Source organism: Pseudopipra pipra, chromosome 1 (genome assembly GCF_036250125.1).
Source record: "Pseudopipra pipra isolate bDixPip1 chromosome 1, bDixPip1.hap1, whole genome shotgun sequence".
Taxonomy (NCBI): domain Eukaryota; kingdom Metazoa; phylum Chordata; class Aves; order Passeriformes; family Pipridae; genus Pseudopipra; species Pseudopipra pipra.
Window position 1 is genome coordinate 151,644,814 of NC_087549.1, and position 139,946 is coordinate 151,784,759.

General features: G+C 47.3%; 3 protein-coding genes and 1 long non-coding RNA gene across 6 annotated transcripts; 2 read left to right on the plus strand and 2 right to left on the minus strand.

The window, feature by feature from the left end:
* Nucleotides 1-30,383: 30,383 nt before the first annotated feature.
* Nucleotides 30,384-51,290, minus strand: LOC135409599 (uncharacterized). Its single transcript, XM_064645414.1, has 5 exons — nucleotides 51,276-51,290; nucleotides 50,280-50,933; nucleotides 44,849-44,980; nucleotides 37,372-37,441; nucleotides 30,384-33,299 (listed from the first exon to the last, which is right to left on the minus strand). The coding sequence occupies exons 1-5, from the start codon at nucleotides 51,288-51,290 to the stop codon at nucleotides 33,211-33,213; spliced, it is 960 nt and encodes a 319-aa protein (XP_064501484.1). The 3' UTR covers nucleotides 30,384-33,210.
* A 2,706-nt stretch (nucleotides 51,291-53,996) lies between these two features.
* On the plus strand, nucleotides 53,997-59,338 carry LOC135404491 (uncharacterized). Its single transcript, XR_010425684.1, has 3 exons — nucleotides 53,997-55,659; nucleotides 55,728-55,820; nucleotides 56,314-59,338. It is a non-coding gene; the product is annotated as an uncharacterized LOC135404491 (long non-coding RNA).
* A 7,334-nt stretch (nucleotides 59,339-66,672) lies between these two features.
* On the plus strand, nucleotides 66,673-93,583 carry GARS1 (glycyl-tRNA synthetase 1). Its single transcript, XM_064639263.1, has 17 exons — nucleotides 66,673-66,849; nucleotides 70,203-70,304; nucleotides 73,164-73,266; nucleotides 74,445-74,586; nucleotides 75,563-75,651; nucleotides 77,025-77,101; nucleotides 78,781-78,926; nucleotides 79,942-80,091; nucleotides 81,585-81,747; nucleotides 82,600-82,764; nucleotides 85,026-85,138; nucleotides 85,457-85,597; nucleotides 86,866-86,951; nucleotides 89,415-89,524; nucleotides 90,840-90,933; nucleotides 91,762-91,952; nucleotides 93,235-93,583. The coding sequence occupies exons 1-17, from the start codon at nucleotides 66,715-66,717 to the stop codon at nucleotides 93,358-93,360; spliced, it is 2,133 nt and encodes a 710-aa protein (XP_064495333.1). The 5' UTR covers nucleotides 66,673-66,714; the 3' UTR covers nucleotides 93,361-93,583.
* Nucleotides 93,584-104,680: 11,097 nt separating this feature from the next.
* Nucleotides 104,681-111,720, minus strand: LOC135404516 (zinc finger protein 260-like). 3 transcript variants are annotated; one of them, XM_064639269.1, is made up of 3 exons: nucleotides 110,229-111,114; nucleotides 108,694-108,762; nucleotides 104,681-108,274 (listed from the first exon to the last, which is right to left on the minus strand). In XM_064639269.1, exon 3 carries the CDS (start codon nucleotides 107,940-107,942, stop codon nucleotides 106,080-106,082), a length of 1,863 nt encoding a protein of 620 aa, XP_064495339.1. In that variant the 5' UTR covers nucleotides 107,943-108,274; nucleotides 108,694-108,762; nucleotides 110,229-111,114; the 3' UTR covers nucleotides 104,681-106,079. The 3 variants fall into 3 exon arrangements, 2 of the variants coding, with proteins under 2 accessions (XP_064495339.1, XP_064495334.1); XR_010425717.1 differs by lacking the exon at nucleotides 104,681-108,274 and adding an exon at nucleotides 109,336-110,010 and having other exon boundaries at nucleotides 108,752-108,839; nucleotides 110,229-111,720; XM_064639264.1 differs by lacking the exon at nucleotides 108,694-108,762 and having other exon boundaries at nucleotides 110,229-111,109.
* Between the last annotated feature and the right edge of the window lie 28,226 nt (nucleotides 111,721-139,946).

Below are 139,946 nucleotides of genomic sequence, written 5' to 3' on the forward strand. Positions count from 1 at the left end.
GCAGTGCTTGTGGGCTGAGACAAGAGGTTCAGAGGAGAGGACAGGCTTCTGCTTGTTGTCAGATGGCTCCAGAGTCACAGAAGTGGGTTCCTGGGAACTGCAAATTTAAGGGCTTTATATTTCAGCACATCCAGGTAGTGCTAAATTTGTGCTAGAAGCCAACTGGAGAAAGCAGGGTCTCCAAAGACGCTTTTAAAGGTTGTGGAAATGGAGACACAACCTGAAAACATGGCTGAGAAGACTTTTGTAGGATCATTTGGTGTCCTTCTCCCAGGATTAGACTGGGATTCAGTCAGCTGCATGCTGTGATCTCCATCTAGATTAGTCAACAGAGTTCCCAAAGTGAGTTCATCACTACTACAACCTGGTGTCACATCATTTCAGTCCCAAACCAATCAGGAGACATGATGACATACAAGAAACACCTAATTACCTGGTCTGAACCAAATCAAGAAGAAAGGGATGCTTGGACACACACCCTTCAAGCTGTTAATGCAGAGTTTGGCTGGGCCTTGATATCTATAAAAAAATTGCCCATCACCTTCCCAGGGTGTCTCAACATCACAAAACCTAAGCTTTTCTTGACTATATTAAGGAAAACAACTCTATTGTCTTCCCACCTGACTTATCACCTGGACTAGGATATTTTCTGCTCAGAAAGGATACAGAATGAAAGTCACAAATTAGGTAGGAGTTTTCTCTAGAAAATCCAGTCTCATCATGTCAAACTTCTGGGCTAGGAGACAACTGTAGTGTTGAAAGGAACCTCAGTGAAATACAGGGAAGGGAAAAGCCTTGTTCATGTTTCAGTAGGTCACAAGGTGCAATAAACGACCATATTATTGAATGCAAATATGTGCTCTGGATCAGTTGACTGGCTCTTTGAGTTTGGTCATTCAATTACAGAGCAATATTACTTGCTGTTGCCTTTTCAATAGACTTCAGAAAGAAGATCTTGACTTTTAATTTAGACTGTATTTGTCTCTTTTTTAGGAAAAAAAGGCCCATAGTATCTATGGTATATGGCATTGCCAAACCTATTTTGTATGAATTCTCTCCTTCATCGAGGAGAGGGGACCAGAGTCTGGCAGGACAGAGGATTGATGAGGTATCTCACAAGATTTCTGATCCAAAGGTCAAAACTCTGCAGCCCACTGTCTTTTTTCAACTCCAGAACTCAGCTACCACCTAGATACAGCAGATTATATCACAGAACCACAGAATCATAGAAAAAACTTGGTTGGAAGGGACCTCTGGACATAATCCAACCCATCCCCCTGCTCGAAGCAGGGCCAACTTCAACAGTTGCTCATATCTTTACACTTCTTCAGCCTGTGTTCTGAAATAAGGTCTGTGAGTGAGTCTGCTCTCCTTTAGCAGGAACTGTGCAAAAATTCTGCTTTCCAAGACCTTTTCTAGGGAGATCTTGGCAGTACAGCAGACTGGGTGACTTTTCCTATATATTTCCTTACTAGTACTCTAAGCATCATCTGAATTCCAGCCCCACAACTCTGGCTTCAGTGGTAGCTATTTCCTTTATATCGGTGTTAAAATAGCTGATTCCCCTCCAAAACCAGCCCAAAGCTCTCAGTATTCACCTCAACTTGCTCAAAGTTAATGCACTTTCTGACACTTTGTGACATGTTCAGACCTGTGTTCATTCCCCATTTCCAGACAAAGCTGGTGCATGCTGTGGCAAGAATTACATAAATAGTGATGGGTCGATATTCTCAGCACCTGATTTTTGATCAGAAAGAGGAAAAAACAACCTTAGAAATTGGAAACATTGGTTTACACTCTGGGGGACAGAAGCGTCCATCCAATAGACTTGGTTTCTCTTGCTGTCCTACTGGAAGTAACAGCCCCTGTTGTCCAGAGGAGTTACACATCCTACAGGGACCTCTGTCCTTCTGGGTGGCTACTGATGTGGTGGGTGAGAATACTTGACTTGCTTTGAGAAAGCAAAGCTGGAGAGGTTCATGGTGTTAATGACATGTTTTTCTGGTGCAGCTGGAAGGGAAAGCCTGAAAAGTTTGAGTTAATTCCTGAAGCTTTGCTGACTTGGTCCTTTGGGTCCCATCACCAAAGCTGGTCATAGAGACAAGCAGTCGCAGGATCAGAGAATCTCCTGAGTTGGAAGGGACCCACAAGGATCATCAAGCCCAACTTCTTGCCCTGCACAGAACAGCCCAAGAGTCACACCATGTGCCTGAAAGCATTGTCCAAACACTCCTTGAGCTCTGGCAGGTTTGGTGCCATGACCACTGCCCTGGGGAACCTGTTCAGTGCCCAACCACCCTCTGGGTGAGGAACCCTTTCCTAATGTCCAACCTAAATCTCCCCTGACTCAGCTTCATGCCATGGCCTCAGGACCTGTCACTGGTCACCATAGTGAAGAGATCAGTGCCTGCCCCTCATGAAGGTGTTGATGACCACAATGAGGTCTGATCTCAGTCTCCTCTTCTCCAGGGTGAACAAACCAAGTAACCTCAGCTGCTCCTCATCTGCCTTCCCCTCTAGGCCTTTCACCATCTTTGAAGCCCTTAAGCCCTTAATGATGTCTCAGACCACGACTTGACCCACGCTCGGCATCATCTGTTCAAGGTCCTGCTGGAGCCACCTCAAAGAAATTGCACTGCTTGATCCCCTCTGCTCTAATTTATCAACATAACAACCTCTCTGAGGAGAGGCACATTCTCTGTTTTAATTCAGGAACTGTTTCTGGAGACATCAGGGTACCCAGTGTGGCTGGATATATGTCAGTGCTCTGAGTGGTTCAGGAGAAGCCCTCGGTAAAAGCAACACCACAGCGGCTGGAACAAAGGATCAACAGAGAGCTCGTTACACACCATCAACGTCCCCCCTCCAAACTCTGAATTAAACACCCACTCAGCCGAAACGCTTGAATGATGAATATCATCATCTGGGGGTGGTGGGGAGGGAAATCTAGGTGGCTTTATTTTTTTTCCAGCGCTACAGAAAGAATTTCCTTCCTGCTGCAGATGTGCAGCTGAGCACTGGAAACAGTTACCCGTCAAGTCCAAGCAGCTGTACTCATGTGTCACCAGGCAATGAGACTCCAGGCCTGGGCTGTCAGCTCCACTATTGAAATTAATGGGCCAGACTGTTTATGTTAGTGGAAATCGTCCCATTTAAATATATATGTTATGCTGAATCCATAACGCAACTGCAAACTGGCAGCGCGGAGAGGAGAGGAGTGGGTCGGGAGAAGGGAAGATGGGAGAGGGAAATGACAGGGTGCAAAGAGAGAGAATCCGGGAGAGGGAGAAAACATCCTCGGGGAAAAGATATTAATTCGATGAAAGAAGTGTAAGGAAAGCCAAGATCTGATCAGATAGCAGTGGAATGAGAGAGAGAGAGAGAGAGGAGGATAGTTATATGTATGGATAGATGGATGGAGAGATATTTAAGATCTGTGCCAGAACAGGCTCGGTGTGGGACTGTATCAGCACCCCAAACATCAGAGGTCACTTGGATCAAATACCTACAAGGGTCAAAAAAGCTTTCAGCAATAACAGCGAACTTCAAACCAGAGAACAAACACAGTCCAGCAAGGGAATGGGCTTTTTTTTTCCTTTTTTCCTTCATTACTTAGTATTCAGGAGAAGCAGTATTTCTCTGCAGCATTTAGAGAGAGTAAATAATCAGGAACATGCTGCTGGAAGAGATGGGAAGGGGCCAGAGAACATGGGTGTGAGGCAGGGGAATGGCCAGGGTCTGGCAAGCTTTTCCATGTGCAGAGGAGGGTGATAGAGGAGAGGAGGGGGTGGAGTTTGCAGCCTATCTGTGTGTGGATCCCGTCCTGGGACAAGGTTATAGCCCAGATCCCCTCCCAGGGGATTGCTGTGATGCTCCAAGCACAGACAGTCAGGATGGGAATCGCTTCCCTCCATCAAAGGATCCCTATTGGTTTCTCCTTACAAGCATTTGGCTTCTTGTGGAGGGATCACACCCCTCAGGGCTCCAAAGAACCCCCAAAGTCACAGAGGGTTGGGGGAACCTCCAAGGCCACTCTAGGCTGGGGAACAGCTGAAGGCTTGGCAGAAACATGTCACTCCACCAGGAGAGATGCTGGGGACTTCCCCCTACCTTTGATACATCAAGAAGAATCATGGACCATTTTTCAAGATGTTGATAGAATTCTTATTTTCCTGAAAAGAAACAAAAAGAAGAGAAGAGACTTTATCTTGATATCAGCAGCACTATCTTTCAAAATGGAGGTTTAAAATGGAGATAATCCAGAATTTGGTGATGACAATTTATAAGGGAAATGATTTCATTGTCAAGATTGTTCTGTTCAACTTCCCTCTGTTTTTATTTTGCAATCAGAAACATAAAGCTTCTGATCTGGAAAAGAATGTGTCTTTTTTTTTTTCTTTTTTCTTTTTTTTTTTTTTTCTGTGCAAAAAGTTGCATTTTTAACAGCTCCCTTTCAAAGCTGCTGCAGCAGTGAAATAAAGCCTCTTCTCCTGCCTGCACTGGTGGGGCAGCAAGACAAGGGCAAGGGCTGGGGGTTGTTGGGTTTCTCTGCATTTCCCACAACAAGGGAAAGCAGGAATGATTCAGAGGATAAATCTTGCCGTGAAGAAAACATCAGCCTCACCTGCACGTGGAAGCTCACAACTCCAGGAGTGTGTAAATGCATTTTTGTTCTGCAGGAGTTGGTGTCACAGGGGTTGTCTCAGCTCTGGGGTGCCGGAGAGGGAAGGGTGGTTTGTGAACAGATCCCAGCATTCAAACTGACAAGTATTAATGGGCCAGGAATGCTGCAGCTGGAAAGTGGGGAAAACAAAACAATTCTGTTTTGCAGGAGGACTTCACCGAAGATGATTCCACTAAGCACACAGTCCACCAATCCGTCACCTCCCAGAATGCCACGTGAGAAGGTGGGATAATTACTGTAATTTTAATGTGCTCCATGATGATTTAAATACACTGGGTAAACTAAAAATATCCTGCTTTTCTGTGAGGGTGCTGACTTTCTGAGGTAATGCTGCCCCAGAGCTGCTGGTGGTTCATGTGCCAGCCCCTTCTCTTACCCCTCAGGGCTCCATAAACCTTGTCACAGCTCTTTCCCTCTCGCCCTGTGGAAAGTCTTTGCCTCCTGCATTTTGCATACCACTCCACTGGGGAAAAAAAAAAAAAAAAGAAAAAAAAATTCCTCTGCTCTTTCTCCTGCAATCTGGAGATCAGGCAGAGAGTTACATCTGCCATGGTAGATGCAGAAGGAACAGAGGATGGAGGAGAGGACGTTTGCAGCAAGGGTGGGAGCAGAGAGCCTGGGCCAGCTGAACGCTTCAGTATGCTTGGAAGTGTCACTGAAGCAAATAGTGTGTTTCTAACACAGTCCTGAGTGTTGAAATACTGCTTAAATTGCCTCCAGAACCGACATGAAATCTGAAGATTTGGAAGTATCTCCTGTGATTGATTGAGTGACTGATTGATTTGATTATATATATTTTCTGTGTGTGCGTTAGGGCTGGACTTGGCTGTCTAAACATCGCTTCCTAGAGCCAAGTTGGAATCTCCAGGGTATCCAGCCCCAGACTCCAGCTCTTGCTTCTGAGGGCTGCTTGTCTTCCCTCGGCTCCGTGTCACTTTGCCAACACCGTGGGATGTCTCAGATGTACAAGGGCATCTCAGATGGCACCAGGCTCCTGTGTGTAGGCATCTGAGTCCCACTCCCTGAGTCATTAGGGCTCAGAGAGATCATGTTTTCCAGGTTTTTCTCTGCAGTCACTGGGATCAGAACTTTACCTTAAAAATAAATAACACCCAAAGCCAAGGGTTTCTTGGATAGTCAATTAATTTTGTGGGGGCTGGTTTGGAAATATTCTGAAACCTGATCCTCTTTGTAAAGCTGGGAATCTTGGCAGCCATGTCAAGAAGCAAACTGTGTATATTTTTCCTAGAATTGTTTCTACTATATAACCAGGAAATAATAATAAAAAAGGAGCCTCTTCTCCTTTGATTTATTTTCAGAGGTCTTCACGGGTCCCTTGCTTGTCCCCCATCATGCTGGAAGGAAGGAAACCCAAGATGAGTTTGGCTCTTGCATCTGTGCAAATGAGAAATTTTGAGGTAGAATCAACAGGACTGCTGATGTGAGGTGTCTTCAGTAACACAGAAGTTCACTGGCCCATTCCTGCGGATAACTTATTTAATAAACGAGGGGAAACATGCTTTTTCCCTGGATGGAGATCCAGGCTGGGCTTTGTCCAGTGCTGGGGAGGTCTCTGACTTGGGATTGCACAGTTCTTGGGTCTTGAGCAAAGAATGGGGGCAAATGTATCAGTCTGGACTGCTGGGTTTTTGTGCTCCTTTGTAGGGTCTCCTGCAATGAGATCTGCAGGGCAAGCTCACAGTGGAGGAAACAAAGGATTTCACAAACTCCAGCTGATACGAAACCGATGACCTTTGTTCTGCTCCTCGGTTGACCACTGAGAAATTATTATTGCAGAGATAAAGATCATAAATTTTTGTGCCTGGCTTCTTTCCTAGATCCTGTTTAACAGTGTTTCTTGGCAGTTTCTTAGTAGATACTTTTTAGCCCTGGCTCCCTTCCTGGAGTTCTGGCAATTAAACATATTAACATTCATCTTTAAAAATAGCAAGGAGTGGGTATCCAGCCTCCCCAGACGAACATCCCTGAATATGGGGAGAGCCTGCAATGGAGCAAAGCCCAGAGCTGAACCATGCAGATGGTGGAGAGGACACCTGGTCTCTCAACATCCTTTCCAGTCCTTGTTTCCAGGACCTCCTGCACCAATCTATTTTCTTCTCCGTGGTAAATTCATGCCCATCACTTCCAGACTTTGCATCCCTTGGCTGGCTTATGCAGAAACAAACCTGTTGAGAGGGTGTCTCTGTCTTTGAATAAGTCCTACAATTCAGGCTGTTTTGCTCCCAGATGGAACAACGTGCATCTGCCGTGTTTTCCAGGATGCCGTGGTGTCAGTGTGCCTGTTGAGCTGGGAAAGGAAAAACCAACAAACAGTCCTTCTCCTCCCTCTGCTTGAGCTCTGACAGCGTGAAGTGGAAATGACCTGGCTGGTAATTTAGCCTTGAGCTTCCCTGCCTGAGCCTCTCTTGGCCTCTCTAAAAACGTGGAGGAAACATATTGTTATCTCCAGATACCGACGGCTGCCCAAGAAGAAACAGACCCCCCTGGGAGGAATATTTTCATCTCTGCTCCTGTCCTCACTTCTCCATCAGCAAGGACAGTGGGCAAAGAATGCTGCAGGAAAAGACTCAGCTGTTGAGTGCACACAGAGAGAGGTATGGGCTGTATACCCCAAAGTTACACCTCATCTTCACAGCGAGCCCTCGATGCATGTCCTTGATGTTACCTCGTGAAGCTTTTCTTCCAGCTTGTTCCAGGGCAGTTTCCTGCACTCAAGAGATGCTCTGGACTCTCATTCCCCAGGATTTCTCACCCAGGGGCACCACAGTGATGCCTTCTATGTTGAGGACCATAAAGCTCAAATCTCTCCCTCCTGGGAGATTTGAACAAGGCTGAGAGTGGGCAGGAACTCAGGCCAGGACATGGCAAAGGGAGGGCAATACAATTCCTGCACACTGTTATCCCCAAAGGGAGATCATAGGCCTGAACCACGGACACTGAAGATGTCCAAGGACAGGGAAAGGGGAATCCTGAGCAGGGAACTGGAGGAGCAGGGGGTCTGCAGTAGATAATCAGCAAAGGAAAGCATCAGCCAAGGAGAGCTTTCCTCCAGGAGCTGCAAGAGCCCACTGCCAAGGACAGCTCTGCAGAACTGGGACTGGCTAGAGCAGGAATTTTGATTTGGAATCCATGAGAGCCAGGACACAACTGAGCAGAATTTGAATGTACAAATAAGTCTGTAAAATACAAAGTGAGCACACTGGAAGTGATGTGCCTTGAAGGGCAAGAAAAGTCCTGCTCCTTCCACCGATCACCCCCCAAAAACATGGGTCCCTCACACTCTTCCAGTCTGCAGAGTTCCCAGATTCTGAGATCTCAGAGATTGTTTCTGGGAGAAGGTCAAAGGCACCAGCTCAGCAGATGGCTACATGTAGGACTGGGCTCGGTGTGGGGCACAGCAGAGCCACTTCCAGCATGGGGGTGGCTTGTGCCCCTTTCCCTCTGGCCAGGCATTTGGGAATGGGTTCAGAAAGCAGCATGTGGAGGAAGAACCCCAGGGAGATATTGTCACTGCTGTCCCAAGACCTGGTCCCCAAACCTGGACATTCTCCATGTTATACAAAGGATGTGGTTCAACACCCTGAGAGGGTGAATCTACAGGTTGGGGGTTGTGATGGAAACGTGAGGTGGATTTGGGGCCTCCAAAGTGGGAGTGGGAGGCAGCAATTGTGCAAATACACAGTGGGTGAGTGTAAAGGAAGAGGGGTGATTGTAGTCACCCTGTTTTGGAGAGAGACAAGCTTCCCAGGACCTGAGGGTATCTTTACCCCTCTCTGTGATGGGTGGTGATGTGGCTGTTCCATAATTTTTACAAATGAATAATTTGGTCTTGAAAGCTTGACCTTTTAGCCCTCAATTCTTTAAAATCAACAGGAAGACTACGACACTATCTCACAATACCCAGTGCTTGAGGCGACGCCTTTCACCAGACATTTGAGGTTTTAATCATTTTTGGTGTTTCTCATAATTTCAGTTAATAAATCCAGGGTAGTTACAGTGATGAGTCATGCAGGATGCATCCTGTTTCTTCTCTCCCACATATCTCTGGCAAAAAAGCTGCTATGGATTAGGAACCTTGCCCTTCATTTTTGGAAATTGCTCTCCCACTATAGACTTCAAATGAGAATTGCTGTGGTATTTCACTGTGTGCTATTTCAGAGTGCTGGCTGCTTTGATGCAGTCATCATCTATATGGAAAAGAGGTGTGTGCATGAATCAATGGTATAGTTCAGCTGCATCTGCATCAGAAAGGCATAAAAATGAATGAAATGCAGTAACTGAAATGTGCTCTCCCAGGATTCTGTGCTAAATCGGCTCTTCAGATACTCACTGAGACGCTTTCCAGGCGAGGGCTGCAGAGTGAAGAGGGTCCTACCATTTCACACCACGGCTTCTGCATTTCCATTTTCACCTCTGGTGACTGGAGCATGTCAAGGTTTATGTGAGTTCCCCAAGAGCTGGGTGATACATCTTTCATCTGCTATTTAAAAAAAAAAAATACACCTCGCTTTAGAATGGTTGGTTTTTTACTTCCATGTTCTTTTTTCATTGCCCACTTCTAGAAAATGCTGGTGGTTTTCAGCCCAGACAGTGAAGGAAGGCTGCTCTTCTCCACAAAAGAGGCAACAGAGCAAATTGTGCCCAATCATCTTAACACAAAATGGTTGGTCCATGCAGCTTTAGACAGTCTTAAGAGGGTCCTTTGCAGGAGCAGGACTAATTTTCTGCTTTGAGTCTGCTCATCTCACCAGCTGGGATATCAGAGCCACACATCCCAAGACTATTTGATCAATTAATAAACACAGCAGTTAAAAGACAAAGTCAGAAATCCTCACAGGAACAGGTAATCTCAGCTGCCTTCCTTGTTCTTCGGTAGCAGTGAGGGAAAAAGAAAATATCCCTTCTTTTTCCCAGCCTAATCCCATCACCTGCTGCACTTCACATGCCAGAAGCCTCCACGTGAACACGGCCTACATCTCACTGAGAGAGGGGACCACAACACCCAAAGGAATCCCTGGGGGGGGGGGGGGTTCTGCCTCTGGGATGCTCAAAACTCTGCTTTACAAAAGTGGAGAGCAGCGGGAAAACTGCTGGAACATGATTAACTTGCTCTTAAGACTGACATTTAAAATAGGTCAGACAAATTCCCCTCAGGGACTGCCATTTTCTCACCACTGGCTCTAAAGGGAGCTGGGCATAGATGAAGACAACTACTGTGAAAACACTGGGTGAGATGAATCTCACCCCTTAGTTGGAGGGATCTGAATTTGCCCTTTAGTTCCCTCTGTGGACTGTGTGAAGGGGAAAAGCCCAAAGAAGAGGCCATTAGGCTTCATCATTAAAGGAGGCTACAAGGGGGAGAGAGATTTTTGACAAGAGCATGAAGTGATAGGACAAGGGACAATGGCTTCAAACTGAGAGAGGGTGGGTTTAGATCACAAATTAGGAAGAAATTCTTTCCTGTGGTGAGGCCCTGGCACAGGTTGCCCAGAGAAGTTGTGGCTGCCCCATCCCTGGAAGCGTCCAAGGCCAGGTTGGATAGGGCTTGGAGCAACCTGGGATAGTGGAAGGTGTCCCTGCCCTGGAAGGGTGTTTGGAACTAGATGCTCTGTAAGCTCCCTTCCAACCCAAACGAGTCTAGGATTCTATAATCATAGCTCCCTTGATTTGACAAATACTGGAGACTGGAGAAGCTGTATTGGGCATATCTTTGCAATCCAGACCACGCTTTAATGGCTGAGCTTCTCTTTGCACTGGTGTTTTCAGGTTATGAATCAATGGGAACATCCTCACTGCAGTTTCAGAAGCACAAAGCATTCTCTTCATTGTCAAAAGTACAAAAGAGAACAGGTAGAAGAGGAAATGAGCAGCCAGCTCTATCCAATCTTAACAGCTCTGCAACTCAGGAGACATGTTCAAGCGAGTTTATCTCCCCTCCAAAAAAACTGGCAGGTCGAGTAAAAGCACTTGGTACAAGAGTGACCCCAGGGAGGATGAGATACCTCCTGCATAATTATCTCCAGTCAGGATTTGGCTCTGCTGTTGCAGATGTTAATCTTTCACACCCACTGCAGAGTGGCCACAGAACAGCCCTTGTGGTGAAATCCATGAATGGAAGGCAAAGGAATGCAATGTTCCTCTTGTTTTCCATGGTTCAGGATCAAATGCACCGAACACCGGCAGCACCTATCGCATCACAGGGAGCTGTGCCTTATCACAAGGTGTATCCTGTTGGCACCACAACACCCCCAGCCTCACAGCTGAAACTCCTATCAGGCCATCTCTGCCCTCAGGATCTCCTAACTAAAAGGTGAAGGGGAAAAAAAAAAAAAAAAGAGAAAAAAAGAAAAAGCACGATTTGCTGGGAGAGATCTAAGCTTTGACTCAGCGAAGGCTTTGAGGACGTGTTTCATTCAAATGAGCCCTGAAATTCACTCCCATCAATAAGCCTTAAGAGCATTCTTATGAAAATGAACCGTGAATATTTCTCTCCTAAAAAAAAAAAAAAAAAGACAACAAACTAGAGCCAAGTCCAAAGTTATGAAAATAATCACCATTAATTTACAGCCTAATCAAGTGTGGAAGATACTCTTGGTTTCTTCAGGATGTTCCTAAGGATGTTATCTACTGGGATCAATAACCACCTTGTAGTAAAACCCCAATGTGCTGGCAGAGGCAACCACAATATTCCTTGCAATTGTTGCTCAGCTGATATTTATGGCAGCGTGGTCACAAAAGCCAGCTGCAGGAACAGATTCAGACCTGGCCCAACCTGACACACTGTCTTTGAGAGAGGCACCTGAATTCTCAGGTAATAAAAACCCACTTAGGAGAACACTTTTCCCCCTCCAAACTGCTGACTTATGGGGCAATTGGGCAATCCTGGGTTTAGCACAAGTTTGGGATTCAGTATCCATGGCATCATTCCAATTTTTATTTCTCTGGGCTCTAGTCCAGCAGCACCTTATGCTGGCAGATCCCCTTTCATATGACCCTTAGCCTTGGTCTTCATCCTTGGCCTGAAAGAGATAAAGGATGGGCATCCGTAGCTGTAATGAAGAAAAATTAGGTGAACATGTTACCTTGCATTTGTGAGGAACATTTAGCACTGGAAAAGATAGTAACCATGGCTCAGCTGGCACTCTGTAGCGCTTTACACTGTGCTAATTGTATCCTTGAACCTGAGACAACAGCTGTGAAATGGAAGGGAGAGTGGCACTGATCCAAACCTGGATTTCATAGAGCACTGCCTGTTTGGAGTCTTGTAAATCCAGCAAGGATTCAGTGTGAGGTGATTGTCCTCCTCTACTCTGCCCTTGACAGACCCCACCTGCAGTGCTGTGTCCAGCTCTGGGGCCCCCAGCACAACAAGGATATGGGGCTGTTGGATCACAGAATACGATGAGTTGGAAGGGACCCACAAGGACCAACAAATCCAGAGGAAGCCATGGAAAGGCTGAAGCACCTCTGCTTTGGAAACAGGCTGGGAGAGATGGGGGTGTTCAGCCTGGAGAAGAGAAGGCTCTGGGGAGACCTCAGCCCCTTCCAGTGCCTAAAGGGGCTCCAAGAGAGCTGGAGAGGGACTTTGGACAAGGGCCTGGGGGGACAAGACAAGGGGGAATTTCTTCAAACTGAGAGAAGGCAGGTTTAGTTTAGATGTTAGAAAGAAATTCTTCCAGAGGGCACTGGAATGGGTTGCCCAGAGAAGCTGTGGCTGCCCCATCCCTGGAAGTGTTCAAGGACAGGCTGGATGGAGCTTGGAACAGCCTGGTTTAGTGGAAGGTGTACCTGCCCATGGGAGGGGGTTTGGAACTGAATCTTTATGGTCCCTTCCAACCCAAACCATTCCATGATTCTATGATTCTGAGAGGTGGAGCAGACAATCACAGCTCTTGGATGGGTTCCTGTCACTTGCAGGGTGGACATCAGTGCTCGATGCCCTTCTGGAGGGCAGGGCCTGGTGGATGAGTTGGCAAGTGCAATTCTGTGACCTGCAGCAAACCTTCACCCAGACAAGATCCCTCCTTCTCTTCAGGCTGGTGACCCAACATTTTTGCTTCCCAGAGCACTGGCTGTGACTGTTGGTGGCCAGCCCATTTCCCTGCTCCCTGCCAGATCTGTCTCTTGTTTTCAGGCTTCCTGCAGGCAGAGGAGGGAGGGAGCTTTCCCTCCCCCTCCTTTCCCTTTTCCTACAGTATCAAGCTCTTGCACAGACACACAAGGGATCTCACAAGGCTCATCCCTCTCTTGCAGAGGAAGGAATGACCCTGTGCTGTCCCTGTGCCCTCTGGTGCTGTTTTGCTTTGTGCCCCTGCTAAATCTGTCCCCAGGGCTCAGGGTGGCTGTGACAGCTCTGGGGCTTGGCACCGGGGTCTGTTTCAAGGTTGCTGTGGTGACTGTCATGGCAGCATTTAAAAATGGCACGGGCTGTTATTTAATGCCAGCTGGGCAGGGATTGAAGGGGAGGTCGGTCAGCGACCCAGTGTGACCCCTCACAGATTGATAGCCCTTTACAGCAGGATCCCCCTGGGGGGTGACAGGGAAGGGGGATTCACCTGTGCCTGCATCCACAGGGAGCCCAGCATTTTGGCTGAGATTGGGAGGAGTTTCCGTGAGAGGGACTGAAAGTTCAGGCCAAGCACCAGCGTAATCGAAACTGGTCTGGAAGAACAAGGTGTTTTATCTTACTGCAGAAAAACCTGCTTTAATTACACATATGTAGTAAGGAGGGGAGTAAGAACTGATGATAAGAGAGATGCAGCAGCCCCAACGGAATTAGCTTAATTTCTCCTTTGCCCTTAATTATCTTAGAGGAGGAAGGGCTTGAGGGATATAAATGCTTGGGGAGGTGAGGGGGAAGGGAAGGCATCATGACAGGCTTGCAAGGCTCTCCCAGACTCTCCCAGTTCCCTGGCTCCTGCAGACATAATCCCAGCATTCCCCAGGGATGGTGTTGCCATTGCCAGGGACCATCCTCCATAACATGGGATGGCTACAACAACCTGCAAGGTCACCCCTGGGGTACCCAAGTGGGGTGCACTGTGCTCAGAGGGGGTTTTGCACCTCTGCAAAAGCAATTGGAGCCAGTCAGCAATGGACATAATTTTGGCAGTGCCACAGCCAGCAAAGTAGTGACATTGCCCAATGTCAAACTGAATGACAGTAGTGAGGCCCTGGCACAGGTTGCCCAGAGAAGCTGTGGCTGCCCCATCCCTGGAAGTGTCCAAGACCAGGTTGGAGGGGGCTTGGAGCAACCTGGTCTATGGAAGATGTCCCTGCCCATGGCAGGCAGGTTGAAACTATGTGATCTTTGAGGTCCAACCCAAACTACTTGGTGATTCTATGATGAATCTGTGAATAATAAATCATCAGCTTGGTGGGATTTGTACATCTGCATGTGCTGGCAAATCACTCATTATGAGGATGCATTAATTAGCGCCCTCCCAGGCTGTGGCTGTGAGCAGAGGGCAGAGGACACGGCTGCCATGGGATGGGAAGGATGGGTTTTGCAGCTCTTTCCTCCTGAGTCAGCCAGGCCATGCACATGGTGGTTGTGCCACTGGCCCCTTTGTCTTCTCCTGAGACTGCCCTGATGTCCAGGAATGAGGAATCTAGCCCTATTTTTTCTATTTAAGGTCAAGTTTAGTCCTGCCTGTCTCTTCTCGTACAAGTCTTTCTCTCTGCGGCAGGGACCACATCCCCATTCAGTTTTTCCACAGTCCATTAGAGCTTTCCCAGGAGAGGAAAAAACACTGGGTTTTGCTGTAATTGCACAAGGGTGAGGTCATTTCTCCAGGCAACACCAAGATGGGAGGCTCTGGGTGTCACACAGCTCGGTGTAGTCCTACCTGGGGTTTTTTGATGACTCTTCCAGGCAGGAGAAAGACCACATTATGCAAGTGGCCTCTTAAATACTCTTTCTAAGATCAGTCCTCCTCCACTAGGCAGATGCTGAGGCAGTGGGCATGCTCATAATTAAACAGTGACAGACACTCAGTCTTGTGTCTGCATCATCCAGCCCATTATTAGTTGGTAACAAACTCCTTCCCAGATGGAGGTGCCAGCTTTACCCTCCCAATTAGCCCACACCATGCATCTGAGTAGGCCACAAAATCACAGAATCATGGAATGGTTCGTGTTGGAAGGGGTCTTAGAGATCATTTAATTCCAACCCACTGCCATGGGCAGGGATACCTTTCACTGTACCAGATTGCTCCAAGCCTCGTCCAACCTGGCCTTGAACACCTCCAGGGGTGGGGCAGCCACAGCTTCTCTGGGCAACCTGTGCCAGGGCCTCTCCATACAACATTCCATAGGACAAGGGGTAGGGGTTTTAAACTGAAGGAGTTTCAATTTAGATTATATATACTGAAGAAGTTTTTTAGAATGAGGGTGGTGAGCCACTGGCACAGGCTCCCCAGAGAGGTGGTGGATGCCCCATCCCTGGAAACATTCAAATTCAGGTTGGACTGGGCTCTGAGCAACCTGATCTAGTAGAAGATGTCCGTGCTCATTGCAGAGGGGTTGGACTAGATGAACTTTAAAGGTCCCTTCCAACCCAAACTATTCTATGGTTCTACGATTTTCTGATTCTCTGATTCTGTGACTCCAGACTCGGAGCTCCCCAGTCCCACAGGCTGCTCCCACCCCTGTAGCTGCTCTGCTCAGTGCCCTGTTGGATGGGAATGTTCAGGAAGGGAGCATCCAGTCACCAAGACAAGAAATTCAAGACAGTTTTCTTCAAGACCACCCAGGAAATACATAGCACTGCAATTTGGGCTCCCAGCTCCAGCTTCCACCATGAAATCAAAAATAAAAAACACCAACTAAAAACATCTGCAAACCACACAGTCTCCTACTAAAAGATTTGAGGAGATTAAATTATGTTAAACTCTTAATCCTTCAGCCCTTTCTAAGGCCCAGCTCCAGTTAAAATCAAATATGCAAAGATCTTAACATTGGGCTATAAGACAAACAAACTACAGTGATCGTTTATTTTAACCCACAGAACTGCAAGAACAAGTAATTACCCTAAATCTACAGCATTCTTTAGAGGAAAGCTGTATATAAAATAGGTTCCTTACGACTTTCTGGGCGAGCTTTGTAATTTTCCTTTTGGAATTTCTGACACACTTAAAGGAAAAAGGAATTTTTAAACTATATCTGCGAGAAGATGGTATGACTTTCAATTTCCAGAGTAGAAGTGGGAAAATAAAAACTTCCATGTGAGCTGATAAAGCTTTAACTTTGCATATCTATCCTGATTCTCTCTCTGAGTACACCCATAAAATTCTTACAGCTGGGGAAGGATAGGCCTTTAAATAAAAATGCTGAAAAAATTTCTTAGTGAAGGAAAGAGTACAGCCTCTTTAATCACTGAATTTTGTTTATCAGAACAGATTATGGATTTGAGAGGGAAAAAAATTGAGAAATAATTATGGCTTTAAGATATAACAGGACAGTCATTATGAAAAACATAAAAGTTTGCTGTTTACAAGGGAAGCTGCCTTAAAATTGCTATCCTCAGGTTTTCTGAGATGGGAACTCATCCCTGTGAAATACGATGTAGCTCTTGTAGGAGCAGAGGCAGCCACTTCCAGCAAAGAGGGAGATGTGAAACATGATGGGGCAGTTTGTCATAGCATTTTTATGGAGACAGACTGTTTTAGGACCTTAGCTGAGGCAAAAGTCCAAGTCAACATCCCGCAGAAGCCTAAAATTCTCATGTGGAGGGAACAAAACCTGCTGGTGCTCAAGGTGATGAGCCATAAACAGGGAAGGCAGGCTTCTTTCTTTGTTCACACCAACATAAATCAGGAGCAGCTCTGTTATGTCCAAGATGTTAAAGCTTCCTCCAGAAGCAAAGGATCAGACCCAGCCACAGACCGTGGTGGTGCTCTCGGCTCTATGGGAACATTTTAAAATACGTGCTTTATTGTACTGCAGCAGAACATCCTATAAAAGGCCTTGAATGAAGAGAATCATTTTAATAATGGGGAAAAAAGATCCGAGTTTGAGTCAAGAAAGAGACAGGCTGTACTGGGGCTGTCAAGGAAAAATGACTATTCAGACTTACTCTTCACCCGCACAACTGAAATAAAGGGGGAGTTGCTCAGGTGATAGTGGGACTAAATCATTGTAAGAAAGTATCAGGCCTGAGATTTCATTCCTCCCAGCCTCAAAACCCACTGCTTCCCATGGGCCAGATTTTGCCTGTATAAGGCTTTCCTTCTTGGCTTTTTGTGGTGATTTATGTTCCCTTGCAGTGCATTATTTAGCCATAAGTTATACCTTTGTGCCACAGCACATCCCCTGGTAAGCAACGAGACAAAGCAGGAACTTGAGAGGTGTGGAAACCTGTTTTGTCTGTAGTGACTGGAATAAGGTTTTTTTCTGTATTTCCCAGAATTTACTGGGGGCTAGTAAAAGGCAGATTTCCAAGTCCTCATGCTCAGCTGGAAACAGGAACAGAAACTCCTGGTCCTGGGAACAAGGACTCCTCTGTACACGGAGGCCACTCTCCAGGCACTAGAGTAACCTACTTACTGTTTTCCAGAATGAAGCTTAGCAAAAAAAAATGAAATATTCTGTTTTTTTATTGGCACATCGCACCCTGCTTCTTCACACTTGATTGTTGCACTTGTTCATCACCGGGGTCTCCAAACCAGATCCTGATCCTTCAGCACAAACAGCTGAGTTCACAATACAAGGAGTAGTGCAGAATCATAGAATCAGAGAATGGTTTGGGGTGGAAGAGACCTTAAAAATCATTTACCATCTTGTTCCAACTCCCCTTCCATGGGCAGGGAAACTTTCCACTAGACCAGGTTGCTCAGAGCTACATCCAACCTTGGAACTGGCCTTGGACACTTCCAGGGATGGGGCAGCCACAGCTTCTCTGGGCAACCTGTGCCAGTGTCTCACCACCCTCACAGTGAAGAGTTTCTTCCTAATATCTGATCTAAACCCCCCCTCCCTCAGTTTCAAGCCATTCCCTGTTGTCCTATCACTACGTGCCCTTGATTTGGGCTGGAGGACATCTCTGAGGGTCACCTTGTCCAACCCACTGCTCAAACCAGGGATGTAGCAGTGGACAACTCAGAAATTACAGTGCATTGCTCAGGCCCTCAACTGTGAAACTGCTCAGACACTAAGAAGGGTGACTGTGATTCCCACACTTTATTTTATTTTTTTTTGTTTAAATCATCTGAGGATTAAAAAAAAAAAAAATCTTATCTTTTAATTAAGAATCAGTTTAGTTTCAGATTGCAGCGTAATTTAATTTATTCAGACCGTTCCTAGAGTTAATTGACACCAACCCATACACAATGGCACTCTCTGTCTTGGTGCATTTCCCAGTCTCTACCACACTGTGGTCTGTGCAGCCCAGATAGCACAGATACATTAAAGAGAAGATCAGTCCTGCCTTGAGGCTGCTTCTTGCACCCCGCAGTCACATTGACTTCAAAGGGACGGGATGGGTTGGTGCAAGCTGAGATACCTCACCAAAGGACACCTGTTGAAGTCAATGGAGAGTGAAGAACATCCACATGTTGGGCTCATGGCCCATCTCACTCTGGTCCTGTGTCCACCAAGGCACCAAAAGCCAAGGAATCAAGATCAAAGGATCAAGAGCTTGGAGAAGAGTTTGAGAGCAGGGCAAGCATTCAGTGGTATTGCCTTGAACACCAGTCTCATTTTATGGCTCTCAGAATTCCAGAAGTGCTGTTCTCAACATTAAATAGCCCTTCAGGAATTTCTCTGCCACGAATTAGCTGAGCATTGTTTTCAACCCCTGTAAACTTTTTGCATTCCCTCCGTGATAAAAATGTGCTGCCATCTGACAGAGGCAGCAGGAGTGGCAGGGCAAGAGATATTGAGGCATTTTATTGAATGTGCATATGTGGGAGCTGAGGTCAGTGTAGGCTGGAGAGTTACGTCTGTCAGCACAGGGTAGCAAGCAGGTCATTCCATTTCACTGAAAAACGCTGAACAGAAACTGCTACAGAGATCACTGAGTACAGAAACCAACACCGAGCAGCTCAGGAAGGCAGGCACCCAGGAGACAGCACAAACACTCAAGAATTTATATGGTGTGACCCCAGATTTATGCTGGCAGTGGGGAAATCCAGTGCTGAAGAGGTACAAAGAGGGCCAGGGAGTCAGTTCTCATTTTTCAGCAGGAGCTGGATGATTCACTTCTGTCCTGAGTGAACCAAGTTCCCACATAATGTGAAGAAGACAGCAACCTGGTGAGCACTGGAACAGATTTCACAGAGAAACTGTTGACACCACATCCCTGGAAGTGCTCAAGGCCAGGCTGGATGGGGCTCTGAGCAACCTGGTCTAGAGGAAGGTGTCCCTGCCCTTGCACAGGGGTTGTTACAAGATGACCTTTTAAGTTCCATTCCAATCCAAACCATTCCATGACTCTATGACTCTGTGACAGGGTGGCTGGATACATTCCCACCTGCTTCTAGTCCCTTTTGCATGTTAGTTACAATGGGTTCAAGTCAGGTTTCAAGCTCTAGAGTTGGGATCGTGCATGGGAGACAGTGGTTTGTACACAAAACCACACAGATCTCTTATTGCTGTGATGCCCTGGAGTATCTCTCCTGCCCTCCCACCACAATTCCAGGATGTTGGAGATGTCCTGTAGCTCTTGCATTGTGCTGACATGGATACTGCAGATACCTGGTGGCATCTCAACTGCACCACTGAGCGTAAGCAGCAAATTCAAGCCCTCAAATCTGGGGAGAGGATTTTCTTCAGCAGGAGCTGAAGGCAAAGTCAGCAGGATTTGATCTCACATCTTTGGTGACTGCTGGTTGCTTTGGATCTTCTGCCTAACTTAGGGCATGTCCTCACTTACCCAGGTAGGAGGCAAAAGGAGCCTGTTCCAGGCCACTCGGTCAGTTTGACGATGGAGTGAATTCCTTTGTTCACCATAACCTTGTGGAAGCACTGTCTGTGCAGTATCCTGAGCATGCCCACTCCCCACTGGATGCACACAGGCTGGGGGGATGCTGCACTACCTCCAGCTGTGCACCCTGAACATCTGTCTCAACATATTTGTCTATCTCACCTTTTTTCCTTTTTTTTTTTTTCAATTTGCATGGCTTCACACATCAAGATAGAGTGATGTGATGATGTTGTGGTGAGTCTAACACACTGGTTTTAGCCCAAATAGTTTCTCTGATTCTGTTCCTGGTGTGGCCACATAAATGCCTGGACTGGTACAAGTCAAGAGGCAGGATCAGGCCAGAAGCAAATGGACAGGCCTTGGTGGGAATGAGGATGACTTTCAGTGCTGGCAGAGTTTCATATAAGCTGTAAGTGCTTTGATGACCTGATTTAAACCATTAACATCGTTAAGTATTTAATTAAGGAAGTGAATAATTAATTATATATGTCCATACAATTGTAGTCATGATAATACTACTGCTAATGAACAATAATTAACAATGGGTTGCATTTGGAGAGGCAGGAACAGTGCTGGCACCACTGAGATTCGGAATATGCTCTGGGAATGGTCACAGGCACTGATCAGTCCTGGCTGTCCCTGAGGAGGGTTGGGGCATCTTCCCAGGGAAACCTTCCTTACACCACATCCAGCCTTTCTTTGCCTTCCCTGCCTTGGCATCACCTTCAAGGACTGTGGACTTGTGAGGGCTCTGGTTTGGGCAGAGCACGTGTTGGGAGCAGGAGGTGGTATCACAGCTTAGGAGCAATGGGGACTGGAATATTCCAGGTTTCCTGTACCTTGTCCTGGGGGCTGACTCCCTTTGCTCCATCCCCACCCTCCCCAAAACCACATCTCCTGTGCTGGTTAGAGAAACAAGCGCTGGAAAACCACCCTTATCCATTGTTGTGGACCTTGAGTCGGGCACTGCAATAACAGAAAAAGATGCCAGTCTCTTCTCCCAAATTCAGGAGTGGTGAGTCTTGCCAGAGACTTTTAATTTGCTGGTTGTCACCAGTCACTTATAGCTCTGTGTGTGTGCTAATGCAAGCTGCTCCTCTCTGAGCTGAAGCCCATAAATAAGAATTAAATAATGGTAGCTTCAGCAGGGAAGATGATGGCGATGTTATTGTGATAGATATTCATGCTGGACCCTTTGTGGGCTGTGGGATGAAATGTGAGCTTCCTACACAGTCAGGAACAGCCCAGAGAGCATTTGGAAAATTCAGGGGGAAAAACTGAATTGATTTTTGGCCTTCCTAAGGGAGGAAACTCTCAGGACATATTTTCCTGGCTGTGGGAGTAGCCTGTGCGATGGGTAACATGTTCTCCATACATACGTCCCCGTCTCACTTTGCATCCTCAGGAATGCAAGGTTAGCAGGAAAATGCAGCTGGGGATCTGTAATGAGAAATCTGCCGACTCTTCAAAGAGCATCTCTGATCACTTTCACAGGCACATTCAGCTTTCAAAGACACGCTGCTGACGTGAGGGGCTTCGGCTCCGAAAGCTGCAGGACCACCCTGGGAATGGAGGGGCAGTGCTGGACACGGGGGGAGAGGCTGTTGGGAGGGGGCAAATATGCAGCTGTGAGGTGCCAATGGGACAGGGCATTGTGGCTTCTGGGGGATGGTCATTTTGGGGTGTTACACCCGAATAGGTTCTTCCCTGTCCAGCTGCACTGTGACACCCATCCCTTCCCCATCCATCCATCCATCCCTCCATCCATCCATCCATCCACCCCTGCAACCCCCAGCACTGTGCAGAAATCCCCTCCCCAGGGGATGCTGAAGCTCTCAATGGCTTGTGCTGTCCTTTTTAACCTCTGCAGCCTGCTCTCCTCAATTCCTCTGGGGTTTTCTCCCTCTTCCATTACTCAGTAGAGGAAGCAGTAAGGACAGGAGAGGAGGAGGCAGGGCCAGCTGGCAGGACAAAGTGTTGGCAAGAACTCCTCCTCCCTCCTGCTCCCCACACAGCTCAGCACCTGGACAGCCACGGACACAAACCCAGTCCCAAGTGCCACTGTGGGACATGGCTCCCTCTGCAAGGGCCCAAGGACACCAGGAGGGACAGCAAAGCAGCACTGAACTCACCAACCTCCAGATGAGCCAGCAAGGGAAAAACAAAGGGCTGGGGGGAGCTGGAAGGGACTTGCAGAGACATCCAGGCTCCCTGTTAAATCAGCAAAGGTATTTTGGCCCCTTTCTCCTTTGCCCAGAGGCTGTCCCATAACAGCACTGCCATGGTAGTCAGAAACCTTCTTGTAACCACTTGGTTTCATTGACTCAGGCCATTTGCCCTTAATTTTGCTCTTCCTGATCTTTCATGTTTACCCCCGAGATAAATGTGCAGACAACAGCTGTATCCCATCCTGGCTCCCATTTTGGTAGACTAAGCAAGCTTGGGGGGCTATTCCTGTGGGGCAGAAGATTCCTGGATCAAAGGCTTCGCTTTCACTTGCATTGGGCACTTTCCCCTAAGAGTAGGTTTGTCTTGATGTTATTAACACAGCACATGAGAAGGAAAAATAATGGAACGTCCTTAGCCTTGGTGATGCCAACCACATACACATAAATACATGGGATTTTTTTTTTTTAAATTAATTGAAAAGAAAGATCCATCACAACATCAAGGCTTGTGGAAAAATCTCATGTATTCTTTTTTTTTTTTTTTTTGCATGAGCAATCCCATTTGTGGACTGGTGCTAAAAGAGCTGCTGGAGGATGAGTGCTTTCAGAAGTGAATTGATTAGAGGAAAATCCCACCTCCTTAATAGTTATTCAGACTCATTTCATATTTTACAGCTATTACGTAGTTATAAAGTAGCTGATAGAAATGGTCCTGGATTACAGATGGGAAAACTATTTCTCATGAAAAGATCAAAGTCCCGGTTTCCATATTTGAGCACCTTTAGCAATAAATCACATGCCAGGATATGAAATTTCTGCTTTCTGCTTTCAGACCAACAAGACTGAATGATTACTCAAAAACAGAGAGTTTAATTTTGATTAGATTATCAAGTGTTTTCGAAATCTCATATACATAAAGATACATGTTCAGCTCTGTCACTTAACCAACCTTTCTAAAGAGATAACCCATGGCTTGGGATCAGCCGTGGATTGTCACTCCTTGAAGCATTTTTTTCACTAAATAGTAGTTTATTTCACTGAGAAGTTATGCTCTTGTGGTGACAATCCATCATTGCTCACAGGACTGGTGTTGTCAGTAAAACCTTATTTACTGCTCCTCTGACCAACTAAAAGCTTTTCAAATGGGCAGGAATACACATGTCTCCAGAGAAAACGAGAGACCTTGGCTTCTGGGAGCAACTCAGCCGATCCTCCAAAAGTCTGAAAACACTTTTTACAGGCTTCTGCTACTGCACAAAATAAATCCAACCCAGAGAACCCTTGATCTGCCAACAGGACCAAAAAAGTGCCAACACAGTTGGACTCAATGATCTTAGAGGTCTTTTCCAATAGTAATGATATTATGATTCTAAGAAAGTCAATGAAAACTAAGCCGGGGTGACCTTATCTGGAAGGAGAAAATAAGGAAATTTCTTCATCTCCAAGACTCCTAAAGGGAGAGCTTTGGGGCTCAGCTCAGGGTCAAGGCTAGGTAAGATGCTGCAACTTAACTATTGCATTTTTCATAATTTTGACTAGAGTCTCAGGCTTCTGCGGGTGGGAAGACAACAAAAGAACCCTGGAAGGCAATGGAAATTTTACCATTGACTTTCACGAAGATCTCATTTTTTCTTTTTATGTTGTTACAAAACTCCAGTAATGAGAGTCCTATAAGGATGGGAGAATCACAGGTTTCCATTTTCAGAGAAAAGCCTCTAAATGTGACTTTTAGACATGCAAGCATAGATACAAAGAAGAAGTCACAATTACTAATTTAATATCTCAGACTGAAAACTGGCCCTTGCTGGGGACTGGGCCTTGAATTTTGTCTGCTCAAGGTCAGCAAAGCTGCCCAGGGAAGTTAATTTTTAACCTCCCTGTGGAGTGCTCTGGTAGTCAGGAGATGTGAAGTGGTTCAATTATTGTGTAGCTGTATGTCTGGGATAAAAACGCTTGTGTGTGAGACAGGGTCACAACACCCCCCTATCTTTCTGGTGCCATTTCAGCTGGCCCAGGGTGTCCCACCTGGTGTCCCACCTGGCCTCCAACTGGGCCAGAATGGCTCAGGTCTTCTGCAAGTCCTATGCCAGACTTGTCAGCCCCCTGTCCTGAGTAATCCGGAGCTTCTCTAAAGCATTGTTTATGTTAAGCACTGAATCATATTCCTGTGCCAGGTCAACCTGTTCTTCATGTGCTGCCTGCAGCTATCAGGGACAATCCTCTGTCCTGTGTCTTGCTGTGCCCATCCAGCCTCCCAAGACTGAGCATGAACAACTAATGAACCTCTGCATCTTTCCTCCTTGATCCATAATTCACTGCTTGTGAGCAATGAAGGACATTCCTGGCTTTCCTCGATGGTCAGAGGTGAGAAGGGAAATGAAGAGCTCAGCACTGGCTTCGGTGGGGTCCTGTGAGCCAAATGGTGGTGGTCTCCCATGGACAATGGGAATTTCATCCCAAGTGCTGTCATCCCACACATCAAGAGCTGCATCCTTACCCTCCTGTGCTCTCCAGGGGGAATTTGGGGAGGTCTTCAGTACATGTGCAGCCTCAGCCAGGAGTGCAGCTTGAAGGGGAGGGAGCACATGGCACCCAGGGCAGCGCTGGAAAGCAGATGGGGCTGAGCATGGAGAGAAATGAGCTCTGACTTACCCAACATGCGTGTCTGACACAGCTGCTGCTCTCCCCAGGTTTGGAGAACTCTGATTGTGGGGGCAAAGCCCCTTGCAGCACTCAGGCCATGAGAGAGATGTGAAGAGCTGACAAAAGGGAGCTAAACCCTCCATCCTTTTTGTGAGATTCTGCTCAGCCTTTTCATTTTCCTGCCCTATAAAGCCTTCTCTTCCCTTCTCCATCACATTTTCCCGCTCATAATTATTTCATCAAATCAACCTCTTCTCCTTTCTGTTTTCCCCTGCAAGTTTCAAACTACCCAACCCCACTCTGTGATAAATCTGCCTAAAACCACAGCTGCTTCTGCCTCCCTCATGCCCAGGGTTTGCCTGTTTTTACTGAGCGCTTTTTATTGAGCGCTTTCTATTAGACACATATATATGTATATATAAATATATATTTTTATGTGCCTCTTATTTTCCTCCCAGTGCTATTTTCTTTCCACTGTGTTGTTTTTGCTCCCTCTCTGGCCTCATATGGCCATTTGTCACTCTTTGGATGTTTTTTTCTTTTATCAAGATGTTTTCTCCGGGAACGCTTCCCGCCAACGCCGGCTGCCTGGCCCATTAACTTCCCGAGTTCAGCTGACAGCCTGGACTCCAAGTCCCATTGCCTTGTGATACTGAGTGCTTCTGAGATGCAGGAATTAGTTGGTAAAACGACCCAGTCACATGCATAATAGGAAGAAATACAGTTTCAGGGTAAAAAAAAGATAATAAATTTTGCAGCTGTACTCAGATCCTTCTCTCTTTCTCCTTTCTCCCCCTTTCTCTTGTGTGATAATCTGATAAATGGTTGTGGAAGCTTGACTGTTTCTTAACTGGAGCTTTATTGAAGCATTTGCTGCTGCAGATGAATTGTGTTAAATTTCTCACAAACATGCCAAAGAGTCCAGCCCATTGTCATTCATGAAGATCGATCAGGCTTGTGTCCATATTATTGACACACAGAGAGGCCTTTGAAAATCTTTGTTTAAGCACTCAACCGGTGCCATGAATTATCTGTATTTAAATTAGCAAGCTTGCATTTGAGGATTCATTACGCTTCCCTGCTAATTGGGTCTTGCTAATGATCATTAAACCAACGTCCCCACCATCTTGTTAGCTGACAATTTAAGGGATCGTAAAAGGCAGCCAGCAGGGAGGCTGCATGATTCCAGAGGTTGTTAATGGCTCTGGAGCTCGTTCAGCTCCGAGTTGGTGGTTTGATGCCAGCTCAACATGTGCCTGTGCCACAAAAATAACTGTCGTGGTAGACACCCTGCTAAAGGGCAGAGGACACGTGCAGGGCATGAGGTGATGGCTTCCCAACCCTGTGGAGCAGAGGAATGCTGCCTGGATGCCTGGATGCCTGGATGTCCTTGTGCATGGTTTATACTCAGGCAAACCTGAAGCCTTTCTGGACTGAGAAGATTCAGGCTAAAAGGGGATCTTTGTCGTTGTCCACCACCCAGCTCACAGCAAAGTTAATTATTTATCTCCTCTGCCTTGCCCTCAGGGTAGGGGACATTGCCATTAATGTGCACAGCCTGTGGGGGTTGCAGGTCCAAGCCCCATGGAGAGCCCAGATGGGAGCAGTTACGTGCAGGTGATGGATGACCCTGTCTCCTCTGGAGGAGCATTTTCCTACAGCAAATGCAGCCCTGGGAGAATCTGACCTTCCATTGTCCATCCTGTGGCTGCTGTGGGTCACTGACCGCTGCTCAGCCCCTCCTCAGGATGAAATGCTGCCTCCCTGCTTTGTTAGCAGGAGGACTGAGGGGGAAAGGGGAAAAAAACAGGGTGGGTTTTGAACAGCAGCAATTTTAATTTTGAGCCCTGATGGTTCTGAGTTGGTGCAATCAACATTTGGCTGTGGTTATCTCCTGGATATTCACAGACTGGATATTCACTCACATGGCTGCACCCTGCAAGCAGCCTCCTGTGGATGGTCAGGTCCCCACAGCTGATGCAGTGAGAGCGCCAAGGGGCAGAGAAAGTAAATGAATTAGGTAGTTAAACCTCCACCTCGATGATTTAGTGATAATTACACACTGAAAAGCAAAACGAGCGGCTGTTTGCATAGCAACTGCAACAGAACTGCGCTGCAATCACAGCTCTGCCGCAGACCAAGGTGGCTGTTTTGAGGGCTCCTGTCCAATCTCTGGGTCTTCTCCAGTGTGCATTCCCAGGTGGAGGAGCAGGGGAAGGTGAAATGAGCAACTGGATGGACAAACCCACCTCAGGGTGTAGGGTGCACGATGGGGTTTTCGGAAGCACCTGAGGTGTACCAGGAGGCTGCACCAGTGATGCTGGAAGCACCCATGAACCCACTGCTGGAGAAGCAGTCCTGAGTCATGGAAGGTCTCCCAAGAGAGAGTTGGAAAAAGCAGTAGATGAAGGTGTCCCAGTGTAGGTCAGACCCCACACCAACTGTTCCAGCCAGTGGTGAAGGTCCAGGGAGTGTGATGAGGCAGGCAGTCCATATTTAGGGCAAAAATGCTCAGAAACAGTGTGTGTCTGTGTGTGTGGTTTCTCTTTTTCATTGAGTTTCAGTGTGGCTGGAAAACTAAAGAATTAGGACAGGAATATAATGGAATCATAAGACAGTTTGAGTTGGAAGGGACCCTTAAAGGCCATCTAGTCCAACCCCCCTGCCATAAGCAGGGACATCTTCAACAAGGTCATGTTGCTCAGAGAAAATATGTGTGGAGGTGACTGAAAACCCATCAGAGATGGGCCAGGGCACACTTCAGATTCCTTATGGAATAGGCATTCAAGCCTGAAAAAACAATGGTACCTGCTCAGCAAGACTCATTAACTAGACTGAAATGGATTTGTAATTATTAATTCCCACAGAACTTCCTATGGATGAGTTTGGCTCCATGGCCCATCTAGAGCCAAATAATCACGTATGGATTCTCCCACAAAGTAATGCAACAATGCACGTTCCTCTCTTTCTGCCAAATGAGCTGAGTGTCAACCTGAAAGTCTCCCTCATATTCCTAAACTTTTCCTGGGGTCTCAACACAGAACAAAGCCCCAAGGCACTCAAGCACCAGCCTCCCCTTGACCTAAAGAGGGTCCCAAACAGCTGAATACCCTCCTCTATCAATCCTGAGCTGAATCTTTACAACCTTGGAGAATTCATATCCAGTATTAGACGATAAATCTCTGAGATTTTAGGGGTCAGAGCTTTAATAAGGCAAAAGAGAGAAGCCATGCAGGCTCTCAGGCGTCTTGTGCCCTCTCAGACCACACAGGGAGCCAGAGATGTCCCTCCAGTGGGTCTGGGGATGAGCCACATGGGAGCAGAGTCTGGTGGAGAGGGGGGACGCAAGACATCCCCAAGCACAGTATATTTGGGGACAGTTGGATGAGGCCCTTAATTGTGCAGGCTCTGGAGTCCTGGTTGTAATTTATCACAACCTCGACACAGATGTTGAAAATAGGGCAGATGAATCATGCCCTAAAAGTGCCTGTTTCTGCTGACTACAAAGGGAGCCTGGGGTGACCAGCTCTGCTGGAAATGTCTGCATTGTGGATATATGAAGTCAGGTGAGAGAAATCCCACATCTCCCACTGCTTCATCTCTTTTTCTTACCTGGAACAGTCACTTCTCAAGATAAAAGGCTGTCCCAGGCTCCAGGGCTACTTAATCCTGTATTGAGCTGCTTAAATAAATGACAGCAGTCAGCTGGGTAGGAATTCCTGCAGACTTGTTTGCAAAGTCAAAGTCAATTTTGAAGCAAGGCTGCTTTACTTCAGTGCAGTGGACAGGAATTCAGCAGAAATTTCAGAGCTGAATTAAAGGTTTTTAGTGCAGCCAACTGGGAAATGAGTGATGCAATCGGCCCACTCTTCCCAGTATTGCTTATTCTCAGATTAAATTCAAACAATTGTATTCCACCCCGACAGTTTGCACTTCCTACAAGTTTTTGTGCTGATTACACGTATTTCCCTCATGACAATTATTGTGGGGGTAATGGGAGGAATTTGGGTTCTTATCTCTCTACTACCCCAAACAATCCAGTCCTGTGCCTTCCCAGGAGCAAACAACTCATCTGAAGGTCTTCCATGAAACTGAACCCCAGGCAAATCGTTGATAAAACGATATGTTTAAATGTCATCAAATTAAACCCCAGGCAAGCTGTTGATAGAAATAATAGGTTTAAATGTCATCATTAGGTTTCATTGTTATCAACCTGCTGAGAATAGCAGCATCTCTCACAATAAGATTTGCAGACTGAAGGAGACATCAATGAATTGGTTCCCTACATCTTCTATGAGACCGTAAGGCTCGGACTTTATATTGAAATAAATTAAATTTATGGTGGATGGTGCATTGGGTTTTGTTGGGGGGGTTTTTTGTGTGTTTTTCTTTTTTTTTTTTTTTTTTTTTTTAATTTTTCCTGGAGAAGGGAGGAGGTTGAAAAAGGAAAGAGGAGAACCTGCAGAAAAACCCAGCAGCCAATGCTGGTTTGACCATGCAGGCTTGACGACAGCGCTGGTGGTGATGTATAGACTTGTGCAGTAGGAAATGGACTGGAGCCACAACAGAGCATCTGTCAGATGATAACTTGCAGTCATTTGCAATCTGTGCTGGAGGAAGACCAAAGGCCTGAGCCAATGCTTCCAGTTATCCAGGCCTCTCCTCTGGATCTTAGCTCCATCTTCTTTACATCCCATAGAATGAGACTCTTCTGCTGCTCTACTGCAGCACAGCAGTGACATCCAGGGGCCATTTCATTTGCTGTTGAGATCAGCCTACTGATATCCAAGACCATATGTACCTAAGCCAAAACCCCACTGAAGTCGCTTGGAAAGATCCCCATCAATGTCAACAAGCTTTTGATCCATCTGTTTTACTCCATGTTTTTTAACAGTTAGCAAAAAAAGGGCTTTCGTGCCCAATTACCTTGGTTGCTACCTTTTTGGCTAAGTAATCTAAGAAAAATCTCCCTGAGCCAGCCTTCTGTTCAACACACAAAGTGACTTTGTGTGCAGAGATTCGCCCAGTCCCACCACATTTCCCCAAAACGATGACCTACAGCAATAGCAGTAGGTCCATCCAAATTCCTGGATTGTAGCAGTAGTGTAGCCTCAAGTTCTGCACCAAAAGCTGATTCTATTTCCTCCTCCAAACAAGAGGTCAGAAAACTAACAAGCTAAAGGCAATTAGACATGATCTTGGCCACTTTGATGAGCAGTTGGCACGAAAAACCTGCCAACCTTTAGCCATGTTGGATAGTGGGTGGTCAACTGGACTGGGTGGGGGAAACCTGACCTCTGCACAACTGGTTCAGATCTCTCACTTGGATTTAATCCAAATTTCTCAGTTTCCATCTCATTACAACTTTTCTTGGTGTTATTTCCAGCATTTACACCTGTGCTGGTAAACGGGAGTAAAGTCACTTCGTTTTCTCCTCTTGGATATGGTTTTCTCTCTAGAGTAGGTTTTCAATGCCTGAAATCTCTCTGGCAGGAATCTTTGCTGCTTCCCTAAGATTTTTTTTTGGACATGTGAACATCAGGACTAGACATAACTTTTCAGAAATGGCCTCACTAATGCTGTTTACAGAGATAATATCACTTCAGCACTCCCACTTCATATTTGCCGGCTGCGCAGCCAAGGATTACTCCAACCTTCTTGGCTAAGACATTGCTGGGAGTTCATACACAAGAAATTGTCTACCAGGACCATTCAATTTGGTTCTGAGTCACTGATTTCCAGGATGCATCCCCCAGTGTCCTAGGTGTGACCCACATCCCTTGCTCCAAAAACATCTGCCTCTTCCTGTGGCCACATTGAAATGAGTTGTTTCGGGGTTCCCACTTCAGCCATCAGCATCTACCTGCACAACCAGCCTGTGCCCGTGGCTATTTGCCACCAATCTTGTTTTCATGCTGCCTGCAAATTTTACCAGCTCTCTGGGTTGGTTGTTTTTTGGTTTTTTTTCCATTGACAACTAAGGGGCTGCTGCTCTGTGGTTATCGGATCATTCTCCAGATATTTGCTCCTTGCAATTTTCTTCCTCCCACTTTCTCTTGGCTTACATTTCCCCTCCCATGCTTTTAGTCCTTTTTGCTAACATCAGTTGGGTCTGCTTTTATTTTCTGAAGGTGGTTTGTTTGGCTCAAGTCACTGGACACGATGGCAGATGTTTGGGTTCAAGGGGAGGTGTAATGAAAGAGGATCACACTGAGAACATGCCCTCTCTGTCTCTGCTCTGCACAGACCAGATGTGCACTGTGTGGCCCAACACAACAGTCATCCTGCATTGAAACTGAGAATATGAAAATATTCATCAGGGAAGCAGAAGTGCATAAAGCTACCAGAGGTGGCTCTCCAAAAATCTCTTATTCTCAGCAAAAAAGAGGTTTCCCATGGTCCAGTAACTGTTTTGATAACCCTTTCCCTGCTGTACCAGAATACTAATAAATAGGTAGCAAAAGAAATATTTTGCTACAGGCTTAACTAAAGCAAGGCAAGCACTTTCTCCATTGTCATTTTTCTCTCCTTTTTTGGGGGGGCTTTCCCAGGTTGGACAGGGCAGGCTGGAGAGCTGGACTGAGGGCTCACAGGAAAGAAATTAAAGAACAAGTGGAGATTTTGCATTTGTATCCTTAATTCCTGGTTGGAGTGTATTAGGCAGCGAGAGAAAGAACTGGTGGAGAGGGAAGGAATTAAATTATCTCTGTAAAGAATGGGTGGTATGTGCCCAGCTTAAATGGAAACAGGTAACAAGAAGCCTCTCACTGGAGCCACAATAAATGCATGACCAGAGGCCTGGGATTAGGACTTTCTTAGGCAAAAGTTATTTGTATCCCTTAATTTCAGCCATTTAGAGAGCTTCCTCTACAGAGGATAGAATCATGGAATCATAGAATGGTTTGGGTTGGAAAAGACCTTAAAGATCATCTCATTTCAACGCCCTGCCATAGGTGGGGACACCTTCCACTAGCCCAGGTTGCTCCAAGCCTGGTCCAACCTGGCCCTGGACACTTCCAGGGATGGGGCAGCCACAGCTTCTCCGGGAAATGTGTGCCAGGGCCTCACCACTCTTACAGTAATGAATTTCTTCCTAATGTCTAATATAAACCTGCCTTTCTTCAGCTTAAGGCCATTCCCCCTTGTCCCCTAACTACATGCCCTTGTGAGCAGTCCCTCTCCAGCCCTCTTGCAAGCCTCCTTTAGGCACTGGAAGGGGCTCTAAGGTCTCCCTGGAGCCTTCTCTTCTCCAGGCTGAACAACCCCAACTTTCTCAGCCTGCCTAGTATAGAAGTCTTTTAATGGTTGTAAAACGCTAATGACCGTGCACATGGCACTTTTCCCCATTTTGCAGTTGCAGAGCTGAGGCAGGGCAGGTTCAGCCCCACATCCCACAGACAGCCGACGGCAAGGAGAGGGATGATCAGAAGCTGGTGCTGTCACTGCTGCCCCATCCTCCCTCCTTCCCTGCCTGACCCTGCAGCAGTGCGTGGCAGGGGACTCGCTGTCACTGGGGTGAGGTGCTGCAGATCATCTCTCGGCTGCAGACCGAACCAAACATTTCAGAGGACTATTCTTCTATTTAAAAGCAGATCTTCTTTGGATCTCTTATGCAAAGCGTAAAAAGCCTTTCAAAATAGCCAGCATGATTATTCATGACTCCTCATTTGCAGCAGGGCTTGTTTTCCACGGCAGCGCCGATGAGCTCACCTGAATAAAGATTTACGGGGGAGAATTGATGGCTGAAGGTTTTTGCACAAGCAAAGGTGTGGGCTGGCATGGTCCCCTCTGCATTGGGAACTTGGTGGACCCTGCTAGACCGGAGACCCCATCCCCATCCTGGCGCTGGTCTGGCCCCTGTGGTGCCCTCACACGGCTGTGCTGCGGCTCTGGCACAGGGAACTCATCCCCGCTTGCTTTATTTACAAGTATCACATAGAGGAAGGGTTTGGGGGCACGCTGGGTTTCCCAAGGAAGCTCTTGATGGATGGGCACGCCTGATGGAGAGTGACGATCCCTGCCGAAACGACCCAAAGTGATACGCCCGCGGCTGCGCGAGGAGGATGTGGCGGTGCTGGGGAGGGAGCCCAGGTCACTGAGATCCCAGCCTAGCTCAGGATGATTTCCCAGCAGGCAGCATATTCTCTCCCCCCCCCCCCCCCCCGCTTACCCCTGCCCTCCATGCACTCCGACCAGCAGGCTGCAGGGACTGGAATTTCCCGACTCCCGAGACCTCGACTGTGCTGCCGTAACACCCGCTGGAGTGTCCTTTGCTTCCCGCTCCCTGCACCCCTCCCCGATTTTGTTTGTCTGTGGTTTTTGCACAGGGAAAAAAAAAAACCCGAAGTAAGCGGAGGTTTCCGGGAGACCCTGCCCCGCGCCGTCCATCAGAGAGCAGACAATAACATCGGGCCGCTTTGATCACTTCATGGTTACAGCAGATTTAGATGGCGAGCTGCAGATTCCAGCAGCAGCTGCGAGCAATGTGGCGCAGCCCAAAAAACACAGGCAGGGTCTGTCAGCGCAGCCCGGTGCCGGCTGGGCTGTCTGCTGCGTGATGTAACCCCTCCTTTTAATTTGTTTTCCAGAAAATTCATTTCGAGAAGTGCTCTGCGAGTGGCTTGGCAGCGGCGGGAGGAAACGGGCTGGGGAGGACGTCAGCCGTCAGCCCGCAGCCCCCGCTGCCAAGCCCCGGCCAGCGGGACGGCGCGGGGGCTCGCAGGGCTGCTTTCCCTGCCCGGGAAGAGCCTTTGGGTCGGGTCCACGCCGAGTTACTCCCGGTCAGCCGGGGCGGCGAGTTCCAGCACAGGGACCGTGTTTATTTGTGTGCTCCGCAGTGCCCGGCGCAGAGCGGCTGCACCTGTGGATGCGACAGTAAAACCGGTGATAAATAACGACCCAAGAAGGAGACAGTGCAATTTAATCTGTATAAGTGAATACAATTAACTGGGGAAGGATGCTCAGGCTGACTGAGGACATCTTTCCTTTCTTTCCCTTTCCCTTTCCCTTTCCCTTTCCCTTTCCCTTTCCCTTTCCCTTTCCCTTTCCCTTTCCCTTTCCCTTTCCCTTTCCCTTTCCCTTTCCTTTTCCTCTGTGGGTCTGGGGATGCACGTGCAGGCTAAAGACTCACAGAATTTAGAGGGTACAGCACAGATAGCTTTGCCTGCTCTGTTTTGTGCAACTTGACTCTTTATGTATAGGAGATGGAGGGAACGTGGCTGAGAGAGGGAAGCACAAGGGAGAGAGAGGGAAGCACAGCTGCAAGTTGGAAGAGGGACTAACTGGCAAGTGATCTCCATGTCTTGGTCCTCCCTCCCTCCTTCCCTTCCTTTCTTCCTTCCCTTTCCTCCCTCCTTCCCTCCCTTCCTCCCTTTCCTCCTTCTCTCCCTCTCTCTTCACTCCTGTTTATCAACACAGAAGATCCCATTGACTTGCTCTGAGGTTCAAAGCCCTGTTACATCATCTCCTCCTTCTCTTGGAGATCAAGGGAAGGTGAGTTGGTCTTTCCCATGGACTCAGAGCTGCAAGGGACCCCCCAAGACCATCACTCCCATCTGTGGCTTCAAGCAGAACCTCACCAGGTCCAGCCCGAACAGACCTTGCTGTAGAAGTAGCAACATCTAGGGCTTGGTCTAGGAGATCTCCACAACCTCCTGGGAATGTGTCCCTGTGCCTGCTCACCCTGCTTCAGCAAGAAGCTTTGCCTGATATGTTATCCAAATTTCTCTTGGTGCAATGTAGCTTGTCCCTTAGTTGTCCTGCCCCTCAGGGACATGGACTGTCCCTTGGTGCCCTCAGCAGCCTTTCAGATGCAGACCTTGGCCTGTGTGCTGTGCCCCAAACACGATGGGGAAGTAATTTCTACATTTTCTGGTAGTGAAAGTGTGAAAGAGTCTAATTATTTACGGAAAAGGAGGTTTATGCATCTTTTCCTTCCTTCTGCCACCCAGAAGTCTCACTAGGACCATCAGGGGAGACAACTACTGGGAGTAAGACCACTGGAAATCAGCTCTCTAACTTCTTCCATGGCTGCTGACCCTAAGGCCAAAAGAATGGGTTCAGGTAATGATCTTGCTGTCTTCAATGGGATTTACTTAATATATGCCTAAATGCTTTGCTGGAGGAGGTGGGAGGCACCTGCAGCGGGACACTGCAAGATGGGATGGGAGAGCAGCTGATGACTTTCCTGGTCTTTTGGAGCATGAGAATTGCTGAGCATTTTGGCTTGGCACTGCAGGGCGAGCAGAAGGACACTGCAAACTTCTCACTACCTTCCTGCAGGTCACCTACTCCATAACTCACTGGAGTCATTTCTCCCTGCAGAGAAGGACAAGCTGAAGAATGTGGTTGGCCAGATTGTATTATTTTTTTTTTTCCTTTTGGAAAAATAACGGCATAGCATTTCCCCTGCCTTGTCCTCTCCTGTGCTGTACTGGTAGCTGCACTGAAGCTGATTGATTAGTTTAATAACAGGCAGTTGATATGCAGCCATAAAATTATGCACTTTTACTCATCAGCCTGATTGAACTCCTCTGCTGACTGTACAGGAGCAGAATGGCAGAGTTAAAATAATGAGGGAAACAGCCAAGGGAAAAGCAAGCGTGGTAGTGTTATTGTTTTAAAGCTGAGGAAGAAAATGAGTCCAGGGAGGAGCTTTTCCAAAATAAATACCAAAATACAGAGGGAAAATGTTAAGATGTAATTAGCACTGGTACAAGTGCCATTAAACGTCTACAGGGGTTGGAGGCGTCAGCAGAGCTGCTTTTACACCCACGTGGTCTATGCTGGGGTTTCAGGAGATTGGGGCTGACTCTGCTGAACACCCCCAGTTCCCACCTCCTCAGAAAGGGCCCTTTGCAGGGTGAATCGACTCAATGGGGAAAAGATGGGAATTCAGTTTGTTGTTCTGTTTGTTTTTTGGGTTTTTTTGTTTGTTTGTTTGTTTTTTCCTGATTCTGGCCAAGGAGGGAAGGCTATAAGGATGGAGCTGGAGAAAAACGTGACTGGGAAGGGTTTGTCCCCTCTGCCCCCATGCTAATGGCATCAGTGGAACGGAGATGGTGTGATGGGGGTGTGGGAAGTACCAGAGCACTTCCAGCCTGGCCTGGAGAGAACAGGGCTCCTCTCAATGATGTCCCTGTGGCCCTGAGCTCTGCTCTCCACGTTTCTGGGCACCAGGGAGCTGAAGTCAGACTCTGACCTGCGAGGTGTCAATCACGCTCTGCAAAGCCACCAGAGGGAATTGAAGGTTCCCACTCAGCCGTGAATCAAAACGCAGGAGCAGGGAGTGGGGCTCGCTGATGAAGAGCCACACAGCCCCCATCCATGCATGGAGAATGGCATTTAAGACTTTATATCCCAATAAAATATTTCCCAGCGCTCCAGGCAGGGCTTGCGGGGTTGACAGGCTCACTGTTTGTCCTGCACACATTCATTTTATTTATAAGACCAATTTGTCTGTGAATAGGTCAGCCTTGTGCCTGTGAAATGTTTTAATTGAACCTTGTCACGTGCTGTGTCCTCGGCACAGCCATCACACAGCCTTGACCCTGGGTCCAGCCTCCCCCCAGAATACAAAACTGTTCAGATTTTCCCCTTGGGGCATATTTCCCTGAAGGAGGGGATGGGAACAGGGGAGTGCCAAGTGGCTCTTGGCATTTATTTTCTCCCAGAGAAATGCTTGGCAGGGGGTTGCACAATGCTCCTTGCCCTTCTCCCTAATTGCTCCCAATCCAAGTTGTTCCTGGTAGCAAGGCTCTTCCTTATTTGCACCAAAGGGCTTTGGGTCAGGCCATGTGTGGGTTGCAGGATGCTGTTGGAGGTGACACACAGCTGGACTGACATATCCAAGGGTGCTGCTTCTCCAGCTACTCCCCTGTTTATTATGGGTTTATTATGTTTATTATGGGTGCCCTCGCCTGTGGTTCTTGGGTGAGCTTTCCTCCTGGGCTGCTCTTCTGCCACCTTCTGTTTCCCATCTCCCTCTGGACAGGAGATGTTGGGTTGTGTTATCTTGTCCAGATTATCTCTCTGGGAGCCACAGGTCAGGAAGCTCCTCCACAGCTCCTGGCACCCAGGTGTTGACTGGGTCACCCTGTTGGGCTGAGACAAGTGTCCCCTGAGGCCAGAGGGGGATGTACATTGTAGAGTAGGAGCAGGATCCCTGATGTCACCTCCAACAGACCTCAATGCCTATGCATGGGGCCCTGGGTACTGCCAAGATCCCCACTGACCATCATGGGAAGGAGCTCACATGGACCCCTTTAGATTCTGCAGAGGCAGGACTGGGCAGGACTCAGTTTCTGTCCTTGTGCAGAATGGACTCAGCCTGTGTCACTCCTGATGGACATTTCTCCTCCTTATCCTTCAAAACCTCTAGTGATGGAGATCCATCATCTTCCCTTTGCTCACTCTGATGTTTCACCACCCTCAGAGAGAGGTGGGGGTACAGCTACTTCTGGTATCACTTTAGGCACCCTGTCTTCTGTGATTCCATGAGATTCCTGTGAAACCACAGCTAAAGTGACCTCCCAGAAAGAGCACATTCAAGATTTCAAGAGCTGGAGACATGGTGAACTTCATGTCCCTCAGGGCAATGTCCATAGTCATCCGTCTGCTCCTGACAGGGGTTCAGCAACAGCACATCTCTCCTGGGTTGTTTTGCAGGGTACTATGGAGCTAATCCAGAGTCTTTTGATGTACAGCACAGGGAAGGATCAGGCATTGTGAAGAATATCCTCACACAAGCCCAAGAACCAGGAGTGAGGTGCTGGATTGACGAGTTTGGAGCTCCAAGCCCTGAACTCTGTTTTCTCTCTCTACCATTGTGGGTCTGTTCCCTTCCTGGCAGCCTGTCCTCTTCCTTGGACTCAGCAAAGGAACATGTGGAGTCTGCACTTGAATCCAGAGCACTGCAGGTGCTAAAGCAATACCTTGCTTCACTGCTAAGGAGCAGATCTGCGTGTGGTTCCTTGTCCTCTGGGTTGGAGTGTGTCCTCCGGCCTGGAGTGGAAAAGATAAACACACTGTGGTGTAGCAAAAACTTTGCTTTTATTAGTCTTCATCTAAAGTAAAAACAGGCCCTGCAAATCACAAACAAATTGTCTTTCTGCAAGAGCAAATCTTGGTAAAAGCTGTCTGGGTTTCTTTATGCAACGGAGTTGGAAAACTAAATTTAACTGCTCCTTGAGGCTTCCCTCCCCTTTCTTTTGTTTTCTGGCAAAAGCCCCATTACCAGGAAGGAAAGCTTCAGTATTGAAATTTGCCATTAAAGTTTTAAAAAACAACCAACAACAACATTTCCAAATACTTTGGGGAAAAAAGCAAAAGTAAAACCTACCAAAGCTCTTTTCCCCTCTTCTTACTTTGAGCAGGTGCAAAGAAGAGCCCTTTCCAAGGTAAAGCTTGGCACAGGAAGAAAGCCTAAGAGGAGGGAAAGGAAGGTGACGTGGACAAAGGCTGCAAGAACAAACAATATTCTGACTCAAAGGATGTTGCAAACACATTGTATATACTCGGAAATATTTTAAAACCATTTTTAAACCAAAGCAGAAGCTGAGGAGGAGTTGGCCCATGGCAGGAGGAGAAAGACTTGAATTAGGAGTCCAGGGAGAGTGAACAATCCTCAGCCCTGAGAGGGAGCTTGAGGGCAGCATGAAGAGGGTGGGAGCAGAGGCAGTGAGGATGGGGAAGCCACCAAATTGAGCAGGCTGGTGTGGGATGTGGCAAATCACTAATACAAGAGGGGTGATGATGCAGTCCTTTCTTGGACTGAAAGGTGTCAGGGCCAGAATCTGCCTGTACAGCTCTAGCTACAGCTTGAAATAGAAGATTTAAATGGTTAATAAAGGGAATATTTATGCAGTGGTTCTTGCCAGCTGAGAGGGGAAGCCTAACAACGAGTGCCTAGTTATTCCTGATTCCTGCTCTTGGCAGAAGATTTGGCTTGGTGACCTCCTGAGGTCCCTTCCAACCTCATTTATTCCTGGTCCTATGAGCACAAGTCAATGAGCTCACCAGGATCCTCATACATATTGCATTAAGGATGATGAAGAGAATGTGGCAAGTGAAGAACAGAATGAATTCAGTCCATCCTGAATATCTTTCTCCAGACTTGAATATCATAGAACCACTTAGGTAAGAAAGGACCATGGAGTCCAGCCATTAACCCATCACTGCCAAGTCTACCATTAAACTGTGTCCCCATATATTAAATGTGTCCCCATTAAACTGTGTGCCCAAGTGCCACATATTCATGTCTTTTAAATATCTTCAGGGATAGTGACTCCACCACTTCCCTGGGCAGCCTGTTCCAGGGCTTGAAAACCCTTTCTGTGAAACAATAGTTCCTAATGTCCAATCTAAACCCCCTCTGGAACTGCTTGAGCCTATTTCCTCTGGTCCTATTGCTTGTTACCTGGGAGAAGAGACTGACCCCCACCTGGCTACAATCTCCTTTCAGGGAGTTGTAGAAAGTGATAAGGTCTCCTCTGAGCTTCCTTTTCTCCAGGCTGAGCCTCCCCAGCTCCCTCAGCTGCTCCTCATCCGACCTGTGCTCCAGACCCTTTCCCAGCTCCGTTTCCTTTCTCTGGACATGCTTCAGCTCAGCACACATATAACCTGAGGATGCTACAGCAGGATCTGTGTCCTTTACAGAGCTGGCTTTTTACAGGCTTTTCCAGCAGAATCTGGCTTTATTCTGGGGATGTCCCAGATCACCTCCATGGATTCTCCTTCCTTCCTCTCCCTGGAGAGTTACAATTGCTTGAGAAACGGGGACTTTAAACACAGCTGAGACAGAGGCAGGTGCACAAGAGATCTGAGCCCTGCTGCATCGCTCTCAAGCTCTTTGTCATTTTATTTTTCTCTGCTGCCCACCCCTCCTCAGCCCTTTCCCAGAGCTGCCTCTGTCCCTCCTTGCTGTAACACAAACTCTGACTGCCACCAAACTGGAGCTGGCAGACACTTCCCTCCATGCTGCAAGGTCAGCCCTCCCTACTGTCCTGCTCCTCCATCCATGGCTCATGGCCAGGACCCTGGAGCCAGAGCCCTCACAGCCCTGAGCTTGCACCTGGGAGAGGAGAGAAGAAAGAGGACTGGGGAGGAGGAAAGTAAAGAGAGGAAAAAGGGGAAGGGAGGGGAGGGGAGGGGAGGGGAGGGGAGGGGAGAGGGAAAAGGAAAGGAGAGGAGAGAGAAAAGGAGAGGGAAAAGGAAAGGAGAGGGAAACGGGAAGGGAAGGGAAGGGAAGGGAAACGGGAAGGGAAGGGAAGGGAAGGGAAGGGAAGGGAAGGGAAGGGAAGGGAAGGGAAGGGAAGGGAAGGGAAGGGAAGGGAAGGGAAGGGAAGGGAAGGGAAGGGAAGGGGAAAAGAAATGAGAAAAGGAGAAATGAGAAAAGGAGAAAAAAGATTTGGTGGTTTAAAAGAAGTGGTTTAAAAAAAATATATTTTATAGGAAGTAGAAGGAATGTGGCGTGAAGCAAAATGCAGGTCTTAAATACCCTGGTCGTGCTTTCCCCTCTGCGGGGCCGCTCCGTGGCCGCCGCTGCTTTTGTTTTCTTCCGTCCGAGTGACCTCCCGGTCACTCCAAATGTCACAGAGCCCGCGGAGCTGTGGCTCCCCGCAGCCCCTTCCGGAGGGGGAACACGCTGTCACCGGCCGAGAAACTTGGCTGCAAACACACGAGAGCAAATCGGTGTCAGAAACAACCGAGCCCTGGGAACGGGAGGGAGAGGGGGGTTGCTCTCGGAGATCATTTGTTCATCAGCAGACCCAATGCTAAGGCTCCACGGACTTCAAAAACAGCCTCAATAGGCCAAGATGCCCCAAGTCCCCATCAAATGCCACCTTTGGGAATAGAGGGTTTCTTTATGTTGCTTCACAGCCAGACTTCGCTCCCGATGCGCCGATAAAACCCGGAGCCACACGAGCAGCGTGTGGTCTCTCCCTCGTGGCGCTGCTTTATTTTGTGGCTGACATTTAGCTGTCACCGAGATGGGCACGTTAAAGCCATGGTAAGACAAATATTTGCTCAGCATGAAAAGCTGCCGATAGGTAAATTGCCTGCCATTACCTTCGGCGCTGAGTGGGGATGCACGGGCAGAGACGGGAAAATCCCAACCTCTGACCATTCACAGGCTATTAAAGACATCAGTTCCCCCTCTAGGAGCCCATCTTCTGGCTTAAAGCTCCATTTGTCACGTGAGCAGCATTGATTTGAAAGTATCAGGTGCTCTGTTCATCTGCTTAAATCTGTTGAATTCTTGATGGAGCAGTTGATGGGGACCAGGAACAACTTGTCCCATTTTCCAGCAGAAACCCAAAATGGACCAAACGAGTTACAGTGCCTGCAAGGTGCCTCTTTCCCATCATGGCCTGCCAGGGTGTCTGCTGGCTGCACACAAGGTTTGGTGGGGGGAATATATACTGCTGCCCTTTAAGTGTATCCTGATAATTTGTCGGCATCGATGTTAAAAAAGCTGCCTCCTTTGGAAGACAAATTCACTTGGACCTGCTCTCCACTCTATGCTATTTTTCTCCCACAGATCAGGCAGCCCTGCATCGTTTATCCTCTCCCTCGGAAGCAATCCCCAGCTGTAATGAAGTCCACTCCCAATTTTAGCTTTTGTTTGTTAGCCCTCTCCCTGTGCTAAATATTTATTATGACATTTATTATCACATTATTTTGGTGACTCACCGTCCCCAGCTTCCCAGCATTGTTTCTAACGGGAACTTCTCAGTACCTGTTTCATTAACACCCTGCGTGGAAGCAACTTTACCCTCACATCCCTTCCCATATTGACTCAGCCCTTCACCTCCACGACAAAACCAGTCCCTCCTGACCCTCCTTTGGGGGGAGTTCATGGCCTGCTCTTTGTCCACTGTGATCACTTTATCTTTTTGCACTGTCACTGCTCTCCCCACGACCAGATGGGACTGTCCTTTCTTTGAATGTCACTGGGTAGTAAACACTGGTCCCAAAGCAACCATCAATTTTTTGTCCAGCGCTGAATTAATCCACAGCCACCATCCTGAGGTCCCCAGCTGAGTGATTGCATTTTTGATGCATGATAGTGCATGTTCAGCAATGACCAGCTGTGTTTTCAGAAACACTAATGCTGTTCTGCTATTGAAGCACAGGCTTCTCAGGCTGAGATCTCTATTAACCAAAATTTTTTAATTTCTGCAAATTAACGTCCAGAGCTCTTCTCCACTTCAATCCAAGGGCTCATAACAGATCCCTGACACTGCCCACTCTTGGGTAATGTCAGCTCAAAGATGCAAAGGCATGGAAGGCTCTCTGGCTCTGAGGTATCAATAAATCTTAAATGAAATGTGGATTTTTTTTTATTAATAGGTGTTCTCTATTCCCTGTCCTGCCTTCCATCTTCCTCCACACTGCAGCCCATTATTGCAGCACTCCACTCACCTGAATCCCTCATTTCTCACCCCAGACTCCCCACAGTGCTCTCTGAACTACTGAAAATCTCTCCTTCTCTGTCGCATTGCTTCGACCTGCTCCTGTTACAAAAAATCCAGTTTTGTTTTGCATTTGCCTGCTTTACTCCTGCCTGTTCCATGATCAGTTTAACACCTTTTTGCTTGCATTCTCTAGTCTCCAAAAAAACCCCACAACTGTCCTACCCAGGACCTGTCAGTGCTCTGTTATCTGCCCATCTTTGCCTTCTTCCACAAACCCAAGCTGCTCTACACAGGGGAGGCTCACGCCAGTATTTTTTTGCTTTCTTTCTCAATCCCTCAGAATAATCTCCCAGCTGCTCCCCCCTCCAAATTATTTCTTCTTCAGACTCAGGGCTTCTCTGCAGTCTGTGCTGACCTGTGTAACTCCATGTGATGCTCCATCTGCTGTTGACTTCTTCGTGTTTACTTTCTAAGGGGAAAACTGAAAACATGACTTCAAGCTCTGGCCAGTGTCACTGTCATTCCTCAAAAATAAGATCTGCCGTGGACTGAGCTCTGATTTGGATCTGCTCAAGGCTGTGGCTCAGTCCCAGGGATGCTGACTGAGGGAGGACTCGTGAAATGTGTCCTGTGCAGTGCTGCATCTCATGTGAGGCCACCTCAGCCCACAGAGAACCAAGGATGTGAGCAAACAGACAGCACCAACCTGCTGTGCACTGCCACCAGCTGTGGGGCTGAGCTCCAAGGGGTCCCCAGAGTGTCTGGTCTGACTTCCAGCTCCACCAGGGGGTGCAAAGCAATTCCCAGCATGGGAATCTGGGTTGTTGCCCTCCCTAAGCCCAGCACAGCAGTGGCAGCTCTCCAGAACACACCATAACCCACTGGTTTGAGCTTGGACCCGTTCACATGAACCCTCCTTAATGGGAGTCAGACTCTGATACCTCAGCATAACCAAGACTCTACATGCAGACAGCAACTGGACTGAAGGTGTGTCAGGGTTTATATGTACATAATTCTCTCTCTGATCCTGTCTCCATATAGGCATCCAACAGCTGGACCTCCAGTTCAAGTATATTTATAAATAAAAATATCCATGCATGGCCAGTGAGGTGTATTAAAACCAGCTTATTTCAGAAATAGCATCATTTTTCCTGGCAAAGGAGAGCAGCTTCTCTCATTTTCTGTGCCACTTGTATTTTTGGGCTTAGCAAGGCAAAATGCCAAGGAGAAGACAGCATGTTTACCTAAGAGCAGCTAAAAGAGCTGTGTGGCAATCAAGGTATTGAGTGGGTTGGGCTGAAAATAGATCGGCTTGGAAAGACTTTGATCAAAGATGCTCATCAGGGGCCTGGATGGCCTTGAGCACCAGTAACAAGCTCTTAGGGACTATATCCCTCTGCACAAACAGTGGGCAAGGTGCACACTCCCCCCTCCCATCTCTCATGAACCGTATCATGAAATGGGATTAATTATCAGGAATGTGTGTTGGTTTTTTTTTTTTCCCCTGGGAAAACCCTGTTGAAAGGGTGTTTGTGGCCTCGTTGGTATTACTGAGTGCTTCACCTCAACCCTTCTCAGGCAGTTATTATTGCTTAACCCCTTGAAGCTCTCCCGAGCTCCCACTGAAACAGGCTCCACACCTTTTCCAAGCTGTTTTGCCTCTTCCTTTCTCATTGAGCAGACATGCTCTGCCCTGTGCCAAGCCTAACCTACCCATGCAATTACCAAACTATTTGCCTGCAGCTCCACATATCTCACTTTATACAACACCTTGTGCCAGCTCTCCTTTCTGGACATGTCTACATAGCTGTTCTGGCCCAGGGTCCAGGTCTGGCATGTCTCTTGGCATCCTGACAGGCATGACAGATTACAGAAGAAAGTGTTTGGGCTCTTCTGGCAGCTCCAGGAAAGCTCTCACCCTGTGATAGGAGAGCAAAAACACAGCCCAGATTCTGGCTTTGAAGGTGTGGGGGTATGACAGGTCTGGTCACAGGCCCTGGGCTCAAGTCCAGAGAGAACAAACAGCATCATCATGTCTCTGTAGCACTTTGTTAGGAAGTGTTTCCGGTCCTTAATTGTCTTATTTCGTAGTAAATGGGTTAAGATGCTGCACTATGGGACTCTTTTTTTTGCAGTTTTACAGCTGCAAACATCAGGGAGAACTTGCCACCATGTAGGGCTGGGAGAAATCTGTCATGTGTGAGACCCCCTGCCTTGGTCAGAGGTTGGGGGAAAGGAGCAGGACAGCTCTGCTCAGCCAGGCAGGAGGCATTAGGGAAGTCACAATGCCCTGGGAACCCTCTCCAACTTTTGCCCTTAGTAGGGAAAACCTCCGTGTGATGCTTTTCAGAACTAACAGTAAAATTATTGGTCCCTTCAACTCCAGCAGAGATGGAAAGGGGGATCTGTACAGCCCCTCAGTGCACTTATATCCAGTACACCTTTCAGTGCAATACTTGCAGCTTTCTTGCATGTAGCCTCTCCAATGGCCTTTGACAGGCATCTGGCTGCCCTCAGGCTGCTCCCCTGAGTGTCTCCAGCTGATGTTAAGGGAAGGTGCCATAGCCCCAAATTTTTTCTTTGCAGTTTTCCAGCTGCAAACATCAGGGAGAACTGGTAACCACCTAGGGCTGGGAGAAATTTGCCCACCAGACACAGCACTGTAAAACCAAGGGCTCTCCCCAAACTGCCATCAATGGGGCTTGTTACAGATTTGGCACCTACTGTTGTCATGAAAACCACGGTTACATCAGGAATTTTGCATTTCCAGGGCTGCCAGGCCCCTAGCTCTGTACCTCGTCAGTGGTAAGAAATAAAAGCACCATCTAAGGGTGGTTTGAGGGGGGTCCTGCAGCTCCCCACTGGCTGCAGAGCACCCTAGGGTCTGTCACTGTTCTGGATGACACTGCTCACAGCAGTTCCCAGCCCCACCAGTGTTTAAGGCTTTATCAGATTCCACAGGAAGTTGGTTGAATGTGGTCCAAGTGGTTACCTGAGGTTTTCCAGCCTCCTCTGTCACATCTGGCACAATCCAGCTGATGATCTCAGTGTTACTGGCTCCAGGTTTCCTCCTCCGTGTCACAAACCGCTGATCTTCCAATGGCTGGGGTAGTGTTCTAGCACCCTGTAAAGGTATTAGAAACCAAATTATTACTTGAACACAATGATACTGGCCATACAATTCTCACTGCAGATCTTGGAAATTGCCTTGCTATCCACATCAGTCATTTCCTGGATCAACTAACAGCACAAACCTCATTAAATCCCACAGTCACTGCTGTATGCCTACTGCTCTGAGAAACTCAGGGAGAAGAAAAACAGGGAAAAGAAAACTCAATTGTGGGCACATTTAGGTTTAGAAAGAGGAAATCAGAGTGAAGAATTAAAAATGGCAGACTTTGCTGGGCCAGTATTCTCCTCGTGGGCTCATGAAGCCATGCTGGATCTAGAGGAAAGCTGAACAGATTCCCAAACACACCAGTGGAATTGAGGACCAGGATCTTGGCGACTGACTTTTCCTCATCAGAGCAACTGGAGGATGGTAGCAAGTCAGTGACATTTCCTAAGTGAGCCCAGAGGGGCTGGATCCTCTGCCTTGGGAAGCAGCAGCCTGCAGTTCCATGGAAAACAAGATAGCAATGAAATATGTGACCTTCCAACAACACTCTGAAGGTCCTTCCTGTCCGATGAAGGAGACAGTAGTGGGACTTTTCTGTCCAGTGGTGACTGCAGACAGGGCTGTGTTTTCTTCCTTCCACCCTTTAGTCAGAAGTGAAGGTGAAAGGAAATTTCAAGTGCTGAAATTTTGAAAACCTTGAAAAAGGAATTTTCATGTACGGACACTAAGCATAGCTTTTAGCTTGTGCCTGAATATTTTAGGGGCTGTCTTTTGGGATGCTCCTGATGTTGCTGAATCACAGCCCAGGCACTGAGGTTTGGGAATTACTGGTTTAGGGGAGATTGGTTTCAGACACTGAAGGAGAAGGCTGGGAGGCACAGCACTACTCCTGCATGAACTTGGGTAGTTACTGTGGATCAGCTGACACTCTTCAATTTGCTAAGTCAGGTAATTTGACCTTAAATCTAAGCCCATAGTTGCAACCATGGAAAGAGCACTTCCAGGAACAGGCTATTTATCCTGTAGCTGTGCACGGAATTACAGCCAGATAATAACTCCAGGACACGGTTTATTTCCCCGTGGTTGCTGTGACTTCTGGGTGCTCTAAAGCAGCTTTTTTCTTGTCTTTTTTTTTTTTTTATTATTATTTTTAATTCTGGTGTTGGAGTCCCCCTACTTGCTGCTTCCAAGGGTGTCAGTTTTAAAATGGAGAAAACTAATGAAACTGGAAATATATTAGTGCTGGCTCTGTGGTAAAGGTACCTGCCAACATCCCAGCCTTGCTCTGTTCAGAGCATCCAACTTTTATCTTCTGTCTCTGCAGAAGAGGGGATGCTGGGACTAACTGTTCATCATTATGGGCCAAAGTACCAAATACAGCACATCAGCTACAGAAAACAGACCCTGCTGAGGCACAGCTGACTGGCTGTGGAGGTGCTTTATTTCAGCACTTGATGGGAACACTGAAGCAGTCCATGCCTGGGGGCTCAGGGGCTTGATTCTGTTCACAGCCAAGATCCCCAAAGACACTCACTATCTGTTAGCCCTGACAGTGCAGTGCCACTGAAAATCCCAGGTGCCCAATAATCCCTGTATAAGCAAGCACAGACATCAGCCCACCAGCCAGCTCCTTACTTGTTTGCATTCAGTGTGCATTTAGCAGCAGGCTAAAAATACAATACCATAACTACATAGCGCTCTCTTGAAGACCACTTGCATTTCAGATCATCTCAGCCTTATGCCACACTCAGAACTTGCCTGAAAACCTGGGAAAATTATTTGCAGGGCTACTGCTGCTCAGAGAACAGCTCCAGTCAGGAGCCCTTTATTCCAAGGATTTTCCAGGCAGGGCATATACAGTTGAAGCAGGCATCATGTTATTTTTCAGGAGAGAATTTCAGGGAGGAAAAGTGGTGGATGCTGAAAGCAGCTTTGTGTCCTGCCACTAGGACCCAGGCAGGACATCTGGATCCCTATGCAAAAATACCAGGATCTTATTGCATCTTCCTGACCACAGGGACAGTCAAGAGGTGACTCTGTCAGGTTTTTGGAGCCTGCAGAAGTGGCTGATGCTCAGGGGTGCTGCCACGTGCTTCTGATGCCTCACCAGCTCACAGCTGCAGTGCCTGGGTTAGTCTCCCTGTGCTCCCTTTACAGCCAGGGATGGCCCTTTTGGGGCACAGCCCATCTCACCCCAAATGAGTCAGCTGAAATAGATAAAAAGATTCCTACAAACCCATCTTCTAGGATGCTCCCTCCTCCAAGGATATTAAACCTTCTCCAGTCATGTGTGAGACTCCCTGCCTTGGTCAGGGGTTGGGGAAAAGGAGCAGGACAGCTCTGCTCAGCCACGCAGGAGGATATTAAACCTTTTCCAGGTCTACAGCAGGAAGAAATGTCCACCACCTCCTCACCAGATTTATACCTCTTCAGGTAAATTAAAATTATGCCTTTTATTCCTGCTGACCTTCTAGCTGCCTCCACAGTGCCCATGTTGATGCAAAAGCATGGAAAATTGAGGTTTGCTGTAGACTGTTCCAGGTATGAATACCCAAAGTGTTCATCAGCACCTTGGGAGGGTGCTGGCTTTTTAACATCCATCCCAGCAGTCTCTGGCATTTTTGGCAGGAAAACAAGCAGATGTGACCAGACTGTTTCTCTGTCTGCTTCCTGTTCACTGCTTGTGAACCGGGTGATCATTTCCAGCCTCGTTTGATGGTACCTTTGCATTCCCAAAGTGCTGAAGCCTATAATGTTTGTGCAAACAGGCAGCCAGGTAGGGAGAGGAGGGAGAGAGAGAGAGAGGAAGGGAGATTTACTCTTTTTGGGACACAAGAACCCATCCAAGGGTTCGACCTGAAGTCTTACATCCAGGGAAGACCAGGTCACTTATGGGATCACTCACTCTTCTAAACACCATTCTTATGTCTTCCCAAAGAGCAAGGGGGTCTGTTACCTGCCCCAGTATCTGCACTCACTGTATCATCTCAAAGTGGTTTAAACTGGAGATAAAACCCAGTGAAGAACCTCTCTGGATAAAATGAGTCCTCACCATCATCCTTGTCCTGCGTGGACAAGACAACAGAGACATAAGGAGCCACTGGCAGTGATTTGAAGTCTGATAATTCCAACTGACGGAAAATGCGTGTGTGTGCACATGTGTAGGTGTTGGTGGGAGCACGAGCCATTCACAAACAGACCCTGTCCCCAGCACATCAGGCTTCAAATTCTGTGTTTGTTTCTGTGTAGAGCAGCTTGTCTGTCCAGGCAAGAGCACGGATAGATGCCAAACCAGGCTGCAGGTACCCAGGGGACGGGAAGGAGCAGCCGTGGGAAGCAGCAAGGGTCCAGCCCAGACCATCTGCTGCTGTTGGATTAATCTCTAACCTGTGCTCTTAGCTGGCCAAGGGAAACTTGTTAGGCTGAATTTGTATCTCCAGCTTCAGGTTACAGCCTGGCATGTTAAAATAAACCATCGCTGACTTTGTGTTGTCTTAAAAACCTGGGCTGTGGATTAGAGATGGAGGGGAAATTGTGGAAGGAGCTGTGTGTGACCACCAGTGTGGGGGGGAGGAGATAACTCTGTGCTGCTAACAGCTTGATCGTGGCCCAGGGCACCTCCTTGAGAAAAGGGAAAGGATAGAGAGCCCCAGGGTGAAGGAGTGGCTGAAAGGAGGCTTGGACCCATGAGCAAAGGCTCTCTCCTTCTGCTCTGGGATCAAACGTTGTGTGCTCTGAAGAAGCAAATTTGAAACATTTTTTCTCCCCTCTTGATACTGTTGTTTCTCATTAGCATTGTTTGTCTTGTTTCCTCTTGCCAACCATCCTCTGCCAGAGGAGTAGCAATCTTGAAAACTTGGAAGTATTGTGGAGGAAAGAGGAGAATTATTTTCTTAAAATTTCCTTTTTCAAAATGTGAAAATAATTTAAAAAAAAAAAATCAGATGTTTTCACTGCCAGGGAAAGGTATGGACAGAAACAGAGGAGAAATGTCTGGAGAAAAGCTGTCTCCTAGCTTTGTTGAATACTGGAGAAGGAGGAGACGGATGAAAAGCACTGATGAAAAGAAAGTTTGAGGAGTGGACTCTAAGACTGACTTATTGCTTATCTGATTCCTCTGCAAACCGGGCCAGCTGTCTCACAGGATGGTTTCAGGTGGCGTCTGCTGAGCCTCCTGACTCATCTGCGTGTGGGTTTTGGATGTGCTGGAGCTAAACTGAACCTGCCAGGCACTTACAGTTCGCTTTTACACACACGGAGGAGAGCTGGGCTGGTTGGACCGAGCGTTACAAAGCCTCTTTCTAGGAAAGGAGCTTTGCGTAACAGAAGGGAAAATAGGTCGTTGTCAAGGTTTAGGGCATTTGCAGAAGAAAGTAAACAAGTGGTTCAGCTTGGCCAAGATGGGAGAGCAGCTCTGCACTGAGCAGGATCTGCCCCTGCTCAAAGACAAGGCTGTGCTTGCAGGAGGGCTTGGCTGGGAGGAAAGTCAGCCTCGTGTTTACGACAGCGGGACTCGGATTCTCCATGTGATCCCTGACAAACCATTTAATCCCAGCGCTCTGGGAGGGAGGAATCACCTCCCTGTGACACCCAAGGCTTTGGGTGCCAAGCTCTGTGGGGCACAGCTTGCACCTGGGCATGAGGCACCCTGAGCAAACGTGGCCTTGGGATCGCTGTGGAGCTGCTTAGGAGTGGGAGGCTAATGGGAATGGGGAGCTGGTGCTGGAGCAGCCACACCAGCCGTGGCCATGGCAGACCCAGAGCAGAGCCCGTCCCAGGAGGACTCAGGTGCAGAAAGAAACAAAAAACAAGGTAAAAAAAAAAAATAATAATAACAACCACCAACCGCCTGTGAAAGCCCCTCAAAGTCCTTAAAAACGCCCTCAGGCATTCGCCGAGCAAAAATCCCAGGAGAGATGTTGGAACAACTCCAGCTGCCTCCCTGGGTGACACTGAACCACAGCACGTCACCTTCCCGGGACACAGGGCTGGGGGAGGCGGGGGCACCCACCCACCCATGCTGGGGGCCAGGGACGGCTCTGCCCTCCCAGCATGGGCTGTGGCTTCGCCCTCCCTGCCCGGGAGGGTACAGGCTGTGCCGGAGCAGCGCTGTGGCACCCGGGGGGCTGCGCGGGGGCTCTTGCGGAACATCTGCCAGCTGCCCGGCCCCCGCCGCCAGCCCGCCAGTACATCTTGTTTGTGTTTTTCCGCGGAGCACACTCCCAGCGGGTTATGTCAGAGGTGAGGAATGCAGGGCCACCCTGTGTCATGAGATCAGACTTACATTTTTAGGCCGAGCGCTTACCGTATTTGCTGGGAAGCGGCGCGCAGGCGGCACGCGGGGCCCCGGAGGGGTGGGAGATACCCCTTCGCCTCCATCCCTCTTTTCCAGCCCTCGCTCCAGCAAGAGCCGGGTGGAGCGGATGGGGCCCGTCTGCTGGAACAAGCTCTCCCTCTGTTCCTCGCAAGCAGCAAGAAAGGAAACGCAGTGAATTAAGGCGAATGAAAAGGCAGCAGTGAAAGGCGGCCGGGCTCGATGCCAGCGCTCACGGAGAGAGAACTGGTGTGGAGCTGCTCCCTGCCGCCGGTGAAGGCATCGGCACCCGGGACTGCCCCGCGGGGGAGTCTCGTCCGAGCACCAGCACTCACCAGGCTCCCAGGGGCTGAAAGCTTGAGGGGAGACGCGAGCCCGTCCAGGGAGAGCCGGGCTGGGAGCTCTCGATGTGAAAGCGGTTTGCAGGGTCTGACCCAAAACACCACCCGGAGCAGTGACCTTCCCCCAGTTTCGTTGCTGGGAGCCAACCCTTACGTCCAACCTTTCTAAAATTTCTGGACTGCTTTGCCCGAGTCCCTCTGCTCGAGGAAAGATGGTGCAAAGCAGCTCTGCTGGTGTCGTACAGGGTTGCTGCGCTGCCCTTTCCCTGGTTTTCCCACTTAAAACTTGGAGGCTCCTTTGCAGCTACGCATCCCACCTAGGGTAGGAGGAGGGGAGCCGCTTTGATCCCGGTGCCACTGCAGAGAAAACCCACTGCAGCAGGGTCAGATCCTGGCGCAGGGAAAGGCTCCCCCTTTCTGCTCTGGTGTGGATTTTGCTTCTTTTTTCTTTTTTCTTTTTTTCTTTTCCTGAATTAGCTACAATAGTAGGTATCTTGAGACTTGAGATTGAAAAGCCCAAAAGTGAAGGGAAAATGCTTCCACAGACCATGTGCAAACTGAACACCACTGTTTGTTGGGGTTTTTTTGTTTGGTTGGTTGGTTTTGGGTGTTTGGGTTTTTTTTGTTTTGTTCTGTTTTGCTTTACGGAGGGTTTTGACATGGTGGTGTTTTGTTCTGTGTCAGAAGGAAAACAAACCCTGAAATACCAAAGTCTTTCACACAATGGACTTTCCTTTCTCTAAACATCCCTGCGAGCTGGGCCTCTTGCAGCTCTCAACTCTTCCCAGAGCAGGAGAACAAATACTAGGAAATCTGGAGGGATGAACTGCACAGAGCTGGCTGCACAAGCCCCGTGTTATTCAATGTCTCCAGTGCTGGCTGCTCCTCCCCTGAAGGAGGCAGGTGAACCTCCAGCAAATGCTGCTGGTTCCTGTGCTACTGGTAGTTTTCTGCTGTGCTGTGCACCTCAGTCTCCTTTTTGTGTCCCTGTGAGATGTGACAGGGGACAATTTCAGCTCCTCATCCCTTATTCTCTGACTTCTGCTCTTCTTGCGTGTTATGTCACCTCCGTGTGCAGTTCCAGACTTCTTTGGGCACTCTACTATAGTCCCAAAAATCTCTTTGGGAAATTCTCCTTTCATGGCAAATGCTGATTTTGGGTCCTCTCTAGACTTGTGGTGCTATGGAGGCACCAGAGAGCATCTTGTGGAGATGAGAGAGGTGACCAGCAGGGACAGAAGGGACTATCAGAGAGCTCCAGGGGAACCCTCAGACCCAGCACCCTCCCCTGGGCAAGGGGATGGAGGGTCCCACAAAAGGCAAAGGTGATGTGTTGACAAGAAGGGGCTGGTTGCTGCCTCATAAAAATAAGGAGGGAGAAGTGATGGTGTGGGATCCTTGGGAAAATGAGACTTGTTTAATGGTTGAGGATGTTTTTCTCTTTCTTCCCTCTCTCTTCATCTGCCTTGCCTTTCATAAAATTGTGCTTTGATAAGATTTTCTGTTTTATCATTTAGTGTGGAGATTTAGTTTCATTTTCCCTGGATTTGGAAAGTAAGGAAAAGGGGGCTTCAGGCAGCATTTAGCAACAGTCCTGGACACCAAATCAGGGCTAGACAAGACCCAGAGAAGGGGTTGCCTCCACCTTGGCTGATCCAGAAGGCTTCTGCACTATGAATGACATGAAATAACGATCTTGGCTTTCTTTAGATCTTTCATCTGCCTGGAATGCTTTAAGGATCAGAATTCATCATTAGCAATAATTATATATATTTAGACTTGATATAAGTTCAGTTCAACTGCAGTGAACTCATTTGCTTCTGCTACGTTCCTTCAGTCTGGGGGGAATACACTGACATTGCTTAGCAACCTTCAATCATTTTGGTGGAGCGCAATAGTCTGGGAAGGCTGAAGTTTATGTGTGTTACCCTGCCCCAGGTAGTTACTTGATCTCCCAAATAATAAGTTTCTAACCTTGTCATTTGTTTCTAATCATCATTTTCTTCTGAACTGGAATTGAGCATCCTGAAATCATAGAATATCTCAAGTTGGAAGGGACCCATAGGGATCACAGAATGGTTTGGGTTGGAAGGGACCTTAAAGATCATCCAGTTCCAACCTCTCTGCCATGGGCAGGGACACCTTCCACTAGCCCAGGTTGCTCCAAGCCCCATCCAACATGTCCTTGAGCACTTCCAGGGATGGGGCATCCACAGCTTCCCTGGGCGACCTGTGCTGGGGTTTCACCACCCTCCCAGTGAAAAATAATAATAAAGATCATCAAGTCCTGCTTTTCGCAGGACTGCTACAAATGTGTATTGCTTGACTTGAACGTTGGGTTATCTCTCCCTCTGCAGCGTGGCAGTGCCCCAGGATATCTCAGGCAGATCCCAGAATATAAGGCAGCAATATCTCCATCTGACCCAGGCAGGCAGCTGCTGGTTTGACTCGGAGCAGCACAGCAGTGGGATGTGCTGTGCCTGCCAAAGCAGATACTGTAGGTCCTTTATTTCCTAATTGTCACTTTTTCTATGACTGCCTCAAACAGAACCAAGGAGCACGGAAAGAACAGTGCTTCCCCTGTCAGGGATGGAGTGGAAAAGACGGAAAAAAAGGCAGAAGGAAGAATGTGGTGAAAGGCACCACAACATCCAGGGGCCTGACTCTGATTTGCTTGAAGCAGTGTAAACAAGCAGGCTACAAAACCTAAGAGCTCTGACTGACACTGGCACCAGAAAAACAAGGAAAACTTGTTTTAGACCAATTACACTGGAGAATATATGAGATTTTCAAGACACTGAAAAACATCATCATCAAACAGAGCAGTAATTTGAGTTTTAGGGCCAGATCTAAATGCCAGGGCTGCAAAAACCAGAAATTTAACCTGATATAAAGTGACTGTTTTATCGTTTCTAAAGATTTTGCATTGTTTGAAAGATTTTCTACCATAAGATCTCTCAGCTGCTCTTCTCAGCTCCCTGCTGGGGCACCCTGCAGCTCATCCAGGCTCATCTCCCCCAAGCCCTCCACCCATCTTTCTGCTCCCTGTACTCCAAATCTCTAGACAACTCTGTCGTTCCATGCAAACTGGGTGGGGTTTGCCCTTTTCTGCTGGATATTCACCCGACCTTTCCTGACCTACTGCCATATTTCCTCACTCCTTGTAACCACCAGCCATGATAAAGTTCTCTTCTCATATTCAGGGCAGGACTGCTGCTCCCTTCCTATGAAACTCCCTGGAAGAGCATCCCACACACTTGGACTCCTGAGCGACTCAACTCACCTAAACAAAGAAAAATGAGGTAGAGCTGGTAAGTCTGAGTGAGGGGCCCAGGTCAGCCCCTGTGGAAAAATAGGACAGTGGAGAAATAGGACAGAACTCACAGGGAGATCTTGTTCCTTGATGTTCTCCAAGTTCCCACTGGGAGCAGGCAGAGCTATCTGGCTTGCATGGGTTCAGCCGTCTGTCCCTCTTGGCCACCTCTCCACTGGTCTCTGGTGAGACTAGAAACAAGAGGCTGCTGCTCCACCTCTACCCATGTCCTCCAGGGTAGACCTAGAGACTTGGGGGAATATAAAGCCATGATCTGTGTGAAGGCCAAGGGCACTAGGAGTCATGCTGGCACCAGTGGGATGCCCTGTCCCTGCCACAGAGAGGTCTCTGGAGCCTGATGTTAGGCTAGATGTATTGTTCCAGAGGATAGCCAGGGATTCCCTGGAACACCGCTTTATTCAGGGCCATCTGGTATCTCACAGTCCCAGGACCAAGAAGATTGTCATGCTTCATGATTCATCCTTCCTGGTTCCCATGGAGCAGGGAGAGAGCCACAGAAGCCCTTGGTGGTTTTGATTCTCCTCAGCTATGGTTCATTGCTCTGGCCCATCTTGCTCTCATATCCTTCAGGGAAGAACGGAAGTGATTCCAGTAGAGCAGCAACAATCAATATAATGGTTTGTGTTCATTTACACTAACCAAGCACCCCCTTCAGCTGTCCTACACTTCCCAGGAGAGTAGATACCTGGGAGAGGAGAAGGCACACCTGGGAAATGATCAATGGTGCTACCACTCCAGAAAGGGGTGTAGGAAGTTTCAGGCTGCAATAACACAGTGATTTCATCCACTTCAGCAGGCCCTTTGCCAGGTGTATCCTGTCCAGCCTGTACTGAACTGACTGGGGATGAGGAGAGGCAGTGGCAGCCAACTCCAAATGGCCAAGACCAGCCTCGTGTCAGTGCTCAGTAGCTGAGTCATGTTTTGGTCTTCTGCCCCACCCAGTCTAGAGCGAGTTCAGCACAACCCTTTGAGCTTCACTTTCCTGCTCTCAACACTCTCCCTCCTTCAGGGATCTTCCCACATTCATGGCCCAACCCATCCACCACCAGTTCTCTCTCTTCTCCTGGGCTGGACACCATGCAGGACAGGAGCCAGGAGCTTGCTGGCTTTGATTCATCATCCTCCAGAAAAAAAGCTGGCTGATCCTGCTGGCCATGCTTCCTCTTGCACCATCTGCTGTTCCTGACAGCTAGCCCCAGCACAAAGGCTTGGTGTTCATCTGCACCACCCTGTCTTGAGGGGAAAGGCCACTTCTGGGGGTCACTGTTCCTACATGGCACTGCTGGAGGTGGAATCTGGGAAGTGGAGCTGTGGAAATGGTGCTGTGTTATGCCCTGGCAATGCAGTGACATCCTGTCTCATTGTTTTTAGTGAGGTTTTTGCTAAGGTAGTGACCCAGGAACATCAGCATATCCTCAAAGCAGTGCCTTCCACAAACCTCTCCACCAGGCACGAGCACTCCCGTGTCCTGGTGTGCCTGGGAATGTGGCTGTGCTGGCTGGTGGGATGGACAGGCTGCCAGTCACCATGGATACTGCAATGTGTGCTCTGGATTTGTCAAAGAAACCATGGCCATGGGATCATGGGAACACATTTATATCCCACCAGCTTTGTCCCATCAGGCAACGCTCAAGTTTGGTGTGTGTTAACAATCAAAACCTGATGGCTTCCCACGGGTCCCAGGCTCCTGAATGATGTAAGCATTTGTTGTCCCTGTCCTTAAATAACTACAGAGCAGAGCCAAATGGGTTTTCTCTCCAACAGATGGGCTGCTGACAGGTGCTGCTGGAGGCTGAGAGAAGGAAAATCAAGGATGCCCTGACATGGTCTGTCACTAGCTTGAAGAGAAGAAAGCAGGTGAGACTTGGTTTCCTTATTCTGGCACATTATTTAGATGCTCTAGAAGTATAATAACACAATATTATTGTGTTAGGAAAATATTATTACCTTGTCTCAAAGGCAGGAGAGTGGAATGTGTCTTAAAGATGGAAGACTGGGGTATGTCCTTTGGGACAAGGATGATCTGCTTCCATAACACAGGTCCCAGAAGAAGCAGGATTGTGTCAGAATGGTAAAATAACAGAAAACAAAAGCTTTTCTTTCTCCCTAAATAAATAATTTCTGTGCTTCCTTTGTGGTTCTGTTCTAAAGACTTGCTGAATTCAAGGAGGATGTGGTCACACTCGTTGGAAACTCCAGATGATACAATATAGAAACACAAATCTGCATTAAACTCACATTTTTTATGAGTTAAATGTCATGTGTTTTTCACAGGCTGCTGTGGTTTTCATGTCCCTTAGAGAGCATTTGCCCAGTACCTCTGATATCTCCTCCTTGATTTCTTTGACAGGATCCAGTCTTTTGCTATTTACTGATGTTACTGCAGCCTGGGAGAGAAATCAACACGGTCATGAATTATGGCCCATGCTGGTAGGACATTTCATTCTGTTTGATTTAGTGGGAAAAAATCTCAAATAACTAAAGATGAGTTCAAGCTATGACACTTTTCTTCTTGCTTCTGAGTTGCCCTGAGGAGTGTCTGGGTTGAGTACTTTCACGTGGGTCATTGGGAAGGTGAGACCCTTCAGCAAATGTGGGTCTGTGTGTAGGGCTCAGTTTTGAAGAAGCCTGATATTACAGCAGTGCAGCTCTATCTCCACTCAGGAAACTCACCAGACTTTGAAAAAAAACCAACCCTCAGAATCACTGGGATGAAAGAATCACATGTTGTTGTGTGGGTGTTTTTAAGCTTCAGCCATGGGATCCTCCAGCTCTTCCTTCACCTGCAGGTCTTTTCCATCCCACCTAACACCTTCTGCTGCTGAGCACCTGAGGGATAAGGAAAGCAGCATCCTGGCCTGTGGGTGTGTGTTTCTGAGATGGGAGAAGCATGAGGGCACAGACTGGCAGGACATAACATGTACCTTCTCTGCAGAGGTTACCAGCAGCATCCTCACTCATTTTGTGTGAAGAAAAGGAACTCCAACATTACACAAAAAAAAAAAAAAAAAAAAAAAAAAAGGAGGGTGGGTGGGAGGAGGACAGAATCTTGCTTTCTCCTTGAACAACAAAACTCTTGAACTCTTGACTACAGGCAAAAGGAAACTGAAGTCACTGAATTTTGAAGTCACTCTGGAAGATGATGTGCAGTGCTGTGGTCCCACAGCGAGGGGAGGGTGTCCCTTAGCACAGAGCCACACCAGGGCACAGCTAGGGCAATTCCCTGGGCTTTTCCATATGAATGCTCATTTTATTACAAATAACCACCATTTTAATAATAAATTACTGCCCTCTGGAAGTCCTACAGTAATGCCATTGTCATCTGTGGGCACTGGAGACTGGGGAGGAGAAGAGGATGGGATGTGTTGGTTATTTGATGGACTTTTTCACAAGGGCTACATTTAGGTCTATACATGTGCACAAAGTACCACAATTTGGGAAGTCTGGGTGATCTTTGGCAAGGCCCTATTCATACACCCAAACTTCAGCACCACACATGTTCCTTTAGTCAAGACATAGGTGAATGCACTCTTGCCTCCCCAACAGCTCTTACTGTTGGTTATAAATCTGAGAAAATTAGGCCAATATGTGGACGTTGGGTCTGGAGGATGCCTCAGCTTGAGACTTGGAGGTTTAGCTCATGATTTTTAACTCCTTGACATCACAGGGGCAAACATTTGCTTTGCAGAGTTTCTTTGCTAAATCAGGTTGGGTCCATCTAGGGAGCAATGGGTGTGTATCACCTCAGGAGAGCCCCTGTGGGAAGCAAGACAGTGAAGGTGGGCACTCATCCAGCTGTTGTAAAGGAACTGATTTTTGGTTGACAGGATAAAGGGCTTTCTTCTTGACGGGTGGGACAAGGAAGGCACCAGAAACTAAAAAGACAGAAGGAACAAAGTGAAAATTTAAGGAAAAAATGCAGCGTCTGGCAAAATATTTTCTCTTTATATCCTTCCATGGGGTGATGGTTATTCATCACCTGAATTGCCCTGGTGGTTGTGACTCCTCTCAGGATCTAAATCACAGAGTCACAGGATGGTTTGGGCTGGAAGGGACCATAAAGAACATCCAGTTCCAACTCCCTCGTATATGAGAAGCACAGCTGTACTGCACATGTGATGGCCTGGAAAGACAACTCAGTCCCTGGGGAAATGCCCAGTGACTTATAGGAAAGCCACTCGTGGTGGAGAGGAGCGCTTTGGATCCCAGCTTCATGTTTTACAGGCAGTCATAAAAAAATCAAACAGTCATTTAGCACAGCATCAGCAGATGGAGTAAGGTTTTTTTAAACCAGAACTGTAACATGTCATGGCCAGTACTAATCTCTGCTCTCATGGTCAGAGGTCCCCTCTGATGCAGGGGGGGACTCTCCTATCCTGTGCTCATGCAGTGTGACCTGGAAATCCCTGTGGTCTTGGAATTCCCCTGGCTCCAGGCCCATGCATGGGGGTGAAAGCACTGATTGCTGTTCAACATCCTGTCCCACCAGAGAGTGGATGGAAAAATATTGATTTCCTTTCAGAGGAGGCAGATTCACAGATGCACTTATTGTGGGCTTGTCCCTCCTCGGAGGCAAAGGGGATGCAAAGATAAACCCCCTCCTATCCCATTTTCAAGTCTCCAGCCATGGAACAGGAAGATAACACTGAAAAAAGGCTGCATTAACATGCAAGATCTTGTCTTCTCTGCCAAACCACAGTACAGATCCCTGTCTTCTGTGCTGGCCGGGAAATATTAAATGAGGTCCTGTCTCCACCAAGCTGGACTACCTTCATCCTGGCAGCCCTTAGGTGCCATCTCTTGCTTCTACAAAATAATCCAGGGATGTTTCCAAGCCAAGGTGCCCTTTCAGAATGAGCTTCAAGGCTGGGAAGAAGCTACTTGGGATCACATGTAGAGGAAAAAGAAAACATAACTAAGGAGGCACGAGGTGTTCAGCCTGGTGACAGCAGTAATTGGCTCAGATTGGTCTGGCTCATGAATGTGCACTGGTGCTGTTGGAAGTGGGACATATGAGTGTCACCAGCACTGAGGTGCCACCATGGTCTGCATATGGGAGATGTGGCTGCCCTATTGAGAGAGGTTATTAATCTTTCCCATGACCCTGCCCTGAGTGCCAGAGCAGCAAAACACTTGTTCTGCAGTGCTCAGAGGGGAAGTCCAAAGAAATGGCTTCTCGCAGGACAAGACACACACACCCACTCGAAGGACAGAGACTTCTCTCCAGAGTCTCACAGCCACCTGGGAATTTGGGACCCTTGAGTTTGAAAGCCCCCCCCCCCCGTGGCACACACCTGGAGGAGCACTTCACCTTCTCTGGCTGAAGCAATTTGTCTTAACTAAAGCGTTTCAATTAAAAGTCAAGACTGAATCACTGCAAAGTGCTGGTGACAGGAGTCATTAAACCGGAATACAAGTTTTAAATAATTATTAATATGCTCTGCAAGACATCATAAAAGGCCCTTAATCAATATGCAGTTCAATTCCGTGCATTAGGGTTTTAGGAATTTAAATTCACAGCAGTGGAAGGGTTGGGAAATCGTCATGAATTTCCATCAGAGCTCTTGCACAACCAAACCTGGGAGATCATCATCAGGATCCAAGCTGTTGGGAGGGTGTGACCAAATGCATCAGACTATTTTGGTGGCCTGTGCCAGAATGAATTGGTGGCTCTTCTCCCTGGAAAATGGGTATTGGGGCACATCATTGACATGGGGGCAAGTTTTTGAGTCCCTGTCAGTGACAGCAGCAGGGATTTTGCTTGGCCATCTCAGTCAGTGTCAAATATTCACAGGCACTACTGGCAATTTAAGCATTACCTGACCGTCCCCCAGGGAGAGAGCAGAGAGGATGAGAATGGGCTGAGCTGTAGACATGAGCTCTCAGGGCTGCAGGTGCTCATGGTTCGGGAGCCCAGATCTTCCCGTGCAGCATTCACACGCCCTCACAGCACACAAAATAGATTTGATAACTCCCTGCATGGGTACAGGGTTAGTTTTGTGGCTGGTGCACAGCAAAGCAAGATGATGCTCCTGCTTCTTGCTGCTGGCAGTGAGGAGACCCATCATCTCACAGCAGGAGCATGGAGAGGCATGAGCATTCCCAAGGGGAGAAGGGACGAGGGGACTAGAAAGCGCTGTGGGAATGTGGGGGACCGGATGGTTTGAAGCTAATCGTGTGCTTCAGCATTTGGCTGGATCAGGGCCAGAGGTGCAGAAAAGAAATTTCCAGTAAGGAGAAACCTCTAGGAAGAACCAAACCCTAGAGGAAGCTCAGGGTGAGGTTCTGTGCTTCCTATTTCAGTCTAAAAAAAGACCTGTCCCAGGAGGGGGTGAGTTTCAGTAACATCCAGATAGCCCAATACTTTGTATCCAGAACAGGGGTGATGACAGTAAAGCAAGTGGAAGCTCCACGAGCAGATGGACCCTCAGAACACCCTTCCCTGCAGGTGGCATCCAGGGGCAGAGCAGCATCACACTTGGAATGGTTCAGAGGAGGAGGGATACGCCAAAAGGAGCAGAGATGGTTGTTGCAGCTAACTTTACCCCCAGAGATGAAAACAGGAGCTGGGAATGTATCCCATGGTTATATGCATGCTCTGTGCCATGAGTCTGGATGAGGGCCAGGTATTTGTCCCCTCATTTTTCCCTGGGGCAAACCAGGAGCTGGAGGCTGTGCACTAGGAGCAGGCTGGATGCAGCCACACTGTTTTGAAGGCTAAAAAAATACAGTCCTATAGAGGAAAGCCAGGTTAAGCTATTTATTAGCCTGCCTCAGGCCCTGCTTAGTTTACTGCCAGCCTAAAAATCCCCCAGTGCTGGGAAATCAGCTCGGACTGTGTGTGCACATTGCTGCAGCTCAGCTTGTGTTTTGGGGGGGCGCATCTGCCTGATTTTGTGACGCCGAAGGTTGAAACGAGCTAGGGAAAAGCAGGCACTTTGGAGAGGGAGAGAAAAAAAAAAAAAAAGGAAAGAAAACCAGAAAGAAACCAGAAGCAGGAGCGAGAGGGAAGGAAAAGGGGAGATTTTGTCTCGGGGAGGCGTCGGAGCCTCCGAGGACCGTCCCCGGCGTCGCCCCGCATTGCGAAAGAACCTTTAGCTTGGGCTCGGGTGCCCCTCGGTTTTGCAAGGCATCCCGGCACGGAAAGCCTGTCCCAGGCCGCTCCTCCCAAAGCGCAGCGGGGATGCTGCGGAGCCGGGAGGCCCCGCGCCGGGGCCGGGATGCAGCGGGGCCGCGGGGAGAGGAGCGGACGGCGCGGGGCCGCTGCCATCTAGTGGCACTGGGACACCGTCCCCTGCCAGCCCCGCCAGAGAAAACCCCACCAAAACACAACTCAGACCCCTCCGACACTCCTTCCTCCCCACCATCCCTCTTCACGTGGGGGTATTGGGTTCGGGTTTGGGGGTTTCCGAGGGGTTTCTGCCAGCGGGTGCTTGAACATCTGCCAGGAAAATGCACCGAGATGTAAATGAGGTGGAGCGTGAATGTATTTGTGAACTGAGGAGCTGTGTACTCCTGTCCGTGGATCTTTCCCGCTCCCCTTCTTGCACCTTTCCCCCTCCTTACACCCCTGAGGAGGGTTTTTAACTCCTTTCCCTTCTTCAACAGAAATCCCTCGTGGGTCCTCTCGCCAGTCCTCTCTATGCCTTCTCATCCACTGCAGACTCCCTCTTCCCTCCCATTTTGTGGCCTCGCTGCTCCCTCTCCTGCCACTGGTGTCCATGGGGACCCAGAGAGAGAGAGCAGGAAGGACACACAGCGAAGTTTCTTCTCTCCCTTCTCGTATCTGTTTAATACACCCCACCCCCACCCGCCCAGATCTTTCAGGGGTGCTGATACCTCTGTTTCTGCACCCAAAAGTTTTCAAGCTGAAGACAGGGGGCTGCCTGAACCCCCTCTTCCTTTGTGTCTTCCTGCAAATTCCCTTATATAATCTCTTACAAATTCCCTTATAAATCTCCCCTGTTGTGCTGGGAGCTCCCCTTTACCGTGGGGGTGACATGTCCCATTTCACCCCCACAGCACAGCCTCATATCCAGGGAACGAGAATGGAGACAGCTTTTCAAAGGCCACCCCAGAAGAGGATGGAGTAATGTGATCCCTACAATCCCATCTTGCCCCCTGGGGTGCTTTTGAGGAGAGCTGCAGAGCAGAGAACCAAGAAACAGCTCCCCGAGATGCTTATCAAGTGCAAAGAGGCACAGAGCTGGAATCAGATGTAAAAGGAGGGGAAAAGCTGAGCTCTGGGCAGTTGTGAGATGTTAACCAGTGGTGATGGTGTGCCCGAGAGCACTGGTGGTTCACCAGCACACAAAGGTGTCAAAAATGGTGCCAGTACAGGGCTCTCCTTGCAAACCTGCACCAGGCACGGGGGGTCTCTGCAGCATCAAATCAACAGCAATCCTCTGTGCTGGAGTGGGTTGGAGCAGTTTGGCAGCACCCTGGGGCCCAACGGGATGAGGGAGATGGTACAGGCACATTACGGGTCTGTGTCTCAGTCCAAAGGCCCTCCATCAGCAGAGGATGTACAAAGTCCTTCCACACAGCCCCATATTGATGTACAGCTTTTTTTTTTAGCTCTGATACTAGTCTCTTGATGATTCCCAGAAGTATTTAGCCCTTCCCACTGAAACCGGCTTGGAGATGGGGTCCAGCCAACCCCAGGTGTGACCCGGTTCTGGGGGCCCAGTTTGCTCACAGTCTCTCATTTACCACTGTGGTTTGGTGCAAAATCCTGCCTAATTTTCCTCCCATCCCACACAACCTCACAAGGATCCAGCAGTGTGCCCTGGGTCTGAGGATTCCAAATCACGCTCTCAGTCTTCAGCAGCACCATTGCAAAGGGGCAGTCAGGGTTTCCTTGTGCACTCCCTACCCACCCACCTCTAACCTTGTTCCAGAAATGTGTCCACCCTGTTTTTTTCTTCCATTTTTTTTTCTTCTTTTGTTGCTTTGTTCCTTTATCTAAAAAAGAAACAACACAACTTTGAAAGTTTGAGTTGTCTGTGCAGTCAGATCCTTGTGCAAGCCCAGACCAGATGCTTTTTAAAGTCCTTTGGGAGAGTAGATGCACCCACAGTTAGTTGGGAATGGGGAGGGAGAAGGTTTTTTTGGCCCTTGTGTTGAGGGTGTCCCATATAAGCTGGTGATGGCACTGGGAAGTGATCCCAGGCATGTTTTGTTTTCAAGGAGAGACAATGCTGGGGCCAGCAGCATGTGCAAGTCAGAATTTTATGCAGGGAAAAAGGCTCAAGGCACCAGTCTGGCCCCTCTCCATCCTCCTGATGGAGGGCTGCAGGGTGCTGCCCTGGGGACCAATTGTGCTCTGCCTCTGAGGAAATCTCCTAGGAGTGGGGGGAAAAAAAGAGATTTTGGAAAAGAGCTGCTACCTGGTACAGCTCCAGGTACAGCACAGTAGAATGGAGCTGCTCCTGGTCACGGGGGTTTCCCATCTCTGAGAATTCTGCCTGTGTTTCCTCTACCATCCCAGCTGCTTGGGATTCCTCCTTCCTCCACATGAGCCAGTTTCTTCTGAGGCTGATTCCACAATCTTCACATCTTAGCTCCACAAGCTAGAAGGGGGCTGCAGAGTCCTTACACTTTTATCAGCACTGGATTAATTAACAAAAAAATAATCAGGAATAGAAAAAAGCCTGGCATTAACCTCGTGCTAGAGCAATTTCCAAGCAGGTACTGCCAGCGAAATAAAAACAGCAATTTGCAGCTAAACAAAAATAACAGTTAAGCATTTGAAACACAAATGCACCATTCAGCAGCAGCAGATAAATATTCAGGCACGTTCATTAGGAGGTTGAGGCTGTCTCTCAAATAAACAGACAGGTACAAAATAGCAGCTGGAATACTCCAATTACGCCAACATCACATCAGTGCCGATGCTCCCGGCTCCAGGAGGTGGGAGGGGGTGAAGGGGAGATGGGGAGGAAGAGGGAAGCAGTGGGGAATGTATTTTTTAAAAATTGGTCTTAAATTTTGTTTTATGTAACCGGTGTTTGGATTCTCCCCCCTTGGAGGGCTTTAGCTCCCAGGGGTGGGAAGTCCCCCTGTGGCACCGTGCTCCTCACAGCTCCTCTGCCTGACATGGGATTGGCCTGGCTCCCGGGGAAGACCCACCACACGGGGGAAGAGCAGGACTTGGCCTCCTGCCTGCTGCCCTAAAGCCTCCCTAAGGGTCGGGCAGTGGGCGCTGCCCACCCAGCACAGCCCCCGGGCAGCGAGGGAAGACCGTGGATCAGCTGAAAGCAAAACACGGCTGAACCCAAAAGCTACAAAGCCTTTGGAGCTCAAAAGCTGCAGCTGATTGAAAAAATAACATCACCCCCCTCAGCCCCTCCGTGCATTCCCTCGGCCCCCAGCACGTCCCTGCCCCAGGGCTGGGGGCATGTGATGGGGACCTGGCTCTGGGACAAGGGGACACCGTGCCCAGGTGGCCTGGGGGAGGTTGGTGGCACATGGGAGGGGTGCTCAGGTGTAATAGAGTGTGCCCCCCTAGGGACAGCTACTCTTCTGGGGGTGCTATGTGTCACCTGAAGGAGGAGGGGGACAGGTACCGCCCTGCCCCACACATGACTCAGGGGTGTGCAGTGCTCCCCACCACACACAAACCCATCTGTGGGCTGGGGAGGGTGCTCAGAGGCAGTGGGATGCCCCCATCTCGGGTACAGCTACACTTTGGAGGTGCCATGTGTCCCTTGAGGGGGGGTGGGGGATGGAGCAGGTATCACCCTGCCCCACACACACCACAGGGGAGCACAATGTGAGCTCTGGTTTGGGGCCAGTGGGGTGCTTGGGGCCAATGGGGTGCTCAGGGACAGTGGAGTGCTCCTCACCTCGGGGACAGGTACACTTGTGGGGGTGCCATATGTCACCTGGGGGGGGAGGGATGACAGGTACGGCCCTGCCCCATGCACACCATGGGGTAGCACAACTGCAGCTCAGGTGTGGACCGGGGGTGAGGGGGCTGCTCTGAAACAGTGGAGTTCCACCACCCAGGTACAGCTACACTTGTGGGAGTGACATGTGTCATCTGAAAGGGGGGGGAACAGGTACCACTCTTCCCCACACACATATGGGGGCAGAGGGGTGCTCAGGGACAGTGGGGTGCACCCCTTCCAAGGACAGGTACACTTTTGGGGGTGCCATGTGTCACCTGAAGGAGGGGGGAACAGGGCAGTTGTGCCCCGCCCCACGCACCCCACAGTGGGGCAACACTGGAGCCCAGGTGTGGACCAGGGGTGGCTACTAAGTGGGGTGTCTCCCTCCCCTTCCTTGGGTACAGCTGTGGGGGTGCCCTGTCACCTAAAGGAGGGGGGAACAGATACCACCCTGCCCCACACACATATAGGAGCAAAACACGAGCCCTGGTATGGCTGGGGAGGTGCTCAGGGGCAGTGAGGTGTTCCCCCCCCCCCCGGGTACAGTGACACTTGTGGGGGTGCCATGTGTCACCTGGGTGGGAGGGAAACACGTACCAGCCTGCCCCACACACACCACAAGGGTTGCAGTGCTCCCCACCCCACACAAACCCTTGTGTGGGCCGGGACGAGTGTCCAGTGACAGTGTGGTGCCCCTGCCCAGGTACAGCCACACTTTTTGGGTGCCGTGTGTGTCCCCTGAGGGGGGGTGTGGTGTGTGTGAATGGAGCAGCTCCCGCCGTTCCCCGCTCTCACCACGAGGGTTGCAACACTCCCCACGACACACACAAGCACTTGTGCAGGCCGGGGGGGATGCTCAGGGGCAGCGGGCTGCCCCTGCCCAGGTACAGCCACAGTTTTGGGGTGCCATGTGTCCCCCGGGAGGAGAATGGAGCAGGTATCACCCTGCCCCATTCACAGCACAGAGAGACACAATGCAAGCCCTGATGTGGGGTGTGGGGAGGTGGGTGCTCAGGGACAGTAGGGTGCACTCTTCCCCTTGGTAGAGCTACGTTTGTGGGGGTGCCATGTGTCACCTGGGTGAGAGGGAAAGAGGTACCAGCCTGCCCCCCACACACCACAAGTGTTGCAGTGCTCCCCACCACACATAAACCCTTGTGAGGGCTGGGGGGATGCTCAGGGACTGTGTGGTGCCCCTGCCCAGGTACAGCCACACTTTTTGGGGGATGCCGTGTGTCCCCTGAGAGGGGAGGAGGGGTGGATGGAGCAGCTCCCGCCGTTCCTCTCTCGCACCGCGAGGGTTGCAGCGCTCCCCAGCACGCACAGATCCTTGTGTCGGTCAGGGGGAATCTCACAATGGGACAATGGGGTGCTTCCCTCCCCGGTACAGCCACACTTTTGGGGGGTGCCGTGTGTTCCCCGAGGGGGTGGCGGGGTGCGGATGGAGCAGCTCCCGCCGCTCCGCGCTCCCGCCGCTCCGCGCTCCCGCCGCTCCGCGCTCCCGCCGCTCCGCGCTCCCGCCGCTCCGCGCTCCCGCCGTTCCGCGCTCCCGCCGTTCCGCGCTCCCGCCGCGCGGGGGCGCAGCGCTCCCGGGGCTCCCGTGCGCGTCCCCGCCCCGCGTACGCGCGCGCGTGCTCCCCCTGCCGCCCGCCCGGCCCTTCCTTCTATCCCTTCCCATCCCATCCCATCCCACCTCATCCCTTCCCGTGCCGAATCTGCGGGCGCGGGCCCGTGCGGAAAGTGCCGCGCCGGGAGCCCGGCCGCGCTTTACCCCGGCCCCGATTTCATCATGCGGGGGGCGGGCGCCGCCGCCCCGGCTCCTCCTCCTCCTCCTCCCCCCCCGCCTCCTCCTCCCGCTCATGCCGCTTCTCGGTAGCGCCCTGCCCGCCCTGCTGCGCCGCCTCGCCCGCCCGCTCCGCTCCGCCGCCCCCGCCATGGACGGCCCGCAGGCCGAGGCGCTGCTGGCGCCGCTCCGGACCGCGGTGCGGCAGCAGGTAACGCGGCCCGGCCGAGGGGCGCCGGGCGGGGCTGCGGGAGGTGCCCCCCGTGTGTCCCCCGCACCCCGCGGTTTGCCCGCCCTGCCGAGGGGTCGCGGCGCAGCCCTGAGCTCACCCCCTCTCCCCACACCGGGCACTGCGGGGGGCTGGGCGGTCCCCACGGGTGTGCGCGGGGTCTCTGTCCGGGAGGGGTCCAGGGGGTGTCCCCGGGGTCTCTGTCCAGCGCTGGTCGCGGGTGAGGGTTCCCCGCTCAGCCCCGGCGGTCGGCGATGCGGGGGCGTCGTGTTCGGGTCCCCCCGGCCGGTCCTTTCCCCCTCCCCGCAGAGCTGGGTCTGCCCGGCTGAGCTGGGTCTGCCCGGCTGAGCTGGCTCTGTGCTCAGCCCACCTGGGTGTCCCCTCCCGGGCTGGCTGTGCCCGCTGTGCCCGAGCCAGCGCTCGCCGTGTCCTGGTTTACAGCCCTTCTCTGTGTGGAACAGCCCCCATATGTTTCCGCATCCCCTTGGGGGGGGGTGTCACACGGCGGTATGCCCCTTGGAGCTGAGTTTCTGTCGGGTTTTCGGAGGCAAATGACGTTCTTTAGAGTTGCATATTTGCCCGATGCAGTAAGGGAGGTTAATTCCTTTGCATATTTTCCATTTCATCATTCTCGTTTGTCTAGGTAGGTGCTGTCTCCTTTTAGCCGGGGCTGCATCACGTTCTCTTCCCGTCTCCCATCTTTAGCATCCCTCTTACCTGTGAAAGATTTGGTCGTCTTTCAATTTCCTGAGTAAATCTTGGTACCCTTTCTGTGACACTAATGGCAGTGGAGCTTGTGGAGTTCCCCTTCCTCCCTTCTTTACCTGTGCCCGTGTATTCCCCATGTGCCTCCTTTAAGTGGCTGAATCCATATTATTCTCCTTAGCTGCACGCATAGCTACGTGTGTGTCCCTTGTATCCGTGGATTTGTGCGTGTGTTTTCCCATTAAATGAGTGGATTTATGGCCCTCTAATTATGCCAGCACTTCAGTGAGTTTTTATTATGAATCACTGTACAGCATAATGCCTTGGCAAGGGAGCTTGTAAATAAAGCAATGATCTCTAGAACCAGCCAATTTATTTAGTTAAAATCCTGGGTGCTGTCATTTGCCTTTAAAGTATCGAGGCACCCCTTCTTTTCTGGGATTGAAACTGGAGTGTGGGGGTGCCAAGGGAAGGTTTGTGGGTAAATTTGTGTAGCTGGGGCTGCCCATATTGTGTTGTACAACTGACTGTAGTAATTCCCTGAGATGTTTGCCCAAGAGGGGAGGGAGAGGGAGTAACAAAGATTGGGGGTAGTTGATACCTCTCCATGCGGGAGGCTGTGTCTGTCAGCTCCAGGAGAAGGAGTTTAATTAAACCTAAGGGACTCTCAGCCTATGGAGAGTGAGCAGCGTATCTTCCTGCAGCAGTGCCTGATGCAATAAGCTGCCGTGATCCAGGGGTGGATCCCTTCTCTGCTTTGCTGGTCTGTGGGACAAAGCTGCAGCAAAATTTGCCACATCGAGTGCTGCTGTGCACTCCTCCTCTGGGCTGGGCTCGGGATCGGAGCTTTAATTAGACCAAGTCCTGTCAGCAAACGTAATTATTTGCCTCAGTTGTGTTGTTTTTTTTTTTTTCCCTCCTCCTTGCGTATGTCTGAGTGTGTCTTACTTATAGGTCAGGACAAAGAGTTGCTGTGTGCTGCTTTTGGATGCTCAGCAGTGAGCAGGGTGAGGGCTCTGTTGACTCAGCAGTAGCTGCTTTGCTGCTGCCTTGATGTTTTTCTGCTGCCGACCCCCTGGCTCAACAAAGGCAATTTGGACTTACTACTTTAAAAGAAAAAAAAAAAACAACAACAAAACCAAAACCCCAGATCAGATCCCTCCCTCTGCCACGTTACCCAGGAATGGCAGTTGGAGTCCTGAGCCCCAGAGTGAAACTTTCACGTTAGGGTACAAGTAGTTAACAGGAAGGAAACAGCAGATTTGTTCTGTTCTTGTAGCTCACGGGGTTAAGGAGCCTGACAGGATTCTTATTTTTGCTCCTTCTCTTTGAGTGTGTTTGTTTTAATGCAGTGCTCGGAGACTTCCTTCTTTTATTAATAAAATTAGCCTTTGAACCCCTCAGTCTCTGAAGTACTTTTAGTTTCTCTAATCTGATTACAGAATGGCAATCAGTATATTCTCTTCTCTTTACTTTCTAGGTTACCTGTAATATTAATGTCAGGAAAGCTCAGAATTTAGGAAAAAGCTGGTATTACGGGAATATTGTAATCACTATGGATAGTGGTTTTTTTTTTCCTTTTTCCGTCATGTTCAGTGGAGAAGTGCAAGATGCAAGAAAAATGCTGAACTTGGAGCATCCCATTTTTAGAACATCCCACTTGACATATCTGTGCTTTTTCCTCCAGCTCCTTTGTCCTTCCCAGTAATTCAATATAGATCTTGGTTTTGGTGATGAAGAGTGGACTCAAAGGAAGACTTTTAATTCATTTATCTCCGGGTTCAGTGACAAGCTGGGCATGACTGCTGAGGATCATGCTCAGAAAAGAATGGTGTTGGGTGTATAGGGGTTGAGCACTTCCCTGGGATGAAAGGGGAGAATCATCCCACAGGGCAGAGAGACCTTTGTGGAACTGTAACAAGGTGATGGTGGTTTGACTCACGACAAGATCTTGGTGTAAGCCCACTGCAGGGTTTTGCTGCTCTGAAATATTTAGGTTTTGTTTTCTTTTCTTTCCAAGGGTATTTTTATTTTTTGTTGACTTTGTTCTCTCTCAAAGTTAGTGAACAGGTTTTAAAAATAATAGTTTTTATAGATCATGCAGTGCCTTCTTTGCTCAGACATTAGGCTAAGAGTGTCTGTCTTCTGGGAGACCTTCTGAAAATTTGTGTCCTTACTGCTCTGTTTCGATCAGACAGGACAGAGAAAAAGAAGGCTGAAATGGTCATAAGTCTTGAAGAAAAAGGAAGGGGTAGAAGGAAGAGAAGCCTTGTTACTGAGTGGGAGAGCACAAAGCCTGTGCTCACCATCTGAGAATCCACTTAGTGCATCCTCAAAGACATAAATCATGAATTTGTGGAAATCCGCTGTACACAGAGGAGTATATTTACACACTGAGGTTTAATAGCAGATCTGGGATTTCACAATAGTGGGGGGTGGTTGAATTTCTCTAGTGATGTTTACTTCTGCGAACTCTCAAATGCTTAAGTGTTTCTCACTTGCAGCCTCTGGAGACCTGTGTGGAGAGTGGGAAGGCCGGACAAAACCCTCCTTTTGGATTACCAGGGGAGCTGGAAGAAGGAGAGGTCTTCAAAGAATGAATCTATACATGGTTCTTTGTCTCTTTCTAGGGAGAGCTGGTAAGGAAGCTGAAGGAAGAGAAAGCTCCCCAGGTGGATATAGACAGAGCTGTAGCAGAGCTCAAAGCTCGGAAGAGGGTTCTAGAAGCAAAGGTGAGTCTGGAAATGAAATTTTCAGTCCCCCAACCTTGTCTGAAAAGCCTTGAAATCTCTACTTACTTCTCTTTCGCAGGATTGGTTTGGGCTAAACAGTTTCAGTAGGGTAGACTGTTTAAAACACTTCTGAAGTAGTTTGCAGGTTTCCAACTTTGTGGCAATTTCATTCTCTATCTCTTGCACTACTTTCTTTTAGCATTAAGTCAGCGTGCAAACAAATAAATATGAGTTCATATTGAGGTGGTCTGTAATCAAAGCTGAACTTGAGTGTATATGTCACTAGTCTTTGTTTGCTGTATAGATTTTTTTTGTGCCCAGTGAGAGCATGTGCTGTTCACTGTAGTGAGTTTCTGTCTTCAGATTCTTTGTGCAGCACTGAAATTCCCAGACTGGCGTGGAACGTGTTTATTTAGAAATAATTTCCTTTGATGCAGTTTAAACAAAGTTTGTGGAGGCATTTCAAGTAGCCCATGGCTTTCCTCAGCCTTAAAGAGAGGGGTGGATTGAAATTGTGTCCCCTTTTTTAAATGCAGTTGTGCTCTGAAAAGTGTTCATGCAAATGAGATGGTGGAACTTGAAGTTTGTTTTGCCTCTATATCAATAAACAAGTAAAATGCACTTCTTTATCCTGTGAGCTTTCCTTCCCTTTCCAGACTGAAACAACAAAAAGAAACTCTTGAAGCTGAAAAACAGTCAGGTGTGCAGATTCACCCAGGAAACTGATTTGTATTTCATATCAAAATGATTGTAGCTGTGCTTTGGTGGTACTCTTAAAAATGAACAAATTAATAAATAAATGCACCGCTGCTTACAAGCTGCCTTACTGTGAGAATGTGAGTGCACCTGAAGTGACCCTGTTTGCCCTACAGGGTCATATGACACGAACAGGTGCTGCTCTCTGCCAGGTCTGGGGTTGTGGCTGCCTGTTTGCACACATTTAACCCAAGCAAATGTCATTTTTACTTAGTACTCATCATAGACCTGTGCTCTGAAACGATTGCACTGACAGCCAGGTCATCCTGGAGTAAACAGTATCTAAGTGTTTTTCCAGTTTTGTTTCCCAACCCTCAGAACTTGGAGAGATGTAGCCAGGCAGGTTGGGAGTCCTGGGATCCCTGAGAGCCCCACCTTTGTGTTGGGGCAATGCAGGGTGCAGTGTGGAGGTGTGCTCAGCACTTACACAATTTGTGAGGGCTGGCAGTGCAGGAGTGACCTTGCAAAGGCAGCATCTGCCCTTGTGAGTGCAGCACTCCAGGATGGGAGTGTGTCCCTCCTGATGGTGTTCCCAGCAAGGCAGCACAGTCACTTGCACCTTTTGGGAGAGGCAGCACTGTGAGTGTTTGCTTTAGCAGCTGCTGGTGGTTTTCAGTCCCTGTGATTCCTACTTAAAGACAGCAGAACAGCTCTGAATCTGAATCTTTGAGCAGGGCAGAGCAGTTAAGTGTTTAAAATTCCTTGGTTTATGTCCTGAAACCATAAGTCAGTAGATGATTCTGCTCTCATACAGGGTCTTTCTTCCCCTTGAAGGCTAACACAGGCACTTCTGCCTTCTATTTATGAATACATTTATGTTTATAAACACATGCTTCTCTGACATCTGCACAGTTCGGGAACTATTCTCTTTAGGTAGTAGAAGGGGTCTGCAAAATTCCATACCTGCTCCAGTTACTGCTGTGCTGCTGCCATTCCTCCCTGCCAGTTCAGAACTGGGCTGTGTCACTGCTGCTCTCCTTCTGTCCCTCTCTGGGAAAAAACCATCCTGTGTGTTAGGAAACCCTGGTCACCCAAATGGGATGCTCTGCTTTTAGGCAGAGTCTGCCAGGTGGATTCCCATCCAGATCCTGCTCTGGTACTTGCTGTCACGTGTGTTCTCTGTCTGTCTTTGACTCTTCCTGTCTCTCATACAAAGTTATTCCTTGGCTTCTGCTTATCCATGGGAGCAGAAGAGGTACAGTGCTTTAAAATTAGACCACGCTTGTTTGTCTTTGAAGATGTTAAAAAAAGTTTGAAATAAATGGACATACAATACTTTTAGTTACCAAAGAGCTGTTCAAAATGATGTTGTGAGACACTTAAGATGATCTGAATTTATTGAACTTCTTGCCTTAACTGTGCTTTAAATTATCAAAACACCTTCCTTGAAGAAAATCTTTCAGGTTTGCTGACCTCACTCATAAATTTGCAAAAATCATTTAATTTTTCAGATAAAACAGTGAGTCTGCTGTAAAACATTTTCAAAGTACCTAGTCAGGGCAATAAGGCACTCTGTAACTAAATTTTCTGAGTGCAGGGGGGCATATTTATGAAATATATTTACATTTTGCAAATAGATATTCCCTGTACAAGTACCTAAATACACCCCTTTGTCAGAGCACAGCAGTGAGGGTGCTTGTAATCTCCATAGTCAAAATTCTTTCATGTGAGGAGCACTTTACTGAAAGATTCATATATGCCAAGAGTTAGATGTGTGTAGCCTGAGCTGGTGGCTTGAAGCTCTTTTTATAGTCAGGCGAGGGAAATAGGTCAGAAGAATTGCTTTGGAAATTGGCATTTCTTTGCAGTGATTGTGAAGAAAGCTGAGGATAACTAGCCCGGGCTTAGCTGTCTGAAAGTTAGGTCATGAGTCCACCTCGAGTGTCTGAAGTGCTGCATTCAGACAATGATGTTCATAAGTGAGCACTTGAATCCCAGTGGGACCATTCCTCCTTGGAAAATGAGCATGTTGGCAGGATACCTCTGCTTCAAAATGGTCTTTACAGACTTTTGAGTCATAGTGGCGAGTGGAGAGGATTTCCAGGGAGTTTGTCCTGCCAGAAACAGGAGCTACTCACTGATTTTGGTTTGCTTGGCTTACAGGAACTGGCCCTACAGCCCAAAGATGACATCGTGGACAGAGTTAAGATGGAAGACACTCTGAAAAGGAGGTTTTTCTATGATCAAGCCTTTTCTATTTATGGAGGTATGGGTTTGAAGAATTTTACATTTTATTCCCCTTGGGCTGATGTTCTGGTCTTTCTGGCTGGATGAAATGCTGTACTCGTGCAGTGTTATATTAATGCAACATAAAAGAATTTTTTTTTTTTAAGGTTGGCTTTAACTTTCTGGTTTGAGTCTGTAAGCCTTTCAAAAGTTCCCCCTTTCCGAAGTCTTTGGGCTGAAATTTTGTCTTTTCCTTTCTGAATGTAAATGAGTGGACTTCAGGGTGCATGTTCTGAGCATTTCATTGTAGTAGGTGGTGTCTTTGCAGAGGGATAGGGTGTTTTGGCATTTAAGGGGGTGATCAGCTTATTTCTTCAAACATTCTTGTCTATTTGAGCTTTTCCTGGCAAGATAATCACAGACTGACAGAATATTCTGAGTTGGAAGGGCCCCACAAGGCTCATCAAGTCCAGCTCTTAAGTGAATGGCCCACATGGTGATCAATAATGCTCAAATCCACTGTGACCTTTAGAACCTGTTACCCTAGTGACCTTTGTCAATGAACTTTATGGCACAGGTGAATAAATGTGGCTGTTAAATCTCTTCAGATGGCTGATAGGAGCATCTCAGGGGGCAGCACAATGCCTGGATGGTTATTGCTCTTTCACCTAAGATACTAAAATAAACATTCTGGGTTGTTTTATTGGCTTTTTCTGTTCCCTTTTTTTTTTTTTTTTTGCTTTGTGGCTAAACTGCTGATTGACAGATGTGTGTTATTACTGACAATAACATATTGCTTTGGCTTGTGCATGATCACTACTTCTGTATTCAGATTCCTCCTTCAGAGAGCTTGCTCCCACAAAACTCTTCACAAAATATAATCCACTGGTGGAGGGAGTGTGGATTTTAGAGTTGTTGGTTGCAGATATTTATCAGTTGCAGCTTCTGCCACCCCAGTGCTGTGCAGCTGAACTGGGCTGGTTTGTGTACAGGGTGGTCTGTGGGTGCTTCATAGAGTTTATTTTCAGCCTTTATGCCATGGGTCTGGATAGAAGGAGCTCTCTGCAGTGAACCACATCCCATAGTCTGCTCAGCACAGGGAAGCTGAGTTGCTCAGAACAGGATGGAAACACTGAGGAGGGAGGACACCTGCTCCAAACAGTGCAGGTTCATACAGTCTTACACCAACCACACTTTTTCCCCTCTTTCTCTTTGCAGGTGTCAGTGGTCTGTATGACTTTGGGCCTGTTGGGTGTGCTTTGAAGAACAACATCATCCAAGCATGGAGACATCACTTTATTCAGGAAGAGCAGATCCTGGAGATTGACTGCACCATGCTCACACCAGAGCCAGTTCTGAAGTAAATACGGGTCTTTTTCCCTCCAGCATGTCTTTTCTGGTCATAGTTGCTTTTTACTATGTAAAATTCAGTAAAATTACCCACAGGGATCTTGAGATTGGGTCACCCAATTTCATACCTTGCTGCAGTGCAAAATAATTAGATCCCAGTGCACAGCTCAGTGTGAGAAGCTGTTGTTCCATAAATCAGGGGAAACAGCAGTACTCATGTCTGACAATGTCTCCTAGCGGTCCCATTAGGTAAGCAATTGTCATTATTCCTTTTTTCTAAGAGTTGAAGAAGACAGAAAAATGGATTAGGTGGCTTGCCTAAACCTGGGGCACCTGTGTCCTAGTTTAGGACAGTGGCCTGACCATCCTTCCCTCCTCTGTGAAGGGGTGACCCCATTCAGTGTGTTAACTGAGCTCTGAAGGCAGATGATGCTTCTGTAGCCCTGGGGATCAAAGGCCTCTCTTTATCCACAGACCAGGTAGAGGGACCATCTTTCCAGGGTGAGAACAGAGTTCTGACTCTGGACCCTTTCACCTACGTGTCTCCACTAAGACCACCACAGGTTTGCTAAATATATCAGGAACTTTTGAACTCAGACCTGAGCCAATTGTGCTGCTTTGTGTGGGTTGTGGTGTAACAGGCAGAAGCTTTCATGAATCCCTGGTTTAAAATACTGGGAATCTGTCTACCTGAATTACTGGTTGCTCCTCACAACTGCAGCTGTCTTGTTTTGATCACAGTGCAGTTCCTAAAGGCACTAAGTGTCATCTTAAGATTTAAGATTTAGGTGTATTGATACTTCTCACAGATCAGATTTTCTGTGGGATGGTGCTCTTTAACGTGACTCTTTCATCTGAAGCAGGAGTGAGCCTGCAGTTTGAGCGTGTAGTTTGAAGGATAATGGTCTGTCCTCTGGGATCACACAGTACCTGGGGCTATCTGGTGGCAGCTGTCATGTTCCTTTTTTTTGTATCATCTCTTCTAGGACTTCTGGCCATGTAGACAAGTTTGCTGACTTCATGGTGAAAGATGTGAAAAATGGGGAATGTTTTCGTGCCGATCATCTCTTGAAAGGTTTGACTTTGTTCCAAGGCTGGGTGGGCTTCCAGTGTGCAAACATTGGAAACGAGAATCCTCCTCAAGGAAGGCCTGTGGATATAGCCAGTCTTTCATACTTGTGTTTGTAGTTAGATAATCATACCATGCTGAAGATCCCATAAGTTCTGTGAGTGTCTTAAATGAGGTCCAGGATCTCTAGTGAAAACATAGTCGTGTCCCTTTTTGTGAAATCCAGTGTCATCAGGCCCTAAAAGATTACTGTGTTTAAGCTGAGAGCCCCCTGTATAACAAGATTACTGTTCTCTACTGTATTCTGGTCTTGGCTTTCTTGAGTTTCAGTTGCTTTTTATTCAGTACTCAGAAATTATTTAATGATGATATAAAGAGTCAGAGCATGTTTTTCCCATGCAAAGGTCAATTACACGGCAGTTGCTGACTAACGTGTGTACCTTAGAAATAGACTTCAGGCATTTCTTAGGTCTGCAAAGCCCTCACACTTCTTTCTAATTATTGATGAAAATTTGTTTAAAAACAAACGAAAAAATGACACGAGTCTTAGAAATAAAAAACCTATTTGAAAACTTTTTCACGTATGGCTCCATTGTGAGAGGGAGGATTGTTCCGCTTTCTGTTTAAGTAGTTTGTGCTCTCTAGTTTTTGAGCCTTTTCCTTGGAATTTAAGCACGTGGAACAAGCTGTATTGGCATTAAAGCAGTTTTCATAATACTCATTTAGAATTATTTTTTTTTTTTTAGTTAAAAAAGCCTCAAAAGGAGCCCATCAAACCTCTGCCTCCTGTGCTGAACAGCCTCATAAACAAGCGTGTCCCTGTCTGTTCTGCAGCCCATCCCTGCTGAGCAGCCACCTGCTGTTACTGCCAAACTGAACTGTTACTGACTAAAAAGTCAAACTGCTTTTTTCAAACAAGAGTGGGAAGGCTTGGCATCACTGCCTGCCTTTGTGTCTCCCAGAGGATGTTGTGCTGTGCAGTGGAATGCAGTCTGACCCCACTGTACCAACTCCCTATGTGCCTCTGTGTGTTGGGATAAAATTAGCCTTGCTGGCTCAGAATCACCCATTGCCTTTAATTTCTGTCTGTATAGAAAGGAAACAAGGAGAAAGGGACTGCAAAGCCATTGCTGGGGTTTAAGGAAATAATATTGGAAAGAAACTAGATAAGGACCTGTTGCTTTCCCTCTGGCACATCAATACAGTTGAACTGTAGACCACTATTGCCCTGATGACATGAGTGGAATTACCCCAATGGACACTGTCAAGACAATTTGTGGAGATACACCTGTGCTGGAGGATCCTCCTGATTTGTCAGGCTTTAGAGTGGGGTCACTGATGGAGTTTCAATATTAACTCATGACCTGCTTTTGTTACAGCTCACCTGCAAAAGCTGATGTCTGACAAGAAGTGCACGGCAGAGAAAAAGGCAGAAATGGAAAATGTTCTAACACAGGTAGGTGCCTGCACAAGGAGGTGGATGCTTCAGGGAGGTGTGTGTGACAAGGGAGGTGCAATGCACCGAGTCCAGAGGCAGTGTCCATTTTCTGTTCCTGAGGATGCTCAGAAGTGTTGACCTCAGAGATACATGTTGGGCTTTACATGGTCCCAAGTACTGAAAACTTACTTGTTAATAAATGCTGTGAGCTTGCTGGTTAATTATATCTCCCTCCTACTGTTTTGGAGAGTTATTGCTATTATATTAGTCTCTTGAGTGTTGGATTGGTAGGGCTGAAGCTCAGTCTTTGGAGCTGGCCTGCTCTGTTCCACTTCACACCCTGGCACAAAGCCTTTAGCTTTGTCAATCCCTCACTGCTGGATTGTCATGCAAAGGAACAGAGATGGATGAGAAGTTTTGTCAGGGTTCTCTGAATCAGCTCAGCACTGAATTGGTGTGTTTTGAAGTTGTCTCAGCTTTGAAGCCCTTGAGATTTGTTCCTCTATCACCCTGCACAGATCTTTCCTGTGTTTGCCGTGAGAATAGTCGGTGCTCAGGCTGACATTCCAGAGCAGCTGCACAGACATTTGCCTTTCTTCTTTTCCATTTGTTTTTCTTACTTTCTTTTAAATGTTTGCTCTCATGACTTCTAGGAGAAATGCTTCCAGAGCTATGCACAGAATGAATGCTTTCTTCCAGAAAGAGAAACTTTTTTTGCTGGTGGTTTGCATCACTGAGCAGCTGTCATTAGGATTTCCATACTATAAAGCTGAACACTGACCATCCTTTAGGGAAATCTCTCTATTAATAAACTCTTTTTATATCCTGTTTCTCTGATACATGAAGTATCGTGACAATTTTTTTTGAGCTCATTTGGTTTTAAACTTGAGTGTTAAATTATTGCTGCTCTGTTCATTATAGATACTTTGAAGTACTGGAACTACATTTAAAGGTACATATGGAAAAAGCTGGTACATGAACAAAACAATGTCAGAAATCATGTTCTTGTGCAGTTAGGTTGCAATTAGATCAGTGGTTCTACTACTGCTTGATTTCCAGGGTAAAGGGAAAGTAGGTTCCTTGAAGGGGCTGGTGTTATCCCACTTGTTAAAGAGTCTGGTCATTACCAAGTTATTTTTAGAGGAAATGGAAAATCTCTCACCAAGAAGCCTTGAGCTGTAGATTGGCTCTATTTAGATGAAATGCAGAGTAGCTCTAAAAGAGCATCTGATGCATAGCTTGAATATTGTGTTTCATGCAGCAGAAGAAAGAGAAATTAATGCAAACAAAGCCCTGCAGAAATTTTAGCTTTCTTCTCCCTCATTGCTCTGTTTTTTTGTTCCCAACTCAGAGCTCCCCATGTTTTAGCTGAAGCTGTTTAAAAGAAGCTTCTGGTGGGTGGTGGTGCAGTCCCAGTGACTTTTCTTCTGCTTTACACCCACTCTTGTGCTCAGACTTCCTGTGCTTTGACTGAATCCTGGACCTCTATTACTAAAATGGATTTGCAAATGTGCAAAGTGTTCTTTTGTCACTGTCTCAAGCTTTAGCTTGCTTGAAAATTTATGTTAAATAGGCATATTATTTTGAGCAGGTGATTCAGAACTGTGGATCATGCTCAGTAAAAAATGAAGAGGACATTATTGATTCCTGTTATCTTGTCTAGTAATTAAAATTATTGTCTTGTGTTTTGCTATTAGTTGGACAATTATGGCCAGCAAGAACTTGCAGATCTCTTTGTGAACTACAATGTGAAGTCACCTGTCACTGGGAATGATCTGTCCCCTCCTGTTTCTTTCAATCTAATGTTCAAGACCTCCATTGGGCCTGGAGGAAACATGCCTGGGTAGGTTCTAATCTCCTTCTGATCATACTCTCCCTGCTTTATAGATCACTTGGAATAAAAATGAAATCTCTTTAGTAACCTTCCCTTGCCTTTCAGCCCCAGCCTTCTCTGGCAGTTTATCATTCCTTGTGCTCTTGGTGAAAGGCAGGAGAAACAAGAGGCTGTTGCAGAATCCTGAAAGTACTTGAAGCACCCAGAACACGTGGATCCCAGCTGTGCCCTTGCTGGTTGGAGTAGTTTCCATAGAGCCAGTTAACACTGGGCCTGCAGATGTCAGTGGCTTCTTGGCTGTAGAAAACCTACTTCAGGGTACCTGTTTGAGGATGAGGTTACTCAGCAGGGCGATCCAGTGGTAGCATAATTTACATGTGTAAGAGTGTAGGGGTTGTTGTCCTGAGCTGGGATCTCTGAAACTAAAACCAAAACCTTCGCTGAAGAGTAGAGAATATAATTCTTGCTGCCTGTGCTCTGGAATGGGATAAAAGCTACGTGTTGTATGTGTTCTCCAGTGTAGTATGAGAAATAGCCTGTGTAGGTTGTATTTTCTGGGGAAGTCACAAATCACTGTAGGGGTTGTAGGGGCCTTACACTGAACCCCCTCAGTGCTGTAGTCATGGTTTGCCTCCAAAATCCATGTTTGTAAGAAGGCTGGTGCAGCACAGGTGTACATAGGAAAGGCAGGGAGGCTGCATTCCCTGTGACCTCCTTGATGTCACTGTCCACTGTATTTCATTCAAAACCCCTTTTTCCACTCCATGCTTGCATCTCAAAACCAGCCAAGTCATCCAGTTTACTTTTGAGAGTAACTGTGGAGTGCAGTGTTTGGGCTACAGCTGATGCTGGGAGTTTTTCCTCCCCTTCAGTCTATTGCTTCATTGCTTCGTGTCTGGAGTTAAGACTCAAGAGAAAGAGTACCACCTTTAAGTTTGGTAGTAACTGTGTTTTTCTTTAATCCCTGCTTTCCCCACCCACCCTTTTACCTTCCTGATTTTTCCTCTCCCCCATTTCATTTCAGCTATCTGAGGCCAGAAACTGCACAGGGAATATTCCTCAACTTCAAGCGTCTCCTGGAGTTTAACCAAGGCAAACTGCCTTTTGCTGCTGCCCAGATTGGAAATTCCTTCCGAAATGAAATCTCACCCCGCTCCGGCCTTATCAGAGTGAGGTACTGCAAACTTCCTCTTTCAGCAGAAGGGTACCAGGGAGCTGATGGCACCTCCCTTTTGTTTCTGTGTTGGCACAGGATTGTTTCACTTTAGTGCTTTCTCCCAGAGGAATCCTGATTATGTGGCTAGTGAGTCTTGGGGTTCACAGAGGAACTCCTAGTTAGGTTTTAAGTACAGAATTCTATCGTAATGGCTTGGGAGAAGTAAAATCTGAAATAGTTGTCGTATTAGAAATAAACTCAGTTTGAATGACAGAATTTGGCCCCATCATAGAATGAATCATGTTAAAGGTAGCTGTGTTCTCTACAGGACTTTGCTTGTTTAATTATGTTCATGCAATATACTTTTAAACTGAAATCAAAATGTGGTTGGCCTTGCAGCAATATTTCCTTGTCTCAGTCCTGCAGATTCTGCAGTTCTACAGGTTGTTACAGAGAGGAAGTTGTGAGGTAACCTGACTCAGGACCTGTGTTTGTGTCACGAGATGAGTCGATCAGGAAAGCTGAGGTTTATTGAGAATTCCTTTCAGTTCTATCTCTGGATAAAAGTGATTGTTGCGTTTCGTTAGGGATAATCTCTGTATTTTAACTGAACTATTCTGATTGGTAATCTCTTCCATATAATCTGGAACAAGAGCTGCCATGCACAGCCAGTATGTGTTGTAAACTTGGTGATGGATTAATGTGGTGCCACAAATGTCAGTGAGAGGCAGTGGCATTGTTAACATGAAGGGAACTCTTTGGAATTTTCTCAGTCCTCCTGTTCTCTTTTGCACATCTGGAAATGAGAACTTTTCTCACTGGAATAATTTTCAATCAAATATAAATGATACGCTTGTGGCACATTTATTGGAGACTGTTATTGTGCAGTCACAGCAAATTAGATCCTGATGTCTGTGATTTACATTTAATTATTACCTAGAGCTTTTTTAAAGGTTCTTGATAATGAACTAATTCAATGGAAAGTGATTTCAAGAAAGAAGGCTCAGAATCAATCTGTGAATATAGATGTATTAAAGACAAGTTCTTAAAACAGACTGCACACCGTTGCTGAGTGTAGCAGTTCCATTACCTTCAAGAAATTATCACCTCACCTGGTTATTTTTGGCACCTCTGACATGAGTTAAGGCTGCTGAATTAATCAGTGGATTAGTCTTCATTGACCTTGTAGGGAACAAATACTTGTACTGTGAGCATCACAGCAGTCTGGAAAAAGTCTCCAGAGAACTTCTGGAAGCATTTCCAAAGGTGGTATTCCCTGCTCTGATTCACCCTGATGTTAACCGCGGCCTGGAGACATCTAGATGATTTTGCAGAAAGTTTTATTAGGAATTTGAAGATGAAACTAAATCCAGGGGGATAAGACTGGTTCATGTTCCAGTCTGTACATTGTCCTGGCTCTGGGTTTGTGTAAGCTCTTAAACCACTGACTTGCTTGTGAGAGGCTGTGGCTAATGCTAAAATATTTAACACGCACTTGTTTGTTTTCACAGGGAATTCACCATGGCAGAAATTGAGCACTTTGTGGATCCCAGCGAGAAAAACCACCCCAAGTTTCAGAACGTGGCAGATCTCAACATCCTGCTGTACTCTGCCAAGGCCCAGGTCAGCGGGCAGTCTGCCCACGTGATGCGGCTGGGAGACGCTGTCCAACAGGTAACCTTCCTCTTGCAAGCACCTGCAGCTTTGGAATATTGCTCCCAAGGCTGAGGTTATAGACTGTTGTGTTGGTGCCAGCTGGGGTTTGCTCCCAGATTTAAGAGCAGGTTCTCTTCAGGGAATCAGTGTCACTGAGATCCAAGCCTGGCCCTTGTAACCAGTAAAGAAAGGATGCGGGTGGTGCTGGGATAGTGGTTAGAGGTTAAGCTCTACTCTTAGCTTGTGGCAAGGAATGTTAATACCAGCATTAACTGGGAATCTCAGTACTCAGCTGCTGACCCCCCAAGGCTTGCACATTGAGGTTTTACTACCTGATTCATCCAATTATGAATGGGTAGGTTTTCCAACCCCCTCTGCCCCAGCCCGCCAAAACCCCAATGAAAAAAAAAAAGCCAAATAAAAAAAGCACCGAAACACTGCCCCCCAAAACCTAAACAAACCAAAAAACCTCAAAACTAAAAAAAAAAACCAAAACAGAAGAACACCACCCCCCTATTTTATTACAGCTTTGAGCTGTAGGGTGCAGCTGTTGTAGTGACTGCACTGCTGCACACAGTGGGGCATTTACAAGTAGGTGATCTTCACCTACTTGTGAGTGATGAGTGAGTGATGAGTCTCAATACTCAACAGACTCAGAGAACAATAACTGTTTGTTCAGAGAGTGCCAGTGGCAAGAGGTGGATTTGAAAAGATGTAGTAGTTTCAGGGGAGGCACAGTACTTCACCACAGGCAGGGGCAAGAAGTTCTGTCTGTAACGTGTCAGGTCATCTGCAGAGGCACAACAAATCATGGCATTGCTTCCTTAGGAATTAATGTGAGTCTTTTCTTCCCGCTTCTTCCCTCTCCAGGGTGTGATCAATAACTCCGTTCTCGGTTACTTCATTGGCAGAATCTACCTCTTCCTTACAAAGGTCGGCGTGTCCCCGGAGAAGCTGCGCTTCCGACAGCACATGGAGAATGAGATGGCTCATTATGCCTGTGACTGCTGGGATGCAGAGTCCAAAACATCCTATGTAAGTGGCAAAGGGAAAACAGCTCTCCCTGTGCAGATCTGGTTTATTTCTTGCTTCTTAAAAATTAGGGCTGTCAGTCTGATGTGTCTGTCCAGTCCCATGTTGGCCTGAACACACTTAGTGCAGTGGAAATATTCTGAATCCAGGGCTAAGGGGACTGGTCAGCTCCCTGCAGTGCACTTGCATTAAGTTTATGAACTGTTCATGCTGCTTTTGTAGGTCCAGACTCCTTTACTGGAGCCTGAAGTAGCCTGGGGACGTTTCACTGGTTGAAATCCATCTGGAATGAAAGGAAACAGAGTCCTAGTGCTTTCCCAAGACTTAAACCCCTGTAACAGCAGTGGGGAAGGATTTGTTTTGCTAGAGGCGTTACTCCAGGGCAGATTTCTTCCTGCCTGAATGCTTGGTCATCCTTTCCCTCTTCCAAGCTGTGAGAAATGAGTTCACTCCTGCCAGTTCAGACAGCTGGTGCTGGGAGAAAAATTCCTAAAGACTTTTTTATCATCTTCCTGCTGAGTCATTGAAAGCTTTTTGGTTCAGGCCTTGTTGAGTGCTTATTCTCTTGTATTGTTGGTTGGATTTAGGCTTACCACTAGGGATGTTTTGTTACAGCTATTTAGAGGAATAGCAGCCAGTGAAGTTCTACCAAACTTAAGGTTAGGAAAAAACCTCCTGCATTTCAGATGGGTGATTTGTCTTCCTGTAGAAAAGACCTGTAGAAACAACTGGAATTGCTTCCTCTGAATGTCCGTAGCTGACTTCTGTAAGTTCACAGCCTCTCTTCCCAGCCTGCCCAAAACTGGACATGTGTGAGCCAGACCACGTAAATAAGATTATTAAACTTTGCAAGCCTTGTCATGGATCAGGACAACTCTCACAGAGCAGTGTGTCCTAACCCAGAAGTGAGCACATCAATCCCAGGGGTGTGACAAAATCACCTTGTGAGCTGGACCCTACTTTGGTTTGTCACTTAACTCTACCAAAAATGTTTATACCAACTTGCAGCACTCAGTAGTAAGAAGTGAACTGCTCTGAGTAGCTTAAAATCTATTCTATAAAGTTACTGCGTAGAATGGTTTGGGTTAAGGGATCTTAAAAGATCCAATGCCCCTTCCATGGGCAGGGACACCTTCCACTATCCCAGGTTGCTCCAAGCTCCATCCAACCTGGCCTTGGACACTTTCAGGGATGGGGCAGCCACAGCTTCTCTGGGCAACCTGTGCCAGGGCCTCCCCACCCTCACAGTGAATAATTCCTTCCTAATATCTGATCCAATCCTGCCCCCTGTCAGTTTGAATCTATTCCCCCTTGTCCTGTCACTCCATGCCCTTGTCAAAAGTTCCTCTCCAACTCTCCTGTAGTCCCTTTAGGTACTGGAAGGGGTTCTAAGGTCTCCCTGGAGCCTTCCCTTCTGGACAGGCTGGACAACCACATTAACCTGGATTTTGTGTTTTCTCGGAAGTACCTGTAGTACCCTAGTGGTTTAATTTGTGTAAAAATTCCTCAAGATGTTCTGGAACACCACAATTTTTCAAGCACAGGGATTTCTTCTGTTCACACACCCTTCCTGACACTCTGCTATGTCACTGCAGGCTGGAAAACCACACAGCATCTGGTTGCCTGTGTGTCCATACTGATGTGACAGAGTGGATGGGGAGCAGCTGAGGAGCCTTTTCTTATACAGGACTGTCTTTTAGAAAATCCAGAGGGAGGTTGTATTTGCTGCAATTATTAGAAAGCTTCATCAATTCTGTGTGAATGGCGATGAGATTCCTCCTTGCCAGACATGCTGAAATGTTGAAAGGAGAGCTTCCCTTGCATGGGATCTGTGTCCTACCAGCTTGTAAGCCAGGCTTTTGGCCATTCTGATGTGGCTGGTTTCCTGCTGTCTGTTCCATGCTTGGGAGCAGGGAACACCCTGGGGCCATGATGTCTGTGTGCCTGTGGCATGTGAGTGACAGAGCTGTGTGCTCTGGCCCCAGCCTTGAGCTGTTGGCACAGGGCTGTGCTCTGCCAAGCCATGTGGAAAACCTGGCCCTGAACACAGGCACTGGTTACATGACTGATTGTTTCCTCTGGAAACAAATGGAATCACTCAAATGAAGGGACAACTAGTGAGCGAGGGCTGCTTATTGTAACAGAGCTAATTATGTAGAAAAAACAGTCATGGGAGCAGGGAGGGCTTAGGGGTGAATAAACATATTTGATGGTTAAGTGGGCAAAAAAGTGAGTTGGTGAAAGCCTCCATTCTGTTTTTCCAGGGTTGGATTGAGATCGTTGGCTGTGCTGATCGCTCCTGCTATGACCTTTCCTGCCATGCCCGCGCCACCAAAGTCCCTCTTATAGCTGAGAAGCTTCTCAAAGAACCTATATCCTTTCAGAATAAACCAAATTCTCTTGAAGTGAGAAGTGATTTGATGTTTTGGGGAGCTGCACAGCTCTAATTAAAGTTACATCTGTAACTTTAGCAAGGAAACCTGGAGCTACAGAGCAGCATCACTTTGGGAAGTAACCTGCAAAGATTTGAGCTTGTGGGTACTTTTTATTGTTCCTTTCCTCTCTTGGAGGGAAATTCCTTAATCCAGAGAAGGAGGAGATTTGTTTGTGTTGTGCAGCAATTAGCTTTGACATAATGAAAGAACCAGGCCCTGCTTTCTGTCCTCACAGGCTCCTTAACTGCCTTGTACAGAACAGTCAACGTTGTTCAGTTTGAGGCAAATAAGGGAGCCATTGGCAAAGCTTATAAGAAGGATGCCAAGGTGGTGATGGAATACCTTTCCATGTGTGACGAGTGTTACATCACCGAGATGGAGCAGCTGCTCAACGAGAAAGGGTGAGCTGGTTGTGTGTTTGTGTGTGGTACCTTCCTCTGACGCCTCTGCTGTGGGTTCCTAAAGTGCTGCTGGATTCATTTGAGCCTCCTGAAACCACCTTCCTCATGAGAGCAGGCTGTGTGGATCGTCTGAAATGTTTTGGTGCTGTCCCTTGCACTAGTCATTGCTGGTCATCCATCAATATATATTGTGGTGTATGCACATAAATCAAATATTTGTTTATTTGTGTGGGAATGAGCTTTAGCAGGATCATCCCAGGAGAGAGAGACTTCAGTGAAATGGTGAGTGTTTACCAGCTTCCCTGCTCTGGTTTGAGAGTTGACCAGGACTGCCAGATGGTTTTAAACTTCAATTTTAAAATGAGTAAAATAATTCTGTGATTAATGGAACACAGTTAATGGAAAATACTTAAATGAGAACCAAAACTTGTGTGAGTATCCTCCAGTGTTCACTGAGCTGCTTTAGGACCTCTTGCAGCCTTTGACTTACTGGGGCAGGAATTTGTGTAGGTTTTTCCTTAACCTGGCTGCCTGCATTCCTAACACACGCAGAACTGAAAATATAAGAGGTCTTTACAGTTGTCAAATTTGGCTGAAGCAGGTCAACAGCTGTATATGTTATGAGAAAGCTAATGGTGCAGTAATAAAAAAATCAACTTCATTTCCTGCCTGAAACAGTACAAGCTGTAGGATTAATGAATACGCTCCAAAATGGTAACATTTACATTTTTCTTTTTTTCCCTGAGCTAAGATTGATTTCATTTGCATCTCTATGAGTGCGGAAGTGTAGAAAAGCAGCAGAGAGACCATTGCAGGATATGGTGTACACACATCAAACCTGGGAGGAAGTGAATTTAGTCCATCCTGAATCTCACTGAAACGATTCAATAGATGAGTTACAAGCAATATCCTGGTTTTATTGATAGTAAAGTCTGCAGCCAGTGCCTGATTTGTGTTCCTCTCTTTTTCTCTTTAGTGTATGTGCTTCATCCTGAGCGTTTTCCATTTCCTAACTGAGTTTGCTTCAGGCTGTTAACCACAACTAAGTTCACTGTGATTATGAAAATGGTTGCTTTTAATGTACATGCAGTAATTTTATTATTAATGCAAATTTCTTTTAATGGGTGTGCTACATGTTTCTTTCATCTCTGGGGTTTGCCCTGGCTTCTGTCATCCCACTCTTACAGTCAACCAACTGATGCAATTAAGGAAATACAACTTGTTTGTTTATTGTTGTAGCTTTTGAGTGACCTCTCTTTCCTTTGCAGGGAATTCACTGTTGAAACTGAAGGGAAAACTTTTAAATTAACAAAGGACATGGTTACTGTGAAGAGATTTCAGAAAACATTACATGGTAAATTTGTATCTTTGTTGTTTGATCATCAACAATAAGAGGCAGATCAGGATACACTTTGAGTGTGATACACTTTATTAGTGGGTTTGTCCTGTTAATATTGTATCACAGCACAGGAAAAATGCCAGATGTGATTTCCTTGAAATCTGACTGTTTGAGTTGGAAAGCTTTCACACAGCAGTGGGATTTCAGTGACCATCGATTTGGGCCTGTTTCCCAGCTTGTTGCCTGGTCTGGTCACCCATTAATAGACTTTGAGTGAGGTATTATAGCCACACTGCTCCAGTTGCATATTCCAGGATTTGTGAGGTCCCCTGTGGTGCTGTGAACCAGCTGTTGCAGTGATGGAGGATCTGGGAAGGTTTGGGAGCTTTCATCTTGGTGTCCACTGCGGTGCAGCACATGGGCTGTGACAGGCTGCTGGAAGGGCTCCCTGCAGAGCCCTGTGCTCAGAGCTCCTCTTGTCACTCTGCTGCCTGGAGCCAGGTCCCCTGGCATCTGCCAGCCCTCCAGGCTGCCCTCCTGACCAGACTCTGCCAGCTCACAAGTCCAGTCAGTTCCTCTGGTAGTGGATAATCACACCAGCTTTGCTCAGTGATGGCATCTCCACAGAGCTTTTGTCCTGGTATGGGAAATGAGGGTAATTTTCTCAAATGCCCCCATTTAGTTCCTCAAAGAAGTCTTGTCTTTCCAGCCACCTCTGTAAGCACCTCACCCAAGGTCATTTGGGAAGCTTTTGACAGAGCTGGAGACTGAGGTAGAGTTTTCCCCAGCTCGTACTGTAACTAGTGGATCATCCTGCCCCAGGCTGAGAACGTAAGTGCTTGTAGGAGGGAGTAGAGCAACTTGTGCAGAATATATTTGTTCTTGCAGCTGCTGAGCCACTGAGATGTCCAGATGCCTTTCAGTCAGCACATGCTACTGCTGTGCCAGGCTTTGCTTTATCACAACTTCAAAGAAGGAGTCAGAGTTGTTAATGAGGGCCAGCAAGTAGAACCCCAGCTGCTGGTTTTCCTTTAGATTTGAACATTTGGCAGTTTGCCTGCTGTCTGCAAACAGAAGGGAAAACTTAGTTTCCCTCTCTTTTGTCTTGAAAATGGGTTGGTCAGTGCACAGATAAAACAAGATCGTCCTGTGCTGTGTCCTGCTCTGGGGTCCCCAATATAAAAAGGACATGGACCTGCTGGAGTGTGTCCAGAGGAGGCCACAGAGATGCTCCAAGGGCTGGAGCACCTCTGCTCTGAAGACAGACTGAGAGAGCTGGGATTGTTCAGCCTGGAGAAGAGAAGGTTTCATGGAGGCCTGAGAGCCCCTTCCAGTGCCTAAAGGGGCTCTTAAGAGAGCTGGAGATGGACTTTGGAGAAAGGCATGGAGTGATGGGACAAGGGGTAATGGCTTTAAACTGAAGGAGGACAGGTTTAGGTTAGATATTAGAAATTCTTTACTGAGAGGGTGCTGAGGCACTTGAACAGGTTGCCCAGAGCAGTAGTGATTGCCCCATCCCTGGAAGTGTCCAAGGCCAGGTTGGACAGGGCTTGAAGTAACCTAGTCTAGTGGAAGATGTCCCTGCCCATGGACAGGGTTTGGAACTAGATGATCTTTAGGACTCTTCAGCAAGGTGAAAGTTCCACCCTGGGCTGGGTGCTTAATTGAGAGGACTGTTCTCCCATCACAGAGAGTGGGAGGCCAGTTGGGATGCAGTGCTGGAGAGCTGGATCCTACCCTTGATCTTCAGGAGCAGCTGATGCCTGTTTCTTCTCCAACAGCAATCAGAGCTTTTTGTAAAGAGCTGCTCTTTCTGGACAGGGCAGCTGTCCCTGAGCTCCTTTCATACACAGAAGGGAGAAGGGGGGAAAAAGCCTCTGATGAACAGGTGGCAAAGACTGGAGAGAATGACGGGTGCATAGTAACATCACATCACATCTGCTGAGGGGTTTTGTGAACACAAACTAGTTTATCCTTGTTCTTCCCCTCATGATACATTGCAAGGGGATGGAGAATAGGGAGGGTGTCATTGCCCTGCCATCATCCAGGCTGTTTGGCATGGCTTTGGTCTGTGCCAAACAGCACCCCCAGACAACGCCTGGACATGGTGTGTGGCTTGGTGTGGAGCAGGGACTGTTCCCAGTGAACAGTTTGGATGAGGTTTTGCTGTTGTGAAGTGGAAGAGGGTTTATCTGCATGGATGAAAGTTGTGCAGTGTTATTTGCTCTTGGGGCCAGAGGTAGTGTCCTGAGTTGTTTTTTTTTTTACAGCCTAAATACATTCTGTACGTGGACTAAGTCCAAATCTCTATTTCAGGTAAATACCTGAATGTAGAGCAGAAATGTTTAACCTTTTATTTCCATGCGCTCAGATACATGTAATCAGAACTTCTGAGCAGAAAGACAGCATCAGTAACCACATTTTTTTCCTGTGTATAAATCCATGTTTAATGATGACGTGTGTTATTTTGTGTTCCAGTGGAAGAAATCGTCCCAAATGTAATTGAACCCTCATTTGGTATTGGAAGGATCATGTACACAGTGTTTGAACACACATTCCGCATCCGGGAAGGAGACGAGCAGAGAACGGTGAGCTTTCCTGCGGCTGGGCCTCGGCTTAAACCACCTGGCATCCAGGGAAAGGGCTAAAATAAGAGAGCACAATACCCAGTGGAGATGGGAGAGCCCAGGTGGGCTGTAGGGTTGCTGTTTTTGCCAGCACACGTGTCATTTTTACATGCGCCCTCAGAGCGTTCTGGGGCCGTGTGTGCATGAAGCTCCCGCTGTGTTGCTGCCAAGGGGGTGAGAAATTCCTCCTTCTGGATTCACACTTGGCAGTGTCCCATTGCTCAGAGAAAGGCATCTCTTCAGTGTTTAATTTCCTTTCTTTCTGCTGCTTTTCCTGGAATCGTAGTTCCATGCAGCAGGGCAGACAATGGACTAACTGTTTCCTCAGTGCCTTGTGAAATTCAACCTTCTCTGATTCTGAGCAACCCTAAAACCTTGGCCTGAAGCTTTGCTGTAGCAGGGGCCAGTGTGTGTTACATCCAGAGCACCAGCCTCTTCCAGCCAGTGCCCGAATGTGGTGCTCTGTGCCCTTGCTGGTGGCCCATGGGAAGCTGGCTGGAAATCTGACCCCAGTTCTTTTTCATTGTTTCTGGCTGCTAAACTGTGGTAAAGAAATGTAACAGTGCTCCTTCATGTGCTACAGGATGTGATACAGTTATGAGTGGGGGAAATGAAGTTCGGGAGCCCAGAGTTGGGACACAGTTGACTTTCAATCCCAAACTGCTCATGAAATATATTAGACTTAACTGCTCTTCTAATACCCATTTACTTTCTGTGTAGTGTAGGCTGCTCTGTATTCTGGTACGTCTCATATGCATAACTTCTGTCCCTTTGAGGCCTTACTGATTGCCAGGAAAAAAGTTATTATTTTCCCTCACTTTTGGCACATTTTTGTTTTCTGAGAGTGTCTGTGGAGGGTGCTAAAAGCGTTTGAGCTGCATATGCTTCATATGCATGGAGTCTCTCAAACAGGGTGTTTGGTTTAGACTGTGCATAAGAATAAATCTCCTGGAAAGACCCCTCTGCCCTTCATTTTTCTGTAATTCAGATAAGGTTAAATTTTTTCAGGAGGGCTCTGGTAGACCTCTTTTGGTGGGAAGTAACTTTTAGCTTCAGGAGATAAGGAGGGATGGAGGACAGCTGGAGAAAACCAGTCCTTCAATGCTGTGAGCTGCTACTGCTGGGCCTTGAATGCTGATGTCTTAAGAGAAGGCCACTGACTCCCCTGGAACAGTCACCCTGCCTCCAGCCTCAGTCAGAGCTTATTCTCACCTCCTAAGAGTCTGACCTAACGATTAAACTTGTATTTATTTGTGCTTTTTCTCTTTTTCCTTAGTTCTTCAGCTTCCCAGCTGTTGTGGCACCGTTCAAGTGCTCCGTTCTTCCTCTGAGCCAGAATCAGGAATTCATGCCTTTTGTCAAGGAATTATGTAAGTGTGTTAAGCACTGTGGGTCTGATGGGGATGTGCACTGGGAAGAGAGGGAGAAAATTGCATTGGGAGAAAATATAGGGATAAAATAGCGGTGGGAACCCATGGCTCTCACACATGCAAAGGGAACATTGTTTACTTACACCAGCTGAGTTGGTTGGTATCCATAACCTTTGGGTATCCATCAAACTCTTCATCTTCCCTCAAAACACCCAACACCATGAGCTTTCCTGTGTTGGTTTGCAGTGTAAAAGACATTTCTTTTTTTCCTGCTGTGTCAAAAATAAATCTTTCCCACTGCTTGGGAGAAGCTGTCTGGAACAGTGTGTGGGGGGGTTGTATGTTCTTTTGTTATTAAAGTTTTCTCTGCTTTTATTGGCCAGCTAATTTACTGACTCTGTCCCAGAGCTGCTGAGCCTCCAACCATTCTGTAAAACTGCCCACTGGTAGTGGGCATCATGATGAAGGATAGGAACCATAAAAAATGGAATACATGAAGGAAAGGGGGTTGCATGTCAGACAGTGCCTTTTGCTGTTGGTGCCAGTTCTGCCTGGGACCTTGTCTCCCTGTGCTGAACATCCCCCATCACACGTGAGGCTGGTGTGGTTTGGAGTTAAAGCGGAGTTGTGGGACCGTAGTCTTGACAGAGACTGGGACACTGGATATTCTGTCAAAGTAAAATTGAGGGTCTGTGATGCTGCTTGAAACCGGGACACGTGGAGCCTCCCTTCAGGGAGCGCCGTGAGGATACAGGAGGCCTGTTCCAGGGTTCTGTTGCCTGCTAAGCGTGTAACGAGTCATGGTGATCTCCCTTGTCTTCCTTGCAGCTGAAGCACTCACCAGGAACGGCATCTCTCACAAGGTGGATGACTCCTCGGGCTCCATCGGCCGGCGCTACGCCAGGACTGACGAGATCGGAGTGGCCTTCGGGATCACCATCGACTTCGACACCGTGAACCGGACGCCTCACACGGCCACCCTGCGCGACCGCGACTCCATGCGCCAGATCCGCGCCGAGGTGAGGGGCAGGGGGCAGGTTTGGCTGCTGGCAGAGCCAGGTGTGTTCCTGGCATTACCTGCTGTTCCTGATCCAGCAGTGGTGCTCTGTGGGAGCTGCCTCCAGCTCTGCAGGGGATTTAGCTGCTCTGAGAAGTCCCCGGGGCAGAGACACCGGTCAGACGGAAGATACAGGCCCTGCTGATGAAATGAGGAGAAGCTTTTGTTTTTCTTGAATGCAGAAGTGTTGATCTTACCTGAAAGCCATGCTTGTGCTGATTGCACTGCTCTTTAGAGTGGCTCTTAAGGAGTGAAGGCTGCTGAGTAGAAGCATTAGCTGGGTTGTGTCTGGCTTTCAAAGGCAGGGCTCCTCTGAATCCACAGGCACCAAAAGGCAGATGTTTGCTTGCTTGTTGCCTTACAACTTCTTTCCTGCTGGTGTTGCCTGTGCAGCATCAGAGAAGCTGATGAACCATTCCCCAAAAGCCACACCTGCCCTAAGTGTGCTCCACTGGTGTGGCCATAGTACTGGAATGACAAACCTCCCTGTGGTGGTCTCTGCCTGTGAGCAGAACTGCTCAGAGCTGTGGATGGGCAGTCTTGAGGGTTTTGTGTTTTTCTTCTCTCACTGGTGCCCTTCTCTCCCTGGCCAGTTTGATTCCTGAAGGAGGAGGAGGTGGTGCTCACCTGTGAGGCTAAGTTGTAGTTTGCTCTGTACAGAAGCACCTGGGGCTGCTGAGCTGGCAGGGTGTTTGGCTCAGTGCCAGTTCCTCAGGGCACCTACCTCTCTCTGTATCCACCTGGGTGAGCTCTCACTGCCCAGCACCAGAGATGAGACTTTGTTTTCCTTCAATTCTTGCAAATTTTCTGGTTTCTGGCCCATACTTTACACCATGACAGTGGGCTGTGGGGAGCGAGGAAAAGATTGGCAGCTTATTCTATGCTGGTCTTACAGTAGATAAGGCTTGGCTAAATCCTGGCTTACAGCACCTTTTGGTTGTGTGTGTTGAATTTTTTTCCCTTCCAAAACTCTAGCACAACATTACCAGGGATGAACCTTGCTGTGGCCCACCACAGTGACAGTTGCATTTCCCTCATGGATCACCCTGATAACTGAGACAACTGAGACTGTCATTTAAGATGTTATAACTAATGGTTTTCTCCCGAGAAATGATCCTCCAGAAGATGCCTTGTACCTCTTCTGTTGCTGATGTAAAAACTACCCACATTCTCCCAAATACCCAACAGAGCAGCTTGATTTTGTTGACTTGGTGTTTCTTATGTCTTTGTGGCTTTGCCTGCAGATCTCTGAACTCCCTGCCATCATCCGTGACCTGGCCAACGGTTATCTCACCTGGGCTGACGTTGAGGCAAAGTATCCACAGTTTGAGGGACAAGAGACTGGCAAAAAGGACACAATAGAGGAATAAAGAAAAGGACCTTAAGTGAAATCCTGTCAAATGTCCTCTTTTTACTGTTCATGTTAATATGAAATAAACTTACTGTGTATTATTCGAAGCTGCATTGTTGGTGCACACAGGGACTATTTGGGTTTTTTTCTTTTCCTCGATTGCTGCCCGGATTTAAAACTTTAACAACTGAAATAATTGCAGTCTGAGTTGAAGGTGTTATGAATAAAAACGCCATTATCTATGCCTGCTTCTCTGTGTTCCTGCAGCCGTGTACTTTCTTCAGAATTACTTTTTTCCTCCTCTTTTTTTGCCCTCCATCTTAGGGCTGTGGGTGTTACAGGCTCGTTGCAGCCCCTCAAGAAGCCAGGATCATACAGGGTTTCATCTGGATTAAGATCACTTTGGACTCTTGTGCAAGATGGTACCAGTTGCTTGGCCTCGTGTCCATGATCAGGTGTCAGTCCTTCCTTCACCACTGCACTGTGCTTCAGGCAGCCACCTTCAGAGATGGGATCAGTGCTTTCTTTTGGCTGCAGGTGTTTGATAGCTGCTTCTGCAGAACTGGGAGCATTTGTATGTGGGGGAGTGGAGAGGGGTGGAAAATCTTCTGCTGGTTCTTGCTCCAGCTTGCCATGGTTGGTTTGTTTGGCTGAGCTGGCAGGGTAATTTTTTTCATTAAATGCCTTCTGGCAGCAAGGACTGAAACCAGAGACTGCCCTGAGCAGGTGGGAAGAGAGCCAGGTACCCTTGGACTTCCCTGAGCACTGGGGGAATCCAAACCTGTGTGCTGTCAGATTGCTGCAGCCAAAAATGGCACCTTGGTGTTTGGGGACCACTAAACCCTGCCTGGCCTGGACCAGGTAGGATAGGCCTCACATCTGCTTGTCTTTCAAGCTCTCATCCCACTGAGAAGTGGAGAAGCAAGGTCTTGTCTCCTTCCATGTCATTTCAGCCTTCTCAGCTGCCCTCCAGCCCTTGGAGAGGGTGCTGGTACTGCCACCACAGGAGTTTCTTTCCCTGGGCTAGAAGCATCTTTGGAGGGTAGGGAAGTGTTCTCCTCTAAGCTTTTGCTTGGGTGTAAACACCCTTTTAAAGACAGGTTAGAAAACATGAATCCTATAATGGTTTTGGATTGAAAGAGACCTTAAAGACCATCCAGTTCCACCCCCTGCCATGGTCAGGAACACCTTCCACTATCCCAGGTTGCTCCAAGTCCCATCCAACCTGGTCTTGAACACTTCCAGGGATGGGGCATCCACAGCTTCTCTGGGCAATGTGTTCCAGTGCCTCAGCACTCTCACAGGAAACAATGTCTTCCTAACATCTAATTTAATTCTACTCTCTTTCAGTTTGAAGTCATTCCCCCTTGTCCTCTCACTCCATGTCCTTGTCCAAAGTCCCTTTTCGGCTCTCTTGGAGCCCCTTTAGGCACTGGAAGGGGCTCTGAGTTCTCCCCAATGCCTTCTCTTCTCCAGGCTGAACATCTCCAGCTCTCCCAGCCTGTCTCCAGAGCAGGGGGGCTCCAGCCCTTGGAGCATCTTGGTGGCCTCTGGACTCACTGCAGCTGCTCCACATCCTTCCTATGTTAGGGGCTCCAGTGCTGGATGCAGCACTCCAGGTGGGGCCTGACAAGGACAGAGTAGAGGGGGAGAATCCCCTTCCTTGACCTGCTTTTGATGCAGCCCAGGATACTTTAGGCTTTGTAATTCACCTGCCTGCCCTTACCTGTTGGTCCCTGATAACTGAGGATGGATCCCAACCTTTCCTCACCTCTGGTGTAAATCAGGCCTTTGGCTCTGTCAGCTGCAGGTACATTGATCCCCTCTGGGAAGCATTAGCTGTGTTAGCCCCTTGAATAGGTGAGTTTGACACTCAGCAAGGAAAGGCTTTAAGAAAGGATGCAGAAGAGGATGCTTGAAAACATCACTGGATTTGTGTGACTGGAAGCTGCTTTCTCTGTGCTAGAGGCTGATATCTTCTCCAGACTTGCAGGCAAACAGCAATTAGTGACTGTTTCTGAGTAATTTCCTTTTAGCCAAAGTTCTGCAGAAGAAGATGGACCAGGGGCATTGGAGAGGGAGGGGCAGACAGAGGCACAGAGGATGGGGGAGTCACCGTGCCCCTAAATCGCTGTGCTGCTGATTTTGTTTTGTTTTGCTGGGCTTGGCTGCATGAATTCGTCCAGGTGGTGACAGCAGGCACGTGGTCACTGCTTTCTGTCATCCTTTTCCTTCTCAAACTGCATCCTGGAATTAACTGCTTTATGTTTATGGAATTAACTGCTTTATATTTATGGAATTAACTGTTTTATGGGTCTGTCTTGTGCTTCAAAGAGGTGCCTGACCTGGAGCAGGGCAATTGCACCAGGGCGTTTCTTCAGCCTGAAGCTGCTCCAAGGAGCAGTGGTGTGTGAGCCATGGAGATGAACACCTCTGGATCCCTGCCAGGGCCTTTTGCAGCCCCAGTTTCTCTTATGCTGGGGGTGAGTGAGGGTCATGATCTTGGCAAATACCCCAGGATGGACAGAGCTAATGTAATAAAACAGGCCTGGTTATTAATTTGAGTGAACCACAGTGTGGACAAGTCACAGTGCCTGTGTGCCAGGTGCTGTGCAAACCCAGCCATGGGCAGGGAAAGGAGCACAGAAGGGCAGGAAGGGCGTCCAAAGTGGTTTAGGGTGTCCCTGCTTTTGAGGAATCCCTGAAATGACGTGGGTTTTGAGGCACAAAGGACCTTTGTGCCTCCAAGCATATGTCAGACCTGCTCCCTCCCAGGTGCTCCTGCTGCCCACCTTTTTGGAGAGTCAGGTCAACTCCTCTTCATCCATCTCCCAGCTGCTGCTGATGTCCAGGCTTGAAAAAGGTAATTAAACACCCCCACACTGCCAGCAGATGCAGCAGTACCATGTCCTTCATGGAAGAACCCAGAAAACTTTGCAGTGACTGGGAAAGTTCACAGTGAGTGGGAAGCCATCACCAGGGAACTAATTAGACAGCAAATTGTGAATCGGCTTCACAACTTGGCCTTCAAAGAGGAGTGTTAGCCCATGCAGGTAAGCCCTGCGTGGGGTTTGTAGTTAAAAACCTTGTTATTTAAAGTATAAAACAAGCTCTGGAACCAGCTGCATGGTGTTAAATTTGTTCAAGTGGAGACCAGACCAATGCCAGCCACAAGCAAGGTGCTCCTGCTGTTGTGGAGGGCAAGGGATGAGGAGGATTTTGGATGAGGTGAAACGTGAAGCCCTGCCCTGCTGGTGGTGGTGGTGCCCCAGCCCTGCCCAGCATCTGTGGGCAGCTGAGATGCTCCATACCCTTCTTAGCCCACGTTGATATGGGATGTAGCCAGCTGAACAAACATGTTCTAATATGCACTTGGTTTCCAAAAAGTCAATTGCTCACCTGTGTTTCAAACAAATAAAAAGGCTGGGACATATCTGAGGATATAATTAAATGCTTTAGTGCAGTCCTCCCCAGGACAGTGCAGATTTTACCTGCTGCTCCAGCACTCCAAAGCAGCAGTATTTCAGGTTTTACCTGTGTCTGTGCTGGCTGCTGGGAGCTGCACCCCTCAGCTCGTGGGTGCAGAATAACTGGGTGCTGTGCCTTTGACCAGCACTCAGTCATGCAGCAATCTTCAAACTCCTTCAAAGATAACTGCAAAAAATAGCTCAGAACAGGCTGTCCGGTGCCACTCTGCCTAAACCCACCCTAGGAGGGCTCTGCCCTTTGTTCCTGGTGCTCAGGCACTGAGGAGCTGATGGGAGCTAAGCAGGGTGCACCCTTCAGCCAGCAGCTCCTGCTTTCCAGAAGAGGGTGCTGTCAGGCAGAAAATAGCAAGTGGAAGAAAGGTATTTAGGCTCTGAAACTGTTTTATTTTTAACTCCAGTGGGTGTTTTCAGTTATGCTGCAGCCCTGAACCTCCAACACTGTGTTGCTCTAATGCTCTTTGTTAGTTCAATGGCTGAAAACGTTGTTGCAGGCTGGATTTTAATGCAGGTAAGACAACAAGCCCATGATAGTCTTAGAAATGTAGTTCATAACAGTTCATCTTCAGAGGGGGTGAATAGGCTGGTGCCTAGAATGAATCATGGAATGGTTTGGGTTGGAAGGGGCCTTAAAGATCATCTCATTCCAATCTCTCTGCCACGGGCAGGAACACCTTCCACTAAACCAGGTTGCCCAGAGACCCATTCAACCTTCCAAAGTGTGGATGGTTGTAGCCCCTGGTGCAGCCTCTGTGATCAGCAGAGTCTGGGGTGTGATATGTCTCAGTCTCAAGAGGGCTTTGCAAACAGGTGTCGTGAAAGCTCTGGTTTTGCTCTGGGATGCTGTGGAGGGGAGCACAGCCGATGTCTGAAGGTGGTAACATGAACCTTCCCTAGCTGGTGTGTTGCAAAAATCCCCCTGGATAAAAAGTAAAAGCTGAAGGTGACGGGCTTGTCCTAACAAAGACAGCTCCAACAGATGTACTTTGGAAACTCAGCTTAAACCTTCTTGATCCCTTATCTTTGCTGTGACCTGCAATTCACCCTCTGTGCCACACAGGCAGAGTTTAGTATTTGTAAGCAGCCTGTTCCAATGCTTGATGGCCCTTTTGGTGAAGAAATTTTTCCTAATATCTGATCTAAACGTCCCCTGGTGCAACTTGAGGCCATTTCCTCTCGTCCTATCACTTGTTACCTGGGAGAAGATACCAACCCCACCTGGCTACAACCTCTTTTCAGGGAGTCGTAGAGAGTGATAAGGTCTTTTTCTCCAGGCTAAACACCCCCAGCTCCCTTAGCTGGTCCTCATCAGGCTTGTGCTCCAGACCCTTCCCCTTCTCTGGACATGCTCCAGCCCCTCAGTATCTTCACTTGCATCACCAGGACTCTGGCTGTGGATTCAGACACTATTTAGGGTCATCGCCACATTTAGGAAGTGTATGAAGAGGATTAAAAGAGAAAGGTTAATTTTCTCTTCTAATACAAGAAGTAGCGAATAATTAATAAAATTAGCAGGGGACAGCTTTGAAATAGGTCCTCAAAGATCACTATGTGTTTGTGCCTTTCTTCCTCTCTTTGCTTTGTATCTTCTGGTGGCTGTTGGCTGGTCTGGCCCTTGTCCTCTCACTCCATGCCCTTTAAGAAAGTGCCTCTCCTGCTCTCTGGGAGACCCTTTAGGCACTGGAAGGGACTCTAAAGTCTCCTCAGAGCCTTCTCCAGGTGAACATCCCCAGCTCTCCCATTCTGTCTCCAGAGCAGAGGAGCTCCAGCCCTTGGAGCATCTCCATGGCCTCCTCTGGACTTGCTCCAGTGGGTCCATGTCCCTCTTATGTTGGAGGCCCCAGAGGTGGATGTAGCACTGCAGGTGGGGTCTCATGAGAGAGGAGTGGAGGGGGAGAATCACCTCCCATATTAATTCAATATTTCTGAGCTTTCTTTGCCTCTGAGCAAGGAGCCCCCTCAGTAATTTTCCAAATCCTCTGAGGCCATTTGCAAAAATGTATCGATGCAATGAAAAGCCCTTGATTGAATTTTCTGTCCTTGGGGGGAAAATCAGATATGAAATAATAAATATAAATTATATCCTGCAGGCAAAACCCTGCTGGCCACTAATACCTGCAGATTAATTGTACTAATCCTGTGTGATCAAGGGGAGATGGTTGGTTACTTGGCACTATTTTGGTCCCTCGCTTATGAAACTCCATCTCCGTGTTCGAGAGAAAAGATTTTACATAACAGTAATCACTCAGATAAGAAAAGGACTAAACTGTCCCAAAACATTTTATCTTCTGCACAGATGCTGCCCATGAATTTTGACTTGATTAAATAACACGGCGATGCAATATTTTGTTCTGAATAACGAATGTCCCTCCATGGCGGGGAAGGAGCAAGGCTGCTCTCTCAGCCAGCTTTTTGGTGCAGACAAGAAATGGGGGTAGATGGAGGCTGGAGAATCCAGCATTTCAGTGAGAATTGCTTGGAAAACAGCTAAGGGACACTGGAAAGAATCATAGAATCATGGAATGGTTTGAGTTGGAAGAGACCTTAAAGATCATCTTGTTCTACCACCCCTGCCATGGGCAAGGACACCTCTCACCATCCCAGGCTGCTCCAAGCCCCGTCCAACCTGGCCTTGAAAGATCTCATTGTGTCACCAAGAGGCCTGTGACACAGGTCTGGCTAAGAGAGGTTCCAAAGGGTGTGGCCCAGGTGCCTCTCTTTATGACAGGTTTTTATTCAGACTCCCCCACCTCCATCCCATTTGGGATGACTTGGATCCAACAGCACTGAAGCACAGCTTTCTTTAGTACAGTTTTTTATTAGAAAAATAGAGGCAAGTTATCTGCAAGGGAAGGAGGTGATTCTCATAGCTGGAAGATCCTACAGAGCAAAAGTATGCTGGGATGTGATAATGAAAAAAAAAGGATAATTGCAAAATGTAATCTATTTTGCTTTGTAAAAAGAGATATAGGCAAAACCAGCCAATATATCCATCCAACCATCATATATTAATATTTCAATGGGTATTCACATCTCCTGCCAGTTGCTCCATGTCCTGCCCAGCTACTTTCTGCCTACCAAAAATATGAAAACAAAGTCATAAAAAAATATAACTGGGAAATATTGTGGGTTACCATGGCCTTTCCACTGGTCTGTACCAGCAGCTTCCCTCAGGGAGCCACAGGCAGAGACTGTCTGCAGGCAGAGCTCCATCAGCACAGCCCAGCACAGCCAACACACCGGGAAGGGCTGGGATGTGTTTCCATCACAGGCATCTGCAGTGCTGACTCCGTGCACCGTGTCCAATAACTGCTGGCTGTGCAGCCCATGGCCCTACAGCCCCTGCTCTCTTCCCAAATAGACTGGATGCTGTAGGCTAAAAACACCACGGGCTGATGGGGATGTCTCACCCCGAGCCTGGCTCCCCTTTGCTGCTCGTGGGGATGTAGCCAGAAAGAGTCCTGGAGTCTAATCCCAGAGTCATAATTTAAATAGAGCAGAAAAAATTACTTTCTGCATCTCTTTCTTTCTTTTTCTTTCATTTTTTTTTTTTTTTGTTTGCTTGGGGTTTTTTGTTTGGTTTTTTGTGCACTTGTTTTAAACAGGGGGTGATGAGCTCAGATGTTTACATCTGTGCTGTAGAGACAGGACTTCAGGTGAGACAAAGCCAGCCCCAGAGTATAGAATCATAGAACCATAAAATCATGGAATATCCTGAGTTGGAAGGGACCCACAAGGATGATTGAGTCCATCTCTTGGCCCTGCACAGCGCAACCCCAAAAATCACACTGTGTGGACCCACAACCGCTGAGATAGGGGAAAAAAATAAATATATTCCGAATTTGTTTTATTTCCTTACTCAACATTGGGAAGATTTGCAGGTGAGAGACTTTGTTATCAAAGAATTTATCTTCATTCACCCAAGGCTGTCAAACTTTTCTAGAAAGCCCGTGGAAAGCTGCCCAACCACAGCTCATAAACACGGAGCTGCTTCTCTCCCCCAAAAGCAGCGTCCAAACGGGCCGTGCTCACACTCTACTAATTGTCCTCTGGGGTCTCATTTGGAAGATGCTCAGGCAAAGCCTTTTCTTCTTGTGTCCATGCTCCAGTAACATGCTCTGTTACTCATCTCTCATAATCCCCTGGCTGGAAAAGCAGTCACCTAATCAGGGCAGGAGCTGTGCCATGTGATGTGCGTAGCTGCTTCCTGACCGTCCCAGCCCCGGCTTGTTTATGTGCAGTGGGATTATTAGCAAGACATAATGTCAGTTAAAGAAATCGGTTAGGAAGGGGGTGCTGGATAATTTTTTCCTCGCTGTCCTTTAATTCCTGAAAGAAAAATCCCCAAACAAGGGACGAGGCGAGGGCTGAGCCCACACGCCGCCTCGCTGTCTCTGCAGCTTGCAGAAATAGGGCAGAGCCGTGCAAAGATTACTGGAGCAAGAACATCTTGCACACACACACACACACACAGAGACACAGAAAAAAAGCAAGCTTAAAAGGATACAAAGCTTTCAGGAAGCAGCAGTCTTCCACCACGGCCTGTTTTCCAGTGAATGAATTAATTCCCTGCTTTTCATGTGATAGTTTCCTGCGCTGTTATCACGGTCTGTTATCGCTCTGCCTATTTAGGGCTGATGAATTTACCACCAGGAAACAAATGTAGGGGAAAAAAAAAGCCAATTAAAACAACAGGAATGCTGAAGGAAATTTTCAAAATCACACAGGTCTACTGGAGGGAGAAAAGAATAAAATGGAAATGGTCCTTAATTTTGTGTAACTATCCATTTGGCTCATCTGGCGACCACGTGCACAAGCTGGCTTAGTTTTTGCAAGGTGGTAGTGGTGTATCAGTCCTTCCTTCAGCTCCTGCCATCACTTCATGGCATCAGAGCTCTTTGCTGTAGTTAATGGCAAGATATTAATTTAATGGACAGGATACAGAGCAGCAGGGACTGTAAGGGGGGATGGAACACAGCAGAATCCAGATCTGCACAAGCAGAATCCAGATACTGAAAGCATGGGGAGAATGGGATGGCTTCACACCAGGTGATTTTATTGGGGATTGGGGCTGCTTGACCTCCAAAGGCACAGAAAGGTATTAAAAATCAGTGTTGGGTCTCACCACCTTTGTGCAAATTCAAAAGCAAAATCTGGCAGCTAATGAGGGAGTGGGAAGCCTGTTCCTGGGTGCTTTGTAGCAGTTACTGTCTGTTTTAGGCTGTGATTATGACCAACAGTGATGCCCTCAGAAACCCACAGCAAATCCATGGCCCTGTCAGCCTGGGTCACAGAGCATGTTCTAGATCATTTGGTGATGGCTGAACATGTGCTAATTCAGGACAAAGGGAACCCCAAGCCATGTCACTGAAAAAAATCCATGATGTTCCTGCACAGAGGAGCACAATTTTCTCAAATTTCATGCTGAAACTTTTAACCTGAGTCAGAGCTGGAGCCAAGGATGAGTTCCAGGGCAGAGCTGGATGATGCCATCCTGAATTGAGTTTAGCTGTATGGATGCAAGCCAGCTGGGTGCCCCCAGGGCTGGAGAAGTGTCCTTGGCCTGGTTGAATTACTCACACAGACACAGCCACTTTGCCTGGCTATTTATCAGCAGCACCTTGCAGGCAGCAGCTCTGGCAGTAAAGGTTGAATGTTTGGGAGGACATTCTCAGGAGGTTTAAAAGAAAATAGCAATTAAAAAAAAAAGAAAATAACTGAACAGTAAAAAAGGAGTTCAGTCTGTGTTGAGTATTGCATATTTTGTGCTTCTTGTGTTTTCTGATTTCAAATATGTGTCACTTAGAAGTTAAACAAATTTCTCCTGACATCTTTATTCAGATTAAATGAGTCCACAACTGTTTCAAAGCCTGACATGGGGGAACAGAAGGATGAGGATGTGCACCAGATATTGTTTTTGGGATTTTGTTTAGATCCAAATTTTGCCTCAGTTTCCCCATCTCTAAAATTAGGCTGAAATACTGTAACTATTATACTTTTCTTTTACAAGAATTTAGTATCCTGGGGAGAAAGAAATGTTACTACACTTTAGGAAACACAGTTCCAGTTTTTCTTGACCTTTTGGGTAGGAAGGTACACTCTGGATTGTTCCCTGTCACACTCCTGGCTCAGAAAGAACGTGCCAAGTGGCCACAACAAGGAGTGACATTGATATTCTCTTTGGTTCTCCCCAGTTACACAATAAAAAACAAAACCCAGGAGAAAATGGGGTGTTTTCATGCTTTTTTTTTTTTTTTGCTCTTGTATTTTTTTTTAGTTGAGGATGTGAGATGACACAGGCATATTGAAACAGTTGGACAGTTGAAGAGAAGCCTTGGGCAAAGGAGAAGTGAGGTCCCCTGGTATCTGTGACCTTATGCTGTTGCACCAGGTACCTTGTTGGGGGATGATATCATAGAATCAAGGAATGGTTTGAGTTGGAAGGGACTCTTAAAGCTCAGTGAGATCAGAGATTTTTCTATGGCCTTGTTCATGTGACCAGTCAGAAGCTTTGGTGCTTTGATGGAGATCTCTCACCTCTGCTTTGTTCCATCACAAGAAATCCCTTTGAAGGGAGGGACTGTGCCCTGGGTCAGGAGATGGAGACAGTGGAGAGGAGAGGACAAGGAGAGGAGTGTGCCTTGGCTTCAGGCACTTCAGCTCAATAACCTGGCCCCATGTGGTGCTACCTGGCTGCATCCCTTTGGCTCTGGATGGGATGAGAGGTGGTAGAAAGTAAATACTCATTCCCCATGAAGGCTGAAAGTCAAAAGTGAACAGACAAAGCATGTGTAGAAATATGTGATCATGAGTATCCTGTTGCTCACCCAGTTCTCACCCTGGTGTTTTTCCTTCCCTCGCTCCCCATCTGTGGGGACACCAGGGCTCCCTGCAGCCTGGGATTCTCCAACAAGTTCTCATGGGAACTGTTCATGTTCTCAAAGGACAAGTAAACATCCCAGGGCACTTCAATTGCTCTGGAGCCAGGGACCCTCTCATTCCCACCACACCAGAACACACCAAGCACCATTTAGCTCCACGTGTCCCACGGAAGCATGAAATGTGCTCTCTTGTTCAAGTGCTCCCCACCACAGCCTGTCTCCATCTCCATCCAGACAGGCCATGCTGAATGCTGGAGACAGAACTGAGATCATACACACAGATAGTCAAGAGTCAGTGAGGTGATCCTCAGCCAAATTCCTCCTGAAATCCATGGAAACAATGTGCACAGCTAGAAATAGGACAGCAGTTGTGTCCAGACAAGCCTTACCTGACCCATGGTGGAAGACCAGATTTCTTTTTTAAAAAAGTCATCAGAGCTTGTATTTCTCTTCATCAACATAACATTCACTTTGGTTTAACTCCACTGAGATCCTGAATTTACTGTACAGACTTTAAGGCAAAAACAGACCGTGTGGGCATCCTTTGCACTTGGTGACAGAGACTGCTCAGGGAGTGCTGACACATGTGGGTTTCTGCATAAGACCTATGCAGTAAAAAATGAGGCAGTTATTGAGATTTTAAGCATTTTGGTGTTATTATCTGGGAGCCCTTTTAATGGGTTTAGGGAGAAAAGGTTGAAGGCTGTTTTGCTACTGCGAGGACTTGGCTTGCTTCAATCCTGGTGTCCCTGCCCATGGCAGGGGGGATGGAACCTGATGGCCTTTACAGTCTCTTCCAACCCAAACCATTATTATTCTGTGATAATCCCCAGAAAAACCCACTTGGCTACCACTGGTACACATCTGACTTTGCTTTGCTCACCTGTTGCACTGTGTGGAGAATGTAGTGCTGTTCTGACACTTAAGAGTTCATAAAAAAACCCCAAAAATCAACAACAGAAAAGACACCCACTTTGTTCCTTTTTTTCTTTAAATACTTGTTTATTGAGAAGATATTACAAACTATCAGCCCTCATCTTCCCCAAAAGCTTGGACACCCATAGTGATGGAAGATCCGATGATGTCCAGGAAACCTACTGGCACTGACTTATTGCATGGAAACAATAATTCAACTGGGAAACCTCTCATACCTGTTCTTCTTCCTGGTAAAAGTCTCTACAGCCTGAATGTGCTCAGCTAATGAAAAGGAAATAAATGCCATCCATCTGGTGAGCATTTTCTCTTACTGTCATTCTCTACTGTATCCCTAACCTACTCCTCAAGCCAAAAAGAGGCTGCTTTGTTTGGCTAGTTTGGCTCAGCCTTATTGTTCCCAAAAACATGGTTTCCCAGCCCTGCAGAGAGATTTCTACCCAGCATATGGCCCAGATCCATTTTTCTAACAAGGGTGTTCCTTAAGTCTCCCCTGGAACATCCTAAACTTGTTGTTTTCCCCTGTATGTCAGCCTTTTCTGTCCCAAAAAAGAATCTCCACCAGATCAGAGGGATTTGAGGGGAAACTTCACAGGAACCAGTTTGTGGATTCCATCACAACTCCACCAGGGGCTTTCAAGACACAAAGATTCATCTGACCAGGGAACACTCAAACAAACCATCAGCAGTGACTGATAACAACTGCTGAACTGTCCATGCTTTTGAGTAGCTGCACAGTCTCCTTTGCACTGGGAAGGGAAAACATCCCAATAGGAAAATCATTTTCAATTCTCTAGTTCATAAAGCCTGAAGACGTTTTCAACTATTCCTGCTACTTGGTTTGAACTTGCTAAATCATGCCCAGTTCAGGGATCTGGCTTAAGCCAATTTGGGAGCCTGGTTTGGGGGATTTGAGGCTTAGAACCCTGGTCTGGCTGGCAGTAGCTTCTCCCAGTGGACAAGTGTCCATCAGCCCAGGAGAATAAAGGTGTGGATCAGAGATACGTGAGGGAGAACAGGAGACTTGGCTCTTGCTTTAAACACTTGACCAGTTGGGAGAGGTTCTCTTCATTTTTCTCAGAAACACAGTAACCTAACAAAAAGAAATCCTGCCTGGTCCTCCTGGCTACATATCGTCCACACAAGATAATTTCGGCATCCACAACTTTAATAGCACACGCACACAAAGGATGCCAAGCTCTTATCCCTCCACCTTCAAGTGCTTGGGTTCTCAGCTCCATCCCACAGCTGTGAACAAGTGATAGCCCAAGGGTTGTCCTCAGAAAAGTGCCTGACTACTGTTTTCCATCTCTCCTCTGCCCCTTGACCCCGCTGAACCTTCAGGTTGACCCGCCCACCCTCACACATAAGGCAAGCAGTTTGTCTCCATCTCTCCCCTTTCCTAAAGGACTTTCCCACAGGAGCAGACATCCCACTGCTCAGCTCTCCTCTTCACTCTTCATGGGGGCCAGTGCCCTCTGTTCAGCGTGGTGGGGTCCAGTCTCTGTGGTCTCCCCAAGCTCTGAGCAGGGAGCAGTTCCTTCCCGCGCGTGGATCTTCTGGTGCCTCTTCAGGTACTTCTTCAGCCGGTAGCGCTTCCCACAGACCCCACACTTGTAGGCTCCCCCCCGGGAGTGGAGCAGCTGGTGTTTGATCAGGAGGCGTTTATGCGGGAAGCACTTCCCGCACTTGGTGCACTTGCAAGGCCCCATGCGGACGTGGATCGACTGGTGGCGGAAGAGGTTGGCCTTCTGGTTGAAGGTCTTCTCGCACTCTGGGCACTGGTAGGGCTCCTCCTTGGTGTGGATCCTCTGGTGCCGGACCAGGTTGGATCGCTGGGTGAAGCTCTTCCCGCACTCGGGGCACTTGAAGGGCTCGCTCAGGTGGGCGCGCTGGTGCCGGACCAGCTTGCGGCTCATGCGGAAGCTCTCCCCGCACTCCCCGCACTTGTAGGGCCCCTCGCTCGTGTGGATCTTCCTGTGCCTGGTCAGGTTCGACTTCTGGTTGAAACTCTTCCCGCACTCGGGGCAGGGAAACATCCGCTCACCCTTGGGAGCTCCTTTTGCTGAGGGATCTCTCTTGGACGTGGATTTCTCCTGGTTCTCCAGCATCCCCTCTTTGGTGGACTGGCAGTGTTTCTTCTGCTTCCTCTTTGGGCTCTCCTGGTTGGCCTCCACACCAGGTTCCTCTTTAATCTGGATCCTTTGGATAGCACTGGGGTTTGGCTTCTGTCCATAATGCATCCCAAAGTCAGTGTTTTCCTCTGGTTCTTCCTTCACATGGAGCACGTGGTTACTGGTTATAGCGACTTCCTGTTCGTGCTGCCCATCAGCATCTTCTTCCTTTTTAGGCTGTCTCCCCTGTAAAGCCAGCAGTGGGATCTTTGGATCAAAGAGCTTTCCATAGTCCAGGTTTTCTGGTGACTCTTCCTTGATGTAAAGTTTCTGGCAGGCTACTGCAGTAGTGCTTGCTGTGTCATCAGTGGGTGGCTCTGGCTCCTCCTTCACCTGGATTTTCCAAGGAGAGTTTTTTGGATTAGATGGGTTTCTAGGTATGCTACACCCCTGGGCTACATCTCCTTCACGAGTCATATTCTCCAACACACTCTCCTCTGACCTGAGGGCAAACTCAGGCTCCTCTTTAACCTGGATGACCCGGAGAGACACGCTGTTGATGTGCCCCTTTTGCTTAGCATGATTCCTCTGGTGGACATCGAAATACCTCTTGGTGCTCAAGCTCTTCCCACACTCCGTGCAGATGAAGGGTCCCCCCCTCAGGTGGATCTTCTGGTGAGCCACCAGCGTGGCCCTTTGCCCAAAGCACCTGCTGCACTCGGGGCATTTGAAGGGCTTCTCCCTCCTGTGGGTCTCCCTGTGGGTGGTGAGGGTGCCCTTCTTCACAAAGCTCTTCCCGCACTCCGTGCAGGCGAACGGCCTCCTCTCCCTGTGGGTGCGCATGTGGATGTTGAAGTAGATCCTGGTGCTCAGGCTCTTCCCGCAGCGGGCGCAGGGGAAGGGGCCCCCCTTGGCGTGTGTCCTCTGGTGGGCAGCCAGGCACATCTCCAGGCAGAAGCAGCGCCCACACTCCCCACAGCAGAAGGGTCTCTCTCCCGTGTGGATGCTCTGGTGGGTGGTGAGGTGGCCCTGGGTGGTGAAGTGCTTCCCACACTCCCCGCAGGTGAACAGCTCCTCGGCCGTGTGGATCCGCTGGTGTCTCCTCAGGTTTCCCTTCTTGCTGAAGGATTTCCCACACTCCTGACACAGGTGGGTCTTTGGCACCCTGTGCTTAAAAATGTCCTTCATGGCAGCAGTGCCCCACTACCCTGCACCTCGTGGGGCTGCTAAGCAGCTGATGGGTACAGTAGAGCCACAGAGTCATGGGGATGGACTGTCTGTGGGGATACAAAAGCCATCAGGACACACACATCAAAGTGTACTTGAACGGATGCACTTTATTCCCTGTAGGAAACAGGTGTATGCCATGCTGTATGCCAGCTCTGGGCCAACATGGACTGTGTGGTATTCCTCATTCCTCATCCTTGTAACTCCATCTCCTGCCTCCTCTCATCTGGACAGGCTTCTCTGGCATTCCTGGAAAGGCTTCTCTGGTATTCCTGGAGACTCGAATTGCCAGACTGAAAAAATAAAGGGGAAATAATTAGGTTATTATTTCTTCCCCACCTCCTGTGTTCACTGTGTCAACACAATGGCTGACACCTTGGTGGTTGCAGGAAAGGCTGAACCTGAGATCTGTGAAGCCACAAGCCCAGCTGAACACAAGCAGAGAGGGCAGGAACAGGATGATTTCCCTGGCAATGGGGGATCTGTGATGCACTGACTGCTGTAATGACATGGAGGTTTCGGCTCTTCTGTTGCTGCACTAGTGATTTACTCTTAGAACAGACCTCTGTCCTTTGACCAAGGAGAAATGTAAGTTAGTAAGCTAATTAAGTAATGCACTTTGCATTTCAATTAGACTCATTTTTGGGGAGTGACTCTGCAGCAACTTAAATCCCTTGAAATTAGAAGAAAACCCAAACTTGGCATCACTTACAAAACTGCTTTGGGCTGGAAGATCTCCATGCACAGGGGAGGACAAGTCAGTGATGTCCTGAGTGGGCAGCTGGAGAAGGAAGACATGGAAAGCTAAAAGTCCTTTGTCCTCCTCAAGAGGGTTCAACTGGCAGAAGGGTCTTGATCCTATGTATTTCCATCAGAAAAAATCAATAAATCAGGGCCAAGAGAGATGTGAGCAACATGTCCTATCAGGAGTGTGAATTGCAGCAGGGAGAGGAGCCAGAAAGGCTGAGGGGAGGAAGGCAGCGGTGCTGGAGATGCCTGTCAACAACATCATGTGTGGCTGGGCAGGATTTCACTGATGGTACTGATGGCTGAGGGTGAGGCTGCCAGAATCTCCAGTTATGGGGCAGGAGGCCAGCAGGGAAACATGCTGCCAATGTCACCTCATCCCTGGAGGTCTGAGATGCCGTGGCTGAGAAGGTGAGTCGCTGGGGAGCTTGTCACTGAAGTGCAGGGGTGGGGAGGGGGGATGCCATGGGTCAGGGGACAAGTGGTGGGACATGTGGAGTATAAACATCCAGGCACAACTGTGGTGCAGAGTTTGCAGCTACGTGGTCCTCAGAAGAGAGGGGTCAGAGTGGTAAATGAAGAGCTCAATTATAATCGGGAAAATTACTTCAGATTTAGTCACGTTTCTTTTCAAGCTGATCCATCTGGATCCCCACTGATGCTGGTAAGAGCTATGACCAAAACACAACATTCCTCCTGTCCGAGCTGAGTTCTCCATGATGGTACAGAGGAACCACAGGAAAACAAAATCAGTGATGATAATAATGGTAATGATGATGATGATAATGATGATGATAATAAAACAAAAAAAAATCAACTACCTGGAAAGTTATACCGAATCAGGAGAGACAAAACACATCCACTTGGAGCAGGAGCAGGAATTGGGTTTAGCATTCGCTGTTGTTGGAGGGGAGGGGCCAAGACTTCTCCATAGAGGGGGGAGCAGCTGTGTGACACTACAACAGGTTTTATTTTAACGCAGACAAAGCCTCAGCAGCAGCCAGGCTGGAAAGAGGACTCAGAAAAGTTCAGCATTGTATTTTTATTAAGGAAGATCAGTAACCCCCTGAGTGGGTGGTGGATTGAGCCTCCTGGCACTAAGGACCCTCCCGGGGGGTGTGGGTGACGCCGGGGGGACACGGTCGGCCGCAGATGCCGGTGGCTCATTGCGGTGTCCGCGGCCTCTCCCCTCGCCAAGGATGCTCTCGTCCGTCCCTTGCAGGCACCTCTCACCACCAGCAGCGTTTCAGTTGCCTGGATTTTTGTCAAAACCCAACAAATCCTCGAAAAAGGATAAAAGAAGAACCTCCTGCCTACTTTCTCCCTTTCACTTTCCCCCCGCCCCCCCCCCCAGTCTGCAGATCCTACGGATCCAAATCCTCTCTTTACTTCCAGCTCCGCAAGCCCCGGGGCTCAGGGTTTGAATCGAGGGCAGAATCAGATGCCAGGCAGTTGCTTCGTCTTTCCTTTGAGCTACAGGGACGAACGAACGCCTCTTACCTGAGCGGTGCCTCAGGTTCGGGCGGGCATCTCCCTCCTCCGGGGCATCCTCGGCGGCACAACCGTGTGACTGGACTGGGAGTTGTGTCGCGGCCAGAGCCGGGCTGACCTAAAGGAAGTCTGTGGCCAGAGCAGAGAGAGCTACCGGAGGAAGGGTGAAGCCAAACAAAGCCGAAGAGGAAAGGTTGGCGGAGCAGGGAGGGGACAGGGAAGATGCTCTGAGCTCGGAACGCCCGGAGGGATTTCCACGCCACCGTCAAGGTGTTGGCGGGAGCGCTGGGAGGGAGCGGAGGGGAATTTCTCCCTGATGAGTCTTTCTTCTGCACCGTTGCGTTGGTGGGAAGCTGGAAGGGTCCCCGGCTTGCGCTGCCTTCTGGGAATTGTAGTTCCCCCTCTGCATCGCTGGTCCCCATCCCGCTTCCCTGCTCTGGCCGCTGGGTCAGCATCAGGACATTTCCATCTTGCCCCAGCTGTGTTTCAGCATCGGGACATTTCCCTCTTGCCCGAGCTGAGATTGTTCCTTTTTTTGTTGTTGTTGTGGGAAGGAAAACATCCTTAGGCACTGCAAGCATCCTTCTTCCCTCCCGGGCTCATTGTCTGGGACTTGCTCCAGGAAGCGTCAGGAGAGGAAAGACGCATTCCAGGGAGTATTTCTATGTCTGTAGCAGCTTGCAATCCCCCTTGGAGGGGTGGCAGCCTTCGAGGCTTGTGCCCATTTACCAGCAAAGGATCCCTTTAATGCTCAGTGACAGCACAGGAGTGAGTGGATTTGACAAGGGGGGACGCTGAGGTACGTGGAGTGGATTTAGCAGAGGGATGAGCATGGCCTGGGAGAGGCTGAGCCTCAGCAGGACCTCATGGGAAACACCCAAACCTTCCTGAATCTGCACTGCACAATGAGGCTTGAAGGATCAGCAGGAAGCTCTAGCCCAGGACACCTCCCTGTGAGGGTTTTAGGAGCATGGGAATGACAAAAAGCTGTTTAGCATGACTCTTCCCTGGAGCAGTTACTAGATGCTGTCTATGTCTCTGAGGCTGGACAATAACACTCATTCCTGAATGCACCAGCTCCTCCAATCCTGTCCTAAATATGGCACAAGGCTGCAAACATGCTGTTCTCCCCCTCTCTGACTCAGGGAAACTGATGCAGGAGGTGGTGAGGTATCTGGCTTGGATCACACAGGGAAATTTAAAGTTACAGGGTCCCTGGAGTTCAGATTTACTCTACACTCTGTACATGCCTGGGCTAAAAGTCTGCTGATGTATTTCCTACCCCAGTACAAACCAGCAGGATGAGGCAGCAGCACCAGTTTGAAGGTGCACCTACATTCCAGCTTGTATCCCAGATCAGAGAGGAAAGAAGTCATAAAAATTCAACCACCTTTACACCAGTTCATGCACAGAGAAGATACACAAGCCTCATTCAGTTTGCCTTACTGAAGCTGTCAGCTTTGAGGCACAAGTGCCACAGCAGGTCCCTGACAGACAGGAGAGACCACAGTGTAGGGCCACAGTAGATCCCAAGTCATATTCAGGACTCCTTAGGCAACATGCCCCACTTTCCATCCTTCCTATTTCCATAATATCTTCCCACAAATCCTGCTCAGTTCCAGTCAGCAGCCCCATCAACCAGCTCATCTGGATGTGTGGCTCCATGGAGGGTGAGAGGTTGGGGCAGGGCATGGATGAGGGGCTGACATGGAGCAACTGAGAGGGGAATGTTTGTGTGACTCCTTTGCTGCTGAAAGTTCTGGAGGAGGGGCCAGGATCCTGCCATTCCATCTGTGTCAATGTCCATTCATCCACTGGGGCACAGTTTACCTTGCTCCAAAGTGGATAGCTCCACCGGGGCATTTGACTTGTGCCCTCAGGGTTCCTGTTTCTCTCCACTGACATCTGCATTTCCCTGGCTCATCCTCTCCTTCAAACAAACCACATCTGCCAGATGGCCCCTCAGGCCCATGCCAAGTCCCAAAATCCAAGAAAAGCGAGATAAAATATTCCATTATATCATCCCAAGGTTTTGCTCCTGCGGTCAAAGTAGACTCAGAGCACCTTATGTTCGTCCCCAAAAGGGCTTCATGGGCAAAGTTTCAGGGCACAGTTAGGCTGTGTCTAAAACTAGGTCTTCCTAAGCCCAGTTTGGAAGTGGTGGCCCCCCAGACCTGAACAGTCTCTGCTATCCCAGGGAAATCCACGCTGGAAGTGCAGCTGTGCCATCAGCTGCCTCTACAATGCACCACTAGATGCCAGTGAAAGCTCTTCCTGGTTCTCCTGCTTAGAAAACCTCACACTTTGGGCAATTTGCTTTGTTATATTGTGGGGGTTTTGTGTTTTTTTTTGTTTTGGTTTTTTTTTTTTGTTTTGTTTTTTTTTTTTTTTTTAAGGTAGTCCCTTTTGATTCACTTTTGATCTAATAAAGTCTCCTTACAATTAGGCAATATGTATAAATATGTGTGATTGTGTTTTGTTCACATCCTCTCTCTGTTTCTCCACTTCTCTCTCTGTTTGTCAAAGATATATTATCTATTTGCTATTATTTAAATGAGAACTATTTCCCAGTGTCTCCCCAGACCAGGATCTCATCCCCAACCTCCTTTCCTCATCCTGCTTCCTATTAAACACTCCAGTCTTCAAACCTGCCAAATCCCCAACCCACCTCATCATGACCTGATGTCCTGACATGGACAGTCATTCCAAGAAACATCCAGGTGTTGGCATGGCATATCCAAGCCCTCTCCTCCTTTGGGAGATGATTCTTCATATCGGGTCACCAAAAGGCAAGATGCAGGTCCAGCTTATCCAGCTCTGGGAATAATAGCCTGGAGGAACAGACCTGTACAGAGCTGGGAAGGGTATCAAGGAGCAGAAGCAATTTAGTGCAGTAGTGCCTATAACCAGCTCACAGATGTTTGGTGTTTAGCAGGAGGGTGAAATGAATCAAACTAGAAGAGAAACCCTACATGGGGAAAGGGTAAAAATTAAACAAATCTCACAGCCCTGTGCAGCATTGATCTCTGTGCTGCACTTCCCTGGTGTAGAGATTGGTATAGGACTGAAATGATCTCACCTTCTGTCTTACAGTGCCTGGAGTTCTGCACTTTGCCAAAAATAATCTGTCCCATGTTACCCTCTTGCATTTTCGCAGGGTCTAAGCCTTTGAGCAGCCTCTAGGCTTTGCACACACTATTATTTTCACCTGGCTGGGCAAGCTCCAAGTTGCTTGGACTGTCTCTTGGGCACTCAGAGTAAGCACAAAGCTCAGCAGCTACCCAGACTCCAGAAGGAGTGGGTATTTGTACCCTTCTTGTGCTGGGCACAGCCACCCTCTCACGGCAGAGGACACCCAGGGTCAGGAACACCTTCCCCTTTGGGCAGATTGTGTGTTGGTGCAGATTTCTCCTCCAGCACCAGGTGCACCTCTCACTCTCCTGAGTGCCTGATGCTGGCTGCCCTTGGAGACAAGATGTTAGACTTGATGGGGCAAAGATCTGATCCAGATTGGCAGTGTCTGTGTTGCTTTTTTAGACAAACCCAACTCTGTGTTTGACTGGCCAACTGTATCCGACAGGGCTGCAGAGGAGAAGTGAGAACTAAATTTAAGCCAAGCTGTCACATGCTCCAGTGCCTGATTAATTATTCAGTGAAATAAAAGTGGAATTTGACAAAATAAAGGAGAACGGGTAAATGAAATCTTCACTCTGCTTTAGCAGGAAATATTGATGCGGGTTTTATTAAAGATGCCACAGTCAATCATGTCAGGAGGCTTGAGGGTGAGAGGTGGGTTGTTGTGCTGGGCACACACAATGCAGGAGGGATGGACAATTCAGTGTGGAGAGATAAGGCAGCAGGGAGCCCAGTTATTTGTTCAGGTGAGTCCGTGATTGTTCCTGAGATTTGCAAACACGATAGGTGCCAGCTGAGGCTGAGGGAGCCCCTCACTGCCTTGTTACACTACAGATTGTTTTTATTAATTTAGGAAACAGCTCTCACAGCAAGGCAAATGTGATACAAGAGAATAAAGTGTTCAAAATGACAACTAATTTTCTATGCTATTCCAGACTCCCCGCTTTTCTTTAATTGCTTTCGAGCTTCTGATTAGCAAGGAAAGCTTTTCTTTTTTTGGCCCACATCTCCTACAGCTTCATTGTGCAGCCCAAGCCCATGGTTTCCCCTCCTGCTGCCATGAAAACAACTGCAGTGTCTGTGGCTCCTTCCGCATCCACCACATTCATCTGATAAGAGCTTGAAATGAAAAAGTGGTTTAAGCAAAAATGGCCTCAGCACTGATTTCAACCTGGACAGATCAGAATGACCCATCTGCCTTCCTGTCCTACCAGCAAAGGGCTTTTTGTTCCTGAAGGGTCAGTTGCTTGGGTTTGTTTTGCTGGGGAGAGCTGGAGTCAGGGCTGGTGACTACCTCCCTCTCTGTCAGGAGGAAAAAGGAAGGATTATGACTGTGATGTCCCCAAATCAGAAAGCCCTCCTTGCCCTACCCACCCTGCCTCGAGTGCTGTCACCATTGTGACAGGGAACAAACATCTCCAAGTCTTACAGGTGTTGAGCAGGGAACTGGGATGTTACAAGGACCGTGGTACCTGTCCCTGCACCCATCACCCTTTCATCCCCTGAGTCCTGCTCTCGTCACTCTGGCTGCAACTTTCTTTCCCAAAACAACAATCCTATTATAAGACAACATAAAAAAAAAAACCAAAACCAACTAGTAATACCTAAATGACACACCCAAGGTTGAACAGCACATCAGCAGCAGAGCAACCTCTCAGAAGTTGGTGTAAGGCAGCACAGCTCTGCCGTGTAACAGCAGCTTTCCCAGTGCCTTTCTAACACAACAGCTGCTGGCCAATGCTCTTGCTCTCCTGGCCTCATCCTGCCTCCTCAACAAACCCTGTAGGTCCTCCCTGCCAATAATCATGTGCAATGAAGTTGTATCTGCTCTAGTACTGAGTGCTACTTGTATTCTGACGTGTTTCAGTCCCCACATCCCACTGAGAGGGAACCAAAGAGGTATCCCTGGGACTGGGAGGCATCTTCCAAATCCAGATTATAAAAGGGTGGTCTAGTTGTGAGCCTGGCCTGTGCTGGTGCCTCAGTTTCCCTGCCTGGAGGGAATTGGCATTTCCAAGAAAGGGAAGCCTTTCCTTTCAAATCCCTGCAGCAGAGGAAGCCTCCCTGGTAGTGAGAGAAGCTTATATTCAGTGGAGGAATTTCAAGGCTGTGAATCATCTGCTCTAATTTAGACATCTGCTTTAGGCTGAGATGAATCACACCCCAGGCCTGCCTGACTTGGTTTCTGCATGCTACCTGGGAAGCCTGGCTCAGGGAACCCTGCACATATTGCCAAGTAAATCCTGCTGACAGGAGGTCCCTGAAGGACCAAACCCTGATGTGCTGGCTCCCCTCTTCCCATGAATCTTACCAACTTCACTTCTCTCTGGGATTTGTCAATGGAGACTAAAGGAAAGAGGCAGGTGTGAATTCCCTCACCAGGAGGCCAAGGACGTGTTGTGCCTCCTCTGACCTGCCCTGTCACAGGGTGCAGGGCTCTGGGGAAGCCCAGTGTGTCCCGCTGCAAACAGCCCTGAGAACTGTGAACAGCTGTGGGAAAGCTGCTGATAAATGTGTAACTAAATGCCCAGGGCTGCCCTGTGTGATGGTGATGAAAGAGAGTTGAATATTTGTGCACATCCCACACAAACACCCCCTGTTCTCCCTTTCCACACTCCCCGATGGCCAAGGTGGTTTGTCCTAAAATAAGAACACTTTGGCTTTAAATGGAAAGTGAGTAAGTTTAGATCAGATTTTAGGAAGAAATTCTTCACTATGAGGGTGGTGAGGCCCTGGCACAGGTTGCCCAGAGAAGCTGTGGCTGACCCATCCCTCTAAGTGTCCAAGGCTGGATTGGACAGGGCTTGGAGCAACCTGGGATAGTGGAAGGTCTCCCTGCCCATGGCAGGGGGGTGGAACAAGATGATCCTTAAAGTCCCAACCCAAACTGTTCTATGATTCTGTGAACAGCAAGTGAATATTGAAGAAGGAGCTGTCTGGCTGCTCCTATAAATAATGCATTCCAGAAATGGAGAAACTGAAGTGTTTGTGGTTGACTTTGGTGAAAAATGGGATAAAATGCTGCTGGAGACTGAGCCAACCAGGAAAACTGTTGTGACAAGGTTGCAGGCAGCTTCTGGGTGGATCCCACACCTGGCAGGGATGCCTGCAGGGTATGTCAAGCTCGAAGACAGGGAACACTCACTTTTGGATGGGTGAGTAAAAAGCACTAAAATCTTGTCAAACACTAAGGGAAAATCCTAAAGCAGCTCCATAGGTGCCTCATTGCTTTGTAATTGTGAGTTCTGCAAGGCCAGAGACTGTAAACCTGCTGATATTATAATCCTTTAGACAACACAGACTGCTGACCAAATCTGAGACCGAGTGGCCAAGCTGCACATAGACGTCTCTGAGAAGTTCAGACAGCAAAGGGATCTCACTGAAGCTCGTGACTCAACAGGAGGGACCATAACCCAACTTTACTATAACCTAAAATAATCTCTATAAAATGAAATAATCTATAATCTAAACCATATATATCAGAGAGTAGGTATTTAGATACTGCATTGGCAATATTAAGGTCCTGTATTAGCAATAAATCTAATTATAATCATCCAGATAATCACTGTGTCCTATTGTCATGCCTGGTTGAGAGCCTTCACTAGACTATACTGCCACATCACTAATATTTCTCTTGCTTTGTCTTCTAGTGTAGAGAACATTTCCTTCCTCCTTGCATTGCTTCTTAGATACATCATCCCTGTAGTAAAAATACATCCTAGGAGAGAAGCACCACTCACTCCCCTGGACCAAGGAAAACAGTAACCTTATACTGAAATGCTCAGCCTGTGCTTAAAGGACAAGCTTCCTTTGGCACAGGGCAGTCATTGCTTCTTCTTTCTTTTAGATGCAGTTTGGTTTAATCCCTCTCATCCCCCCTGTCACCCTCCTCAAGAATCATTCACTGTCCTTCACTTGAGAAAAAATAGTCAGGATTTCTATTTATAAAGTCTACAAGAATTAATAAGGATAAGATATTAACAAGAATTAATAAGTCATTTTTGGAGGGTAGAAACACGTTTTCAAAGTGGTTTTATCTATCTACAGAGGACCAACAAGCTGGTGAAGAAAATTAACCAAGCAAAATACTCACAGTTTAAAAGTGGTTTTATCCATCTACAGAGGACCAACCGACTGGCGAAGAGAAAAATCCAAACAAGGCCTTTCATCAGCTTTTGTGACTTCTCAGAGACCTAGTGAGTAGTTCACAAATTTATCTCTTTCAAATCATGTGAAAAGCCAGAGGAATTGAAGTCTTCATCCATCAGACTTTACTCTCATGTTCAGGGTGAGCTTTTAGCCAACAGCTGGAAAGCCCTATGGATTTCAACCAAGAAGCCTTAAAAACCGAACTTGCTGATGAAAAAATGGGGTGGAAGTCCTTCCAGCATGACATGGAAACCAAATGTTTTAGGAAAAATATCTGTGAGCCCTCCAGCTCCAGGATATTTAGGATCTGTAACTCTTGGTGATTCAGTCACCACCCTGAAAGGAGACACCCAGAGCATTACTGGTACTTCTGCATCCTCAAGGCTTCACATCAGGAGACACTCAGCAAAGATGTCAGCTGTTTATAAATATTTTGTCAGCTGTTTATAAATATTTAGCGTCTTGCCCAGGTGAGGGGTCATGGTGAAGTGCCCACGTTTCCAGAGCACAGGTGTTGGCAGCATGAGCTTACAGCAGTCATGGGGATTTTCTGGGTGCCTGCTCAGGGGAGAAGACACTATTGATATTTAAAGGTTTGTTGTCTTGTTTTCTTACACTTCTTCTAGAGGTGGAGAAAATGAGTGGCATCCTGGCTCTTGTATTTTATATGCTGCTTCAAAGGAGAGGATGCTTTAAAGGACACAAAAGAGGGTTGAGAATGAAAAAAGCCCCATTTTCCTTGTTATCTGCTCAGTGTGGGCTGTGATGTGCTGTCAGGCAGCTGTAGCTCTGCATGACATTAGAAACACCTTCACTCATCTCTCATGCTCTCCCATTTTATTTGGAGCAAGCCAAGTCCTTTATTTGAAGCAAAACCTAGAGCAAGCACTGGCTTTCAAAATTAACAAATGCTGACATTCAACACTAATCTTTTCCAAGAGCAGAGTAGATGTGAGAACAGCCCAAGTAGCTTTGCTCTTTGAATGGGTGATTTCATTCGCTGTGCAATTAATTTGAAGCTCTTGAAATCAGCCTGTTTGTAACCATCAGAGCAGGGCAGGAGAGCTGTTATCATCCAGCAACAGCAAGAGAAATAAATGGGGTTTATTCATCTGCAGAATAATCAATACATCTTGAATCCTGGGTTCAGTTTCGGGCCCCTCACTGCAAGAAGGACACTGAGGGGCTGGAGCGGCTCCAGAGAAGGGAACAGAGCTGGTGAAGGGTCTGGAGCACAAATCTGACAAGGAGCTGCTGAAGGAGCTGAGTGGGCCCCAGCTTTAAAAAGAGAATGGATGCTTTTCAGCTGCTGCATTCTGGGCTCCACAGAGAACTGCTCCAGGTCCCTGAGTGATACAGGTGGTAATCATGTGACAATAAGTCTCATCTAATGTGAACCCGAGCTCTCACCTCCTGCTCTGTGGACTGGGCTGAGTTAGCAGGTTTTGCTGCAGAACCGAAACCACGAGGACTTTCCACACAGGCACAACGCCCTTGTTGAAAGCTCAATCCCCTGTTGTTACTCCAGGGCTCCTTCTGTGCACGGGGAAGCTGCCGCTGCCCTCCCTGCCCATGTAGGCGAACTGCCGTGGTTATATAAACACGGGCTGAGTCCCTGGAGAGCAAAGTGCTGTCAGCAAATCAGAGGATGGCTCTCCTGTTGAAAGGAGCAGATGGTGCTTATTAACGGCATGAGCACCATAAAAGAAACCTTTGAAGTGCCAGGGCTTTGTTGTTCTGCTGTCGAAGTCAATGGAACTTTAATGCCGTGGCTTCCGCTGGAGTGGAACCAGGCTCTCCCCACTGATCTTGAAGAATATACTCAAGCAGCAGAGAGAGACTGATCTTCCAGTCCTCCAAATTTGCTTAGGTCAGAGCTTTTCTGCCATGGTGTTTTGTGGGGGTGTCTGTGCTGTGTTTCAAGCAGCCTCCACTTGCACGAGTGCCCCGAGAAGCTCCAGCCCCAGGCTGAACCCTGACACAGGGTTGTGGGGTGTGATCCTTGAGCAGGTGTCTGCTCAGCCTCCAGACCCAGAAATGCAGATATTTCTCTTCCTGCCTGACCCTGAGATTCCCCATCCCTGAAAGGGTTCAAGGTCAGGTTGGACAGGGCTTGGAGCAACCTGGTCTAGTGGAAGGTGTCCCTGCCCATTGAACAAGATGAGCTTTAAGGTACCTCTCAACTCAAAACTGTTCTATGATTTTATGATTCCATGACTCAGCTCCTGGAGTCAGCACAGCACGAGCTGAACCTGCCTGTGGTTGTGCCATCCTTGCACCTATGTCTGATCTGCTGGCACAGGACAGTGGCACAGGAGGGAGAGATCCTACTGTCACACAAACCAGAGCTGCTGCATGTGGAGGAGCCCTCAGGCACCCCAGCCCTGCAGGTCACTGGAAAAACATCCCAATGCACTTGTCCTGTTCTCACCCATTCTTAGGCATCTCTATATGCACTATCATAGTGGTGGCTCTACAGACCAGTTCTCAGCCAGCTTTGGATCCTTCATAAAGCCCTTGCGAGGCTGTCCCGCTCTTGCTGCTCCCTGGCAGAGGACTGGAAAGGGAAGCTCAGTGTCAGTATCCCCAGTTTTTCACCAGTGGGGAAAGCAAGGTACAGAACAACTTTCCTCCATGTTTTAAAGCACTAATACACTGCTGGAAATTAGACCCAACTTTACATCCACTTTCCTGGATGAGTGTAGGGGGAAGGACAGGACGCACAGATTATAGCGCTTTAATCCCTCTAAGAATGATTTTTAAAGAATTTTATATTGTTGCTGGTGGCCAACTCTTTCTGAAAGACTAAACAGAGATCAGTGACTCATCCTGGCCAGGAGCATCCCTCTCTTCTGTGTTACCTTGGCATAATCCTGCAGAGGAAGCAGTGGCACTGCATTTCTTTTGCCTGCAGGTTTTTGCATGAAGACAGCTTTATCCAAACCAGCCAATCTTTAAATCTTTCTTGTATGAAATAAAGTGCTCACGTTATTCTGGGACGTCTAACACCTGCTTAAAAACCTCCAGGGATGGAGAAGCTCCAGCTTCACCAGTCAATAAATCCCAGTGTTTCTTCCAGGAGGAAGCAGAATTTCTGTCACAGTCTTTCTAATGCTTGGTAATGAGCTCCTGATGCCTCCCTTTGTGAGGGAGGCTGGATTGTGTCTATTTAGTAGAGCGTGTTTCGCTGTGCTTTTGCAAAGTGGAAACATGGTGTTTCTGAAACAAATGGGGCTGTTTATCCAACAGCAATCCACAGAGGTGGCACAATCCCAGCCATGTGCTTGTAGATTATTTCCAAGTTACGACTCCATATTCCTCCTTCTCGCTGCCTTGGCTGCTCCTTCCAGCTCTGCTGCATCTTGCTATGGAGCAGATCCCTATAACTTTGGGATACAAAGCACAGTGAGCAGCACATTGGGATACAGCTCTGAGCTAACTTCAGACTTTTGAGGCAGTTTTGCTCATTAGGGTCTCTCTGTCTATAAATGATATAATGACTTAGCCCACCCCATGAAAAAAGTGATGAAGATGTCCTCTATACCATCTTTTTTCTCTGCTCTGAATGTACAGGGACTCTGGACACCTGCCTTAGATTAGATACCCAGACCACCAAAGGGAGGGGAGATGAAGTCCTACCCTTGGTCAGCAAAGGGTCTCATTGATGTTTGTGGGACTGATGTGGAAAGATAGTGAGGCCTTGGCTCAGTGGATTAAACATAAATATTTCATGTCTTGTGAGATGCTCTGCCCCAGAAGCTTCCAGCTTTTGCTCCAGGGAAGCACAACTCTCTGAAGTCTCTATCTCAAGTCTCTCTTCCCTGTGTGGGTATCCTGAATGCCTCAAAGCTGTGCAAAAGGCAACAAAAACCTACATTTAAGCACCTAACTTGAATATTCTTTGATATGAGAGTGAGTGTACGAGGTGTGCTTATAGAAAACACAGCCAGTTACTTCCATGTGACCCCAAAGGTCCTCACAGATGTTTATTTTCACAGGGACACTCAGGAGGCCACTCTGCTACTGATGGAGGTGCAGAAGAGAGTGTTTTCCTGGGGAATCACTGGATGACCCAAAGGAGGACATTTATTCTGGAAAGCTGTTTCTTGCAATAACTCACGGGCTTTGACCTCCTTTTTTTTTTTTTTTTTTTGAGAAAAACAACAGTCAGAAATGATGATGCTTGTCAGGATTTAGGATTCTCAGTATATTTTTATCAGTAGAGGGAGAATTTTTTTTTTCCAAGCAGAGATAACGGGACCTGTGAAATCTGTCAGATTGGAGCTCATGTCAGCTGCTCCTTAGAGATGCTAGTTGAACAGGCTGAACTTTAAACACTGAAGTTAAAACTCTTTCTAAAATAATGAAATCTGTTAAAAAGGATTAAAAAAAAAAAGCTTTGCTGTGCTTTATCTTTTTTCTTTCAAAGAAACCTGAGATTCCCTGTAATAATGTGATTTCAAGCAGTGTAACAGTGAGTGAAATGGAATGACTGAGGTTCTCAAGAAAATCAGAAGTGTTTGGTCACACTGCAAAGTGGAATTAAATGGTCAATACAGCGAGAAAAATCAGGACTGTAGTAAAATAAAGCCAATATATGGGAAGCAACTGTCCATCCTAACAAAGCATATGAGTTAATCACTGTAGAGTCCTTTGTTGCCAAAAGGGAAAATAATCTCTTCCATCATGATTCATCTGTCCTGTTTTGGCTCGTGTCTGAGCTGTGCCTCAGGACCCTCTGACCAAATTTCACTAGATCTCTGCTGGTTTCAGAAGGTCTGAAGGTGCTTAACTCACAAGGAGGTAGACACTGTCCAGGTGTTTACTTTGAACTGAATATCCCTCCCCCCGGCTGTCCCGGCCTTTGTGAGTTGGAAGTTTTTCACAGAAGCCCCACACGTCCCTGTTCCTGCATTTGCAGGTCTCATTTGACCACATTTGCAACAACTGCCTCCTTTTCTTCAGTCGACCCACAGTAATTACAGGAACGTGGGAGCAGAACCTGGTCTTGCCAACTCTGCTTTTCCTGCATTGTCTTGGAATTCATTCATTCACGTACTAACACTGAGCAACAAAAGTCATGTCCCACGGTAATGAGTATGTTTGTAAGCTGACAGGGAGAAAAATGATGGCAATTAGTAGGCTGAAAACACAGGGAGGAGTGTGCAGTGATAATCTTTCCAGAGGAGCTGTTCTGGTTATCTGTGTTTTTTTGCTGATGACCAGGAAATGTAAAGATTTTCCACATTCTTTTCACTGCCTGCTGAGGAGACGTGATCAACAAGGAGGTTTTAGTAGCAAAGGGCTGTGCAAAACACATTTTCTACGGTATTAAAAAATTAAGAAGCTCCCAAATATGTGACATCTCAGCTCTTCTGTGTTGTTTCATTCCATCTGGCCTCCTTCACATACCTAAGGTACTCTCAGAAAGATCCCTGTTCAGTTCCATCCTCCTCATTCCAAACAGCATATGCCAGCCAGTTTGTATGAGAAAAGGCTGTTTGTTAAATTTTGTGGGTTCATGATCCACTCTCCAAAAAGGTGATGATCACAGCTGACATACTCAACATCACACAACCCACCAGGAACAATCACTTCCTAATTAGTGACAGGCAGCACATACACTGACATCTCCTCTGATCCCAGATGGGAATAGCACAAACTGGCTCCTGGAAAGGTGGCACAGCTGAGCTGATGATGCAAATATTATTGTTTACAGGCTGCCTGAGCTCAAAGGAAACAAAGCTTCAGAAAGCTCCAAGAAAATTTCTCAGCTCTACTGACATCATTTCTGCCGTGAGGGGGAAGCTTTTTAAGAAAAAAACCATAGAATCATAGAATCATTAAGGTTGGAAAAGACCTCTAAGGTCAAGTACAACCACTAATCCATCAGTGCCAAGTCCACCAGTAAACCATGTCCCCATGTGCCACATCCATACACTGGATGAACATGTCCAGGGATGGTGATTCCACCACTTCCCATCCCATTCCTATACTCTTTCCAAGCTCTCTTCCTCCCTTCTTAGAGCCCTCTAAAGGCAGTGTGACAGGTAAGGCCCCTTCACAGGAAGCTTTGCCCGTAGTAACTCCAGTTGAGTAGAGCAACTTCTGGAGCTCAGTCTGTGCCCTTGCACTGGCTATTGAAGACTGGATATTGGAATCTCCTGCCAGTGTCCAGTTTTAGGGGCTGTTGGGAGCCTCTGGAACCTGGTCTGGGGCAACCCTGCATGACTGATGCCAAGGAGTAGCAGTGTTGTGTCCCCTTCTCCGAAGTGTCCTGACCTTGCAACCTTGTCTTGCTTACTGGGAGCTTTGTCTGATGAGAGGGAGCCATGAAACAGCTGAATACCTGAACCTCAGTCCAACTGGGAGCTGTTCTGCTGTGCCAGAGCCATCCTTCTGGAAGGTACTTGTACATGATTGCCCTATGAGTGTCTGATGGGAGACTGAGAAAAGTCACAGCGTTGTTCAAGCAAAAATCTGAAGTCCCCCAACCAGGAGATGACAATGTCATAGCCAGCTCTGTGTTACATGATGCAGGGAAGGAGGTATCACCAAGATATATTTTCCTAAGCAACCAGTAATGTGGGAAGGCTTGTCTTTAGACTTGTCTTAAGATTAGGTCTTAATTACCGAAGCAGTGGGACCAGGTATGCACAGTGTGTCATGGTAAACACAAACAGGATGCTCCAGATTCATCAGCCCTGTGTCTGAATTATGCTCTGATACTTGTCACACTTTGCTTTAATGCAGCCATGCAGAGGAGAAAGTCATTTGATCTGTGCAGACAGCACAGTGTAGCCAGCAGGGATCCATTATTTTCTCTGCTGCTCATTGGAAATTAGCATTAATTGACGGTCATTAGCTGAGAAGTGCCTCTAATCAGTCAGCTCTTTATCAAGTTTAACATTCATTCATTCATTCTAGAAATTATAGTCAACCCATCTGCCTTGCCATTGCCCATGGCAGTTAAATAAACCATAGAAAGACATCACCTTCAATCCCTCTCCTCAAAAATCAAACCTATACCATCAGCTATTCTTTTTTTTCTCTAGTAATCCCTGGGACTCCACGGGTTCAGTCTCGAGATTTCGTGCAAGACCCTGCCAGAATCCTGCTTCAGAATCGTCCCCTTTGAATGCCTGTGAGAGGTGCTCAAACTTAACCATTTGATCTGCAAATTTATCAGATGCACTTGTAATTAATTTGCATCAGGAAATCACCATTCTTTAGATTTTTGCCACTGTTTAAGTCCAAAAATCTCAAAAGGAGCAGCTGAATTCCCAAAACATGAGTTACTTATACCATGCATTACAGGAGGGGGAAGCACGAAATGCACACCTTTCCTCTTGAAAGTCACTTGTGAGACTTTGATGTTGTGATGAGACAGAAAAACGTTCACTTTGGCAGGTTTTGTCTGTGAGATCCCCAGAGATGGGACACAATAGGAGCCAATTGACAACTTCAGCAGGTTGCCAGGTTGTGTCTGTCCTGGCAATGATGTTTGCAGAGAGGATCAATCATTCCAGCTCACAAACATACAGAAAGAGTGGAAAAAGGAATCGAATTAGGTGTTTGAAAGAGTGAATTACAGGGGTATTTACTGTTGTGTGCAGTTGTAAGAGCCTTCAGCCAAAAGTTTATGTGCTGTTCTCTGCAGCCAACAGCCCAATTTTTAATTAATATTAGAAGGTGTTATTTAGTGTGGTGACTTGTTATGGATCTGTTTCATTTGGGAAACTATTTTTTCTGATTCAGAAAAAAAAAAGAGACATAGTGAGTATAAATTTAGAATTAGTTGCTTAAAGGGAAAGTTGAGGTAACGCTCACGTAGGAGGATGGCAAAACATGAACCAGATACTTTCAGAAAAAATTCTAGTATTTTGCATTGAAATATCCCAGTTCAAGAGGTGCATCACTGAAGAAATTTTGACAGGACTGAGGAGCCTAAATGAGATGTCAGGATGGGAATGAAACATTTACAGTGTACATGTGTGCATCCCCTCATAGTGCCTCCCCTCAAACATCTCTAGGTCACAATTCATATCACCTGACCTCAAAAAAGAGGACACAAACACCCACTCATCTCCATCTTAGCGCACAGGGGAGATTAGACAAGTCCCTCAGTGCTCAGCCCATACCAGTGATACCCAGACTTAGACAGGGCGACTTTCTTTTGGTGTCTGACTCCGAAATAGCCCCTTCCTATGCTGACCAGCTTGGTGACAAACCACTCTGTTTGAAACGGTTTTGGAGGAAGGGAAAACTGCGAGTTTTTGCTTTTGGCAGGGTGCCATGTCACAGGCTTTCTTCCGTTTATCAGTACTTCTTATTCCTACATCAAATGAGTAACAACAATAGCTGCCTGACAGCAGGAGGGAAAGATTGTAAGGATGAAAACACAATAAGCTTCTTAAAAGACAGTGGTACTTCATTTGAGATATTTTCTTCCCTACAAATGAGATCTGCTGCTACAGGATGATTAACCCAGATGTGAGATCTGTGGTTTTAGGCAAATGGAATGTTTTGATGAAAAATGGAGATATTAAGAAGTGACAGAGATGAGGGGAGGGGGAGGAATTACTTGGGGAAGGTTTCTGCATTATCTGCATTATCCCTGGAGGAATCTGTGTGATGAGATGATGTGTTAGAGTTCTTTGCCTTTCTAGCATATGTTTATTATTTGTAGTGTTATGGCATTTATAGGTTCCAGCTGGGAATACCACAGTAAGGGATGAGAATCTCAGCAGGAAACAGTTGCTTTTCTCCCAGGAAGCACAGCTCACATGGGAAAGGGAGGGAATGAAATTAGGAGGAGAGGAAAGGAGAAGAGAGGAGATGAGATGAGATGAGAAGAGATGAGACAAGACTTGCCCCTGGGAGACCTGTGACAGGAGCCAGGCAGGATGCTCTAAGTTGTCTCACATAACACCCAAAAATAAGTTTAGGGAGGTGGTTCCTAGGTTGCCATGGGCTATGAAAGCGAGCCATGGGCTCGAGCTACTGCTCTCAGGTGAGATAAATCCATTTCCAAGGCAATGTTGCTCATAAGCCTCTCTGTCACCTTACTCTGTAGACTGTCACAGTCTTGAACTCTAGTCTTCCAGAGAAGGTACCTTAAGTGCTCCAGGGTGCTGGAGGGCTTCAGTTGGATCATTTCTGTGCTGATCAAACTAGTGGTCACTAAAGGTAAGCAAGAAAGGCAAAATTCACTTGGTTTCACACACTTTCTGCAGTGAGCAAGGGCTGAATGTCTCCCAGCCTAACATTTCATCTGAAGAAATGGCACCTAAGTGTTTCTTTTTTGCTCTCTCCTCAGCATCCTGCCTTTGAAACCATAGGTCAGCTTGTTCCTTTCCTGGGCTTTTGACCAGCTAATCATGTGGGAAGAGTAAAAGCTTCATTGCTTTGACTTTCACGAAAATATGAGAGCAGAGGAAAAAAGGGGAGAAAAAGATGCCACACTCTTCAGTTATTAATGTCAATTCACAATAGTTAAAATGAACTGAATGAAATGATTGTGTTTAAAAGGAGATTTTTTTCTTTATAATCTCTCTAAATAAAAGCCTAAATAGAAAATACACTTTTCCCTTCTTCCCTTCCTTTCTTTTTAGAGCAGAGAATAATTTTTTCCTTCCCAAATAAAAAGTCTTATTGTGCAAAATCCCAAGTAGCAGAAAACGTCTATTGAGCCGTGTGATTGCAGGTATTATCCTTTGTGTTCAAAAGATACATCTTCCTTGAAAAAAGCATCAAGCTCCTAATTTAACTCTTTCCTGAAACAAAGATCTTCCACGTCTCTGGTAAAAGGGATGAGCATCATCTTGGTGCAGCCCGTTCATGATGTGGGTGGATGTGTCCCACCTCGTGCTAACCTCCAAATGGTGCCTGGGAATTGTGTGGGAAAGGGCAGGCTGACCTGACCCATGCTCGCTGCAAAGTTTGGGGAGGTGGAACTTGAATTTTCCAGATTGTTTTACCCAGACTTCATCCCTCTGGTGTGTTCCCAGCTGGTGCTTCTTCTCAGCAAAGACTTGCACGAGTTGTGTGTGGTTTGGTAGAGCTCTCTGTGACTTACCCAGATGGGGCTGGCTGGTTTTACAGAGGATATTTCTACTGAAATACTTCCACCTCCACTATCACACCCTTGGCAATTTGCTTCAGTCAGGTAATTTTTTAAAATTGTCTTTTCAGGTAGATTTAGTTGTGACAGCAGGAGAGGAATCCCAGAGCTGGCGCGTCTTCTCTTCCCATCAAACCCAGGCAGTTTTATCCTAAATAGTGACATCGTTAGATTCATCCCTGCTTTCAGCATGAAAAGCCCAAGAAAAGCATTTCAAAGAGTAACTTGTGTGCCATTAGTATTCTATAAGACGACTCAGAGAAGCAGATGACTCGGCACAGAGCTGAAGACTTCTATTGCCAAGCAAGGTGCTTGTCACCTCTGCCAGTGCCAGTAGTGGTACCTGTGGGTCCTTGGATTAGAGTTTATTAGGCTGTGATGATATTTAGATATTCTGAGTATATATAAAATAATAAAAAAAGGCCATAAAATACATAATGTTGTATGTTCTGAACGTATGTAATAGAGTATATATATATATCTATATGCACATGTGGTACCTAAGAACTAGAGAGCCAAATTGTCACTGACAAAACTGTAAAACAGTGAGGAATGATGAACTATTCATCATATCCTTCCTCTGGGATGAGATATGCTGCAGGTGCAGACAGGATCTGCTGTCTTCTCCTCTGCCCTTTGGAATCAGAGATCAGACCAGGTGGCTTCCCAGAAGCTCCAATGCCCTGATCTCTGTGCTGCTGAGAGGGGAGAGTTTGTGCAAGGAGCATCCCTCACCTGTTCTGTTCTCCTTTTGAACATGTCCTCCCAAAACAGAGAGGTGGATACCAGGCAAACTCCCTTCCAGAGGAGCCTAGAAGTTTCCCTAGAAGTTTTCCCCCCAACAGGGTGAAATTCTCTCCAGTTCTGTGAAGCAGTTCTGGAAACATGGAAAGATGAATTCTGAAGGGAGTCTACCAGCAACTTTCCTAAAGGATGCTGATCCCAGCTCCAAAGCCCTAGTGGTGTGATGGTCAGAGAGGCAGTGGTTACACTGCTGCCTCCTGCAACATTATTTTGTTTCCCTGGAGAAGTTTTATATACTCAAGTGCCTTGTCTCTGTAATTTTCCCATTCTGCCTCATTTATCCACCTATTGTGCTTTATCAGATCTTGCCTTGCAGTCTTTCTGCCTCTGAGATCTGCTGCTTTCTGCCAGATGTTTACTGATCCCAGCACAGCTCTGATCCCAGCACAGCTCTGATTCCAGGATGTTCTGAGGGTGCAGTGGAAATAAATAAATCTGTAGCATCACGTGGAGCCCTGGGGAGCTTCCTGTGATGCTGTGGCCATGTGTGCTGCTAGCACAAGCTTTCACCTCAGAGATAAGCACAGCATAAACGTGCAGATAGAAGAGCCTCATGCACAGTCACAGCTCCCCCAAAACCATCCTGTGAACTAATGAACAGATTGGGTTGTGTTGGGTTCACTGGAACTGAGCTGCTTGAAGCAACAAACTCATGAGAGGAAGCACAACTGTTTTTTTTTAATGCAGATATCACTAATTACCATAAAAAATGAGTTCCCTTTGCTGGAAGCTTACCCTTATCACTCTCTGTGTCTGATTAAGATGAAGCCTGGTAGATGGGAGGTCTGACCCAGACAGCTCATCACCCTTCTTTAGCCTAATTGCAGATGAAGTGATTAATTGAAGAATTACATTAGGGATTAAATTTTACCCTTGGACTTTTCCTTGCTTGCCAAGGAGATGCCTCCAGGACTTGTACAGGCAGGTGAACATGGATTTCTTTTTCTCTGGGGCCTTGTGAGAGGGGAAATCTGTTGCAGCCTGGAAGGTGACAGAACACCTGGAAAGTTCTTCACTCCAGAGGAGAAAAGAAGGAGACCAGTTAGGTCTGAAACTCAGGTTCTGGGACAATATGGACTCAGCCCATCCCAGGCTGATTTATCTTCCTTCATGGTTCACTCTTTCTGGGTCTGGAGCTCAGGAACACAGATATTTTGGAGAAAAGGACTGTGTGTGTTTCCATGGATCTCAATGTAATAAATCAAGGTCTTCTCAGAGCTTTAAGTGGATTGATATTGGGATTGATATTGGGTCCAACACTGTTTAATATCTTCATAAGTGATCTGGATGGGGGGATCAAGTGTACCCTGAGGAAGCTTGCCCATGATACCAAATTGGGAAATGAACACTTTGGAAAGAAGAGACACCCTGCAGGAAGATCTGGATAGGCTGGAAGAGTGGGCTAGCAAGGAGCTGATGGAGTTCAATAAGGAAAAGTGAAAAATCTTGCACCTGGGAAAATACAACCCAGGAGTGCAGCACAGGCTGGGGAGCAGCTCTGTGGGAAGGGTCCTGTGGGACTACAAGCTCATTGTGAGTGAACAGGGAGCTGCTGTGGCAGAGAGGCAAAGGGATGCTGAACTGCACCAACAAGGGCATCACCAGCAGAGGTAAAAGTCATTATCCTGCTCTACTCAGTGCTTGTCAGGCCATGTCTGGAATACTGTGTTCAGTTTGGTCCCTGCTATAAAAAAAATGATGTGGACAGGCTGAAGAGGGTCTGGAAAAAGGCCAAAAAGATGATCCAAGGATTGTGGAGCTGCCATGTGAGGAAAGGTTGAGAGAATGAGGTTTGCTTGTCCTTGAAAAATGAAGGCTGAGGGAAGACCTTATCACAATGTCCCAGTATTTAAAGGGTGGCTGCAAAGATGGAGACTCCCTTTTTTACCAGGAGTCACATGGAAAAGATGAGGGGTTACGGGTACAAGTTATTCCTGGGGAGGTTCCAATTGGACACAAGAGGAAATTTTTTCACAAGGAGAACAATCAGCCATTGGAATAATCTTCCCAGGGAAGTGGTGGATTCTCCAACACTGGATACTTCCATGATTTTTCTGGACAGGGTGCTGGACCATTGCCAAGAAAGGTTGGACCAGATGATCCAAGAGGTCCCTTCTAACCTGGTATTTGTGATATGCAGATTGGGATAAGCTGCCCAGTTGTGGACTTTTTTTGTCCTTTCCTCATTGTCCTGGGTATGTCTAAGCAGTTCAGCCTTGTGCAGAACTGTATGGACATGACTTTTGGGACCCTGTTGGGAGCCTTGTCTTTGTCTTTTCTCCTTTGGTGCTTTCCAAGCTGGTGGAAGGATCAAGCTGAGAGCTTGTGGGAGACTCTACAGTGAAACAAAGTTCAGTCTAAAAATATCTTCAGTCTAAGGCTGAATTATTTAATCTCTGTTTCAACAAACTCTCCCTGGGGTGTTGACTTGTACTCTTAGGTGCTGGAAGCTGTGACTTTCCCAGCCCCACACTGGTTTACAGACAAGGGGCCAAGGGCATTGAGCCCTCACATTTCTAGATGATTAATGAGACCAAGGATCATGCCAGCTTCCCTCAGCACCTACAGACACAGGCAGTTCCAAGCCACTAGAAAAACTGATTATTTTTTGTTTGTTTGCCTAAGCTTTTGTTGCCTTCCTTCTGAGTAAACACTGACCCCAGATAAAAATAAACACAAAACATTTTGCTTTCTCCCTGTCACTCCAACACATCACACTCACAGACATACATTCTCCCTTCCCTGGCAAGCATCCTGAATTTTATATGCACTTGGGACAACAAAGAAGCCCTGTTTTTCTGCCAGATTTAGCAACCGGTTACAATCTGTGTGATTGCTCGAAGTCGTGTTGAGTTTTGAAGGCTGAATAGCAGGTTTAGGGCATCTGCTTCAGGAAGAAGCAGCCTGTGTACCAACAGCTTGTCTACTTTCTATAGATGCACCAGTTAGTTTAATAAAAGTTATTGTTTCTACTTACAACTCTTTTTTTGGCCTATGAACTTTATTCGCGACGGCCCTTCTGTAGTTCCCACTGCTAATATTAGTCAGTGTTTTCCTGGGAAGTACTGGCTGTTCTAAACAGAGGTTCAGCCTAGGACAGGGATCCCTTTGCAGTATCTGAATGTCAATTTAGGGTTTGCAGGAAGCTTATTACAGTTATCACCTGTGCTAACAGGGTGTGCAAAGCCACACCTGACAGTCCGGGTGATGTGACTTACACACACACACCTTAGCTCAGACCCTGTTTAAAAGCTCTTTTGGCCAGAGATTTGTTCCTTTATACCCTCCCTGGCCAAAAAGCACCTTTGGCTCCTGGCTTTGCCCTGGGGATCAAAAAACAGGATGAGATGCACAGATGCTTGGCTTTACCTCATAGATTTTGCTTAGGCTTTGTGCACTGATCCCAAGAACCAGCTGTGAACCTGTTCCTGGAGCAGGTTTGTGCAATTTAATGGATACAGGGGAAGGAAAAGCAGAGGGAGATGGAAATGGAAGAGGGAGGACTTTGATGTGGTTTATTACATGATGTGGTGAGCAAGACAGAAAGGGCTTCAGGAAGGGACTTATTTCTGGTCTGGTAAAGGGAAAATCCTTGAGATTTCTACAGACTTCACTATTTTCAGCAATAGAGATGCGATGCCAGGAGGCTGCTCAGAAGAATGGACACTGTGCATGAAGAACATAGGCAGAGAGGTGATAGAGCAGCTGTTGGCACTGGTGCTCCAGTGAGGGAAAGTAAAGCTGTTATCCCAAATCTTGGGTTATAGGCTGTGATGGAGGCATTCCCCAGTGAAGCCATGGCAGGTGCACCAAATTCTGCCTTGCCATAAGGATTCTAGGGTGGGATTATCTAATGAAAAGCTTTAAGAGTCTCTCCTGCACAGCTGAATGACATGAGTTTCCTCCAGGCACCAGATGGAATTCGGGGAATGGCTTTTATTATTAGAGGTCAGTGGGTTTCCACCTTTCCCCAGGACACTTGGCATTTGGAAGGGACTGGGGACCTGGGTGTCAGACCAGCCACTTTCTAACATCCCATCTCAAGCCTGAGTACGTTTTTCCAGGATTAAAATACAGATGGACATATGTTCTGCATTAGGCACCCCATTGTGCTGGCACTGTGCTAAAATTTGAGATATATTTAGAGTGGGAGGGATGGATACAAAGTCACTGCTGAGATTTCTGAGAATTATATTTGAGAGCACTATCTTCAGACTGCAGGACTTCGGGTTTTCAGTGGGTTACCCTTGTCAGAGCAACTCCCAGCCACGTCTCTTTTTTGGTTGCACTTCTCGAGGACATTTTGTTGCTGTCTGTGGAGTCAGCATGGATCTCACACAACCAAGGACTGCCAGTGCAAGGCTGCACCCTCTAGGTCTTGCTCAGAAATGTGACAACAGAGAGCATCTTGGCTAAGAACCAGGTTTCCTAACAAGTCAGAAATGTGTTGACAGCCATGGAGGTGAGACACATGGTCCCCCTTTCCTCCTTGTCTTCCCCAGTGTCAATTGACTTCCTTGTGTGTTGTGAAAGACTCATTGCAATTGCAAGGTCAGAGATGGGCTTCTTACCAGCCTTTTTTTCCTCTCCTGATGCCACTTTCTTGGTTCAAGGCACTCTGTACTTGAAAAGTCCAAGGAAGGACAGATGGAGTTCTCAGTGGCACTTATTTTGGCAGGAAGCTACTCAGTAGTTCTGCTGCTGGAGCAGTGCAATGGGTGAGAAAGCAATATCCCAGCAGGAGATTATTAGTGGATTTCAGCTGTGTCAGTGTGAGGTATCACTTTGCTACCAACAGCCACCAGGTCCTGGAGCCTGGAGGTGGGGAAGACAGGTTTAGAAATGTTCCTTCACTGCTGCTGAGCACCCAACTGATTGTTCAGTGTTATAGGGAAGGGTGAACTGTAAATATGCTGAAACAATCCAAAAAAAACTTGCTGAAAAAAGTCATGAACAACACAAGATTCTGTAAGGCAATGAGATATTTTTGACCACCCTTTTGTGAGATGGCCTGACATTTTTTAGTGAGGAAACTGGCTTCTGATGGGACAAGACGTGGGTGAAAGCTGCTGCAGGGATGAGATAATGCATTGCACAGCTTGTCAAATTCCCTGTTGATGTCTGCGTTGAGTTTGGCTGGGCTTGTTTGCAAACACCTACTTGTACACTCTGTAATGCAATGAGAAAAAAGCTGAAGGAATTTTTGGGGGCTGAGAATCCACTGAGCAGCTTCGTGCCTCTTAAACAGGACGGTGGGAAATTACTCGGAGGGACACGGCGGCGCCTGTGTGCTCATTCTTGGGAGAGCTGCAGAGAACTGATTTACGAGTGTGTTTTGACACTGTAAACTCCTTGGAGAGCTCCTCAGCAGGCCTGGGAGGATGTGAAGAAGGAAATGGCTCACTAGAAAGGGGAAAAGCTGGAGCCAGCTTGACCTGCAGAGGGACTTAAGTTATGAGAGGGCTTGCCAACGCAGTGTGACATGTCAGAGTTCAGGGGTCCTGGAGCAGGGGCAGGCAGCAGAGACATGATGGAAGTAGATCAGGAAAAGCACATTGAGCTTCAGGAGAGACAGGCTGACCCTCCCCATGACCAGCAGTAGCAGTCTCTAAGCCACACAGGAAATTTCCCATAGCTGGTTCATGGGTGAAGACTCTCTCAGGAGGGCAGCAGGTGGCTCATTAAGCTGTTTGGTCTGAACAGGGGAGAACTGTCCCAGGAGCTGTGGAACTTTGGTGTTTTCTTTGTGATCTGGAAGCTTGGGACCCTTCAAGAGGTTTTCAAGGTGTTTTGAGGAGATGCCAACTGGGATTATCCTTAAGGAGTCCTTACAGTTGTCTTTTTGGAAAGGCTGAAAGGGGAGATCTTGAGTGAGTCAGGAACAGGACAATTAATTCTGCTTGAACTCTCTTGCAGAACTTTGGCTTCTATGCCTGTAAGAAAATGGAGAGAGCAGAAGTCTCCAGTCCCTACCAGTCCAATGGAGCCGATGGCCCCTTGAGCACAGATTCTACTGAATATTAAATTCTGCAAATCCAACAAGGATTTCGGACTCAAGGGTAGAATGGGAATGGCTTCTCAAAGCTTTCATGGTGTGAAACTCCCCTAGGTAGGATGAATCTTTTCTTAGCTTTGCATTTCCTGGCTTCTTATAGCAGGAGGATGCAGGTGGAGGATCAGGAGGTGGCAAAACTGCAGCACTCTGGGATGAAACCAGGCTTACCATGGAATCCATGATTCTCCTGCTTTGCCCTGGGGTTTTCACAGGGCCAATAAACAGCCCTGGGTGGCTAGGAATCAAGACTAACATGTCAAGCTTGGAGATATTTATAGAGAATGTCCTGCTGTCACTGAGGCATTTCTGATGGGACAGAGGAATGACTGGTTTCTGTACATATCTGTAATTTGTGTTTAGCATTTTGCAGTTTTCACTCGGTGCTCAGCAGTTTAACACATTCATTTTGGTACTTTAACCTTAATTCCTTTTAGAGAGTAATTTATGTTCCATTCTGATGTTTTAGCACTCACTCCAGACAGCTAAATGGGTGACGTGTTGGCTGCACAAACCACAGAGGAGCCAAGAAGCCTTTTCCACTGAAACTCCTGCTGGCTTTTAGTAACTAAGCATCAAGACAAAATGAGTCTTTAGCCTCGGTAGGTGACTGCCTCATTCCCTGATTTCTACGTGCTTTCCTTGGGATTGGCTCCTGGACATCTCTGAAGAAGCCAAGTGTAAATGTGTGAATAATCCTGCAAGGGGAATCTTCACCCACCATCCCCCTGTGATTTCTAGGAAGCATCCGTGTCCTTTCTGTGGCTTCACAGCCAGCTTAACTGGTGCCCCAGGCTGTTCAAAGGACTGAACAACAGCACAGTTTCTCCATAATCTCCTTGCATGGTCCCTGTTTCCTACGCTGTTCCCATTGGTATGGAAAGACAACAATAGTTACACCATCTGTTTTTATACATCAGAACAAGGTGTTAGAACAAGAATGTGTTTCCGTGCTGTATTGGAGCTGGTTGTGAGCTACACAAATGTTAATTTATTCCAAAAAAGCCCTCACAGCTTGAGCAGGGATGGGCCACTGTGAGCAAGGGGGTGAATTTGCTGATTTTGGAAATTTCCAGTTGGAGTCACTTGTTGAAACTCAAATGTTTCTGCTGGGATTGCCAAGGGCTTGCCCTGCAAACTGTAGGGCTGTTTGATCCCATGGCTGGTGTGCACATGAGTGCCTAGAGTTGCATTTAGTCAATGCATCCACAAAGCTAATTCTGGGCTCCTGATTCCTCCTCCACATGGAAAATGTCACAGAGAATGCAAACATCCAACGCTGTGATGGTGCTGGTTTTCGAAGGTGCAATGCTCTGTAGATCTCCCTGAACTGGATGTTGGGGGCAAATGGATTATTTCAGACATGTTGGCTCTGTCTTTATCAGCTCCTTCAGTCATGTTGAATAGGATTATATTGTCAAAGTTATTTCTCTTTTATTTAAAAAAAAATGAGTCAGGGCACAATCTCAGAGGATGGGGTTTGTTTGTACTGTGGATCCACTTTTCTCCCTGAAACACAGAGACTGTACCAGTGACTATCACAGAGCACAGGAACATAGATCCAAGATAGATTCCAGTGTGGCCATTCCCCTGTTCCTCTGCCCGAGGACGGCCAGCAGACAGAAAGGTTGTTAAATGGTGGAATTAGAGAGATTTCTCTTGCTTTGACTCAGCTATATTAAATTCAGAATGGCAATTTGAACATGGATCAAAGCATTATGACAGCTGCCAGCCTTTGATGTACCGCTTTTGTTGGAGAAAGTGGTGGAAGAAGCACAGATGTTATACTGGTGGATAATGGATTTAAAATTGCACACACTCTCATACCTAAAGAGGCTGGGTTTTTTGCTGAGAACTCTTGCTCCCTTTCTTTAGATCACAGTCTGTTGATGCTCCAGGGAAAATGGTTTTCAGGACCAGTTTCCCGGCTGCACCGAAGCGCTTGTGAACTGAAGATATTTAACAAGACCCCGAGCTGACAAAAAGAAGCCTACAAAACTATTTTCCCCCCTTTACTGTGGTCTGAAGTCAGCAAAAGATTTCAGTATGAGAAAATTGCTGTTACTTACAGCTTCCTGGCATGTGCTACCTGCGTGTTACAGCTCTGCTGTTTCAGGTCAGGCCACATTAGGGTGAGGGTTGCTGCTGTTATCACAGATTTGTTCTCAGTGAGTGTCTTGGATCCTCAGCTGTGTCTGGAGCAGGTCTCGTGGCCTGTACACAAACACATTAAAAAGATCAGGCGTGATCCATCTGACAACATCAGCTGGATGGAGCCCCTCTGCTCTGGAGACAGGCTGGGAGAGCTGGGGGTGTTCAGCTTGGAGAAGAGAACCTTCAACCTTAGAGCCCCTTCCAGTGCCTAAAGGGGCTCCAAGGCAGATTGTACAATTCTGTGCCCTAGGGTGGCCCACCTGGCTTATCCCACCTAGTTGTCACCTGTCACACCTCCCAGCTCCATGGGGAGATCTCCAGTACCCTGGGGTGTTTCAAATGGCAATGGGTCCCCAGTTCCAGGGGGGAATATACTCAGGATAAGTCACCTATGATATAGATGTCACCTCAAATCTCTCTACAGAGATTGCTTCTCTCCAGTGAAAACAACACTGATCTTGGTATCCTGGGATGAGGGAGGACACACCTCTAAAATTCCAGTGCACTTTGTCTTCCATGACCTCTATTCCAGTGGAAGTCACCCTTGGATTAATCTGTCCCAAACATGGACTATGAGGACATTTTATTTCTGCATTTTTTATATCTTTTTGAAACAGCCTTGAGCACTGTCTATTTATAGACAGAATAGTGCCTTAAACACCAGGTACAGTCTCTAGTGGTGTTATTCAACAATAAACAACCTGCATTAATCTGAGATGAAATGCAAGGTCACCTCTTTGTTCTGATTTTTTCTTCTTTTACTTGGCTTCACTCTACGCTCTTTTGCTTCTTTCTTAAAAAAAAACAACAACCAAACAAACAAAAAAGAAGAGGTGCTTGAGTTGCTTGAGTTCTCACTTGTGTTGTGCTTGGTCTCTTCCAGGCCAGAAGAGGGAATTGTGCAGAGAAGAATTTCTGCAGTGGGACCAATTTGTGTTTGGTTTCAACAGTACTGGGCAACGTTCAGAGCAGGGTTACAGGAGGGTGTGACTGTGTGACCTCCATCAGGCTGCACACTGGGGGGGCTGGAACCACCATTTCCATGGCTTCCCTGTATCCATGCCCAAGTGGACACATGCACAGGCTGCCAACTGAGGAAGCACCCCATCAAAAGAGCACAGTATTGCTTTATTTTACTGAACCATGGTGTGGAAGTACAGAAAAAAGTCAGAGTGAATGTTATTGGGCTGTATCTTATTCTACTCCCATGTGCTCTTTAAATTAAAGCTAATTCCACAACCAAATTCCCCTGTGATTCACACCAGAAAGACATGGAGCTAACCCTGTGGGTGCTCAGGTAATGTTTTGGGTGTACACTGATATAAATCAAAGCAGGAGGACTCACTGGGATTGTAGTGGACTAAAACCCTGTAAGTGAAGAGCAGAATGTGAGAATGACATTTGCCTCTAGTGGGGACTTCCAGCTTCCATTATGGTCTGTGCAGTTCTATTTCACACCAGGAACTCTTCAAGGGTTTCATTCACTTATCATTTTCATTCTCCTGCCATTTAAGCTCTCCCAAGGTATTCCTTGTGACCTCTGGCTACTTCTCCTGGAAGGCCACATACAAGTCCCATGTCATGTCATGTCAGCCAGGAGTGTTGATGCTCTGGGGTATGTTATGGGAGGAAACACCCGTGTTTTGGCAAAAAGAGACAGAGGGAACTGAGTATTTACATATTTACAGCACACCCGTTGCCAGCTTTTGTGAAAATAAGAATGAAAATGAGACTACAAGTAATGAAGTCTGTGAGTATCCACGATTTTTCCCCCTCTTTTTAAATTAGTGGTTTCTTTACTCCTATTATTTCCTTTGCAGGCAGATTTTTTAATTTTTTTTTTTTCTCTATGTATTTTCATCTGTGTAAAATTTCAGGACAAAATAAATATTGCAATGTTCAAATTTGCAGAATGAATTTATAGTGACAGTCTGATTCAGGAGCTGTTTTCCTCTAGAAGGATAATGATAACATCAGTAGTTTTCTCCTCCCCCTTATGCCACTCTGGATCAGAAGGAGCTCCATAGAAATCAATAGATAGGATTCATCATCACATTGTACTGAAATAAAACTGAAGTGATACACCAGTGAAACAATCTCGGTGGATTTAGGCAGGTTTGGAATGTGGGTGATTTCTGTGCTGAGGGACAAAGGGTGAATTCATCTCACCTTTAACTAAGGCTTCATTTTAAAATTCAGTTCAAATTTTTTTAGGGTTTTATTTCAATATTAATCAAATCCTTCTATCAAAAGCTTAAATTAAAACAGGGCTAAATTACAGAGTAACCATGGATAAAATAGAAGACTTTGAGTTTTCTGATCAAACTAGAAAGTAATAAGTCATTGAAAGAAGAGCTGACTGATGGAACTCATTATTTTAAAGGATTCTCAAGGGATAAAAGCTATTAATAGCAAAAGAATATTTGTTGTGATGTTCCCGACATTGCCTATTTTTGCACGATTTTTTTTGCATTTTGAAAATCACTCTGAGTTCAGAATTCTGAACTAATATTCATGAAAAACAATAGTTTTACAAGACTAGCATGAAAATTTTCAACAAGCCCATGAACATTTTGCAAAATCTATGTTCTCTTCCACATTTTTTTTCTCCCTTTGAGATGGTCCTAGTCAAGCACTATGAAGTAATGACAGATTTCCTGTGAACTCCTGCTAGATAGTTCTGCTACAGCCATGGGGAGTGAAAGGATTTTAGGTTTTTCTTTCTCCCTACTGAAGTGATAATTGAGAGTTGAAAATCCACCCTGTGTGGTGCCTTGAATATTTTTGCCATCAGTTCAACCACAAAGTGGTGCCTGATGGTGTAAAGGTCTGAAAAGAGCCGCCTTAGAAGGTTCATAGTTTTTATCTGAGCCTCAAAGTGTCCACGTGTCTGATCTCTTACATGTGATAAGAACAAGGACTGGAGGAAAACATCTGATCTCCCATCCAGGGGTTAACTTTTGGCAAAGGAGAACTTTCCATAATAAGGGTAAAGTTTTCTGGAAGAGCACATATTACTGGGAGCCAGTTTAAACCTCTGGGAAAAGAATTTTGAAGGAATCAATGGGCCTCCACGAGCCTTCCCAGCTTCTGCCCAGGCTGCTTTCAGTCTCAAGGATGTGGAAGTGTTTATAAAAAATAATTTTAAAATAAAAATAATTCGCTTTTAATAGAAAAATTAAAAATAACCCACTATTACCTGCTCACACCCTCTTTCAGGAAAAACAAAAGGAAAATAAGTGTGAAAGACATTAGTCTGATTAATGCCTGTCTCATTACTGGTTATTATAGTCATGGACAAGAATGAGGT

Coding starts and splice junctions, on each gene's coding strand:
- GARS1 (XM_064639263.1), top strand. CDS start 66,715: ATGCCGCTTCTCGGTAGCGCCCTGCCCGCCCTGCTGCGCCGCCTCGCC. Junction 75,652..77,024: donor TGCCGATCATCTCTTGAAAG/GTTTGACTTTGT, acceptor CTTTTGTTACAG/CTCACCTGCAAAAGCTGATG. Junction 78,927..79,941: donor CCTGGAGGAAACATGCCTGG/GTAGGTTCTAAT, acceptor ATTTCATTTCAG/CTATCTGAGGCCAGAAACTG.
- LOC135409599 (XM_064645414.1), bottom strand. Junction 44,981..50,279: donor GCCGCTTCCCAGCAAATACG/GTAAGCGCTCGG, acceptor ATACCTTTACAG/GGTGCTAGAACACTACCCCA. Junction 33,300..37,371: donor CTCCTTAGCAGTGAAGCAAG/GTATTGCTTTAG, acceptor TCGCATCCACAG/GTGCAGCCGCTCTGCGCCGG.
- LOC135404516 (XM_064639269.1), bottom strand. CDS start 107,942: ATGAAGGACATTTTTAAGCACAGGGTGCCAAAGACCCACCTGTGTCAG.